We start from the raw sequence: 144,179 nt of genomic DNA, 5'->3' as shown, positions 1-144,179 counted from the left end.
TTTCCAAAGACTTCTTTTACTTCATCTTCGTATGCCCAACCTGAGGGTGGGTGTTGAGCTAAGGATTTCAGGAGCTATTTACAGCCTTGTTATTTGCAAGATCCTAAAACGGTCCGACTACTCATCCCGGAGTACAGAATGCTCACTTCCTGTTGTTCTGTCTCGGCCTTTTAGAACTCTCACGCCTTTGCTGCAAGCAGCAAGTTTTGAGACTTCACCTTTCTACGGTCATGGTCATTTCCTCCTTATTTCAGATTCACATCTTCTAAACCTTATCAAATCATTAAAACATATCTAGGTAATAGGGAAATTTCAGATGCTGAGAATGGATACACAGTTCAGCCTTGCTGGGGATTTTTCAGTCTGTCTCATGCCTAAATCCATTCTATTCTCAAACACTCTTTACCACTCTCTCTCTGAGCTATTAAATGCCTGTATTCTCTGATTCCACTCAATTTTGTTTTTTGACCTGATTAATTTTTTTTGCAAAAAAAAAAAACCTTTTTATTTAAATCCAAGTTAGGTAACATACAGTGTAATAATGATGTCAGGAGTGGAATTTCGTGATCCATCACTTACATATGACACCCAACAAGTGCCCTCCCTAATGCCCATCACCCATTTAGCCCATCCCCCCACCCAACATCCCTCCAGCAACCCTGAGTTTGTTTTCTGTATTTAAGAGTCTCCAATGGATTGCCTTAGAAGGAAGATGGCGGCGTAGGAGGACGCTGGGCTCACCGCGTCCTGCTGATCACTTAGATTCCACCCACACCTGCCTAAATAACCCAGAAAACTGCCAGAAGACTAGCAGAACGGACTCTTCAGAGCCAAGCGTAGACAAGAGTCCCACGGAAGAGGGTCTGATCCCTCCCAGTGCCGCAAGGCCCCTCCCGAAGGGGATCACCCAAAGAAAAGCGAGCTGAGCCTGGCCCTCCCACCCCTGTGCACCTTGCCAATCCACCCCAGCTAATAGGCCAGATCCCCAGCACCACAAGCCTGGCAGTGTGCAAGTACCCCAGATGGGCCACGCCACCCACAGTGAATCTTGCCCCTAGGAGAGGGGAAGAGAAGGTACGCACCAGTCTAACTGTGGCCCCAGTGGTGAGCTGGGGGCAGACATCAGGTCTGACTGTGGCCCCACCCACCAACACAAGTTATTCAAGACAGCACAAGGGAAGTGCCTTGCAGTTCCGTACAACTCCAGGGACTATCCAAAATGACGAAACGGAAGAATTCCCCTCAAAAGAATCTCCAGGAAATAACAACAGCTAATGAACTGATCAAAAAGGATTTAAACAATAAAACAGAAAGTGAATTTAGGATAATAGTCATAAAATTAATCACTGGGCGTGAAAACAGTATAAAGGACAGCAGAGAATCTCTTGCTACAGAGATCAAAGGACAAAGGAACAGCCTGGAGGAGCTAAAAAAAATGCTACAAATGAGCTGCAAAATAAAATGGAGATGACCACAGCTTGGATTGAAGAGGCAGAGGAGAGAATAGGTGAACTAGAAGATAAAATTATGGAAAAAGAGGAAGCTGAGAAAAAGAGAGATAAAAAAAAAATCCAGGAGTATAAGGGGAAAATAGGAGAACTAAGTGATGCACTAAAGAGAAATAATCTACACATAATTGGTATTCCAGAGGAGGAAGAGAGAGGGAAAGGTGCTGAAGGTGTACTTGAAGAAATAATAGCTGAGAACTTCCCTGATCTGGGGAAGGAAAAAGGCACTGAAATCCAAGAGGCACAGAGAACTCCCTTCAGACGTAATTGAATCGATCTTCTGCATGACATATCATAGTGAAACTGGCAAAATACAAGGATAAAGAGAAAATTCTGAAAGCAGCTAGGGATAAACGTGCTCTAACATATAAAGGGAGACCGATAAGACTCATGACGGATCTCTCTACTGAAACTTGGCAGGCCAGAAAAGAATGGCAGGAAATCTTCAATCTGATGAACAGAAAAAATATGCAGCCGAGAATCCTTCATCCAGCAAATCTGTCATTTAGAATAGAAGGAGAGATAAAGGTCTTCCAAACAAACAAAAACTGAAGGAATTCATCACCACTAAACCAGCCCTACAAGAGATCCTAAGGGGGAATCCTGTGAGACAAAGTACCAGAAACATCACTACAAGCATGAAACCTACAAACATCACAATGACTCTAAACTCATATCTTTCTATAATAACACTGAATGTAAATGGACTAAATGCGCCAACCAAAAGACATAGGGTATCAGAATGGATAAAAAAACAAGACCCATCTATTTGCTGTCTACAAGAGACTCATTTTAGACCTGAGTACACCTTCAGATTGAAAGTGAGGGGATGGAGAATTATTTAACATGCTACTTCAAGTCAAAAGAGAGCTGGAGTAGCCATACTTATATCAGACAAACTAGACTTTAAATTAAAGGCTGTAACAAGAGATGAAGAAGGGCATTATATAATAATTACAGGGTCTATCCATCAGGAAGAGCTAACAATTATAAATGTCTATGTGCCGAATACGGGAGCCCCCAAATATATAAAACAATTACTCACAAACTTAAGCAACCTTATTGATAATAATGTGGTAATTGCAGGGGACTTTAACACTCCACTTACAGAAATGGATAGATCATCTAGACACATGGTCAATAAAGAAACAAGGGCCCTGAATGAGACATTGGATCAGATGGACTTGACAGATATATTTAGAACTCTGCATACCAAAGCAACAGAATATACTTTCTTCTCGAGTGCACATGAAACATTCTGCAAGATAGATCACCTACTGGGTCATAAAACAGCCCTCCATAAGTATACAAGAATTGAAATCATACCATGCATACTTTCAGACCACAATGCTATGAAGCTTGAAATCAACCACAGGAAAAAGTCTGGAAAACCTCCAAAAGCATAGAGGTTAAAGAACACCCTACTAACGAATGAGTGGGTCAACCAGGCAATTAGAGAAGAAATTAAAAAATATATGGAAACAAACGAAAATGAAAATACAACAATCCAAACACTTGGGGATGCAGCAAAGGCAGTCCTGAGAGGAAAATGCATTGCAACCCAGGCCTATCTCAAGAAACAAGAAAAATCCTAAATACAAAATCTAACAGCACACCTAAAAGAAATAGAAGCAGAACAGCAAAGACAGCCTAAACCCAGCAGAAGAAGAGAAATAATAAAGATCAGAGCAGAAATAAACAATATAGAATCTAAAAAAAACTGTAGAGCAGATCAATGAAACCAAGAGTTGGTTCTTTGAAAAAATAAACAAAATTGATAAACCTCTAGCCAGGTTTCTCAAAAAGAAAAGGGAGATGACCCAAATAGATAAAATCATGAATGAAAATGGAATTATTACAAACAATCCCTCAGAGATACAAGCAATTATCAGGGAATACTATGAAAAACTATATGCCAACAAACTGGACAACCTGGAAGAAATGGAAAAATTCCTAAACACCCACACACTTCCAAAACTCAATCAGGAGGAAACAGAAATCTTGAACAGACCCATAACCAGCGAAGAAATTGAATCGGTTATCAAAAATGTCCCAAAAAATAAGAGTCCAGGACCAGATGGCTTCCCAGGGGAGTTCTACCAGACGTTTAAAGCAGAGATAATACCTATCCTTCTCAAGCTATTCCAAAAAACAGAAAGGGAAGGAAAACTTCCAGACTCATTCTATGAAGCCAGTATTACTTTGATTCCTAAACCAGACAGAGACCCAGTAAAAAAAGAGAACTACAGGCCAATATCCCTGATGAATATGGATGCAAAAATTCTCAATAAGATACTAGCAAATCGAATTCAACAGCATATAAAAAGAATTATTGACCATGATCAAGTGGGATTCATTCCTGGGATGCAGGGCTGGTTCAACATTCGCAAATCAATCAACATGATACATCACATTAATAAAAGAAATGATAAGAACCATACGATCCTGTCAATCGTTGCAGAAAAGGCATTTGACAAAATTCAGCAACTTTTCTTAATAAAAACCCTCGAGAAAGTGGGGGTAGAAGGAACATACTTAAAGATCATAAAAGCCATTTATGAAAAGCCCACAGCTAACATCATCCTCAATGAGGAAAAACTGAGAGCTTTTTCCCTGAGATCAGGAACACAACAGGGATGTCCACTCTTACCGCTGTTGTTTAACATAGTGTTGGAAGTTCTAGCATCAGCAATCAGACAACAAAAGGAAATCAAAGGCATCAAAATTGGCAAAGATGAAGTTAAGCTTTCACTTTTTGCAGGTACGTGATATTATACATGGAAAATCTGACAGACTCCACCAAAAGTCTGCTAGAACTGATACACGGATTCAGCAAAGTTGCAGGATACAAAATCAATGTACAGAAATCAGTTGCATTCTTAACCACTAACAATGAAGCAACAGAAAGACAAAGAAACTGATCCCATTCACAATTGCACCAAGAAGCATAAAATACCTAGGAATAAATCTAACCAAAGATGTAAAAGATCTGTATGCTGAAAACTATAGAAAGCTTATGAAGGAAATTGAAGAAGATATAAAGAAATGGAAACACATTCTGTGCTCATGGGTTGGAAGAATAAATATTGTCAAAATGTCAATACTACCCAAAGCTATCTACACATTCAATGCAATCCCAATCAAAATTGCACCAGCATTCTTCTCGAAGCTAGAACAAGCAATCCTAAAATTCATATGGTACCACAAAAGGCCCCGAATAGCCAAAGTAATTTTGAAGAAGAAGACCAAAGCAGGAGGCATCACAATCCCAGACTTTAGCCTCTACTATAAAGCTGCAATCAAGACAGCATGGTATTGGCACAAAAACAGACACATAGACCAATGGAATAGAATAGAAACCCCAGAACTAGACCCACAAAAGTATGGCCAACTCATCTTTGACAAAGCAGGAAAGAACATCCAATGGAAAAAAGACAGTCTCTTTAACAAATGGTGCTGGGAGAACTGGACAGCAACATACAGAAGGTTGAAACTAGACCACTTTCTCACACCATTCACAAAAATAAACTCAAAATGGATAAAGGACCTGAATGTGAGACAGGAAACCATCAAAACCCTAGAGGAGAAAACAGGAAAAGACCTCTCTGACCTCAGCCATAGCAATTTCTTACTTGACACATCCCCAAAGGCAAGGGAATTAAAAGCAAAAATGAACTATTGGGACCTCATGAAGATAAAAAGCTTCTGCACAGCCAAGGAAACAATCAACAAAACTATAAGGCAACCAACAGAATGGGAAAAGATATTTGCAAATGACATGTCAGACAAAGGGCTAGTATCCAAAATCTATAAAGAGCTCACCAAACTCCACACCCGAAAAACAAATAATCCAGTGAAGAAATGGGCAGAAAACATGAATAGACACTTCTCTAAAGAAGACGTCCAGATGGCCAACAGGCACATGAAAAGATGCTCAACATCACTCCTCATCAGGGAAATACAAATCAAAACCACACTCAGATATCACCTCACGCTAGTCAGAGTGGCCAAAATGAACAAATCAGGAGACTATAGATGCTGGAGAGGATGTGGAGAAACGGGAACCCTTTTGCACTGTTGGTGGGAATGCAAACTGGTGCAGCCACTCTGGAAAACAGTGTGGAGGTTCCTCAAAAAATTAAAAATAGACCTACCCTATGACCCAGCAGTAGCACTGCTAGGAATTTACTCAAGGGATACAGGAGTGCTGATGCATAGGGGCACTTGTACCCCAATGTTCATAGCAGCACTCTCAACAATAGCCAAATTATGGAAAGAGCCTAAATGTCCATCAACTGATGAATGGATAAAGAAATTGTGGTTTATATACACAATGGAGTACTACGTGGCAATGAGAAAGAAGGAAATATGGCCCTTTGTAGCAATGTGGATGGAACTGGAGAGTGTGATGCTAAGTGAAATAAGCCATACAGAGAAAGACAGATACCATATGGTTTCACTCTTATGTGGATCCTGAGAAACTTAACAGAAACCCATGGGGGAGGGGAAGGAAAAAAAAGAGGTTAGAGTGGAAGAGAGCCAAAGCATAAGAGACTCTTAAAAACTGAGAACAAACTGAGGGTTGATGGGGGATGGGAGAGAGGGGAGGGTGGGTGATGGGTATTGAGGAGGGCACCTTTTGGGATGAGCACTGGGTGTTGTATGGAAACCAATTTGACAATAAATTTCATATATTGAAAAAAAAAAAAAAAGAAACCCCAAGTTAGGCTTAAAGGGACTATATTTCCTTTCAAACATTCCAAAAGGCTCAATATAAATATTCCTGAAATGTCTGTCTTTATCAGTGTGTTAGTTCACTGCAATTTTGATCTTGGAAGAATAGCCATGTAAACAAAAGAAAAATGATAAGCTAATCCATTATTAAATTATCATGCAAAATGGAATCTTAATTCTCTCTGAGGCCCACAAATCTTAGCAAGGCAGACTGTTGAGTGATTATTGAATAGTTAAGTTAATCTTTCCATTTTGAGTTTAACTATCTACATGTATGAATAAACTATTAAGCTCAAATGTCCCATACGTTATACTAGGGACTATGGGGTACACGTTCCTTGCATGGAGATGATATTCACCTTCTCTCTGAAAACGTACAGTGAGTAAGGGAGAGAAAACTGCTTTTGCTCTTTTTTTTTTTTCCAATCTTGATACCCACGATGCCATGATGGCGACTGACTCATACTAATCCCCCAACAAACGCTGATTAAACAAATGAATTCATCAATTCCAAGTTCTCTCCCACATTTTCCCCCATTCACTGAGAAAATCTTTATTAGCACCTTTATTTCATCACCTACAAATGGACCATACCTTTAGTTTGAAAATTTATTTGTATATATGTATGGGGGGAATTAATAATTTAATCCATCTTAAAAAAAAATAGTGTTGGGAAGACAGTAACCTAAGGTTCTGTGAGAGACAAAGACAGCAGGGGATCATTTCTTACATATGATTATCATAAAGGACCTCTGAGGAGGAAATGAAGACCCGAATACTAGCATTTATGTGGTGTTTGTGACACACCATTCTGATTGCTTTACATCTAACTACCCCTGTATACCTTATGACAACCTTACAAGAGAAGTGCTGTTATTATCCCCATTTATAGTTGTGGAAACTGACACAGTGAAGTTATGAATCTTGTGCCCTAGGTCACAGATATGTTGATGGGTAAAACTGGGATTTGGAGAAATTGTGCCAATGTCTCCAGAGAGTTCATGTTCTTAATTATTATCCAATATCACCTCTAACAGTAGAAATATCAGCTGCATGAAGCTATTGGGAAGAATTTTCTTTGCAGTTAAGCACTTGAGACAAAACTCAACAAGCCCTTACTACGCTGATAGACATGGCTCCTTTTAAAGATTTTTACCTTTCCATTCCTAAATAACCTTCCAGTTGGTCTCACGGTGACAAGCAGGTGACAGGCAACCCATCACTTTCTCTACCGTTACCCTATTATTTCCTTTGCGTTGGAACCAACCTAAATTATCCTTTCATTTTCCAGATTTGGCCTAGGCAAAGTTTTTCTGTAATCAAACTCCAGGTCTCTGTTGGGTCTTAGCCTAGATAAACTGTTGACTCTTGTAATGGAATACAATTCTCTTCTTCTGGAAGGCCTTTCTAAGAACTCACCTTCCCCAGGAAACAGCAAACAGCAGCAAGGAGCTAGGAATGATATCCATTTAAAAGAAAAGCTTTTAGCTCCTAGGCCAGACTCCAAAGCCCCATGACAAAGAACCTTCTTATGTGTAGAGATGGCCCTATTTGTCTTTAACCCAAGCCATATATGCCAAGATGTTTGAGTGGCTAACATTCCCTAAAAGAGCCTAAATCATCTCTTTGTAATGCATGTTACAGAATCAATAGAGGTGGCTTGCTTTGACTGATAGGCAGTAGTTGCTGCACTCATTAAAAAGCAGTGAACAAAAGATAAGAGGTTAAGAGCAAGATAGGAAGGAAATGATGGATTTGGGATTGTTTCTTTAATGACTATGCCAAAGGGAAATGGAGGAGAATAGCCAGGTTACTCAGCACACAGAAGGCTGCTAGCTGGTGGTGAGTTTAATAGTTCAGGGTGTTCTATACAGAATTCTATGCCTTGGGAACTTCAAAAGAATATACATCATATTTTTAAGGTAGTTTCCCTAGAATATTTTATCATTTAAAATTCAGTATCAGGAAAAAAGGAAATATCTAAGAATAAAGTGATTTTATAAAGCATTAAGTGATCTTATGCTCCAAGGTTGACTCCCAGAAAACCCCAGAATTGGCCCAAAAGGGAAAAAGCGATTTCTGCTATTGCCGGGATGTGGCAGAGTTTTGAAGTAATTGTGCCAACTGCTGGTTCCAGCATCACACAACCTCGGTCACAATCTTGATGTCCAGAAGCTAGTGACAAAACCGCTGACTCTGATGCCATGCTACTCACGTTGGAGCCTATCAGCAAAGGATCCTGCACACCACTGCTTCTCTCCAGTTAATTCAGTTCCAAATTCACAATTCCGTGTGTGCATCTGCCTAGTAGAACCTAAATCATACACAGAATCTGAGCCACAATGACATCTGAGAAATGATGTTTTTAGCTCAACAACACATGTACTACAGAAAAGAATACTAGAAAGAATTGGAATAGAGATTGAATAATGCAGCCTATTGTATCTGCCACAGATATGTTCATCTGCTATTCAAGAAGGATAGCATTTTTTATTCACTTTTTTTTTTAAAGTAGGTTCCATGCCCAATGTGGGACTTGAATCCATGACTCTGGGATCAAGAGCTGCACACTCTACCAACTGAGCCATTCACACACCCCAAAGAACGACAGTGTTGTTTTGTTTTTAATATTTGTTTTGAGAGACAGAGAGAGAATGGGTGAGCAGGTGCATAGGGAGGGGAAGGGCAAAGAGAAAGGGAGAGAGGGAATCTGAAGCAGGCTCCACTCTGTCAGCACAAGAGTCCAACGCGGGGGTCGATCCCATGAATCACGAGATCATGAGCTGAGTCCAAATCAAGCATTTGACACTTAACCGACTGAGCCCCCTAGATGTCCCAAAGAAGGACAGTGTTTTTAAAAAAAAAACAGCTTGACCAGTAGATGTAATAACCCTTTGCTTATTAACAAATTTACCTAAGAAACAATGTCTGCCCAACTCAGATACAGGTATCTCCCATGTAGTGCACGTGTTCTTCAAAACAGCTGTGTCTAAGTACATTTTTGTAGATTGAATACTACATTCTCATTAATTTATAGCCTTTTTAAAGATGACATTTTTAATTGATATTCAAGTTTCAGTGCCCTTAAATATTTACATTTAAATTTCTCTGGTCATCATCTTTAAGCAATTAGTGATTCATTAGTAAATAATTTAATGGACTAATTTGGGGGTGAGAGGAAAATACCCGAAAATTATAAAGTAGCATACCATACACACTCTTAAATGTTTGCACTTTTTTTTTTAACTTAAGTTACCCTGGAATTCACTCCAGATCAATGCACAGGAATTTTCCACACTATTCTTAAAGCTGCCCAATATTTCATGCTGTAGACAGCATATCTGTCATGCACAAATTTAGATACTCTTTCTGAACTAATATAAAAATCCCTTCCTTTTAACTCCTTTTAATTGAATTTAGCCCAGTTATTTAATGATATAAGTGAAATGTTTAGTCTCTACCTCATAATGTGTTTTATATTATATTTTTATTTTTATATTATATTTAATGCTGTCTTATGCATTTCCCGTGCCCTCTTATGCATTTATTTTTGCATTTAGAAAATGTTATAATTCTAATGGTGACCTTTATGCCTAGATCTTTTATCATGTTCCTAGGCCTCCTTTCCCTTACTTAACATTCTACTATAGCTTTAATTCCTCTTTTACTTACGTGGTGATTAGTGAGCTTATTCTATTTGCCTCTTTCTCACTTATACTTCTTTTTGTTTGACTTGTATTATTTCAATTTTCTGAGAACATGTAACCTTCACACAGTGCCTCCCAACCCCCCACCATCTTTGTTTTGGTCTTAGATCTACAAGTAAGTATATTAAATACTCAATCTCATTCCTTTTACTGGGTTATTCCCCAGTCATCTCTTGGTTTAATGAAGCATATCTTCAGTAGGTTCCACAGAAAGGTTTTTAAGTTCCATGCTTAGAATTATTTTTCTATAGCATTAATTGTTGAAGAACTTCAATAAATATCAAATCCTTAGATTCTATTTCCTTTCCTTGAGTTTTGTGACAATGCTGTTCCACTGTTGCTTTCTACTGTATAGCTATCAAAAATTCTAAGGCCAGCCTGATTTTCTCTGTTTTGTAAATGACTTGAAATTTTTCAAGAATTTTCCTTAAGTCTAATAGTTTTACTAGGATAAGTCTCAGAGGTGACAATGTATGGTCAATTTTCCAGGTACCCAGTAGTCCCTTCCAACATGTACATGTAAGTATATTTTTAAATTTCCATAATTTTTTATTGATTTATAGTTTCAAATATTAGTTTTCTTCTATTATTTTCCTTTTATTCCCTTAGAGACTACAATCACAAGTATTGGATTCTCTTTGCCTTCTACATCTAATCCTTTCCCATCCATTTACCATTTTTATTTGGTCTTCCTGCTCTTGCCTATTTCCATGTCTTTCCTCCATGTTTCCAGTCCATCCATATATTCTCTCTTGAGTAAGCTGTAATTTCGTCTTCATCTTCACTTCTGAAATAATTTTTCAATTTTTTTCTTTCTTCCCCAAGTTTATTTGATTAACATTTGTTTCACATGTTCCTCTTTTTTCTTTTCTGTTTTTGTTGCTGTTCATTTCCATTCTAAGTTTGTTTTGAATTTCTGATTCAAAGTTCTCTTTCATGTGTGAAAATACTTGTTTAGTGATATTTAATGAATCCAAAGACACATTTCAATTGTCCTCTGCTGCATAGTTGTTTTCCTCATGGTGAGGGAGGTAACAAATGCTTTTACCATGTGAAAAACTTTGCTTTTCACTTCTAATTTCCCTCTTAAAGTAGCTTTGTGTGGATGTTTCCTGACACTTGCTGTTCAATTTTAAATGTTTTGGGTTTTTCTGAACCATAAACAACAAATGTTTCTCCATGGGAAGAGTTTGAGGTTAAGGTGTTGAGTAGATCAATGGTGTCTTAGTTCAAGGTCATGCTCTCCTATTGGTATAGAAAAGTTGAGTTTCTTCAATAGATGTACCTTCTGGGGATGGTTGATATTTCTTGTGACTCATTAATACTCTTTTATTTAATGCACTTAAATTTTAGATCTTCTTGCTCCTTTATTTCCCTTCACCAATCAGCCTTCAAAGAAAACTTCCCTCCTTTCTAAATTGCTTCCTGGTCCCCCAGAATTGGTGCCTTCTCAAGTTGGTGGCCTCTGGTTGCATAAATTTTCAAGCCTCTTTCTTTTGATTCCTCAGCAGTCAATACTCCCCTACATCTCAGTTCCCACGGATTCTAAGAACTTCCATTCTCAGCGTGGAAATCTTTGTTTAGGGGAGTGATGTAGTCTGTGTTTCATTCCTGCTAGTACCTGTTTCCCTCTCCTATTTCTGTAGAGTCTCTACCTGACTCTCACCTGGAATGGGGTCCAGAGATGACTCTAATGATTTTAGATATCTGTTTTCCCACTTACAAGTTCAAGTAAGTTTGAAGTACTCTCTATCTCCTAGTTAGGAGATCCGTAGGTGTGAATTATAAATACATTTTTTTCTCTCATTATTAATCTTAATATTTTTAGAGGATACATGGAGAAATTCAGATTTAGGTAGTCACCATAATTCTATAAGAATCTAGAATTCTTATCTGATATTCTTAACCATTTAAATGGTATCATTCTCTAATTTTATACTCCTAATATATACAAAGTCAGTCCATTTTTTAACATTAATTGGTATTCAGGAAACTTGCTAATCTCTTACTGTAGCAATTTATGTATCGATGGGGGGGATTGTCATCTGAGAATACTGACAATTTTATATCTTCCTTTTCAATACTTGTATCTTTTGTATCTTTTCTTCTTGCTGCCTAATGCCTTCAATAAACTGCTTGAAAAGAAGTTTTGATTAGCGACATCTTTTCTTATTCCTAGTAACAAAGAGAAAACTCAATGTGTCACTGTTAAGTAGAATGTTTGTCCTTCGTGGTTTTATCTAGTGTATTTTTACTGTAACAGGATGGTATGGATGGTGTGTAATTCTTAGTGAAACATATCCTATTTTCCCAGAGTTCATCATTAAAGCTCATAGTTAAGGATGAAAGATTCCAAGTATCACCAGTTGTTGGGGCTATCCACCTCCTGCAGGGCTCACTGAGCAGAAGTGTAATTCTTGAAACTGAGCAATATCGAGTCATGAGGTATAAATATAAAAATTTTATTTTCATCAATAACTGTAACCAACATGCTGTATTAAGTTCCCATTTCTTCTGGACAGTGAATTGCATTAGTACATATTACTCTCTTTTTTTTAAGAATTTTAGCATGTACTAAAGCAGTCCCATTTTCATTTTTAAGACTCCATTCTGCTCATTTAAAATATTTAACCTCACAATTAGAGAAAATTCTTTAAATATATAACAGGTAAGAACATTCTTATACACCAGCACTATCTCTAGTCTCTGGTCCCTGACACTTTCATTTGGGTTATCTTTGATACTATTGGAGGAAGAAGGTTGTGTTGCCTGTGGCAAACTTGGCCCTCTTTTCTTCTTTTAAGCACCCCCAAGTACTTGCATCAAGTAGCATTATTCTGCACATAAGCATTTGCTCCATGCTATAGCAATCCCCAGCAAACTTGCAATCCAATCTCACACATCCACCATAGCACTCAACTCTGAAGCCTAGTGGCACAGATTAAGTACATTCCCCCTAACTCCAAGGACTTGGAACTTAAGGAGCTGTACCACCATGCCAACTCTCCTCGGAGCTCTTTGCCTGATTCAGTATCATCAGAGCAGATCAGCAAGCTTAATTGCTTGGCAGAGATCTCACAGGATACTAGATGTCACTTCTGCTCTAGCAGATGTGCCCAAACTCTGTGATTCTCTTAGCCCTTTCCCTTGCCATAGGAGAAATCAACCAGTTGAGTGACCCTCTCATCTCCCACAAGACAGAGAAGAAAGGGGTAGCTTCCCTTCAGGAAGAACACACTCCCCGCAGAGGGCATAAGCAGCTCACTTCCAGTCTTTCTCCAACATGAACTGAGTTGGGGGGAGCCAGGTGGAGACAACCCACCTCTGATGAAAAGGCACCTTTTAGCCATCCCTGTAGGGCCATGGTCAGCCCAATGGATGTTGGGTCCTCTACATTAAAACGTAGAGTAGTCTTTTGTTCTCAGTTGTGGGTTTTAATTATCAATTTCTGAAAAACAGAGATGCTCCTACTTGGCATCGCATAACTTCACTATCATCAAGCAATCTTTTTTATCTTTAACTATGGGCTTTGTCTCTGTCCCAGGCTTACCTCAAATCATGAACACATGAAAATGATAGATGCCACTGAACTGTTTTTTTCATATCCACTTGACCATCTGACCAAAATTTGTAGTGCAGAGAAACTGCATCAGATGCCTGATAATGTTGAAAAGAATAAACACTAGCGCTGTCACCATGAGGGCCATTTATAAATAATGGTATCATGCCTGGTTCTTTACACAAAAGATGAAGAAGCTAGCTGAAGCAATCACTCAGCTATTTCAGGGCCAGCATACACAATTTGGAAAAAAAGTGAGACCTTCTGGACCATCCAGTTAGAACAATCAATAATATTCACTTGTATTGTGATTTCATTCTATCTTATGAATACTTTATTAATACAGTTCAAGACAGTAACAACAAATTTCATGAGAGACTACATCCCCTGAGGACAGGAGCTACTCTCTTTCTCTCTTCCTCCTTCTTTCTGTCTTACCTCTCTTCCTTCCTTGGTCCCTCACTGTTTATTTCTTTATATTATCATTTCTCCCTTTCTTCCTTTCTCTCACTACACTATCCTCAGCATATGACACAGGCCTAGCCCATTCTAAGTGCTCAGTAAATGTGAAATTAAACAAAAAGAGAATATACTGTTTTATTTATTAGAAATGAATATGATGCAATTGATCCCCTGGACATTGAACTGTCCTCAACCTCTTAATAACTGCATGGGCAGTTGCACCGAAACTTACGGCAGCCACTTTCTAAAGCTATGCTGTCTTTGTGCACTGTTAATCAGGCTTGCTGATTGATTGATTGATCGATTGACTGCTTGATTCTGTCACCATAATCTCTTATCAGATCTACAGGCAAACTAGAGAGGAAATCAATCCACCCCTCAATGTCATTAACCCCCCTCCCTCCTTCATTTTAATCTTCCCTCTCTCACAGCCAGAGAATTAGGCATCTAAAGTCCTTTCACCCCTTCAGTCCTCCAACCTTGCCACGTTCCCAGATGCAATTCCACTTTATACTCATGTAACCCATATTACACCTCTCTCCAGGGCTTATTGTAAGCCCCTCTCCGCTCTCTACACACACAGCAGGAAGTACTTACTAATGCTACTGCCGAACCTACAGCACTCAGTCTACTGAGTTACTTTGTGGTTTCAGGGCACTTTGGATTTTGAAGGAAGTAGTGTCAAAGGTACAATTCGGTCAAGAAGTAGAAAACCCTTTGTAAAAATAAGATGAATCGTATTTTTAAATTTCTATAGTGACTCTCAGGGCCCTTGAGAAATGACAAGAAAATGAGATCCAGTTCTGTAGGAATTAGGGAAGAAAGTGACAACTACACCGCAAATATATTTAATAACCTGGGCAAAGCTAAAGCCGAGAAGGGACTAGCTGGGATTGAAACTCAGAGACAAAAGGGAATTTTGAAAAGAAGATAAGAAGTGATTAAAAATAGAAAATTCTTGGCCAACTGGGGTGTGGAATAAGATTGAATGAGAACATGATGGAGAGAAACTGTAGGGGAATGAGGCTTGGGGATCCAGGCACAATATCTCAGTATTCCTGGTGAGTCATAATACAGTCACTTCTGCCTGCTGCTGACAAGCTCTGCCATCACAGGCTCTCTGACATTCCACGACCCCAGAATCAATTCCTCTCTTCCACCTGGAGACCTTCAGCTGCCATCTGTCCTTCTGACACTTCTTGCAGCCCTGGTCTGACATCTCTGTGAGGGCAGGTTGGGATAATAGTTGCATTCTGTGGTCATGGAACTGATTGATCCCACCAGTAATTATCAAATATGTGTATTTTACTAAGTGCACCCTGAACCATCCATAGGTTCTCATTAAGAAAATCAAAACAAAAAATAAAAGTAAAAATCAAGTTGTATACACACTAAAGTACAAATTAAAAAAAAAAAAATGAAACCGGGTGCCTAGAAAAGCTGAAAAGAATCTGTACTTTGCTGTTGACGTTTTGTGTGCCACGCCTTATTATTTTCTTCATGGCAACCATGACTTGTCATTATAACAAACAGCTTCCACTGATGGTTAGTTGCCATTGTTTCCTCAGTCCTAACATTGTGAAAACAGAAAAGAGAAGGAAAAAAAGGAAATGGCTAAAACTCCATGAAAGTAATCCTTGGTTTTAAAGCTATAAAATCATTGGGTCAAGTTATTTTTAGTAAAATTAGTTCCATCACACCAAAGGTGCAAACCCAAATCCTGGCACATAAACAGATGTGTGTGGCTATGTTCCAAATAACAGAGGAAAAAATTATTTCCATACCTAAACGGCCAAGCTCCTCCTAATTCTCTCTACTCTCTATTTCATCATCCTGACTGAAATTGAAGTTTGCATTTCATCTCTGGTTTATCCTCCCTTTTTTCTTATGGACTCCAAATAAGGAATGACTTATTGTAAAAATATCTAATTCTGAAACTTTATGAAATTGACTTGGGATGTTTGTTTCTTAATAATAGGTTCTTGTACTTATTTTTAAGATGTCATACAAAATAGAAATCATTTACTGAACACCTGTTCACAAATTAGAAGCAGTGGGTACAGTTCTTATCTTCAGAGAAATTTCATCTAGTTGGAAATATCAGACAGGTACCTGCAATAAACCAGTTACATTGCTAAACAATGAATTGCATGGTAGGGACTATGTGCATTTTATATGTTCACAAAGAAGGTAGTTAAGGATTGCAGTAATGTTGAAAACATTCACATACATATGAAACTTAAATTGGATCTCAAAAGTTGGACAGAATTTGTTTCGTGTACATGTGGCTAGGTAGGTCTGGTTACAACATGTTTTTTTACAAAGGAGAAAAGAAAAATTTAGGTTCCCTTGATGAGAGAAAAAAGTAATATAAAGATGATTTGTGTCATTACTGAACAAATCTAGGAGCCAGGGCAAACAGGATATGTTAAGATACTACTTTTTCTTCCCACAATTTAATCTCAGTGACTTTATCTCGAAGGCTCTGTGAAACCACATGCACAACCTACTCTCCACTAGTCAAGAGAGAACCGATCAGAAAGTAAGATTATCTACAAAGCCCTTAAAGAAAAGATTACAATGCCAAGATGGTCCAATGCAGAACTACTATGCCAATCAAAAAATTTTCAGAAATCTCAATGCTTATAGAGCTCCAATTCCCAAGGAGTTACCTTCATTTCCTCTGCAAATTTGTCCTTTAATTTTCTGTACACCATATAGTACAGTCATTGAAAGAAAGCCTAATTTGGACCAGTCCTGAAAGATAAAGCCCCTATAACTTCAGTTCAATGGAAAACTGAAGCAATTTTGAGGATAAGTCAGTTGAGACCGTGAGGTGGAAACTCATTCCAGGCAAGTCTGGGCAGTGATGGGAATGAAGTAGGCAGGAATGCTCACTCTCTCCAAAGGAGATAATCAAGTTGTTAGAACATAATAAATTGCTTTTAGTATGCATTAGGGCCTTATTATCTTTTAATTCCATGCAGAGGATATTTTTATTCTGTACTTAATTCTATTGTAAGTGTCTATAGCAGAGGTCCCAATCAAATCTTTATTCTCACATGCACAGAGAAAAAAGAAAAAACATAATCTGTCTTAGTTACTAATCAACATAAGAGTAGCCTAACCGAGAAGAAAACCTTAAGGAGACATTTTCAAAATGTTTATTTTTGAGAGAGACAGAGTGCAAGCAGGGGAGGGGCAGAGACAGAAAGAGACAGACACAGAACCTGAAGCAGCTCCAGGCTCTGAGCTGTCTGTACAGAGCCCAATGTGGGGCTCAAACCCATGAGCTGTGAGATCATGACCTGAGCTGAAGTTAGACACTTAACCAACTGAGCCACCCGGGCGCCCCAAGAAGACCCTTTCAAAACCAGCCTCAACACTTCTAAGAATTCCAAATCAAGGCAATTTTTTGCAATCCTCACACAAATTTGAACTACCCAAAATGGTGGGGGAGGGATGGAGAGACATAAATAAGGAAAGTTTAGGATTTGAAAGACTTTAAGAAAAGGTGAGACTTTCCTTCCTGATTGAAAACATCCTCCAGCCTTTTGTAAAAATGCGTATCACCTTCCCTTCCATCCTTGGGGAGGTAGGTTGTCCTTCTCACCTGTGCCCTGACCTCTTCCCACTCACTTCTTCAGGGCAGCATCCCATCAAACTCCTCCTCTTTTTCCCTTCTACCACTCCTTTCCACTTAATATACAAATGGGGGCAAACAACTCAAAAGTTTTCATTTGTTTAATAAACTTATTTAGGGCAGCACCTGGGTGGCTCAGTCAGTTAAGCATCTGCCTCTTGATTTCAGCTCAGGTCATGATCTCATTCATGAGATCAAGCCCTGTGTCAGGCTCCACACTGGGCTTGGAGCCTGTTTAGGATTCTCTCTCCCTCTCCCTCTTCTCTCTATAAAAAAAAAAAAAGAAAAGAAAAATGTTTAGTTAAAGAAGATATACATAGAGAAAAGTGCACAAACCATAAGAGAGAAGTTTTCCTGGGTAAATGCCACCTAAATCAACAAGTAGGATGTTACCTGCACCCTAGAAGTCTCCATAGTCCCCCCGCCAGGCATTCCCTCCGCCAAAGGTAACCACTATTCTGACTTCTAAAACCACTGGTTAATTTTTTCTGTTTGAAAATTTTCTCTGAATATAATTTTCCATATATTCTTTCTTATATCTGGCTTCTTGGATCAGTACTGTTTGTAAAATATACCCATGTTGTTGCATGCATGTGGTTTTGTCCATTCATTCTCATTACCATAGAGTATCCTATTGTATGAATAAACTACAATTTATTCCATGGTTGATAGAGATTTGATTTGTTTCCAATGTACATCTGTTATTAAATATGGATTGTAAAATAGGACTACCATGAACATTCTTAGATGAAAATATATATACATTTCTGTTGGGTATATATACCCAACAGAGTATGGCATTTCTATATCACAGAATATATTCAGCATTATCAGATATTTTCAAACAGTTCTCTAAAGTAGATGGATCTATTTACTCTCCCAGCAGCAATATATGAGAGTTTCAGGTGTTCTACATCCTATCCAAAACTTGGTATTTTCAATTTTGTGGGGGTGGTGATAATCATTCTGGCATAGGTGAAGAGATATCTAATGTGGTTTTAATTTACATTTATCTGAAGAGAAATGACACTGACCACCTTTTCCCATGTTTATTGACCATTTATATGTGAGGGATCTGTTCAAGTGTTTTGCCCATGTTTCTATATGGGGTGTTTCCAGTTTCTCTTTATAATGCTATGGTTATGTTATTCTCCCCCTCCCATCTCTACCTCCTGCTCTCTCCCTCTCTCTCTCCTTCTATCTCTTATAAATGTAATATACATGTATATAATATGTACACATATCTATAAATATAACATATAATTATACTTTACATATAAATTCTCATATATGTTTATATAATTTATGATAAAATATGTAAATATATACATATATAGCTAATATACTATATTATACATATATAGAATATCTATATTATATATTATATATATTATACATATATAGAATATCTTCCACCTTGTGGCTTGCCTTTAAGTACTTTAAATAGTGTCCTATTTAACAGAAGTGCTTCATTTTAACGGAGTCCAATTTCTCATGTTTTTCCTTCATGATTAGTGGGGGGTTTTTTGTGTGTGTTCTACTCAAGACATTTTTGTATACTGCAATGTCAAGAAGGTACTGTCTTCTGTTTTATTCTAGAAACTTTGTTTTAATATAAGTAACTTCCTATTATCCCCTCTAGCTATAACTCCCGCTACCTCGTATAATAGTTGTCCACATTCCCCACCTTTTCTTCAAAAGTAATCTAATTTCTGACCGCTCCTACCTACTACTCACCACCCCCAACTGCTAACCCCCTCTACTCTGATGCAGCCATTCTCTCCAAGCCAATCCATACCTCTTCAGTTGCCAAATGGGAATTTTTCCATTCTTGTTCAGTTGACTAGCATTTGGTGCTGTTAACTAAACACTCCTTCTCTAAACTTTCTCTTTAAAAATGTCAGGATTCCATTTCATCCTTATGTTACAACTACTTCTCAGCTCATTTGTTCTCAATCTTCTTTATGGGCTCCTTCTCTATTTATGTTGTAAACATATAACTACAACATTCATAAAACTCTGCTGTGTACCAGACACTATGCTAGACACTGGAAATATGGTGATGAGCAAAAACACATGGTCCTGATGTCACGGAGCTGAGTATCTGGTGGTAGACACAAACATTAATCAAATAATTACCATGAATATATGATTACAAACTCAGATTAGAGCTCTGAAGGAAATAAAGGTCTATAAACGGACTCCAGCAACTATTGCCTGTGAGCTAAATATGGCCCACTGACTGTATGTGTAAGTGAAGTTTTATTGAAACACAGCCATATCTCTTCATTTAGATATTGTCTATGGCTGCTTTCACAGCAACAGAGTTGAGCAGTTATGATAGAGACCACATGGCATGTAGAGCCTAAAATACTTACCATCTGGCCTTTTACAGAAAAACGTTTACCAACTCCTGATCTATAACAAAGCAACATAACCTCAACTGGGCATGTGGTGACCAGGAAAGGCTTTCTTTCCTAAGGCGGTGGTTCTCAGTTCCCAGAAATAGTCAATATTTACTAGACAATGAGCAAAAGGTAAACCTCTAAAGACAGAAACAGCATACACAAAGGTCCTATATGGAAAGGAACATGGTACATTCCGAGGGAATGAGGGAAAGATGAGGCTGAAGAGACAGCTAGGGGAAGCTCATGCACCATCTTGCAACTCACATTAACAATGCTGCAGTTTTTGTTTTTTTTGTTGTTGTTGTTGCTTTTGTTGTTTTTCTAATGGAGCAGTATTAAAAACTTTTTAAGCAGAGCTAGATGGGAATATTTTTGTCATGACTATTTCTCTCCATCTCTTGGCTCTGGCTTCTTTGGTGTTTGTTGGTTTTACACTCAGGCTATTCAGGTGGCCTCCAATAGTTCCTAGCTAACATCCTCCAAATTCAAGTCCAGAAGAAAAGAGAGATTTCCTCCCTACAATAGTTCCAACATAAGTCCTGTTTCTGGCTGCTAATAGCCTATTTCAGTCACATTCCCACTAGTGAACCAAACACTGAGGCCAAAAGAATGGATTAAGCCAGATGACTTATTCCTAGTTACATAGCTACCCCTAGAGCTGGACACGGGATCAGCCCCAACCACTTGCAGTAAAAGTTAGACAGAAGTAACAACCCAAAGGAAACATGGAGTACTCTTTAGGGAGTAAGATGAATGTATGCTAAACCAAAATATTTACAACACAATTTCTCTTCTCCCTGTGTATGCTTTCTAAGAACATCTCATCCACACCTGTTTGCAACTACCACCTATATAATAATCTACTTGTAAATACCTGTCTGTTTGTTGCCCCAAATACTCTTCTGGTATCCAAATCCTTTAATCCAACTACTTATTTCACAATGCCACTTGAATATGCTACAGATTTAATTTAATGAGAAAAGCCAACTAATTACCTACCTGTCAGACTCACTTCTCCTGTAGTATTCTCTATCTGGCCCAAATCAGAATCGAAAGAATTATTCTATATTCCTTCCTGAATCTTATCAAACTACCTAATCAGTCATGAAGTGTTATGACAGATCTTTCCTCCACCCTCTCCTTAAAATTCCTAAAAGGATTCTCACCACCTCCAGAATGAAATTCAAGCACCCTACCAAGATATTCAGGATGCTTTGTAAGGTCCCTGCTACCTCTAAAATGACATTTCCGCACTCCCCTCCACAGACGTGGATAAATCTTTCATTCTTCTGTCCCTTTGCCTATACTTTCCCTCTTTCTAAACTGGTCCTTCTGATATCCTTCTTCTTCATGTGGTAACCTCCTGCTGTTTATTCAAGAATAAACTTCCTTCAGGAAGTTCCTTCAGGATAAACTTCCTTCAGGAAGCCTAACTAGAATCACTGTGGGCCCAGGCCTCTTATCTGTGCCCTAATAATATCCACACACACCCATGTCTCAAACACTATGACACAGCCATGGTGCATTCTTCTGTCTCTTGTAGTCTGTAAGATCCCTGAAGGCAAGGGATGTGTCTTTTATCTGTCTATCACCATGACCTAGTACAGTGCCTGGCACAGAATAAAACACACAATAAACACTTGTTGAAAAATTCCACTCAGGTCAACTGGGAAATGAAATTAAATTTCTTGAAGAGAATTGCACTGATAGAAACCAAACATTAAACACAGAAACTACATAGTAGTGGTAAATACAGTTCATCAACACTTTTTAAAAATCCATTCTTGACCCTCTCTGCTCCCCTCTTTTCTAGCAGATGGTGTCCACTCCCAGAGAAACAGATGTTTAATAAAATATTTCAACCATAAAATACAGTCACAGAGAGCAACTTAATGATAAGAACAGTGTCTTCTCTAGTTTCCATAAAATGCCTCATTTAGTGCCCTGCAGCCCAGAGACACCCATTAATTTAGCAATTAGTGATCACAATCCTTAGGCAAGTACACAATCATAGAACTTATGATAAGCATACTCTAACATCTATTGTTATTGAGTAATATAAGTAAATAACAGAAAACAGTTTTTAGAACCACCTCTAGGTTTAAAAAATTTTGGTTTATGAAATTCCTCTTTAGTCTCAGGACTTCTAGGAGCTAATTCCACCCGTAACAAATACTCTTTGTGTTTTTCACTTCTTTATTTTTATTTTTTTCTCTTCTACAATTTAAATACAATTTCCTTTAGTACATCCCCTTACTTTATTCAATTATCATATTCCTTTAGGAATTTAATATATTTTATTACATACCAATCATCCTTTCCCCTGCAGATACAGTGATAAACAAAATCAACTCAAGCCCTGCCCTTATACTGCTCAGAGGAGAGTTGGGGGGGGGGGGGGGGGCGGGGAACAAAGTCATTAAGCAAATAATCACACACACAACCTAAAAGAAAAAGAGAACACTGGGACATGTTTTGAAAAAAAAAATACATATATATATATATAGCAACTGAATTAATACAGAATGTAAGTGAAGCCTTCCCTGAAGAAAAGATGCTGCAATTGGGATCTGAGAATGAAGGCAGTCAATTAGCTAAAGGAAAATGAGGTTGGGAGAAAACAAAACATTCCAAACATGAAAATGTCACATGCTTTGAGATATGAAGGAGCAAGGTACATTCAAAGAACTAATTTTTTTAATTAATCCTAAATTCCTACTAATTACAATTTTTCAAAGACAGGAAACAACAGGATTTAGTAAAAGAAATACTGAATTAGAAATCTATAAAAATGAACTGAATCCCAGTTCTTCCTCTCAAGGCATTATATGAATTTAGTAAAGCACAGTCTTTACAGATCTGCTTTTCCAAATCTGTAAAGTGGATTAAACTAATTTTTTCTCCATAATTCTCAGAGTGTATTGTACTTCAAAAATTAATGAGAAACTATCCTGGATCAATGTCAAGTATTACTATTGCATGTTTTGTCATCATTGATTTTCAATTGAAAATAGCTTCACAGAATTTTAACTTTCATATAACCTTCCTCATATCAGCAAATAAAGATTCATAGACCAATCATGAAGATTCAAGGGATCTTTTTACTGATAATCAATGTTTTCCTAGTTTTATTTTATTTAAAAAAATTTTTAATGTTTAATTTTCAGAGAGACAAAGCACGAGTGGGGGAGGGGCAGAGACAGAGGGAGACAGAATCTGAAGCAGACTCCAGGCTCTGAGCTGTCAGCACAGAGACTGGCACGGGGCTCAAACCCACAAACCGTGAGATCACGACCTGAGCCAAAGGTGGACATTTAAATGACTGAGCCAACCAGGCACCCTTTCCTAATTTTATTTTAAATGCCAAATTGTTAACCATGCAACATGAGTAATCAACAATAGAACATAAGCATGAGTTATGAAAAAATTAATCTATTTAAATTAATGACCAAAATTGTAATTTGCTGAGAAACAAGATTGAATAGTGGGCAAATACTGAATTATGATTTGGGGCTTTTTCATTGAAAGAAGCTAGGAAAATAAATTTGCTTAGGTGAAAAATAAATGCAGAAAATCAGGTTTGGGAGAGGAGAAAACAGCGAGTTTACTTTAAAGCAAATGTAGCCGGAGTCCAATGGAGTCCCAAACAGAGTTTTCCAGTAATAAGTTAGAGATGTAGAATCAGAGCTGCTGGAGAGGTTGGGCTGGATTTATGAAGTGGGAGACATCAACACACAGGCTGAAGCTCTAACTTTGGGAGTAAAAATATTGTCCATTCAACTCATTTTAGGTAAAGTATCTTCAAGTAAGTTCTAACTGTTCCTAGTTTACTTTGAATCACAATTTATGCAAGTGGAAAAATAAAATTAGTTAAACGCACTTCAAAAGTAAAGACATAAATAAATGTTTTGAAGAGTCAAAGGAATACATTTTAAAATGCATAAAATACCCTTGAAGAAACTGGAGAATTTCTAGTTTGGGTGAGACTTCGTTTTGGCAGCAGTCATCACTCTATGTACACAGGATGGGGAGTGTTATGGCAAAGGTAGTATAAGCCATGCAGTTCACTGTCATTGCGCTAATGTCTATAGCCTATAACCCATACAACATTTCCGGGTTAAGAAAGCAAGAGAAGGTGGTCTCAACAGCAATATGACCCACGTGCACTTAAATTGGGGGCTCGGAAAAGTCACTATTCTAGACTTGCTTATTCTAGGCTTTTTGAATATTTAGCAAAATTTGTAGACTCTTTAATGCTACTTCTTATTCGAAGTAGCCTCTTCTGAATGAATGTTTCACTTGCCTCAACACAGGCCCATTTATCGGAGAGCCCACAGTCCAGGAAAACTGGTCTGTGTGTCTGGATTTCACTAATATTTCCTGAATGTTGTACAATGGATTCTTCCAGGTGTTGGATCCAGAGCTAATTTCATGACAGCCCAGGTCCCTGTCTCCATGCAGCATATATTCTACTGAATTAGTTTCGTTTGTGAGTTGAGTTTTAATATTCTGTATCTAGTAGCATTTCTCTCAGACTTCACAGGGGTTGTTTAAAAGCACAATTTAAAAAAATTTAAAAGTACATACTGATATGGTTAAGTAGAACAATTTTAAAATACTTTGCTTTTTAAGAGCTCTGGGGGTTTAAAAAAATCCATTAATTTTATCTGGGGAAGGAGGAGAAATCTGTAATACTCTGAAGATGAATAAGATTTAATCAAATAACTTTTTCAGTCTTGACTATTCCTATTCCAAGAAACAGTGTTGTAACACATTTTCTCTCCATTATATCTCTTTAACAGAACCTTGAAAAGTTGTCTGACATTTTCTTCTCCTTAGATATCTACTCAAGCTGACCCAAAGAACCTTGGGAAAATTTACACTTGAAAATAAGTTTTAGGGGCACCTGGGTGGCTCAGTCGGTTAAGCATCCAACTTCGGCTCAGGTCATGATCTCGCGCTCTGTGAGTTCCAGCCCCGCTTCGGGCTCTGTGCTGACAGCTCAGAGCCTGGAGCCTGCTTGGGATTCTGTGTCTCCCTCTCTCTCTGGCCCTCCCCCGTTCATGCTCTGTCTCCCTCTGTCTCAAAAATAAACAAACGTTAAAAAAAATTTTTTTTAAAAAGAAAAAATAAGTTTTATCACTCAATGTCTAAAAAATCTTACTATGATTTTTTTTTCTTTTTGCATCTTTGTTCTACATTTTTCTCCCTAAAAAAGACACTAAATGAAAATTCATATACTATCAACAGTATCTTATTTGACTCCAAAATCAAAGCATTAACTTCTAGGACTCCTTAGTAATTCAAGTCATTTAACATATCTCAGTTGCACAATGTATCACAAAATGAAGAGACACTGTCCTAAATGAAGATTTCTCAGTTATGGTCCTGTTGACCCTTTGGACTGAACAATCTTTGTTGGGGGTGAGGATGGATGGTGCATCTGAAGGTTGTTTAGCAGGTGTCCCTGGCCTCTAGTCAGTAGGTACTGATAGCAGCACCAAGTTATGACAACCAAAAATGTCTCTAGAATTGTCACATATACTCGGGGAAAAGGGGTCAAAATTGCCTCTGAGAACTGTCCTTCTAGACTAAACGAGTCTAATTTGTTGATAACGGTATTGTTTACAAAGCCCTCCAGTGACTGAAGACCTAAGATTTTAGGGACATACAGAAAGTTTTGCCCCAATTTTAAACTAGTTTGGGTATTAAAACTTATTTACTATCCTACTCATCCAAAGTTATGTTGCATATTAATTATAGACGATAACACTGCAGAGGCAGCTTGAAAACTATTTAATTATAATTTACGGGAACTAATGTTCCATAAGGTATTAGGCTGTGAAAATGGCACACCAACACAATGTTGAACAGAGGCTTTTTTTTTTCACATCTCCAAGCAAAGAAAGAAACATTGGAGTGGAGAACCCAATATGAACAATATGATTGGAGAATTAACATTAGATGCATTCATTTGCTAACTAGTTGATTGCATTTTAATGTGTTTTATTGTGAGTGGGAAGTAATATTATATGAATATTAATAAAAACCATTTATATTCCTTCCTGCTTAAGAGCTCTCCTTTTGTTAAACATAGAAAACATAATGTGTAACTATAGAAACCTGCCATTTCCATTACCGGAATTTCTCTCCATTCATTGGACAAAACTGATTAAACTTTTATTCTCTGTAAAGTTTCTCAAAGCCTAGCAAAGCAACCAAATCTTGCTCTCATAAGATTTGTTTTGCCAGCAGAGGACAGACTTACATTTGTGGGAAACTGGGAAAAGAGGATGAGGTAGGCACATCAGGTCGGAAATCCGAAATGTTTGTGTAAATGTTTATAAATTTGCTGATCTCAGGAGTCTCAGCACGTTGCCCCAGCGCTGAGATAACCAGCTCACACTATTGCTAATGATGGGCTAAAATCGAATGTTAGGGACTATAGCAGAGCTGTCACCAAGAAAAGTAGGCAAAACCTAGGGTCAGAATCTAAACACAAGCTTAACAAGGCTCAGACGTTTGTTTTCATTAGGAACACAATCCAAGCCAATCTAAACTGGAACTGGAAAATGGGATCCATTCTCTACAAGGTGTCTGTCTGCAACATCCTTATTTACACCCTAAAGCTCCCTATATAATTCTAAATTCATTGTTAATACTTAATTTATTTATACATTTATCTACCACAATGTTTAGTCCATAACAATAATGACATAGTGTCCAGAAGTAGAAAGAATTCAAGTACTAAATTACACACACACACACACACACACACACACACACACACACATTGCTTTTAATCCATCGGAATAAAAAGGACACCCCAAACCAACTGCAAAACTGTTTCAAACTGGTTAAACTCGCTCATGCTCAAATGGAGCAAGTAAACATTTTGATAATGTAAACCCCAGGCCTGGAGGCTGTGTGTGAACTCTCTATGGAAAAATCATTTAATAACAGCCCCCCCCCCAAGTCAACTGAGACTGCATTTATTTGACACCAAGATTGTGAGACATTTGAGGAGACTTATAGTAGGACGTGAGAGAGGGACAGAAATTAAAAACTCAGTTTGCTTGTAAATTTTCTGATACACTGTACAAAAATAGACAGCATGACCCCTTGCCCCACAATATTACTGACATGACCCTTTCCTAAGGCCATTTCCCTCTCTTACTGCATTGCATTAAGTGTTTTGCCAAGTAATTAATTCTTCCATTATCTAGTTCCCCACATACATTAAACAATGTGGCATTTGTTTTAGAATTATTGAGTGATCCATGCTTCTTTACTTGTTCTCAAAAATGACAACATTTGGCTATTTTCCCTCTTGTCTACAAGAATATGAAAACCCTAAAGCACTTTTTAACTAATAAAAGGATATGATTAGCACATTTTTATCATTGAAATGCCAAAATGTTTTCATTAAAGCAGGCACACTGTTTGGGGAGTTTTCCCCCTTGGACTATTTTATTACTTTGCTAAAACTTGTTTAAGGAGTTGATTAGCTTAAAAGTTTTGGTGATAAGACAAGAGATCTGGAGCAAATTCAAAAAGGAAGCACTGTATGAAGGACACTGAAAGTGCCCTGTTGCACTACATACTTAGGTAGAAAAAAGTAAAGTAACTTCCCCAGAGCATCAAGCTTCCCCTTGCCCAGGTTAGTGTGTTCTCCCAACTTCACACTGCAAATCAAAGCCCCTCAAAGATGTTGCAATATCCCCCCCAAATTTTCTTTTTGCTGCCATTTAATAGGGAATGAGAGAGGGTTTGTCCTAAATCGTTGCATCAGTAGCTCCCGTAATACAAAGTTCAATCTATATTTACTCTCTTCAGAGAAAAGATCTCAAATTACTGAATTCTCTGCTTCTTAGTTCTGTTGCAAAGTCTGTCAAGGTAGCAAAGTGAAGTGAATGGTTATCTGTAGAAACCAACACTCTGTACTCTTTCTCTCACTAATATCTCAGGTGGAAGGATTATGTGTAAGTCCTCTGTCAGTTAAAGGAACACCAAAGAATGTTCTTATTAATATTCCAGTTAGGTGTTCTCCAATGTTTGCAGAATGACATTTTCTAAATCTACTCCAACAGAAATAGTTTTTAAAAGAAGGCATTTTATGCAAATTGGTGCAGCCACTCTGGAAAACAGTGTGGAGGTTCCTCAAAAAATTAAAAATAGACCTACCCTATGACCCAGCAGTAGCACTGCTAGGAATTTACCCAAGGAATACAGGAGTACTGATGCATAGGGGCACTTGTACCCCAATGTTTATAGCAGCACTCTCAACAATAGCCAAATTATGGAAAGAGCCTAAATGTCCATCAACTGATGAATGGATAAAGAAATTGTGGTTTATATACACAATGGAGTACTACGTGGCAATGAGAAAGAATGAAATATGGCCCTTTGTAGCAACATGGATGGAACTGGAGAGTGTGATGCTAAGTGAAATAAGCCATACAGAGAAAGACAGATATCATATGTTTTCACTCTTATGTGGATCCTGAGAAACTTAACAGAAACCCATGGGGGAGGGGAAGGAAAAAAAAAAAAAGAGGGTAGAGTGGGAGAGAGCCAAAGCATAAGAGACTCTTAACAACTGAGAACAAACTGAGGGGTGATGGGGGGTGGGTGATGGGTATTGAGGAGGGCACCTTTTGGGATGAGCACTGGGTGTTGTATGGAAACCAATTTGACAATAAATTTCATATATTGGAAAAAAAAATAATTAAAAGGTCATATGGCTAAAAAAAATAAATAAATAAAAGAAGGCATTTTGTATTTTTCAATATAATCTGGAAATACTTTTCTCCAATGTTCAGATCATGAGAAGTCTTTGGGGGGAGGGGTGCAAAATGGTCAATAATAACTTACATAGTCTGTGTAACACAGACTCTCAGATAAAACTGATTTGACCCCAGAACAAGAGATCCCAGCACAAACGTGAAATGGAAAGAGAACATTTTTTAAATGTTTTCTTTTTAATGTTTATTTATTATTGACAGACAGAGAGAGACAGAGCATGAGCATGGGAGGGGTAGAGAGAGGGGGAGATACAGAATCCAGAGCAGGATCCAGGCTCTGGGCTGTCAGCACAGTGCCTGATGTGGGGCTCAAACCCATGAACCGTGAGATCATGACCTGAGCCGAAGTCGGACGCTCAACTGACTGAGCCACCCAGGCACCCCGAGAACGTTTTTTAAAGATCATATTTAGAGTATGGCTTCAGGTAAAGAGATCTCCACCTCTTTTCCCTGACCCCCCATTTCCCCCAGGCATGCCATGTAGTCTGCACACAGGGTCAGTAATGTGACAGGTGAGCCTGTGTAATTGCCCTTCAGTATTGTTCAGAGGGATGGTTATTAAAGAAAGATTAGTTTACATTTCTAAAGCAATCCTAGTGAGGGGAATTTTCAAACCCTGGAAATACATACTTAAATATTCTGAATTTAATCATACTGGGGTTAATGTTGGCAGCAAATAAAATCAGTCCACACCACTTTCCTTGGAAGGAATTAAAACACTGGCATTGCTAGTCAAACTAATATATCTTTGGTCCTGAGTCACTGATTTGCTTGAAGTCTGGAATATTTACATTGGGTGTATGAACAACATAAGTGAAAAAGCAGCTGCACGTATGGGCCAACAAACATCAATAATTTAATTATTTTCCTCCACAGCAGATAGAGAGAAATAACTTATGGGGCCAGTGGGAACATTAAAATAAGCTTTTCTCTCTTGGCTAATAAATCTGATGAAAATACCTCACCTCTGCCAGGGCAATATTCCTAGAAAAGCTTTCCTAAACCCAAGTAAGTTTAACACTCCTTCAAATTTCATGGTCTAATCATGTGCAAAGACTCCTCTATAATTCCGTAATTTTCCAGTGAAGGACAGGGAAAAGTACTTTTCTTTGGTCTGTAAATGAAGGGAGGGTTAACCCAACTTAGAGGTTGGTCATAGAGGATAACCCCCGGTTCTTCCACTTAGCTATTTGTATACCACTATACAAAGTTTGTAATACCACCTCTGTCCTTGGGAACAGCTAAATGACTTTCCAAAGACCATAAATACCAGTTGGAGAAAGCTGTATTCAGAGGAGTTAAAAAAAAAATGGAAATGGATTTGAGAGGCATAATAACATCTGCTAGGTTTGGAAAATATGATTTTCCTCAAGTCATTTTGTGTAATACACATCCAAGCTTAAATAATGTTCCAATTTATTAGTCTATGTTGTGGTTCCAGTTATATTGTATTTTTAAATATAACCAGTTTTACATATAATTTTACTAATCTATACAAAATTTTCTATCTATTTTAATAAAAGTTAAATAATTTTACTTTGACACTTCCTTATGGAAAAATTCTTTATGGAAAATTTCTAATCGTAAAAGGAACAAATAGCTATGAACTAGCACGTATTTACAGTATGACCGAGGATCTCACGTGACTTTAGAGCTGAGCACTAGAGGTCAAGCCTTGACTTTCCCACCAAAAAATACCCAAGAATTTTACACCATCACCAAAAATATATACCATATACATGCTCTTGGTGTAAGTGGGTAATGAATGGTCTGCTCACAAGGTTTCTGTTCTCCCAAACTGTGACCTGATGGATTACATTTGGATCATGGAATAAATTTCATTTTCAAGCTGTTCCAGGACCATGACAAGAGGACAGGGAATGGGGACCATATTGCTGGTTTCCAGTTCTAGCTCATCTACCTAAGGGACCCTGAACAAGTCCCGGTTTCTCTGAGCCCTTAAGTTTCCTCATGTGTGACATGTGAGTGATAGTACCTGACTGAATTGGTGTGAGAATCAAGTATACAAGCTGAAGTCTATTGAAACCAGTAAGTCAGATCAATTATTCACTATTCAAGCGGATTTTCAGAGATAAGAAATAAGCATTATGCCTTAATCCAAAACATTAACAGATATACAGAGAACATTTCAAAGTTTAAGAAGCCATGTATAGTAGATAATCAATTACTGCTCCCTCCCTTTTTTGCCTCATCTATTGTCTACATTAACACCACTGTCAGGCCATTCAAAAATATAAAGAATTTGCAAAACTCAACAGAAAGAAAATAATCAAACCAATTTAAAATGAGTAAAAAAAAACCCCATGAACATACACTTCAACAAAAAAAATATACAGATATACAAATATACAAATAAATAATGAAAGACTATTCAACATTATTAGCCATTACTGAAATGCAAATTGAACATACACCTACAAGAACTGCTATATTTGTAGAAAAATTGAGATACCTTTGTAATACAGCTTGAAGTCTGGAATTGTCATGCCTCCGGCTTTGGTTTTCTTTTTCAACATTACTTTGGTCATTTGGGGTCTTCTCTGGTTCAAAGCTGTAATCATCAAGATAGTATGGTACTGGCACAAAAACAGACACATGTATCAGTGGAACAGAAGAAAGAACTCAGAAATGGACCCACAAATGCATGGCCAACTAATCTTCGACAAAGCAGGAAAGAATATCCAATGGAAAAAAAGACAAGTCTCTTCATCAAATGGTGCTGGGAAAATTGGACAGCAACATGCAAAAGGATGAACCTGGACCACTTTCTTACACGATACACAAAAATAAACTCAAAATGGATGAAAAACTGAAATGTGAGACAGGAAACCTTCAAAATCCTAGAGGAGAAAACAGGCAGCAACCTCTTTGACCACGGCCTCAGCAACTTCTTACTAGACATGCCTCCAGAGGCAAGGGAAATGAAAACAAATATGAACTATTGGGACTTCAAGATAAAAGGCTTCTGCACAGCAAAGGAAACAATCAACAAAACTAAAGGCAAAATGGGAGAAGATATGGATTAGTATCAAAATCTATAAAGAACTTGTCAAACTCAATACCCAAAACACAAACAATCCAGTGAAGATATGGGCAGAAGACATGAATAGACACATCTCCAAAGAAGACATCCAGATGGGTAACAGACACATAAAAAGATGCTCAACATCACTCATCATCAGAGAAATACAAATCAAAACCACAGTGAGATACTATCTCACACCTGTCAGAATAGCTAAAATTAACAACTCAGGAAACAACAGATGTTGGCGAGGATGCGGAAAAAGAGGATCTCTTTTGCACTGCTGGTGGGAATGCAAACTGGTGCAGCCACTCTGGAAAACAGTATGGAGATTCCTCAAAAAATTAAAAATAGAACTACCCTATGACCCAACAATTGCTCTACTAGGTATTTTACGAAAGGATAAATAAATGCTGATTTGAAGGGGCACATGCACCCCAATGTTTATAGCAATGCTATCAATAGTAGCCAAATTATGCAAAGAGCCTAAATGTCCATCAACTGGTGAATGAATAAAGATGTGGTGTGTATATATGTATACACACACACACACACACACACTGGAATATTGGTGATCAAAAAGAATGAAATCTTGCCATTTGCAACAATGTGGATGGAACTAGAGGGTATTATGCTAAGCGAAATAAGTCATTCAGAGAAAGACAAATATCACATGATTTCATTCATATGTGGAGTTTAAGAACCAAAATTGATGAACATAGGGGAACAGAAGGAAAAATAAGATAAAATCAGAAAGGGAGGCAAACCATAAGAGACTCTTAAATACAGAGGACAAACTGAGGGTGGATGGAGGGGAGAGGTAGTAGGCTAAACGGATGATGGGAATTAAGACGGGCACTTGTTGGCATAAGCACTGGGTGTTATATGCAAGTTATGAATCACTGGGTTCAACTCTTGAAACCAATACTACACTATATATAAACTACACTGAATTTAAATTAATTAATTAAATTAATTAATTTAAACATGATGAGATACAACTCACATCTTTCAGAATGGCTAAAATTAACAACACAAGGAACAAAAGCTGTTGGCAAGGATGCAGAGAAAGGGGAACCCTCTTACACTGTTAGTGGGAATGCAAACTGGTGCAGCCACTCTGGAAAAACGTATGGAGATTCCTCAAAAAATTAAAAATAGAATTACACCACCATCTGTCAATTGCACTACTAGGCATTTATCCAAAGGATACAAAAATACAGATTTGAAGGGGTGCATGCACCCCAATGTTTATACCAGCATTATCAACAATAGACAAACTATGGAGGGAGCCCAAATGTCCATCAACTGGTGAATTTGGTGAATGGATAAACATCTCTCTCTCTCTCTCTCTCTCTCTCTCTCTCTCTCTCTCTCTCTCTCACACACACACACACACACACACACACACACACGCACACATACATATGCACAATGGAATATTACTCAGCCATCAAAAAGAAGGAAATCTTGCCATTTGCAACAACATGGGTGCAACCAGAGCGTATTATGCTAAGCAAAATAAATCAGTCAGAGAAAGACAAATACCATATAATTTCACTCATATGTAGAATTTAAGAAACAAAACAGACGAATATATGGGAGGTGGAGAAAGAGAGAGGGGGAAACAAACCATAAGAGACTCTTAAAGGTAGAGAACAAACTGAGGGTTGATGGAAGGAGGTGGGTGGGCTAAATGGTTGATGGGCATTATGATGAGCATAGGGTGTTGTATGTGAGTGATGAATCACTGAATCCTACTCCTGAAACCAGTACTGTACTGTGTGTTAACTAACTAGAGTTTAAATAAAATTTTGAAAAAAAAAAAGTTGAGACACCAAATTTTGGGAGAATGCAGAACAACTGGAACTCACACCTTGCTGGTGAGAATGAAAAATTGGAAAGCTACTCTGGAAAACAGTTGGCCAGGTTCTTATCATTTTTTTAACTGATATATATCTATATAGAGATATATAGAGATATATATCTATATGTATATATCTCTAGATGTGTGTGTATATATATATATATATATATATATATATATATATGTATATATACATACACACATATGTAGACACACTTACCAATAATCCCACTCCTGGATTTTCCCTAAAGAAATGAAAACTTATGTTCACACAAAAATCTGTACACAAATGTTTATATTAGCTTTATTCATAGTCACCCAAACTGAAAATAACCAAATGTACTTCAGTAGGTAATGAACAATGGCACATCCATACAATGGAAGAGTACTCAACAATAATAAGAAACACACTACTGATGCACACAACAAAGGTATTATGCTGAGTTAAAGAAACTTGTCCATAAAGGTTACATGCTGCATGATTCCATTAAGATGACACTTTCAAAAAGAAAAAACTGAGGCGACTAGGTGGCTCAGTCGGTTAAGCATCCGACTTCAGCTCAGGTTATGATCTTGTGGTTCGTGAGTTTGAGCCCTGCGTCAGGCTCTGTGCTGACAGCTCGGACCCTGGAGCCTGCTTCGGATTCTGTGTCTCCTTCTCTCTCTGCCCCTCCCCTGCTCACGCGCACGCTCTCTCTTCTCTCAAAAACGAATAAACGTTTAAAAAAAATTTTTTAAATAAAAGGAAAAAACCTATTGCGAATACATTAGTGGTTGCCAAGAGTTAGGTGTGGGTAACATGAGTATAAGGGGTAGCACAAGGGAGTTTTTGGAGTGATGAAACTGCTCCATAGCCTGACTGTGGTGATAGTTCATTAATCTACACAGGTATTAAGATTAGCAGAATTGTACAAAAGAAAAATCCAATTATACTATAGGAAATCTTTAAAAATAAGATTTTAAAAGAATACTGGATGGTACTGTACTATTCAAGAAATTTTAAGATTCTTTATTTTATACAAAATTCAAGCTTCAAGGCAACCTTTTCTTCTTCATCTTCTATCACTTCTCTTATCTTCCAGAAGCACATAATCATCAGCAGGCAGTTAGTAATTATTCGTGTGACTTAAATGTCAGATTTTACATTTGCATAATAATGAACATATCGAACAGGAAAATTCAAACAGATGTCCATACAATTCTAAATATTCAAATATTTGCAAACACCTGGGTGGACAATTATTTTCATTTCCCTGAAATATCTGGCACTTTACCAACACCAAAGTCTTTGTATTTTTCCAATTCCTAAAGGAAAACAGTTCTCGTGTCAAATAAATTACTGCATTTATGCCTCTTAGTGTTGACAAAGCTGGTCAATATTTTCAGTTCAATTTTCATGAATCGTTTATCATTACATTTGAATGTTCAGCTCCAGGAAAGTCACACATTACTAACTTAAATTGAAGGATGACCTCTAACAATTTTCCTCTCTCTTTTTCCTTCCTTCTTTCTCTCCCTCCTCTAATCCCACTTTTCGTCTTTCTCTTACACACCCTAAACTTGAACTACTGAAATCTGTTTTAACATTTGAGGGGATACCTAGCCTGTGTCTCCTCTTCTGTGTAAACTGTCAAACTCACCCATAGGTTTAAGTTTTAGCAGATGGTCATTTTTATATCCTGTGAATGATTTTTTAAGGTTCTGTTGAAGAGATATAACTAAGATGTAATACGGCGATTGGACCCATGAGAGATTACCAACGAACCTGGACTAGAAAAACTGACAACTGAACAGAAATTGAGCCCTCTGTAAATTGAATATAACATACTTATAATAATCTTGCTAAGTGGAGAAGTATATTTTAAAATAATATGACTGGTTCAGGAATCAATTAAGAGTTAAGGGAAAATCTTTAAGCATAATAGCAAAATCCAGCAGGGACTTATGGGGTATGAGCAAGAAGGGAGTTTGCCCTACTGAAATCACACTCACCTGCACCTAACTTTGTTCTGGAGGAATTCTTCAAGAGAACTGGGCAGATAGCCTGAGTCAAAAATATCTATCCCATCAACTTTCCAAGGACTAAAATACCACCTCTAATTACTTGCCACTTTCAGTCTAGAGTCAAGTTTTGTAGTTACTTAACTAGGTAACAAAAAGCAGGGCCTTGACTGCAATGCATAAATTAGGAAATGAAAACTTGTATATTCGAAACAATTCATGAACAAATAAATACAAGAGTCTACGGGGGAAACAAAATCCATAAGCAGTAGGAAATCAGAGAGATGAGTGGAAGAGCATTCAAGCACTTTCTTGAGGAGCTGAGGCTTAGCTTGAGGCCTGATAACTAACACACAGAAAAAACGGACAGATTAGAAAGACAGATTGAACAAAGGATGCTGGCAGGCCTGATATTAGGGCTGTCGAATTAAGCACATAACCCCGAAGTGCCAGAACAGTGCTACAAACAAACAACTAAATTATCTGTGTCCTTTGGGGCGCCTGGGTGGCTCAGTCGGGTAAGCGTCTGACTTCATCTCAGGTCATGATCTCACACTCCGTGAGTTTGAGCCCTGCGTCGGGCTCTGTGCTGTCAGTTCAGAGGCTGGAGCCTGCTTCGGATTCTGTCTCCCCCTCTCTCTACCCCTCCCCCACTCATGCTCTCTCAAAATATGAATAAACGTTAAAAAAAATTTTTTTTTAATTATCTGTGTCCTTGATCTGAAGTACTGGAATATGATGTTAAATACAAAAATGTAACGAAGGTTAAACAGGCGTCTCACATAAGTTTTAAAAGACTAGAGGACATAGTTTCTCCTCAAGTCTTAGGATGCTGGAAGGATTGCTGTACTATCTAATGTACATATTCTTGTACACACACACATATGCCTGGACCATATGCCTGGAACCCTTATTAAAAAAAGAAAAGAAAAATGTGTTGCCTGCCTGCTCTGAGCAATAGTAATTTTAAATATATATATATATATATATATATATATATATATATATATATATATATATATATATTCATGATATCTGGAGCAAAGGAAATATTTATAGCAGAATTAAAACTGGGAAAATTCCCAGGAGACTCAATCTGGTACTTTTTTTCCCCCAAAAGGACAGTATATTTTAGAACTTTCAAACAGAAAGGTCAAATAAGTATATTAGATTAGGGAAATGGAAAATCTGCTTTCCCTTCACATCTTGTCCCTTTCTTGAATGGTATCAGGGAAAAGGGACTCAAAATATTTCTTAAAAATTTTTTAACTAAAACTGCATATTCTAATGATGGGCTATATCCAAAGCATATTTGGGGTTAAAACATGGTAACCCTAATGAAGTTACTGACCTTTAAGGAAAAACAGAATTTCTACTAGTCTAACTTTTGTCATCTAAGAACCTACTAAAATTGCCATCAAACACTTCAAGCAAAGTCACATGCCATCTTGCCTGGCCAAAGGTATTAATTAACATATCTGCTAGATAAGGAAACAGAAGAATAAACTTAAAGTTTCTGAAAGAAATTCAAGAATCCTTAAGAAATAAGCCTTACTAAGCTATTATGTTATTGAATAATTGACTATTACATGAGTACATGAAGCACTTAAATTTGTACCCCCTAATATAATATTGATATAGGTACTAACAGAGAGATGATTTATCTTACCAACACGTGACATAAATTTACAGAATTAATCAATACAGTACAATACTATAAATGTATTTTCTCTTATGGTTTTCTAACTAACCTTTTCTCTAGCTTACTTTATTGTAAGAATCCAGTATATAATACACATAACATTAAAAATATGCATTAATTCACTGTTTATGTGATTGGCAAGGCTTCTGGTTAACAATAGGCTATTAATTAAGTTTTCGGGAAACATAAGTTATAGGAGGATTTTCACCTGAACAGAGGGTTGCCACCCCTAACCCCCACATTATTCAAGGATCACCTTTATTCAGAATTTGAGATGGCATATCCCAGTTCTTAGAGACACATGGATGCCCTAGATCACCATATATCTGCCTATGAAGTACAAATTGCAAATGAAAATTAACATATATTATTCTTTTCATAACTAATGCTTTTGTTTTGGGCATCGTTAATTTTTAATATAAATCACAGGAAATGACAAATGGAATTCACCTCAGCAACCTAAACCTAACTTGTTTAAATAATGTTTCTTTGTTTGAAATGTTGTTTTGTCTCAAACTGAAACTGTCAGTTCTTTAAAATGTTGCAAATTATTAGATCAATATTAACTTTTTAAAATAAAAAGTGAAACCTACATGCTTCGTAATTATTTAAAAAATCATTTTTATCTTTCTTTAGATTATATGTTTTGTTCACAGTCCTTTGTTACCTCCTCACCTTTGCCATGCCTCAATGTGGGTGGAGTATTCTTCCCAACTCCACTGACTTTGGAAGTGTCATTGTTTCACCAATGAAATGACAGCATGCCAGCTCTAAGCACAAGCTTTAAGAGGCAGTTCGTGATCCTGGGGCACCTGGGTGGCTCAGTGGGTTGAACGTCTGGCTTCGGCTCAGGTCATGATCTCAAGGTTTGTGAGTTCCAGCCCCGCATAGGGTTCTGTGCTGACAGCTCAGAGCCTGGAGCCTGCTTCTCATTCTGTGTCTCCCTTTCTCTTTGCCCCTCCCCCATTCATGGGCGCGCGCGCGTGCACTCTCTCTCTCTGTATCTCTCTCTCTCTTTCTCTCTGCCTCTCAAATAAATCTTAAAAATTTTTTCAAAACAAAAAAAGAGGAAGTTCATGTTTCTGCTTACCTTTGAGTGTCTGCCCTTCACCCTAAAAGCAACATGTTCCATGCTCCTTGAGACTGGGTCACAGAATGAGAACATATTTGGAGTAGACTAGAAACTGCCTGATGCCTGGAATTAAACCCAGTGGAGGCCAGATAAACACAACCACAAGCAACACTTAGACCAATATGCAGGAAATAAATATTTCTCTCTCTCTCTCAATCAATTTAGACATTTTTCAAAAGAAGATATACAGATGGCCAAGAGACACATGAGAAGATGATCAATATCACTAATTATCAGGGAAATGCATAACAAAACCAAAATGAGAAGGGGATTAAGGAGTGTACTTGTTATGACAAGCGCCAGGTGTTATATGGAAATACTGAATCACTGTATTGTACACTGAAACTAATATCATAGTGTATGTTAACTAACTGTAATTTAAATAAACACTTAAAAAATGTACAATGAGATACCACCTTACACCTGTCAGAATGACTAGAATCAAAAAGACAAGAAACAAGTGTTGGAAAGGATATAGAGAAAGAGGGACCTTTGTGCACGTTGATAGGAATGTAAATTGGTGTAGCCACTGTGGAAAACAGTATGGAGGTTCCTCAAAAAATTTAAGTATCATATGATTCAATAATCCCACTATTAGGTATTTACCCAAAGAAAATGAAATGAATAATTTGAAAAGATATATGTACCATGATGTTTGTGAAGTATTATTTACAATAACCAAGATATGAAAGGAGCCCAAGCGTCCATCAATAAATGAATGGATTCCATATAATAGAATATTACTCAGCCATACAAAAGGAGAGATCCTGCCATCTGAAACAACATGGATGGATGGGACCTAAAGGGTATGATGCTAAGTGAAATAAGTCATATAGAGAAAAACAAATACGAAATAATTTCACTTACATGTAGAATCTAAAACAAAGCAAACAAACAAAGCAGAAAAAGACCTATAAATCCAGAGAACAAACTGGTGGTTGCCAGTGGCAAGGTCAAGGGCAGATGGGCAAAGTGGGTGATGGGGAGCAGGAGGCACAGGCTTCCACTTATGAGATGAATAAATCATGGGATGGAAGGTACAGCACAGGGAATAGAGCCAATCGTACAGTAATAGTGTTGTATGGAGACAGATGGTAGCTATACTTGTAGTGAGCATAAGTTATAGAGTTGTTGAATCACTATGTTGTACACTTCAAACTAATATAATACTCTATGGCAACTATACTTCAATAAAAAAATAAATAGGGGCACCTGGGTGGCTCAGTTGGTTAAGCATCCAACTCTTGATTTCAGCTCAGGTCATGATTTCACCGTTTCTGGGATGGAGCCCCACATCAGGCTCCACACTCCACATAGCCTGCTTGGGATTCTCTCTCTCCCTCTCTTTCTGCCCTTCCCTCCCCCCCCCCACCACTTGCATTCTCTCTCTCTCTCAAAAGAAATAACTAAACTTAATTTTAAAAATAAATTAAATAAAATAAATAAATTTTATAAACTTACAATTAAAATACACTAAAAGTGGGGCATCTGGGTGGCTCAGTCAGTTGAGCGTCCGACTTTGGCTCAGATCATGATCTCACAGCTCGTGAGTTCGAGCCCCACGTTGGGTTCTGTGCTGACAGAAACCTGAGCCTGGAGCCTGTTTAGGATTCTGTGTCTCCCTCTCTCTCTGCCCCTAACCCACTCACATTCTGTCTCTGTCTCTCTCAAAAATAAATAAACATTAAAAACATTTTTTTTAAATACACTAAAAGTAAAGGTAACAAATTCTCAAAACTCATCACCTCCTAATTATTTTATTATAAACTTACATTTTACGATTTCACTATAATCTGTACTCCTTACATTACTGCATCTACTGTAGCTATATATGAAAATACTATTATGAAAATTTTATATACAATATATAATTTATTATATAGTATTAATAATATAGTATTATGAAAATACATATAATTATGTATTATTGCACATCTCTTTCCAATCCCATGTACAATATCACATTGGTAGTTTAAAACTGACCACAGAAATCAGCAAATACTACAAATTGGGCTCAACCTACTGTCTTTTTTTTTTTAACATTTATTTATTTTTGAGACAGAGACAGAGCATGAGCAGGGGAGGGTCAGAGAGAGAGGGAGACACAGAATCCGAAACAGGCTCCAGGCTCTGAGCTGTCAGCCCAGAGCCCAACGCAGGGCTCAAACTCACGGACTGCGAGATCATGACCTGAGCTGAAGTCGGACGCTCAACCGACTGAGCCACCCAGGCGCCCCAACCTACTGTCTTATTGATTGTCAAGACCTAAAAAAGTAATGGAGAATATGCTAATAACTTTACCACCAATAATGCTAATAACACTTTAACTTAAATGTATGTCAGGTAAGTAGCTATCACATTGTGAATAGGCAAAAAAAAAAAAAATGAGGAAATATCCTTTCAGCATTCAAAAACTATCACCCAATTTAACAAAGTTGTTCATGTCATTGACAAATGAGTAAAGTTCCAACACACATCTGTTTCACTTTACCTTAGTCACTAACATAAATGAAAGTATTAACCAACATTTATCTTGGAACTATGCCCATTTCTGAAAACTGGCAGCCATTTTTTTTTGCTGAATCAGATATGAAGAAATTATTCATAGTCTGATTTTGTCAAATCATGGATTTAACCTTAGGGTGGCTATGGATTCAAGTTGGGCAAAAATTAATGAAAGCATTTTGTGAAAATCAATAGGCTGTCAGTAAAATTTATTATAAACTTACTTGTTTTTTTCTTTAGAGAGCTGGTCATTACACATTTACCAACTTACCACTGGAAAGGAATACAAAAACTCATCAGGGAAAAATGAAGGTTTTTTTTTTCAGTGCCATATCTGCTGTCCTTGGTTTGCTGGATGCATAACTAGACAACTCTCCAGAAAACTTGTGAGCACTTGAGACCCTTCCCTCTCTCAGCCAAGAATTCTATTCTGTTAGGTCAAACCTAGCAAGCAAAAGGATTTTATGGGCAGACAGAAATAGAGGCAAGAGAGCCTAATGAGACACCTCTTTGCCCCCCAAATCAGTGGTTTCACTCTTTCTCCCTAAAGAAGATTAGAGAGAGTGTATTGTGTCAGCTGTCACTTATTTTTCTCTCTCATTCTGCTTCCATACTTTAATTCTCTCATGCTCTTGTATACATACTATGTTCCCATTAGAGTTTTCTACAGCAAACTATCCCCATTTGTGTAAGTATTTTTTCATATTTTCATATAACTTTTTTTACAATCTTTCTATCTTAGTCACTCATATCACATTATAATGTAAAAGCATTTTACTAGATAAACTCTCAATATAGGCTGACCATCAAAAAACTGGCTTTCTGGATTTGGAAGCTACATTTCTATAAAAACAGACTAAGACTTTGTCAACTGTGTTAGCAGTCACCCAACACTGTAAGCTAATTGCTAACTTAAGGTTAACTGAACTATTCCACATGACCTATTCAGAAGTTGGCGCTTCTCTATCTTGTACTTTGAGAGCCTAAGATAGAAATGGCAAAGTTGAAATGTGGAAGTAAACTAAGAACATTAGGGACAAACAGCAAACATGAACACCAGATGACAAGACTCAAGAAATATAATGAAAAACAAAGATCCTTTCACACCTAAATAAGATTGAAAAATTATGGCATTACATCTCAGCATATAAACAATGATCATAGTAAAGACCCTGTATAGTCAGTATCTCAAAAGGCAAGAAAATGTGCCATACTTTTTAGAGATCTGTCTAGCAAGGTTATTTTAAAAATTATTTGTGCTAAGCTGATTATTCTTATGAAAGCATTAAATTCCTTTAAAAGTTTTTAGAAGCCACCAGAACCTTCAACCTAATAAATTCTTTTCAAATGTTTGTTAAACAAATTAAAGGAGTGTACATGTAAAATTTGGAAAACTCTGACACAGACAAAAGACATCAAAATTAGTTATAATCCTCCCTGCATTAGAACTTTTAATATGAGCAATCACTTAACTCTTTCTACAAGGTAGTAAGTTTGCATATGTCATTTCTAATCAATAACAACACTGAAAAAATTAATATTGTTATGCCTATTTTACAAATGAAGAAACTGAGACGTTGCAAATTTATGGAAATTGCCCAAGTTTGCACAACACGTAATTGGCAAAGCCAGGATTCTAACCTAGAGTTGTTTGATCACAAAACTTGGGCATATTCTCGCATTCTATATTCTTCAATTATGAGTGTGCATGTCAATAACTCTGCATTAATTTCAGAATCAGTTTTATCTGATTTTATTTCAATTATAAACATTCATATATTCTTAATCTTTGCAGCATGGTCTAATATTCATATCTTTATAAAAAAGAAACAAAATATGTCTTAAATTCCGTTTCATAGAAGATTACCAATAACTAGAATGGTTTTTATCAGTCAAGCATAAAGAGTAATAAAGCCTGGCATAACACGAGTAATGTTTATAAATTCCACGGAGAAAACTTGTACACATGCATGTACTGAACAGGTTCCTTTGTAGGGTACTGATTCCCCTAACTATCCATTTAGTATCATTGCTGATCTGGGTGCCCAATATCCAAGCAGGCAAAAGTGGGATGGGAGAGAAGGATGGCTTTCACAGGCCCCTACTCTCCTTGAGTGCCTTTTCCTATTTCTAGGATTCTTGGTTTTCCACTCACCTCAGGCTCTGGAGGCCTACTATGCTTTCAAGAAACTGTCTCTTTTCCAATGAATGATGAAAGTTTGAGGAGTTAATCCTGCCTCCAAGAGTATTTGCATGCTATGCAGTATCCAGACATTAATTGGTGGTCTTAGTTTCTTTCCTTTTTAATTCAAGGCATCAATGCTATAATGTTCCACCAAGTTATTAATGATCCAATCCAAAAAAATGATTCCACATATCATCCCAGTAAAAGTTGTCCCCAAGGTATCATAAATGTAGAATGTTTTGGTAACTATAATAAGAGCAGACCAGGAAAGCACTGAGAAAAATTCTAATTAAATTAAATTTAATCTTCTTGAGGTAACTTATATTAATAATTAAGAACAAAGTATAATTGGGGCACCTGGGTGGCTCAGTTGATTAAGCTTCCAGCTCTTAATTTTGGCTCAGGTCATAATCTCCTGGTTCAGTTCATGAGTACAAATCCCACATTGGGCTCTGCACTGAGTGCACGGATCCTGCTTCAGATTTGGGATTCTCTGTCTCCCTCTTTCCCTGTCCCTCCCCCCATCTCAAAAATAAATAAAATGAAATGAAATGAATGAAATGAAATAAAATAAAACATAAAATGTAGCTCTTTAAAAAAAGAACGAAGTATAATTATTCATGTAGATTTTACGTTACAAAAATACATGTGTATGTGTGTAAAAGACAGTTTAAGAGCAAATAAGCTCATATAAACTGGCTCAGCTTTAATCCAATATCAAATGAGGTTTTTCCCTAAAGTCCTTAAAATGGCAAATAGGGCCAAAACCTGAGGACTAGGAGGCACTAAATGAAGAGCCCACATACAAAAAAGAATCACCAAAGGTTGGAGTCAAACAGCTTCCCGAGGGATTACAAGGAGACCAAGGAAATGGTTTTACTACCATAAGCATCTGAGAAGCTAAGGGGGGATGGGAACAGGAGGAAAAAGCTACTCTCCCAACTGCTATTCCCATCCCAAACAATTCCCTAACCAAGTAAGAGGGAAGACTCCAAGTGAATCACTGTAGAGATTGGGAATGCCTGCATGAAAGGGTGAACACCATTCCATTCAGTAGTGGGACTGTGACTAAGGAGAGGGAACTACTGATCTACCCCCCTGCGCCTATAGAAAAGAAGAGGGAGCTGGAGAGAAATGGCAGGCAGAGGGTAATGAATGACCAGCAGGTTAGCAATCTTCACTTCTACTATTTAGGGTGCTCAAGATGGGTCAGTTTCCCACAGATCAAATGGACATCATGGAAGGTAGCTGGGCTATAGACATTTTGCTAGTACCCTCCTAAAAAATGCTAACACTGGGGGAAATACACACACACACACACACACACACACACACACACACACACATATTCGTGAGTGCATACATATATACATGCAGGCTCAAGAAGCTGTGAGGTGAATGTCAGTGGCAACCATTTAAATCCAAAGATTGAGTGGAAGTGATAGAGCTGGAGTCATAGCTGCCAAGGTAGTAATCTATGCAGTGAGAAAGCCTCACAGCTCCTCCAAGCCCTGGACCCACCTAAGAACTCACACATGTGCACACAGAGAACAAATATTTGGACATCTGCAGTGCAGGAGGGAGTAGATAACTAGTCCTTGTTAACAAACAAAAAAAGCAGTAGTAACTCAAAGAAAGGAGTCTACCATAGTGGTCTCTTGTATAAAGAAGCTTTCTCCTTCCTTGCCATTCTAACACTCTGGGTCTGGCATGGGGAGAAGGGGAGAAGTAGAACTTTGAATGAGATTTAAAGTAGATAAGACCTTTAAAAACTGAACATGACAGGAAGTTACACAATCTGCCCAAGTTCTATTGAGGAACAGAAAAGGGACAGTTGGAGGGTCCTCACAAAGGCCATGATACGAACAAAAAGTAGTAATAAGAGTAAGAATGGTTTCATGTTTGTATTGGCAAATAGTTGACAGTACTTATTAACAAATCATTTATTCTAGTTTTTCAGTTGAACATTTTTCACCACAAATGATAATCAAGAGCATAATAATTACAATACAGTACAAAAAAAGCCCTCTTTTTTTTTTCTTGATGCCTATTATTTTAAGTTTTCAGGATTACTCTACAATTTTTCCCTTAGTGCCTAACCAACTGGATTTATGAATCAGGTGGAGGGAACAGTCAATTCACTTTTAACCATATCTTTTGTGTTTCCTATTTACATAATCCTGTGCCTAAGACAAATCCATTTTATTTCAAACATATTTAAAACCATGCAAAATACAATTATTCATCAACATTTATGTTACTAGTGCTGTGCTAAGCACCATGGGTATACATAAATAAATACACAAATGCATACATACATTAATTCATTAATTAAAGCAAACACACAAAATAGAGAACAAACCACAACAAAAAAATAATGTAACTCCATGCTAGGAATGAAAGAAGAGAATTTACTGGGGGGTAATGAATTCGGGCATGCTTCAAAGAAAACATCAAGACTTGCTAAGATAGTTAATACTCTCTTTATTAACTACATATACCTTGATCAATTATTTTAAGAACTAACCTTGGTATATTATACATTTCCATTTTTCTATTTCTGCTAGCCTCAACATTCCTATAAATCATTTAAAATGTAATAGAATGGAGACTTAGCGTACACAACCGGGTGAGAACTTTATGAGGTCATTTCTACTGAAGTAAATCAGCTGGGACTCTAAGCCATGGCATTTAATTACTTTATTTACTAGCTAAGTCTAACCAAGGAAAGCATTTTATGATGCAGCATATTTCACATCGATAAGGCCCTAAGTTTATATAGCGAAGGAGATATGTAACCAACAAAACAGGGGAGTTGTTTACAGCTCTAGTACTAAAGGTATTCTTATTACTTAAATATATCAAGACAGATTACTATTGACTAATAATTTAGAATATTAAGATGTCCTTGAGGGGATATGTCAGATTTCAGTATATCCTGACTTTTGTTGCAAGTTGTTCATTTTTGCAAGTTGTTTGTGATATAGTAAATCCTCATGAGCAGGTTACTTCTTTTTTGTTTATTATAGAGAAAGGTCTTAAATGTCTTTAATCAAAGAATGCACAATGTTGCTTTATGTGTTTTTAAAATTTACACAGATGTTAATGAACTATAAGTATCCTTTTACAACTTTCTTTTGCACTCCATATCATGTTTCTGAGACACATGCCAACTTCTGGGGAAGGAGAAAGAGAAAGAAGGGACAGGGGTGGATGTAGTTGCATTTGTAATTTGTATTTCTTTGAGATGGGAAGTAGGGAGAGAGAAAGAAGGAGGATAGGATTCCCTGGAGGGGAATGGAGAAGACAGAAGAAGAAAGAAAGAGATTTGAAGCAAATATGGCCAAATAATATTTCTTCAAATTGAGAGATGGATATGTAGACGTCAATGATATATCTTAAACTGTTCTGTATGTTTGAAATATTATCAATTTTTAAAATAACATCCTTTAAATGAAGCAATGTCACATGTCCCAGAAAAACATTTTAAGCATGTTATCAGTTCCCAAATCCGTAGTAACAAGTTTTAATTAGTTTTAATTAATTTTAATTAATTTTCTAATTAAAAGCTCTAGGCTACTGGTTAAATAGGTCTCCTAAAGCTCTGTAGTAGTCAACCTTTACTTATCTAAGACTCATCAAGATATATAAATTTAAAGACAGTAAAACTCTACCCTTTAAAACTTAAGTGCTTCTGGAGATTGCTCATTGACAGACTTAGCTGGAGCACAGTGAATTAGAATGCTCCAATCTTTTCACATTTAACTTGATGGTCCCTATAGAACGAATATTTATGAAACAGCATACTAAGCCAAAAGCCAGGCTTTTCTAGTGAAATATGCCCTGTGCTGAAGCTTTGAGATGTCTGCCAAGACTTTTTACAAGGACAACAACCAATAATCATGAATAATCTTAATGAACTGAAAGGCAAGAACTGGATCATTGCCTTGGGGACCAAGGGAATGGTAGCTACCCATAGCTCCAATCATTGAGAATAGTAACATAAAAGGGCAGTGCTCACTCTTCCTTCAGACTATGACTTAAGAACTGCCAGAGCTTCTTCTTTTTTTTTTTTTTCAACATTTTATTTTATTTTTGGGACAGAGAGAGACAGAGCATGAACTGGGGAGGGGCAGAGAGAGAGGGAGACACAGAATCGGAAACAGGCTCCAGGCTCTGAGCCATCAGCCCAGAGCCTGACGCGGGGCTCGAACTCACGGACCGCGAGATCGTGACCTGGCTGAAGTCGGCCGCTTAACCGACTGCACCACCCAGGCACCCCAAGAACTGCCAGAGCTTCTAAAGTCCACAAACCAACACCACTAGAAACCATGGCTACTCAACAGCCTTACTTTAGATGCCATATATTGCATTCTTTGTTCTTAGATATTAAAAACCTGTAAACTTCCAATTTGTTGACAGACTCTTGTTTTGAGTTCATTGTTGTTCTACAAATATCACCTCTTTGTCTGTGGAAACTATGGGCTCCTCTGAATATCTTATGCCAATTTCCAGTCTGACCTCAAGGTAGTAGTCATTGGAAACATTTATAGTATTTTGTCATCTGTAAAATGTAGTATTCCACAGGCAGCAGAAGAAAGTGTTAAGTGGAGGCTGATTCTACCTTCCTAACTTTCTTCTCTCTATATTATCTTCACCACCATCACATACAGGTGTATCAGAATTCCTACAGAGTATGGAATAGTTCAAGAGAATAACCTAAGACCTAAGGTTATATATTAAACATGACTTTATTCAGTTTGTCATGTGTGGGAGGTGAAGGAAGGATCCAAGGAGTTAAAACCTTCTCATGAAGGAGCGCCTGGGTGGCTCAGTCAGTTAAGCATCTGACTCTTGATTTTGGCCCAGGTCATGATCTCACAGTTTGTGGGATCAAACCCCACATCGGTCTCTGTGCTGACAGTGCAGAGCCTGCTTGGGATTCTCTCTCTCCCTCTCTCTCTCTCTGCCCCTCCCCTGCTCACTCTCCCTCTCTTTCTCACTCTCTCCCTCAAAATACATAAATAAACTTTAAAAAAAAAAAAACCTATCAGGGAATCCCTGTATGAAAGGCACCACTTGTTTTTAGGTGAGCTCCTTTCTTTCAATCTTTTCCTTAAAGCTCCTCAATCTTTCAACTTTCCCCAGGAGAATTTCCTAATCTCACTTCAAGATCCATCCCTCCTTCTCCAGCAGTACATTTCCACAGTGGAATGGGATCTTTCAGTTCAGTGATTTCTTTCAGGTATCACCGGTCATCAGTGTTATCTACTAATAAACCCCCAGTACCTGAGGATAGTACACATTTAAAATTATACATGCACACACACACAAAGTTGACAAGCATTAAATTTGAAAGTCAATACTGTCTAAACTCATAAAGAGGATGAAAGATATTTCTATAACTATCTCAAGACTTGTGATATTCCTCTCCATCAAAATAGCCAATATTCAGTTTCTTCTTCCTCATTCAAATTGTGCCTATGTAGAAAGGCACTCTTACCGAGCCATGTACCTACTAACAACTGCTCCCGTAACTACACAAAGAGAAATCTGAGAAGTTTTTAGAACTGCTTAGTGAAGTGTACTATTACTAATAAGTTGTACTAACATGCTGTGGTCATTATGTATGCACAGCCAGGACAGTACAGGCCTAGATACAGGGTGACTTCTATACAGAGTTGAGGTTGAAGAAATCACTACTTATTTTCTGGATTGTCATTCTCCTGCCGACCGCCCTCCACATCCAGATACATACATACACGTACCTAAGGCTCTTTTACTCTTCAGATACGTATACCCTCCATGCACTAGATTCCAACCGCTCCCCCCATCTCCATTCCAGGCCTTCTCCTCTACCAATTTCTATAACTTACCTCTAGGGAACTGCTCTCAACTTACCACTTCCTGGAAAAGACATAATAAACTCATTTTCATGTAAAAATTAATAATTAATTGAAGTTTAATTTTGTTATCCTCCCCCGTATCACTAGCTCAAAGCCATGCAACATTAATGGCAGAATGTCATGTATCAGTGATATGCTGATAGGAAAGAAATGTTAATACCCTGAAATCTCACTAAATAGAGGATTCCTGCTCATTCCCAACAGAGAAACAACCCTGTCTGGCTCTCTGGGTTGGCAAATCATTTTCATTAGACATGGCTTAATAGCTTGACTAAAGATTAACATCTAAAAATTTATAAAACTAGTCTTGGAAGATTTATGTGCATTCACTGTCTACACATTCTCAACTACCATTTACTTTTCAATCCAGTACAGTGTGGGGCTTTTACATCGCTACTCTACTGAAACTATTCTCACCAAAGTTATCAACTTCTTTATTGCTAAATCACTGGAGAATTTTCTGACTTCAGATTAATGAGCTACAGAGGTAGCTCTTGACACTTTTGATCATTTCTTCCTTCTTAAAACTCCTTCTTTGATTTCTTCGGCTGTCTTCATGTTCCTCCTATTTCTCTGTCCTACATCATACATCATACAACATCTTCATAATGTTAAAAGTATGAATCCTGAAGCCAGACTGACTGGATTCAAATCCCATCTCTGTTTCATTCTTTTTTATGGCTGAGTAATATTGTTCATATGCATGTATGTATACATATACTGTATCTTCCTTATCTATTCATGTATGGATAGGTCTTGGATTGCTTCCATATCTTGCCTATTGAAAATAATTCTGCAATAAATACAGGGGTGAATATACCTTTTCAAATTAGTGTTTTTGTTTTCTTTGGGTAAATAACTAGTACTAGCATTGCTGACTCAGATGGTAATTCCATTTTAAATTTTTTGAGGAAACTCCATACCATTTTTCATAGTGGTTGATAAATTTGCAGTCCTACCAGTAGAGTATGAGGGTTCCTTTTTCTCCACATCCTCATCAACATTTGTTATTTGTGTTTTTTTTTCTTTTAGCCATTCTGACAGGTGTAAAGTGATAACTCATTGTGGTTTTGATTTGCATTTCCCTGATGATAAGTGATGCTGAGTATCTTTTCATGTGTCTGTTGGCCACCTATATGTCTTCTTTAAAAAATGTCTATTCAGGTCTTCTGCCATTTTTATTTGAATTATTTGGTTTTTTGTTGTCGTTTTTTTGTTTTCTGGGTTTTTTTTGTGTGTTGAGTTGTATAAATTCTTTATGTATTTTGGATATTAACCCCTTATCAGATGTATCATTTGCAAATATCTTCTCCCATTCAGGAGGTTGCCTTGATGACATTTTGCTGATGGTGCAGAAGCTATGCAGAAGATTTTTATTTTGGTGCAGTCCCAATAGCTTAATTTTACTTCTGTTTCCCTTGTCTAAGGAAATCTACATAGAAAAATGTTTCTACAGCCAATGTCAAAGAAATGTATGCCTTATTTTCTTCTAGGAATTTCATGGTTTCAGGTATCACATTTAGGTCCTTAATCCATTTTAAGTTTACTTTTGTGTATGGTGTAAGAAAGTGGTCCAATTTCATTCTTTTGCATGTAGCTGCCCAGTTTTCCCAGTGTCATTTGTTGAACAGACTGTCTTTTCCCCAATGTATATTCTTTTCTCCTTTTTCAAAGATTAGTTGACCATAAAAACATGTGTTTATTTGTGTTCTCCCTATTCTGTTCCATTGACATGTGTCTATTTTGTGCCAGTACCACACTGGTACTGGCTTTGTAGTATATTTTGAAATCTAGGATTGTGATACTTCCAACTCTGTTTTTCTTTTTCAAGATAGCTTTAGCTACTCTTTTGTGGTTTCATACACATTTTAGGATTGTTTCTTCTAGTTCTGTGAAAAATGTTGTTGGTATTCTGATAGGGATTGCATTAAATCTGTAGATTGCTTCAAGTCCTATGGATATTTTAGCAATCTTGGTTATTCCAATCCATGAGCATGGAGTATCTTTCCATTTGTTTATGTCACCTTCAATTTCCTTCATCAATGTTTAATAGTCTTCAGAGTACAAGTTTTACACCTCCTTGGTTAAGTTTATTCCCAGATATTTTATTATTTTTGGTACAATACAATTGTAAATGAGGATTGTTTTCTTGATTTCTCTTTCTGCTGCTTCATGATTAGTGTACAGAAATGCAACAGATTTCTGCACACTGATTTCGTATCCTCAGACTTTACTGAATTCACTTATCAGTTTTAGCATTTTTTGGTCTTTCAGTTTTTCTGTATACACTATCATGTCAACTGCAAATAGTGAACGTTTTATTTCTCTCTTACCAACCTGAACATCTTATTTCTTTTTTTTGTAGGACTGCTGGGGCTAAAATTTCCAGTACTGTGTTGGCTAAAAGTGTTAAGAGTGGATATCATTGTCCTGTTCCTGTTCTTAAAGGAAAAGCTCTCAGTTTTCCACCATTGAGGATAATGTTAGCTGTGGGTTTTCATACATGGTCTTTATTATTTTAAGGTGTCTTCCCTCTAAACCTTTGTTAAGGGTTTGTATCATGAATGAATGTTGTGTTCTGTCCAATGCTTTTTCTGCATCTATTGAAAGATCATATGGTTTTTGTCCTTTCTCTTATTAATGGGATGTATATCACATGAATTGATTTGTGAATACTGAACCACTCTTGCATCCCAGGAATAAATCCCATTTGATCACGGTAAATGATTTTCTTAATGTATTGTTGGATTCTGTTTGCTAGTATATTGTTGAGGATTTTTGTATCTACGTTCATCAGAGATACTAGCTAATAGTTCTTTTTTGTAAGTGTCTATCTGGTTTTCATTTGAGAGTAATGCTGGCCTCATAGAATGAATTAGGAAGCTTTCCTGCCTCTTCTAATATTGGGAATAATTTGAGAAGAATAGGTATTAACTCTTCTTTAAATGTTCGGTAAAATTCACCTGTGAAGCCATCTGATCCTGGACTTTCGTTTGTTGGGAGTTATTTGATAACAGATTAAATTTCACTGCTGGTAATCAGTTTCTTCAAATCTTCTATTTCTTCCTGATTCAGTTTTGGAAGGTCATGAGTTTCTAGGAATGTAACCATTTCTTCTAGGTTGTCCAATTTGTTGGCATATAATTTTTCATAACATCCTCTTCTAATCCTTTATATTTCTGTGGTGTCAGTTTTTGTTTCTCTTTCATTCCTGACTTTATTTATTTGAGTCCTCTCTCTCTCTCTCCCTCTCTCTCTCTCGTACTGATAAGTCTGGCTAATAGTTTTCAATTTTGTTGAGTTTTTCAAAGAACCAGTTCCTGGTTTTATTTGTCTTTTTTTTTCAGTATCTATTCATTTATTTCTGCTCTAATCTTTATTATTTCCTTTCTTCTACAGACTTTGGGCTTTGTTCTTCTTCCTAGCTTCTTTAGTTGTAAGGTTAGGTTGTTTATTTGAGATTTTTCTTGCTTCTTGAGGTAGGCTTATGCCATTATAATCTTCCCTAGTAGAACATCTTTGGCTGAATACCAAAGATTTTGGATGTGTTTTCATTTTCACTCGTCTAAAGAGGGAGAAATCTTGACATAGACTTGGAGTTTAACTATCTCTTCATTTCCCCTGAACAAAACAAATACCCAAATAGGTGAAGAAAAGAATATGACTTACAAAAACCATGTCATTCCCCTCTCTAAATTTCTACATAGAAAATGTATCCCCCCCTCAGGCAGCCCAAATTATTTTGAACTGAGAGTATGTACGATTTTAACTTTCTAGACAAATTAATCAAATTTAAGGTAAAAGATACAAAAATTGACTCCACAATAAATCATCCAAAAGCACTGTCCTAACACTGGCATATCCACTCATTCAATCCTAACAACTCATGAGATAGGTTTATAGCCACTACCCCAGTAGAGATGGAGAACTCAACATAATTACCCAGTTTGTAAAGTGGCTGAGCTGACATTTGAACTCAAGATCTCTGTGTATAACACCATGCTATAGAGTGGCAGGCTCTCACTAAGCAATTTTAAGTCTCTTGACTAACATTCTTTTTCAACAAACTGCACTGATCCATTACATGGAGACACAGCAATGAACAAGATAATGGAGGTGCCATCATGGGGAAGGTGACATAATAAGTAACAATAAGAAAGTGTCAGGAGTGTTTTGACAAGGAAGGTTCAGGGACCTGCAGGGGCAAAGCAGAACCCCTCATCTTTCCAGTAATAAGGAAAGACTTCTCACAAAAATGAAGATGAAGGTGAACCCAGAAAGAGGAGTAGGAATCTGCCTGATAAAGAAGGAGAAGGTGGATTCACCCACGTCAAGAAACTAGTAGAAATCTTATAAAACTAGATCACAGAAAGCTAGGTAAATTAACAGTCCTAACAGGACTTAGGCTGGAGACAAGGTCAGCCACATTGCAGAGTTTGGACATTATGGAAAAGGCAATGAAAAGCCACTGGAGGGCTTTCCGTAAAGGAAACCTTCTAGAGCTATACTGTAGACACAGATTAGAGACAAACAGAACAGAAGCACAAGCTGCAAATGGAAGGAAACTATTTCAGTACTCCAAATATGATGTGCTAGGATGGAGATAACAGGGACAGAGAGAAGTGGGTATATCTGGGAGACATTTATGAGACAGGATCTACAGGACTTAGTGATGTATAGGATGTGGTGGGCGAGAGAAAGGGAGAAGTCAAGCGTGACATTCAGGAGGCAGCATGAAGAAAGCAATGAAGGGCCCAAGACACTGAACCTTTGTCATAACCATGTGATGAAAAATATAAAATGTGTTAAGGTATACCCACCACTACCGCCAATCAACAGAACGTAGAAGAGAACAGACTAATACGCATATCGGGAAAATATTAACATTTGAGATGCAGAATATTAAAAGACAGTAACAGAGGGAAAACGGCTCAAATTATAAGTATACGCATACAGGAAGTATTTCAATATGCAAAGAAAGCGGCACAGAAAACTAAAGCAGAGATCCAGAAATGTAAATGCAGAATGGGAATAAAAGCCAGTAATAATGAGTCTTACAGAAGTATCTCTCTTAGCTTAACAGTGTTTTTAAACTCTGAGAGATGTAGGTGTTAGAATAAATGGGCAAGAAACAGCAACTAACCAGAAGAGAATCAAGGATCCCATCGCCTAAAATTCTATAAACAAAGATTCAGATCTACTAGTATTGGCATCATCAAAATGAGTATGCTAAAGAAGCCACTTTTTAAAGAAAACAAATCTAGGATAGAAGGGATTTTTGTTCCTGCGATCAGCTGTTACCCTTAAGAATATGATTTTCTGGGATTTGAAACAGAGGCTATCAATGCCTTCCTGTAACTTTTACTTACTACAACATCGATTACTTGAAATCATTTCAAATATACTATAAATACAACAGTAAATATTAAGAGTATATTCACCTTCAATATAAAAATAATGTAAAGATTCTCTAGAGGTAAGATACAAGTATGAAGGCAGAGATGTATTATTTTGTGTATGAGATAAAATATAATTTTATCTATCTTATAAATAGACAAAGTTATGATTCCCATGATTCTCATCTACAATATCTTTATTACCTACATTTTGGAGATCACTGTCTAGTAAAAATACTGTATTCATTAAAAATGTATTTATTCTTTTTCCTAGCTTTATTCATCAAAAGCATCTGTCACTGCCAATCAGAACTTCTCATGAACACAAATAACCACAAGGAATTAATGTGACTCCATACAAAAGCTAAAAACCGACTTGGCATTTAAATCAGCTTGTACAAGGTTACAGATGCTGAATTTCCATTAGGCTTTCTAAAATACTGAAAGTACCTTACAAATCCTTACTACAGTAGTTTCCTCCTTATCCACAGAGGATACATTCCAAGACACCCAGTGGATGCCTGAAATTACATTTAGTACCAAACATGTGTATATACCAGGTTTTTTTCCATACATACATAAATATGATAAAGTCCAATTTATAAATTAGGCACAGTAAGAGATTAACAATAATAAAAATAAAATAGAACAATTATAATATATGTAACAAAGTTATGTGAATGTAGTTTCTCTCTCTCTCTCTCTCTCTCTCTCTCTCTCTCTCGTGATACATTACTGTACTGTAGTCATCCTTCTTCTTGTGATGATATGATGTGCCTACATGATAAGATGAAGTGAGGTGAATGATGTAGGCATCATGATGTTGCATCAGATTACTACTGACCTTCTGATAATATATCAGAAAGAGGATCACCAATGTCCACACCACAGTTGACCAAGTGTAACTGAAACTGTGGAAAGGGAAACCATGAATAAGAGGGGATCACTGCACTAACTTTAGAGACCCCAACTGGAACATACTGCCATAAGGTTGGTACAGACATTAACTGAGTGTGTAATCGTGCAGTGATTGTAAGTGGTGATGAACTTCCCTAGGGACAATGGGGAAGAGTTTGTCTGTAGTTGCCCAAAATGATAATGACATTCTGCAAGAACTAGAGAGAAAATCTGCATCACAATGCACCCAAATGTCACCAGGTAACATGTGAGTTAATATTTTTAATCAGTAATATCTGAATAATCACCGGGCAGAAGAAAGGAGCATTTTCATGAGTAATGAATGCTATATTGCCACTGTTCCACTATTTCAGCAATCTAAAAGAAGAAAGACTGGCACTTAAAAAGACTACCACAGGGGCGCCTGGGTGGCGCAGTCGGTTAAGCGTCCGACTTCAGCCAGGTCACCATCTCGTGGTCCGTGAGTTCGAGCCCCGCGTCAGGCTCTGGGCTGATGGCTCAGAGCCTGGAGCCTGTTTCCGATTCTGTGTCTCCCTCTCTCTCTGCCCCTCCCCCGTTCATGCTCTGTCTCTCTCTGTCCCAAAAATAAATAAACGTTGAAAAAAAAATTTTTTTTAATAAAATAAAATAAAATAAAAATTAAAAGACTACCACATTCATTTGTAAATTATTATTTCCTACAATGTCTACATTGCAGAGTGGTAGGATTGAAAATCTTGTTTGAAGTTTGTCTGATACTTCAAAGCAACAGAAATCAATTTACCTGAAATATTCTGAAGATTGCATGGATTTGCCATTACAACAGCCTCATTTTTCTCATTCTCTCTGTAATTAAGTGGTTCTTCACCCAGGATAACTGTATGGCACCATGATAAGGAAGAAGGACCCAGAACACTTGTTTCAAATCCAAGTTCTACTGTCAAAGAGTTGTGTCACCTTAAACAAGGCACTTAAAGCCCTGTTGTCTTCATTTTCCTCATCTATTAAATGTAACATTAACTGATCTCTAAATTCCTTTTAATTCTGAAGTACTATCTATGCTTATTCTAATAGCAAAAAAAAAGTATTCAATGTTTAACAATCAAGCATATTTAAAAGCAAATCACATCCTGAATGTCAACTGAGGAACTGAGGTATTATGTTTTCCTGTCATTCACTGCTTTCTGATCCAGCCCATATTTTGAATACAAGAATTACATTCCATGAAGACAGGCTCATTAGGTGTTTTTGTTGATAAAAATATTAATAACAAATTAGGTCTGAAATTCAGTTAAATAATTGCCTTGCCACTTAGAATACACATACTTCACAGTTTCAGAACCCGTTATATCTTGTACCTAATGTATCTTTACTCTGTCAATTACGACCTTCTGGAAATTTAAAATTTTACTGTTGATGAAACTATAATTGAACTTAGATAATGAAACATTAAAGAAAATGTCTTGAAGAAAGGTCTTGATAGCCTGAAAGAAAGATGACAGTAGTTGTAAAGCCACTGTCCTCTCCAGGCCTGCTCATATTATAATCATAGTCTTTCTTGGTCTGAGTCTGTCTCTGTCTATTTCTCTCTCGCACTCTCTAAACTGATGTAAAGCAAGTACCTCAGGTACCAAAGGACACTGGGCATTGCCTCTTATTCTGATGTCCTAATGTTAACTCTCTGTTCTAATCTTCTCCAGAAGACTCCAATATCATTTAGATAGCCAAGCTGGAAGATCCGCAGCTGCCTTCACAGGAATCAGTTCCTGAGATGAGAAAAAGTTTGGATCCTACTTTCTGGATGCTACATCTTGGTAAAGTCCTTATCTTTTATTTAGAATTTTCCTTCATTCTGACCTCAGGTACTTAGACTTTGCCTGAGTTGTAACTGCCTGGATCCAAGACCTATGTTACACACTCCTACTTTCCAAGTGAGTATAGTAACCACTCCTAGGGTATAAAGGTTAAACCAACAAAAAATTATGTGTAACTGTAGGATAAATATGATGCAAGTTCTTAGAGAATGAATCTGTGTCTTGATAACAACATAACACTATTTTATTTAAACAAATGTGGACATATTATGAAGTACAGTACACTGCAAAATATAAGTGAATTTTAAAAATTAAATTTGAGGCTTAATGGTTTTTCACTTTTGTATAAGGCAAATTTCTCTGGTTGTATTTATTGATCTACCTCTCTATACTTTAGTAGAAATTTTTTGAGGGGTGGGGAGAAGATGACTGACTATTAGCAATTCTTTCTCCTATGTTTCCACAATTCTTTGGGGACATTACTTACATTGCACTGTAATTATCTAATTGGATGCTGGGCCCCTTCACTTTGCTGGCTGAACAAAGATAAAGTCAAAGTCCCTGACAGAAAATCCCCCTAGTGACAAAATGAATTGCTGAGATTCACAAAATGAGATTCAATCTATGCTAATATAAGTGTCATTTTGACTAAATCAGCTCACATTGACATGATGAAGGATTATGCAGTATAATTTACCTTTCAAAAGACTGTAGTGTCATCTTTTTCATGATCTGGTCCTATCAAAAATATATTAAAATATTTCTAAATACTGTGATCTTAAATAGTGTTGACATTATGAAAATTAAAGATTTTTAAAAGTAGAAAATTATTTCAGAAAAACGACCATAAATGTAAAAGCAAAATTTTTTAGTCAAGTACAAGCAGATAACAATGATCAAGTTCACAAAAATCTCTGACATGTTTTCTAGTTCAACTAACCACTCTGGGAAGAAATCTTGAAATTCCTTAGTGAGAGTCGATAAAAAATAAAATATTGGTTTGCATTGTACCACTAGGAAGAAGAAATTTCCATTTTCAAAGTGAAACTTCTTAAAAGAGTGTGCATCACAGTATACAAATCAGGGCTGAGCTCTTCTCTTGATAGTAGAAAAGGAGTAGAAAGCAGGTATTTTACCTTTTCAATTGACTCATTCTTTGCAGATAGACTTAACCAATCCCTCAATTAGAGGAAGGTTTGTTCCATTAGATGTTCTGACCTGCTGCTACTTCTTTCTACTTAGCACAACTCTAGGAAATGGAAGGTAGGTATCAGAAAAAAAACATCTTGAGAATAGCCACTGTTGAGGACTAAAACATATAACTAAGTGGCCTCTCCAAACCATGGGGTTTCAAGTATGACCTGAATACATAAGGGTGGGCTGGACTATGTGGGGTCTCAAGTCCAACCAGGAGCTAGGATTTAGTCATGTTTCACTTTTCCTTATTAGCATTTTCTTAAACTTACATATATTCTCAGCCCATAGAGTGGGTAGGTAGTAGCTGTTTCCATAATATCTTTCTTATAACAATGACACTTTGGCAATAGGGACCAATGAGTATTTATTGTCCAAATACTATGGGTCATGTTCCTGATTACTATTGAACATTTTTAGTTTCCTGCATTCTGAATTCTTCAAGGCCCAAACTATATTTAGTTCATGGTGAGAGAACTAATACATATTTACTTTCATGGCTACTTCTGGGAATTCAGAAAACCCATCTGGTAATTGTTATTTCAAAAGTGACCTTTAACGACGCTGAATTTATTCCACGCATGTGTCAAGGTAAAAGCTAACAATTAAATAACCCAGGTCATTCTTACTTGCAAAGCTGCAACAGGTATTAATACCAACTCTAAATATCACATTCAACTGAAAGGAATTCAGGTTATCCAAACTCAGGATTCCCCAAAGGTGAAACTTTACATCAAAAGAAATTCTTTCCACACCTATACTGAAAAGGTACAACTGGTGTATCAAGTTCATCAATTTGTCATTACACATCAGGAATATTCTAGAAAGAACACAGTGATAACATTATCCACTTGTTCACCAGCCTAACTGGGAAACAAGGAGGTGAAAGTGAAGTGAGAAGGACAAGGTAATAACATTCTTATGGAATAAAACTACTAGACAGAGAGCATGTAATTCTTTTCACATGGAAGTTCCCAACAGCTAAAATTTCCAGTTCCTTTGTTCTAGTTGGACTTATTTAAAACAGAAACCCAGTGTTATTAAAGCAGGAAAATGGAAGTCTTAAAAGTAAAATACCAGGAGGCAGTTTTAAAAAAAATGGCAACATAAAATGCCAATAGCATTCAGCATAAAGTATACCATGATGGGAATACCTTTGTATAAAGTTTAAACTAAAAATATACTCTTTATAAGTACACACACACACACACACACACACACACACCCCCCACACACGCTGGGTCACTCAATAAGTAGTTTATCAATCTATAGGAATATTAACAATCTATAAGGAATATTCCATAAATAAAAAAGAGCATGGATTTATCTCTTTTTTCAAGTGCCTTCAGTATTGAAAGTAAATTTATAATGTTAGAAGTATCCCATCGTATCTCTTCAGAAAACAGTGATGCTGGGAACAGTTTATGTCACTAATGCTATAAAATGGAGGACAAGCAGGCTACTTCAAATTCACAATGTATGTTGTGAGAAAAATCATACCAGTTAAGGCAAAGTTAACGAGAATAATTATCAGGATTCCCACAACCTACAAACTTGGCCATTTTGAATAATCATGTTGTCTAATCCAGATAGTTTATTTTTTATTTTTATATATTTTTTAAGGTTTATTTATTTTTGAGAGACAGAAAGAGAGAGAGACACAGAGTGTGAATGGGGGAGGGGCAGAGAGAGGGAGACATGGAATCTAAAGCAGGTTCGAGGCTCTGAGCTGTCAGCACAGAGCCTGATGTGGGGCTCAAACTCACGAACCGAACTGTGAGATCATGACCTGAGCCGAAGTTGGACTCTTAATCGACTGAGCCATCCAGGCTTCCCCAATTAATTTATTTTTTAATGAATTTTCCCCCTTACTAGGTCTTTCATATTTTGGCAAGTGTCAGTTTTTTCTTCTCATTATGTAGGTGGTGGTCACAGTTTTATAAGCACTATGTAGCTGTCTCATTTTTCTGTTCACTAATATAAAAAGATCTGTTGACCAGATGTCTCTGCCTGGGTGACAAAGGTGTATGCTAGTCTTCAGAATGAGCCTAGTAAAATTAAGTTTTACTTAATTTGCTTGCTTGCTTGCATTGCTTGCTTTACTTAAGTTGGTTGCTTACCAAATCCTCCAACAAGACACTCCCCAAGTTATGGTGGCAGAACCCAGTGTAAAATACATTAAACGTTTCACTGTGTTTATAGCAGGGTGGACAAAGGGTGATAGATTAGGGTAGGAAAGAAAAACAATAGTTATAAATAAAAAAGGTAAATAAATATATAGGGGCACCTGGGTGGCTCAGTTGCTTAAGTATCCAACTTCAGCTCAGGCCATGATCTCACAGTTCTTGAGATCAAGCCCTGCATCAGGATCTCTGCTGTCAGCACAGAGCCTGCTTCAGACCCTCTGTCCTCTTCTCTCTGCCCCTCCCCTACTGGTGTGTGTGTTCTCTCTCTGTCTCTCAAAAATAAACATTTAAAAAATAAAATAAAATAAAGGTAAATATATGTACGTGTGTGGATCTCAAAATGATAAATTATAGAAATGTGTGCAGACATAGGAAACACATAATATTATCTTTGTTCTAAACATAGAGTTTCTGCCTGTGAATAAAGTGATACATTGATCCATTCTATATGGTCAGTCTTTGCACCTTAGCAAGACCCCTGCTGCCCTTGAGTATGTGTTCAGGTTTTGAGAGGTACCTGAGCTCACAAGGATGATCTCTTAAAACGAAAGTCAAAACAGAAATTTGCCTCATAAACAAGTGGACTTCATTGCCTTTGGATGTTTGCTAACCGAGGTCGTTAGAATTAAAATGAATATGATTTCCATGGGACAGCTGCAACTCTATCAACCGGACAAGGAGCAAAGAATGGAGGAGTGGTAAAAAGAGAAGGAAGCAATCAAGTATGATTTTTAATTTTGAAAAACCATCACCTGATCAGAGAAGGCAGCTACTACATATATGGAATCCAGTACAAAGTAAAAATGCAGAACTCCTTATTCAAAAGTTAAGAACTCAGGACAGCAGAGCAAAGAACTAAAGCAAGTGTGGGACCCTTCTAAGTGCAAGACCCAGTGCAACCATACATGCATGAAGCCTTAGCAGAAAGCATCCTAGGTGAAGAGGAATGGTGTTTGTAAAGGCTCAGAATCCTAAAGGAGTAAATGCCAAAAAAGAAGAAACCCAGTATTGGGGGAGAACCCCAACCTCATAGAGAATGGCAAAAGAACAACAGATTCCAAAGGAAATGACTAAGCACAAAAGCAGGTTGGCTTGCCATAACTCTGTAGTTGCCAAAAGTACACAACGAAACAGTGGATCAGAGAAAGACAGTTTATAACTCACAGCACAGCAGACAAGCAGGAGCATCAGTATGTTAGCACTATGCCCTTGCCCCCATGTCCCACAGAATGATATGAAGTCCTATACTTCAGTTACACTTGCATTGGGCTAACTCAGGACTAAAGGCTCTGCAACTTTTATAGCAAGTAGTAAACAAGCCAGTCCCCATTCACCAAGGAGAGAGTTGTCATATTATAGCCATGGCATTGAGGACGCCTTAAATGTCTACCCAACTAGCTACAAAATGGCTCAAGATTAGAGCACATTAGGCCTTAGGTATTTTAACATAACACTCTAGCTCCCATCAACATCATTACAAATGGCGAGATTTCATTCTTTTTGATCGACAAGTACTATTCCACTATATATATGCCACATCTTCTTTATCCATTTGCCAGTCAATGGACATTTGGGCTCTTTCCATAATTTAACTATTGTTGATAATGCTGCTATAAACATCAGAGTACATGTGCCCTTTTGAACTTACATTTTTCTATCCTTTGGGCAAATACCTACTAGTGCAATTGCTGGATCATGTAGTAGTCATATTTTTAACTTTTTGAGGAACCTCCAGACCATTTACCACAGTGGCTGCACCAGTTTGCATTCCCACAGTGTAAAAGGATTCCCCCTTCTCCACATCCTCACCAACATCTATTGTTTCCTGTGTTGTTAATTTTAGCCATTCTGACCAGTGTGAGGTGGTATCTCATCATGGTTTTGATTTGTATTTCCCTGATGATGAGTGATGTTGAGCATCTTTTCGTATGTCTGTTGGCCATCTGTATATCTTCTTTGGGAAAATGTCTATTTTATGTCTTTTTCCCACTTCTTCACTGAATTATTTGTTTTTGGAGTGTCGAGTCTGATAAGTTCTTTATAGATTTTGGACACTAACCCTTCATCTGATATGTCAGTTGCAAGTATCTTCTCCCATTCCATAGGCTGCCTTTTAGTTTTGTTGATTATTTCCTTCACTGTGGAGAAGCTTTTTATCCTGATGAAGCCCCAATAGTTCATGTTTGCTTTTGTTTCCCTTACCTCCAGAGGTGTGTCCAGTAAGAAGTTGCTCAAGCCAAGATCAGAGAAGTTGATGCCAGTTTTCTCCTCTCAGACTTTCATAGTTTCCTAACATTTAGGTATTTCATACATTTTGAATTTATTTTTGTGTCTCGTGTAAGAAAGTGGTCCAGGTTCATTCTTCTGCACGTTGCTGTCCAGTTTTACCAGCACCATTTGCTGAAGAGACTATCTTTTTTTTCCACTGGATATCCTTTAATATTCTGTTGAAGATTAGTTGACCATATAGTTGTGGGTCCACTTCTGGGTCCTCTATTCTGTTCCATTGATCTATGTGTCTGTTCTTGTGCCAGTACCATACTGTCTTGACCACTACATCTTTGTAATATAGCTTGAAGTCTAGAATTATGATGCCTCCAGCTTTGTTTTTCTTTTTCAATACTGCTTTGGCTATTCAGGGTCTTTTATGGTTCCATACAAGTTTTAGGATTGTTTGTTCTAGCTCTGTGAAAAATGCAGGTGGTATTTTGATAGGGATTGCATTAAATGTATAGATTGCTTTGGGTAGTGTAGACATTTTAACAATATTTGTACTTCCAATTCATGAGCATGGAATGTTTTTCCATTTCTTTGTGTCATCCTCAAGTTCTTTCATAAGTGTTCTACAGTTTTCAGAATACAGATCTTTTATCTCTGGTTAGGTTTATTCCTAGGTATCTTATGGTTTTTGGTGCAATTGTAAATAGGATCGATTCCTTGATTTCTCTTTCTGCTGCTTCATTATTGGTGTATGGAAATGCAACAGATTTCTGTACATTGATTTTATATCCTGCAACTTTGCTGAATTTGTGTATCGGTTCGGCAATTTTCTGGTGGAGTCTTTCAGGTTTTCTACATAGAGTATCATGTTGTTGTAAATAGTGAAAGTTTTACTTCTTTCTTGCTGATCTGGATGCCTTTTATTTTGTTTTATTGTCTAGTTGCTGACTCTAGGACTTCCAGTGCTATGTTCAATAACAATAGTGAGAGTGGACATCCCTGTCTTATTCCTGATCATAGAGGAAAAGCTCTCAGTTTCTCCCCATTGAGGATGATATTAGCTATGGGTCTTTTGCTATGGCCTTTATGATACTGAGGAATGTTCCCTCTATTCCTACTCTGTTGAGGATTTTTATCAAGAATGGATGCCGTATTTTGTCAAATCCTTTTTCTGCATCTATTGAGAGGATCATGTGGTTCTTATCCTTTCTTTTATTAATCTGTTGTATCATATTGATTGACTTGCAAATATTAAACACTTTTGCAGCCCAGGAATAAATCCCACTTGATTGTGGTGAATAATTCTTTTAATGTACCATCTGATTTGCTTTTCTAGTATCTTGTTGAGAATTTTTACATCCATTTTCATCAGGAATACTGGCCTGTAATTCTCCTTTTTAGTGGGGTCTTTGTCTGGTTTTGGAATTAAGGTAACGCTGGCCTCAGAATGAGTTTGGAAGTTTCCCTTCCATTTCTATTGTTTGGAACAGTTTGAGAAGAATAGGTATTAATTCTTTAAATGTTTGGTACAACTCCCCTGGGAAGCCATATGGCCCTGGACTTTTGTTTGTTGGGAGATTTTTGATTACTGATTCAATTTCTTTGCCGGTTATAGGTCTATTCAAATTTTCTATTTCTTTCTGTTTCAATTTTGGTAGTTTACATGTTTCTAAGAATTTATCCATTTCTTCCAGATCACCCAATTTGTTGGCATATAATTTTTCATAATATTCTAATTGGGTTTTTTTTTTCCCCTGTGGTGTTGGTTGTAATTTCTCCTCTCTCATTCACCATTTTTTTGAGTCATTTCTCTTTTCTTTTTTGATGTTTGGCTGGGGTGGAGTAGAACTTGTAAATGATGGTTCAGAAGATAAGATTTGGGACTTTTTTAAGTTGATTATATCTGAATGAGATTTTGGAGCTAGAGTTAATAATGGAATGAGTTAAGACTTTGGGGATATAGGAATGAGATGAATATATTTTGCATGTTAGAAGAACATAAAGTTGGGGGTAGGGGGTGCCAGAGGATGGACTGTTGTGGGTTGAATGTGTCTCCCCAAAACATATGTTCAGTATGAATGTGACCTTATTTGGAAATAAAGTCTTTGCAGATGTAATCAAGTTAAGATGATGTCATACTCATTAGTATCCCTATGAGAGGGATATTCAGACACAGACATGAAGAGAATGCTATGTGGTGGCAGCAGACAACACTGGTGTGGTGAATCTACAAGCCAAGGAACACCAAGGGTCGCTCACAACTGCCAAAGCTGGGAGAATGGCATGGAACAGGTTCTCCCTCAGTGCCTCCAGAGGGAACCAATCCTATTGACACTTTTATTTCAGACTTCTAACCTTAAGAACAGATACAATAAATTTCTGTTGTATTAAGCCATGCTGTATGTATCACTTTGTTACTGTAGCCATAGGAAATACCATTTCCTTTGGTATAATGAGAAAAGACAGTAACAATGCCTCTACTATATTGAGATAGAGAATCTGAAATCAAGCTTCCTAGTTGTGAAACTCTTACAGACCGAACCTGGGTGTTCATTACAATTCAGTTTGCATATTTACTTTGGGATACCCTGGCCTTAATTGGAAGTATCTTTACACCCTATTACTTGAATGTCTGAAGAGAAATTTGAAGCTGTTGCCAACATCTCTTCATAGCAAAATGACAGGAGGGTGAAAACAACTGAGCATCCTTGACTTGTTAGGCATACTCTCTAAAGCAAAGGAAACTCATCAGATTAGTGACCTTCTCTGAAATAAATAAGTTAAAATGCACCAAGAATCAGAACACTAAATTGTATTTAAAGTACACACTTCAAGCAGCAAGCCTGTTTATCCTACATTTTCTTTTCAGTAAACCACTACTGACAGCCTCAGATAATATGGTGGCACCCTGATGCCATGTTGCTATCACATTTTGCCAACCCTGATGACACTGGATGAAGCTAAGGTTCAGACCTCTGGCCTATGGGCTGAGACATATTCTCTCTTTCTCAGGATTTTAAACTAAGACATAAACTGGGAAACAGTTAGAAATGGCCTCTAGATCCAGATGTTCTCGTAAACACAGAAGCTGGGGCAACCATTCTCAAACAATGTATACTGATGACCAACAAGGCTGCATCTGTAGCAAAGGGCAGAGACAAGAGATGTATCAAAGTAGAGGGTTAATGGAAGGGAAGTTTCTTGGGTTTTGCTGAAACTTCTGCTCTCAGGTCTGATTTTTCTTGATGCTCAGTTGTACATCCTTTGTTTCTGTTACACTATTTTGAATGGAATTTCTATTTCTTCTAATCAGATATCTAATCTCCTTGACATGCTCCCTTAATACAACTCAAAAGTGTTAGAAATGATTTTGTTTTTAAGGAATGATTCCTCAAAAGAAGTGCCATTACAAATAACCTTGTAGTGAGTAGAGAGAACCACTCAGAGCTGGCCAAGAGTAAAGAGACTACAGTATCAGTTAGGAGGCTACCAGGAGACCTACTGCTAAAGGAAAAAGGCTCCATTTAGCTGCTAAGCCCTATGAGAACTACAGTCAACGAGAGATGCCATGAACAACACTGATTCCTTACAGCCTAGAGCTTCTCATTAGGTACATCACAGTATTTGTAACTTTTCCACCTCAGGGTGAGGAAGTCTAGAGGGAGAGTGGGGACATACCATTATCAATTTCTCCAAATCAAAGCCATCATCCAAATAACCATCCAAGTAATGGACTAACCAGTCCATTTTAAGAATAAAAAGAGGCTTTAGGAGTAACTTACAAACTTCATATTAAGTATTCAATTTATAAAATTAAAGATAAAAATAAAATTACCTACCAAAAATACTTTGATTTTTTAGGACAAAAAAGATGAATTACAGGTAGTAAAGATAGAATATCTGGTCTTTTACATTTTTTTCCTAATGCATCAAATTAATGCATCTTTCAAATTAAGTCTGTGAGTTCCATTCTTTAACTCTTGTTCTGAAAACATAAATCCTGCTGAAATGGAATAAAAGTAGGTTAGAAAATCTCCGTTGTTCACTGATGAAAAAAAATAGCAAGGGAATACAAATGAAACTCAACAATCCATTATTCTTAATGCCGCATAACATTTAAAGTTTAATCCCCAAATAGCTTTGAGAGTCACCAGACCTAATTATATTGGAATGATCGCACCTGATCTTAAGTTAAAATGCATTACTAAAACCCTGATAGTTCAAGAAGAAAAAAAAAAAAAGAAGAATTGATGTTTACCCCTTACAGTGCAGACAAAACTCATAATAATCACGTAGGTTTGTGAAATTAAAACATCCCTGAAGAATTGTCTTTAGTAGTTTAGTTTGGATTTCAGTGATCTTGATATGCATATATATCAGCCACAAGCAAATGTTATGTTCCATCAAATGCTCATTCCAGATTCTTAATCTATTTTAAGAAGTCAATTTTTAAAAATGCAGTCTCATTTTTGTTAAATTAAGCCTTCTAAATGGGAATGGCAACTCTCTATACATATGTCATCTTCTTTATTCTCTGTGAAATCTACAGAATAAAGTTAATTCCATTTCCACAGTGGGTAAACATCAAATGAGACTTTCTGTTGTTCCCTTTTAATAAAGAATTTTAATCTTTCCTGTAGGCCTTTATCATGAAAGAATAGGCCTCTGTTAGGTCTTTTCTGCAGTCAGACAGAGTAAAGAGACAAGCTAGGAAGACGGAGAACTCAGGAAGTCTGTTGCAATGGTATTTCCATTAGGGATACAGCAGCCATCTGCCTACTTCTTTCATTGCTACCCCTGAAGGCTTAGTGACAGCAATCTTGGGAACGAGTTCTTAATTCCCCTCACCCATTTGCAGAATAAATCATGCCAGTAACTTATGCCCAGGATAGTTACTTTTTAAAATTTTTTAAAAATATTTATTTATTTTTTGAAGAGAGAGAGACAGAGTGTGAGCAGGGGAGGGGCAGAGAGAGAGGGAGACACAGAAGCTGAGGCAGGCTCCAGGCTCTGAGCTGTCCACACAGAGCCCCACGCAGGGCTCAAATCCATGAACCATGAGATCATGGCATGAGCTGAAGTCAGCTGCTTAACTGACTGAGCCACCCAGGCGCCCCAGGATAGTCACTTTCACTGAAGAAGCCTATGCCTTACTGAAGGCATACTTAATGTTTAAAATTAGACAACTCCAATTCATACAACAGACTTAAAGCTCACCTTCAAAAAGAGTTCTTACTGACATAACCTAAAGATTTAGAAAATTACTATTGCCATCAGGTCCCGAATATCTTAACAAAGAACTGTGAGTCTTAACAGTAATAAGATCTTTATTTGGGGTCCCTAATTCAAGTGCACTTGCCTGGGATTTTCTGGGAGCGAGTCTAGACCAACATGATATGGATACCAAAAGTGGGATCTAAACCACTTAGAAACTGGGTGTATACATGTACAATCTTACTTTGCGGGAACACTGACCAGTGTTCCTATTCAGGGAGAGGGAAAACAAACTTGAAATCTTCTATTTACATAATTTGTAGGTTGCTCCCATTCACAAATCGTTAATAACTAAGGAAAGAATATGAATTGCTTATCTATGAATATAATGTTAGTTCAAACCTCACTTCTGACTGTTTTCCATTTCTGTGTTTTTATATCCACAACTCATTTATTTAAATATGTATTAAGCACCTCACTATGGGCCAGGCAGCATTATAAGCAGTAGTGATGCAGCAGCAAACAACACAAGACAAGTCCCATACTATTATGGAGCTTACTTTCTGCAAAGGGACATTTATAATAAACAAGTTAAAACATAGGTAATATTATTTCAGAAAGTACTCAGTGCTGTGAAGTAAATAAAACACAGGGATGTGCTGGAGAGTAGATTAGCCTGGGAGTCAGAAACAGCTCTCAAAGGAAATGACATTGAACTAAGATTGAACAACAGGAAGGAGGAGCTCATGGATTCAATATTGTAGGCAGAGAAAACAGGAAGTATCATCCTAAGGTGGAATGAATCTGATACATTCATGGAACAGAAAGACGCTCTGAGTGAGTTGATTTAGTGAGAGAGGAGGAGAACAGTTAGGGATGATAACAGAAAAATAACCAGGAACAGACTAAGTAGGGTCTTGTAAGCCTTCGTAAAGAGTTGGATTTTACTCTCCTTGTAGGGAGTCAGGAATACAATGAAAAGCCACTGAAAGAATTTAACCAAGGGAATCACATGACCTGATTTACATTTAAAATTTCCTTCCAGCATCTGAGACCAGACTGCTGGTTCACACCAGGCTATCTGTTCCAATGGACTGAAAGCTCAGGGGAACTGGAACTTTTCTGGACTGCAGTGACCTAAGACTTCCTGATTCCGAATGGACCAGATGAGGATACTTTATTCAGTACCTATACACTAGCTACAGCTTGCTCTGCAGACATGAGGAGAGGCCTCAGGTCACTCTTCCTGCCACTTAAAGCCATTTTATTTCATGAAATGAAGTACCAACAATACAAGAAAATCCACCACCTGGACAGGCTGTAGCTGGACTACAATTGAAGTTAGACTGCAACAGTCATCTATAAAATGCTAAAGAAACCCAGTGTGCAGAGAGCAGGAAGATAATAAATCCTGGTTTGTAGCATTCAGTGATTGCACTAAGAAGTAGCAAGTCTATTTGTACTGAATGTAAATGTAAAACATAACGGATTGTTGCCTAGCAAAGGGGAAAAATGCTTTGTCACATACAATATTTCTGATGGTTGTTTGGTTAGAACATGAAGTGATTGATATTTCCTAATGCATATTGTTTAAAAGGCACATTTTATGGGCTGTGGTCCTGTAAATGATCTTTTTTAATGGTCATGAATTCTCAACAAGCTGAAGCAGTAAAGGAAAAACAAATCTCCAAGGTGAAATAAGCTTACAGAAGCCAACCTCAGAAGGGGAAAAGGAAAACAGTAATCATTACGTGTAAGGCACTTCTGATATATTATTTCACTCATACAAAACCCTACCAGTGAAGGGTACTATCCCGTTACTAGATATGGGAAAACTGAAGCTCACATATGTTATAGAGCTTGCCCATCATCATAAAATGAGTAAGCATCAGAGCTGTCTCTGTAGTCACAGCTATACCTGAGTACAGACGCCGAGTTTCTTCCAAGAAACCAAGAAGGTCAAAGCCAACAATAAAGAAATTAGATGTTACATTCCAAAGGAGTGAAGCAGATGAATCTCTGGAGAACCTATATACAAAATGAGCCCATGTGCCCTTCCAATCAACCTTCCATTTCCACCACTGTTGACCTTTCCTGCTACCAACGTCTCAGGACAGGACTACAATGTAAAGAGGCAATTTATGCATGATCCCTCGCCCTCTTTTTTGGATCCTTTTCCTACCCAGCAATGACTTCATGTTTTCTTTGCTTTCATGTTTCCTTGGCCCATACAATTACCAGCCTCTGCTCTCATATTCTTCATTCATGTTACAATTGAAACAACTTATACCAAGAAGACAAATCTAAAAGACATTCATTTTATGATAATGAGATTTAAACTATTAAAATTAATCTCCACATTTTTCAGAAATCAGTCCACAGACAGGGGTAACTTATAGAGAACCAGGACATGTCTCAGGTCTTGAAATTAATCTGCACAGATGGTACCTATGGCATGAATTAAAGTAGACTCTGGTGCAGTAATTGCCCCATCAAAGCTTAGCTGCCATGTCTCCCACTTCTCTCCCCTCTGGTCACCCCTTCCGAACATACATTGTCCTTTTCCATTTCTGTATTTTGTCTACTACCATGCATCCCACCCGAAATTCTCTCCTTTCTCTTCTTTACCCAAATCCTATTCATCTTCACAGCTCTTGTTCAGGACCAATATTTTTTTTAAATAATAAATTTTATTAGCATTAAATACATGTTCAGTATTAAAACTTTTAGGGATGCCTGGGTGGCTTAGGCAGTTGAGCATCTGACTTTGGCTCAGGTCATGATCTCACAGTCTGTGAGTTCAAGCCCTGTGTTGGGCTCTGTGCTGACAGCTCAGAGCCTGGAGCCTGCTTCAGATTCTGTGTCTATCTCTCTGTCTCTCTGTCTCTCTGTCTCTCTCTCTGTCTCTCTCTCTCCCTACCTCACTCATGCTCTCTCTCTCAAATATAAATAAACATTAAAAAATTATTTTAAAAACTTTTAAAATACAAACATATATAAAGAAGGAAATTTTTAAATCAATGTTACTCTATTGCCAAAGTAACCATTTTTAATAAGCTTTACCTGTCCTTAAGCCTTTTCTGATCATTCCACTGCTCTCTCAACCTCAATCTCTTTCTCAGCCTGTCTCCCTCTCTCTTCTTTGAACTCCTTCAGTTTACTGATACAGTTGCTTATACATTTATTCAATTACTTCTTTAAAAACTGTTATGAGGTCCACCTATTCTATATCAGACATTATTTAGATTCAGGGTGGTAAACAGGACAGATACGGTTTCTGCCTGGATGAAATTTACAATCTAGTGCCTATAATTATGACTTATCACTTAACATATCCAACTTACTAATTTAACAATCTGCATTTTATAAGTGAATATTATCTCCTAAGTCAACTGAAACTCCTTGGGGTCAGAAAGTACATAATTTCATTATGTTCCATGCTTTTTATTATAATGCTCACACAATACAAAAAGGCAGAAAGCTGGCCTTTTCTTCATATCAAAATCAGCTTCAATTACATGTGACAAAAGCCCTAACAATGAACACGCTGTTGATTTATAAACATTCTGTTATATTCTATTCCATTCCACACTAGATCATATTAATTAAAAATATTTAACAGTAAAATCTTAATTGAGGATTACAGTTTATAGCCTGCCCAGGCAGAAATGAAGTCTGCTCTATATTAACATGGTTTCTGAGCAGGATAAATTAAACAACTATTATCTGATCAGACACAATAAAAATATGGGAAATTCTAGTGAAACAGGTAACATGTGTTTATCGTGCATGACATAATAACTGTCACTTGGACGGTATCTGGCACAGAATGGATGCTCCAAACTATTTGCTAGATGAAATGGTGTTGAGAGTTTTTGGGTAAGAAGAGCAGGGGCATGATATAAGGAGAATTAGACTCTGGGTTAGGTGACCTGGGTTCTAATCCTGATCTTGCCTCTTCCTGATCTTGCCTGTTCCTGATCTTGCCTCCTTTACCTTCATGGGCCTTAATTTCACATACAAAGAGGGGTCAGGTTACCCACGCTCAGTTCTTTTTTTTTTCCATATTCTTTCTTTTCTATTCATTGCCTTATTGCCTGAAACATAAAGAGCAGTAGGAAAAGAAAGGCTATACAGTAGACGTTATTTTCTTGCAGTCAATAGCATTTATTTACTTACTTATTTCTTTTAATTGGAGTATAGCTGACACACAATGTTACATTAGTTTCAGGTGTACATTAGTGACATGACAGCTCTATACATTATGCTATGTTCACAAGTATAGCTACCATCTGTCACAATACAAAGCTATTACAATACTACTGACTATTGATGTATTCATTCCATAACTAGAAGACTTTTCACCTACTTTGCCCTCACTCCTCTTCACCCATTTTGCCCAGCACCCCCCCTCCCCTCCTCTGGCAACCATTAGTTTCTTGTCTGTATATATGGGGCTGCTCCTGCTGTTTTTGTTTGTTCATTTGTTTTGGTTGTTAGATTCCACATATAAATGAGTCTACACTCAGTTCTTGAATAGTAAATGCAAAGCAAGTACCACAAGTAATATATTTGGTGTGACATATTTTGCTAAACTTCTCCTAACAACTCAACACAGATGAATTCTTTATGTGCCTTTCAAATACAACTCTTAATTGCAATAGTATACATGAATCAACTCATATTGTATAGAATACACCACATTCTATAGCACTATTATGCACAAATTAGAGCAACTTCTGGGGAAATGTTTTATTATATTACAATCTTCTTTGTTAATCTAAAGTTATCAATTTATTTCATAGACTAAAAAATAAATTGTATTCTTCTATCATAGAGAATATTCCTTCCTTATGGTTTTCAGGAGGACCTCCTTTTTCCTATTATGATCCTTTAGTTTTTATTTTCTCTTTATTTCATCTCCCCCATGATCATCCACTCCCAACCTCCTACAACTCTTTATTATAGACTACCAGGGAGATAGAAATTAAAACTAGGCATACCCTTGCCATTTGGCTTGTCTACATGTACTAGTGAACAAATATTAAGGAGACTTTCCTACAGAAAAGCAGATATCAGGCCACAGAAGAAATCATTCACCTTTTATTCTTTTGTTTTAAAAAAAAAATCAATTCCTCTCAATTAGCAGGCTTACTCCCACCCCAGAGCACACCCAGTCTTGTCTTTTACCACCTCATGTACAGTAAGCTCAAGCCATACTGAACTGCAGTTCTCTGCACTGCCCATGCACATTCTTGTTTCAGTCCCTAGCCCCATGCATAGTAACCCTTCTATAAAAATTCCCTTTCAGGCTGGCCCCTCACATTTATATTGCTCCTGCTCATTCTTCAAACTCAACTGAAGCATCATGTCCTCTGAGGAATAGTTCTTAACCCCATCTCTCCTCCCACTCCACCTGCCCAAACAGACATTAAGATCTCCTTCTCCTCCCACAGCCCAGATAACAAACTTCTGTTACCTCCTGCCTTCCTTCATACTTTTCACATTAAACTATTAGCTCTTGGGAGAAAGAATCACCTCTTATTCAACTCCCTTATCCCAACAAAAAGGCACCCTATAGGTGCACAAGAAATGCTCACTGCTGAGTGAATAATGAGTAAAAAAAAAAAAAATGTATCAGATATATGAAAAAGGAACTCAAATGAATAAACCAAACACCGGGTTTTAGGACTTTTCTTTCCTCAGAGCATGGTCTCCAAAGAGTCGTGGATTTTCTTCAACACGTCCATTACACCACATGCTTCCTGAGATCAGAAAACAAATCTTTTGCTTTGTAATTTCCTCTGATGGCACAGAAGAAAGAGCTTTAAAAATGTTTTTTTTGATGAAAATTATATGTTCCTTTCTATCTATGGATATTTAAAATTCCTCACAGTTTGAACCAAGAACATAAAGCTACCTAAATGTTAACTTGCCTTAGAGTCCAAGATACTAATTTACCAAATACTTCACGCATTTTTGATGCAAGTGATCCTAGACCACACTTGTAAAAATGCAAACATAGATCTTTAGAATGGATGGACTCTCAAAGAGCTCTGAGTCCAACCTCTTCATTTCACTAACAAGGCCAGTGAGTTATAGGGTTGGAATGTGTTGTTTGAGGCTATGTAGCTAATTACTCAAGGGCTCAAGTGATGGTAGCCCTACAGGATTAGAAGCTTTCTCCACTTTACTTACGAACAGGCCCTTCAAGATATCTCAAGTTAAGAACCTTGATTACCTCTAATTCCCCTATTTGGTATTTATTCAATGATTTCTTAACAAATGCTTGTTTTCCTCCCAATATTTTTCAAGTTAAACATTCAGGAAGGAAGAGGAATTAATAATGATAATTTAGATGAAGATTGGGTCTTAAGTATCAAGACCTTTAGATGGTACTTGAATTGATGAGTTGTTTGGCAATATTACGTGGTATATATGAGAAGTGTTTGCAGAGAGTCTCTAGGAGTACTTGAGGAGGTTTAATAGCACCTGCCATTCTTAGAATGACCACAGAAAACAAAACAAGAGTCAAATGCCTGAAGCTTCTTTAATATGAGAATTAAAGTGATACCAAGGTACTACTGTATTAGTTGCTCCCTCAATAATGCTAATTAACAACCCACCCCCAAACTCAGCAGAATATAACAATAAGCATTTGTTCTCATGCTCAGGAGTCTTCAGGTTGGCCACCAATGGACTGATCTTGGCTAGGCACAATTGAGAGGATGCAGTTGGGCTTGAATCTCTAGTGCAGATTGGGTTCAGATCTATAACTAATGTATATACACATTCTAGGGCGTTCACACACACACACACACACACACACACACACACACACACATTCTGGGACCTAAGTTGAAAAGGAAGCAGTTACCTGGAGAAAGCTCTTCTCATGACAATGGCAAAAGAACAAGCTCCACCACTAAGCCTTTCTTTTATGTCTACTTTATGTCTACTAACACTGCACTGACCAAAGCTAGTCACATGGCTGAGCCCAAAATCAAAAAAAGGAGTATACCACAGAAAGATGTGGACGGAAGTGAATATTTGCTGAAAAGAAAAGAAGCTATACCATCACAACTACAAAGCTGGCTTAAAATTTGAATCCTTCTGACCAAAATTGGGAAAGAAGTGTATTGTTTAACATAAGCCCCATGTGAACATATTTAAATATCACTTGCCTTCTCATTCTGTTCAAAGCTATAAGGGGAGAAAGGAAGGTGACAGCAAAAAGAGCTCATTAGGAACACAAATGATCCATTCAATTAATAATGATAAGATGCCTATTGACACAAAAGGACAGGACTTAGCCCAATTCACTCCATACAGGTCATCCTTAAATTTAATCTGGGTAGAGCTTTGGAAAAAATGCTATTTATTACATGTAACAAGGGGATTTGGAGATAGAGATAAGTTTCATCCTAATATGTTCTGGTTCTAGCAAGCCACTAGTAGAAAAGTCTTTCCCTCTTCCTATTTTAGTCCACTCTTATCTCAACATACCTCTCAGCACTCCACCAGGTCTCCTGCTTCTCACTTTAGACAATGCATATCTCTGACTATGGGAATATATATAGGACTATTGTATGCTATCATTAAAACTGATTCTTCACAAATAAATTTAATACTGAACTATCAACAGTATCACTGATTTTCAGTTGTAATATTTAAGTTATATAATCAAATTAAATGTTTGGGGCAATCCCAATGTATACTTGATGTCCCAACATTAAGTGTTAATAGTGCCACCTTCCATGCTCAAAATTATCCTGATTTGTTTAAAACACTATATGTAAACCCTAATTATAAAAAACCACATGATGATCTATAGACCATCACATTGGCCAATTACCCCCATCTAAGCTTTGGTGAAAATAAACTACCAGTTGATTTCAGAACTATTTGGTAATGTCACCAAAACTTCATTTTGGTAATCATGCTAATTACCATTAATATCTTTCCAATTCTAGTAACTTCTTTCCCAGTATCCTATATACATATTTAATGCTCTTTTGACAGAAGCTTCTATAATATACCATGTTTACTGCAATTGGTTTCTTGGGCAATTGCAAGTTTGTTGAGCTTGTTGAAATGCCGAGTAGGTTAAAATGAAAAACAATAATTTCTCAAGTGGTTTAGACTTCTAATTGGCAAATTAGAGGATAAAATCTTGAAATCAGGATTATTTCTCAAGAGACAGTGCCTTTCTTTGTTAACCATCCTAGTCTTAGAATTTTTTAATTCATAGATTTACTGGTCAGGAATACTTTGACATTGTTTCCTATACTGCAAATTCTATATGCAAAATCTTCTTCAATGTTTCTGGACAAATATAGTGACAGATATTCAGGTCAATTCTATATAAAATTCTCCACCCATCCCCACCACCCAAAGCTGATCTGGTTACTTTGGATAACATGGTCAGTTCATGAGCAATCAATTAATACATCTGGGCTATCAATCAGATCCAATCAATAATCAGGCAAATCCTCTAAACATAATAGATTATATGACAAAGCGTAGACTCAACACAGATACTATAGAAACAAGTCAAACTATCTAAGATAAATATTATTTTTAAAATACCTTCTTTTGAAAAATATAACTGTTCAATGAAAACAGTTTTCATCTCTCTGTTGGCCTTTCAACAATAAAGATTGCTTCTATCCATTCTCTGTTGGAATTTCCAGATTTTCTCTTTCATTTCCAAACCATTTTTTATCAGAGGCCACACTTTAGCTTTAAATTTGACCACAGCAAATTGCATTTGGTACTCTTTTTTTTTTTATTTTTTTTAAAGAGAGACAGAGCATGAGCAGGGGAAGAGCAGAGAGAGAGGGAGACACAGAATCTGAAGCAGGCTCCAGGCTCTGAGCTGTCAGCACAGAGCCTGATGCGGACTCAAACGCATGAACTGTGAGATCATGACCTGCGCCGAAGTTGGATGCTCAACCGGCTGAGCCACCTAGGCACCCTGCATCTCTGAAACCATGTTTTGTCTGGTCACTTGAATTGCTTACGGAACACCAGTTCAACCACTGAAAAAGTAGCTGCTATGGTATCACAGGGGAAACCATGCTAAGTTGTTAATGGCTAAATGACAAAAGATAGCTAAATGGCAAAACAAATTATCTTGTCACTGAATACGTAAACAATCTACCTGTTTGACCAAAGGAAACATCAGTCATACTAATTTGTGGTTGCATGACAGAAAAAAATTAATTTAACCTTGTCCTTTGCAGCTGGTTCTGATGATTAGGAAACTGCTGTAAAAAAAACTCAATTAGACTCCAGGAGAACTCATTTTCAAATACCGCCTGTAAGGTTAGAAGCTGATGCTTACAATTAACAGACTAGCCCTCCTCATTTTCAGTTAAATTCTCAGTTTGCCATAGCACACATGACAGGGTCATGCATAGAGTCAATGCTCAACTGGGTATTAATTGAGGACCAAAATTAGGCTACATAGAAACTAGTAGTGCTTACAATGGCCATTTTCCTCCATTCCACAAAATAGTAAGTACCCAGTGTGCTTTGCAGAAGTTTATTAGATTACTCCTTTTCTGAGCAATCATGGTCATAATAAAATATCCCAGAAAAAAAATTCTTTTGTAGCTGTTAAGCTTTTTTATAATATCACATTTAAACAAGACTGTTAGGTCCTACACACTTGTTTGAGTCACAAAGTACTGTAGAGTCCCAGATTGCAGCAGAAAAGGAGACAAACAGTATTCTGTGATGTCATAAAATGAGGAACTTTACATAACCAGCTATTCTGATTAATCAAATGTCATTTATGTATATATACACAAACGTATATGCATATGTATGTATTTTATACTTGAATGTAACACTAAACATATATTGAACATGGTCAATTTTTCTTCCACTATAAAACACATCAAAATCTTCTAAACTCTTAGGATTATCATTGTGAAGACAACCTTTCTTGTTTTAATTGTGGAAGATTAACAGATTCACAGAAATGCTAGGTAACGTACAATGGGAGAGCTAGATATGACAGCTTTTACCGTAAGTGGTGCTAAGCGACCTTTGTTTTTATCCTAGCCGTTATCCTCTTACATGAAAAACTCTCTGCTACTTCCTGGATTAAGTGAAATTTTAGACGGGAAAGAGTCTAAGGGGTACAGGATTTCTTGTGAAGGGGATGAAAATGTTCCAGAATTAGATCATGGTGACACTTGCACAATCTTGTGGATATACTAAAAACCACTAATTGTATACTTCAAAAGGATGAATTTTATGATGTGTGACTTACAGCTCAATAAATTAAAAAACTAGACATTCTTATCCCTTAAGAAACAATCTGACTTCTTTAATATATTACATAAACGCAACACAACTAATACAATGCTTACAACTTATATATAATTTTATATTATATAATCATACATATAATCACATATAATTTTAAAATCTTACTTCACGGTTAACAGCAAGGAAGCCAGGAATAGGGCAAGGGTTGGGCAAAGGAAATAGGGTTCCCACCAAGTTTAGGGACTAATTTCTTGCAAGTGGGTACGTGTAGGATTCCTCAGCTGAAGAATATATCTAAATCATCATCACTCTAAATATACTAAGAAATCAGGAAAAAAAATTCACCATGAAACTTCAGCAAAAGTACACTGAGACTACAGGAAATTACTCAAAAGCAGGCTTCAGGAACAGAAAGCAGATAAAATCACACTTTTGTGATGGAAGCTGCCAAACCAATTCAATACTTTCCATTTTAATTTTAAAACCCTGACAGTCTCTGTAAGGGAAACCATTCGGAATGGTAGCTGCACTGGACTTCCTTGAAGATGGTTGACCCCACATCATGTAAAATAAATATTTCAGGAATAGAGAAATAATAAGCAAATGCTACCAATCACTTTGTCTATTTATCTGCCAATATAACTGAATATCGTCTCCTCTTCCTCATAACAGTAGGACCTGGACAAACCTCACTGATGTTGTCTGGAGCTTGTTCACTTAGTTCATTTATGATTCATTTAATTTTGCCTTGATTTACTTAGAGTGGAGATGTCATTTAAAAATTACAGGATATCTATGTTCTCTAAAATAAAAAGCATTTCAATGTTCTACGTAGCTTTCCATTTACTCTGTCAGCATAATATGATCCTCCCTATGGACATTTGAATGGCACATATAACAATAACCGCGATGATTCAGAATGCCCTAGGAAAATGGTTTCTTTATTAATTATGTTTTCCTGGTCAATTTAGAATATTTTAATTCCCAAGCCTTATAGTAAAAATCTTTCTCAAAATGTATGTGTGTACTTACCAGCCTTATCAGATAGAGTCACCATAACTGAATAGTTCTCTCATAATCAGAGGTAATAATAAGCATATACTACATTAGAAATTAAGGTAGAGGCGCCTGGGTGGCTCAGTCGGTTGAGCGTCCAACTTCAGCTCTGGTCATGATCTCACAGTCTGTGAGTTCGAGCCCCATGTCAGGCTCTGACAGCTCAGAGCCTGGGAGCCTGCTTTGGATTCTATGTCTCCCTCTCTCTCTGCCTCTCTCCCGTTCATGCTCTGTCTCTCTCTCTGTCAAAAATAAATAAACGTTAAAAAAAAAAGAAAGAAAGAAAGGTAAATTATAATAAATTCAGAATAATTTTTGAAGTTTTTTTTTAATTTTTATTCTTTATTTTTTTTGGAGATTTTTTTTTAACGTTTTATTTTTTTTAATTTTTTTCTTATGAAATTTATTGACAAATTGGTTTCCATACAACACCCAGTGCTCATCCCAAAAGGTGCCCTCCTCAATACCCATCACCCACCCTCTCCTCCCTCCCACCCCCCGTCAACCCTCAGTTTGTTCTCAGTTTTTAACAGTCTCTTATGCTTTGGCTCTCTCCCATTCTAACCTCTTTTTTTTTTTTTTCCTTCCCCTCCCCCATGGGTTCCTGTTAAGTTTCTCAGGATCCACATAAGAGTGAAACCATATGGTATCTGTCTTTCTCTGTATGGCTTATTTCACTTAGCATCACACTCTCCAGTTCCATCCACGTTGCTACAAAAGGCCATATTTCATTTTTTCTCATTGCCACGTAATATTCCATTGTGTATATAAACCACAATTTCTTTATCCATTCATCAGTTGATGGACATTTAGGCTCTTTCCATAATTTGGCTATTGTTGAGAGTGCTGCTATGAACATTGGGGTACAAGTGGCCCTATGCATCAGTACTCCTGTATCCCTTGGATAAATTCCTAGCAGTGCTATTGCTGGGTCATAGGGTAGGTCTATTTTTAATTTTCTGAGGAACCTCCACACTGCTTTCCAGTGGAGAAGATTTTTTTTTAACAAATGAAACCCAATGGCTTTCTTGATTTCTTGTTATTTTAATCTATTTTCAATGTTATATGCAAAAAAAAGAAAAAGAAAAATGAAAAGAACTCAATTATAAGGAGTTAAAAGTCATAGAATAAGAAATCAGTTATAAAAAATAAGTATTTTATTTTACTTGTGTTCTAGTTAATAAAAATAAAATAAAACGACTGGAAACTCCCATCTTTCCTATAATTTAATTCAGTGGTGTTCAACCTTAAATACACAAGAAGATCACCTGAGGAACTTTTTAAAACTTTCTGGAACCCCTCCCGTAGATTGTGTTTTAGGTGGTCTAAAGACAAACCTAGTCATTGATAATTTTTTTAAAGTCCCCCAGATGATTCTGTTGATGAGAATTGAGAACCACCATTCCTAAATCTTACTCCCCACACGGCTCAAACTTTACCCTCTCTTTTAAGCTTCTCTGTATAGTTCTGCTTAAAGTAAGGTTTTTCTCCCCAAAACTATCTATATGGAACCTGTGTCTATAACCACCTGGATCTTACCTGTTACAGCTTCTTGATCTACCTGGTACTTATTCCACTTCCATGGATATATCTTTTACTCAACTACATCTGTGACCCTGGAGCTGACATTTGTTTGCACATATTAAGTCCTCAATACCTATTTACTATAAGAATGAATGAATGAATGAATGAATGAACGAACGAAAATAAGTGCAACTGCTTGGCCATATTCCTAATACTTGGTCTCATGCCCTATTCTACTCCCTTACTAATCTGCCACCTTGTTTCCCCTTCGCCACAAACCAATAGTCAGTTTAGGGCCCCAATCTTTTTATGCAGCTGTTCAACTTAAAATACACAAAGAGGACCAGACTTTGGGGAAATATAGAGGGCTATATTCCTAACATACTCAGCAAAATTAGAAACGCAAAAAACTAACTTACCTTCAGGTGACTAAGACTGCCACTTCCTGGAGTTTACTCCAAACCTATATTTTGTCTTTTAATAAATAGGGAGCCACTCGTCACTGGATTGTCTTCCACTTTGCACAGTGTGCACTATTCTGATCCAAGATTTATTTAATGTCTATGTCTTATTTTATATAATGCTGTGACACCACACGGAAGCTAAATTCTAAGTGTCATGTTTCAGTTTTGAAAACGCCACTTTCAATCTAGACAAGTTAATGTTTCAAACTGTAACTATTTAGAATAATGGTAAGCTTCCTTTCATGACAGGTCATTTCTCACTTGTCTAAATTCAGATATTCTTGATTTGTCATTGGATGAAATCAATGCATAACTTTGGTCTAATGGATAATTAAGTTGGGTGACGTCTTTAAAATCCTGTAGGAGAATAAACTAAGGGTTGATGGGGGTGGGAAGGAGGGGAGGATGGGTGATGGGCACTGAGGAGGGCACCTGTTGGGATGAGCACTGGGTGTTGTATGGAAACCAATTTGACAATCAATTTCACATTAAAAATAATAATAAAAGAAAATCCTGCAGGAATACAGAGAGCCATTTCTTGAAGGATGCAAATGAATCAGTTTAAAGAAAGAGCCATCCAATTATTAAGAGCCTGTAGGATGAGTAGACAGTCAGTCATTGGTGATCTTGTACCTCTCTAAGGACCCTTTGTCAATCACCTTCCTCTTTTCACCCTCAATGTCTATTCCCCAAAACTTCTAGTCCCACTGTTCATCTCTTCCCCTTCTACAGACTCTCCCCCAAAGAGATCGACTCTTTTTTTTCCCACTGACAAACATTCCAAAATATGAATCTAATCATTCTTGATCCTGAGCTTCTGATATGTAATCCAACCAGACGTCAAACATGACATGACCAGATAAACTTGTTATCTCATTCCTAATCAAAATCCTTTCCCTCCATCCCCTCTCTCAGTGAACAGCAAGCTGTCTGCCCACACATAGCTCCAGAGAGGAATTTGGGGGAATCTTCACACGTCTCCACCTCTTCACTCACCGCCTTCCATCAGGCAATATATGTAGGCAATAAATTCTCTCCTTAGTGTCCCTACAACCTGACTGATTCTTCCTCCATCCTTCTTACTGCTACTCTCATCACTTTTCCCCTAGTCACTACTGAATTATATATTGAAAAAAAGATCTAATCACATCATTCCCTGCTTAAAAGCCCTCCCAGGCCAACTATTTTTTTTTTTATGACAAGTAAACATAATACGGCATACAAATATCTCTGCCTCCTTGTCACAATCATCTCAAGCATTAACTACCTTCTCAGGAAGTTTCCCCTGACTCATCAATCTGGATTAAGAACCCTGCCTGGGATCCTAAAAAATGCTGTGCTTTGGGGATCAGACCATGTATTGCCATGTATTATGTAATTAATGGTTTACTTGACTATCCTGCTGTCTAAAGAGTGAACTCCTTAAGGGCAGGGACTATATCCTCGTTAAATTTTAAATTCCCAGCACTTAGTAACATAACTGGTGGAGAGTAAGCAACTAAGAAATGTTTGGTGAACAGAGGAAGTGAAGAAATGAAAATGACATGGCATTTTTCTTACGTAAAGCAAACAAGTATTGGGGATGCGGGTACAAGGAAAATATAATAGGAAAAGCAAAAGAGAAACTTCTAAAATGAAGAGGACTAAAGGACTGGAAAAAGACCAACTTTCTCTTCCAGTCTACAGATGGCTTCCATTGCCACAGTGCTTAGTAGGAAACCTTTACGTTCATAATCCCTTTTGTCCTTTCTCCTGAATCTCAGATGGTTGAGCACAGCATAGCATTCTCTTTAAATCCTGAGCCTGGTAGCAGAATGAATTAGAAGTATGAAATCTTTTTTCTCTCCTTCAACACTGAGAATTGTTTGCATTATGCTGAAGAAAGAGCTATCTTGCAGCTCTATTCTTCATCAATTATGTTCCTTACAGACTTGCTGAACACAGCAAAATTAAAACATCTCTTTTTCACTGGATTTCTCCAAAGAAGAAAGAAAGCAAAATTTAAAAAGCATTTTTAATAATCACAGAAATCCTTGGCATGAAAAAAAAAGCAATGTATCAGAAAGTATGCATGAAACTAAATTCAGTCCAAGGCCTGAGATTATTTTTTTTTATGAAATTTATTGACAAATTGGTTTCCATATAACACCCAGTGCTCATCCCAAAAGGTGCCCTCCTCAATACCCATCACCCACCCTCTCCTCCCTCCCACCCCCCGTCAACCCTCAGTTTGTTCTCAGTTTTTAACAGTCTCTTATGCTTTGGCTCTCTCCCATTCTAACCTCTTTTTTTTTTTTTTCCTTCCCCTCCCCCATGGGTTCCTGTGAAGTTTCTCAGGATCCACATAAGAGTGAAACCATATGGTATCTGTCTTTCTCTGTATGGCTTATTTCACTTAGCATCACACTCTCCAGTTCCATCCACGTTGCTACAAAAGGCCATATTTCATTTTTTCTCATTGCCACGTAATATTCCATTGTGTATATAAACCACAATTTCTTTATCCATTCATCAGTTGATGGACATTTAGGCTCTTTCCATAATTTGGCTATTGTTGAGAGTGCTGCTATGAACATTGGGGTACAAGTGGCCCTATGCATCAGTACTCCTGTATCCCTTGGATAAATTCCTAGCAGTGCTATTGCTGGGTCATAGGGTAGGTCTATTTTTAATTTTCTGAGGAACCTCCACACTGCTTTCCAGAGCGGCTGCACCAATTTGCATTCCCACCAACAGTGCAAGAGGGTTCCCGTTTCTCCACATCCTCTCCAGCATCTATAGTCTCCTGATTTGTTCATTTTGGCCACTCTGACCGGCGTGAGGTGATACCTGAGTGTGGTTTTGATTTGTATTTCCCTGATAAGGAGCGACGCTGAACATCTTTTCATGTGCAAGGCCTGAGATTAAAAAGTTGTCAGGGCTACCTTTCTCATAGGCATGTAAGTGATAAATTAGGACATCTTATGAACTTTGAGCCAAGAGATCTTGATTTCAAGTCTTTGTTTTGGATAAGTCAAATTCGCTTGGCTCCAGATCCACATTGTAAAACAGGACTACCTCTCCAGCCTGCCTTATAAGATTATTTTAAGAATCAAATTCATGCATTCTAAAATGTATTTTAACAAACACTTTTTGAATGTCAGTGTTCTAGACATCATTTGTACAGCCCTCCTAGAACTCACATTCTAGTAAGAAAGACAGATAGGGACACCTGGGTGGCTCAGTCAGTTGAGCATCTAACGGTTGATTTCGGTTCATGTCATGATCTCAAGGTTCATGAGATCGAGCCCCAAACAGGCTCCATGTGCTAACAGTGCAGAGCCTGCCTGGGATTCTCCCTCTCCCTCTCTCTCTCTGCTCCTCCCCTACTCACTCATCCTCTCTCTCAAAATAAATAAACAAACATTTAAAAAAGAAAGAGCGAAAGACAGAAATCAAATAAGTAGATGGATGTATATCTTCCAGGAATAATGAGTGCTTTATAAGGAAAGCATACCAGAGTAAGGGGACAGAGAATGACAGGGCAGGGACACATTGGTTGGGGGAAGGGAGGCTAGTTCTCTCTGAGGAACTGGTTTCTGAGAGGAGATCTGAGTGAAGTGAGAGAGTAAACTGTGTTAACATCTACAAGAACAACATTCCAGGCAGAGGTGTTGCAAGAGAAAGGCCTTGAGGTAGGCACATGCCTAGGATTCACCCCAAATGGCATAAAAGGCTGGCATCATTCTTCATAAATTTTAAATGGTTTGTATTTATCACTTTGGACCTTGAAAGAGCGTCACTCTTTGATGGATTACTTTATCAACTGAGCTAACTTTGCCACACACGTGCACACACGCACAGTGCACAGCTTGTCTCCACCCTCTATGTCCTGCGGTTGAACAGTCCGGGATTTCTCATTTTCATTAGACATTAACAGTGAAGCGGTAAGAGCAAACAGTACCACAGAGACCTCCAAAGTCATGACTTCTGTTGATTTTAAAGCACTAGCCAGGCCCTTGTTAAAACTGTAGCCTAACCTTGGTTCTACCATTAGAAAAGAAGACAGAAAACTTAGAGATGAGTAAACACAAAAATGACAAACGTCAATCAAAGGATTTATACAGGAAAAGTAAAGAAACAAATAAATGAGTTAGGACACACATGGAGATTATAAAGACAAACCATAAAGAGAAAGAGGACAGACCAAGTTTTATTTGTTAAATGACAGCTGAGGTTGGACCACTAGAGTAGATAATGATATAACCAGATCCCTAGAGAACATTTGGTTCTATAGGGATCTCAAAAATATTCAGCCCACAGAGAGCTTAAAAATAACAGGAACTTCAACATAGTGAAATCCGCAGCTACAGTTTTAGAATTCCTTTTCCCTGACCCTCTCCTTTGCTACTTACATCTGCCCCTCAAGCAGACTCATCTGCCACCTCAAACCCGGTCCTTCCATAGTCTGCTTCTTATCTCTCAAACATTGCTCCCAATGCTTGCTCTCTATGTTTAATGCCCACCTGATTTTTTGTTAGACATCTCTCGTGGTATGTCTTTCCGTGCTAGTTTCTCAATGTATCCGTGAACAAACTAATCTTCCCTCTCCCCCAAATTAGTTTTCCTTCATGACTCCACAATTTCAGTTCTGCGCACCAAAATTCTTGGTAACTCAGGCTCGAATCCTCAGAGACATCTTTGAGGCCTCTCCTCTCACCTTCTCCAAAGTTCAATTATTAAGCTCCAATAATTCCCCCCTGAATGTCACTTGTCCCCTTCCCTCTGTTGGCCCTACCCCTCTCTTGTCTACAGAATATTGAGTGTCTCTGCAGCATACCTCTTCCTCTGGCATCTCTCCCTTTAACATATTTAATACAATGCCACCAGGGGATCTTCCAAAGTATACCCCAATCAGGCCACTGCCCTCCTCAAAAAATCCATAGCTCAAAAACTAAAACACATGCCCCTATGCCTCGAGTTCAAGGTTCTCCATAGTGAAATCTAAGCCCATCTTTCCAGCCCTTTTTATCGTCCCCTTCTTACCCTCTCCCACATACTCACTCCAGCCTGTGAAGTGGCCCATTGTCCTCTAAACAGCTCCCAGTATTTTTCCTACTACTCTTGATTTGCACAATATTCTAACCCAGACTTCCCTCCCTATCCGCCTTCTAATATCCTATTTCTATTTTCAAAGCTGACCCAAAACACCACCCTAAGAATTGGTTCCCCAAAATAGATGTGATCTCTCTGGCTTCTGATTCCTGGTGGTACACTAATCATGCATGCATCAGTTCACTCCTCCAGCGAGTATTTGGTAAGTACCTACTATGCATTTTACCTCACATTATGGTTAATTATGTCTCTTTCTGTTCCTTCACTTCCCACTTTCCTCTCACCCTACTAAACTGACAGCTCACAATCGTAAGCGCACACAGTTGGAAGCTCACCAAAGATACCTGAATACAAGTATCTTTCAGTTTTATATCCCCTTTAGGACCTACCACAATGGCAGACATCTAGGAAACTAAATGCATTTGATCTGAATGGAGAAGTGTTGGACTGTTGTGCCCTAAAGGGGAGGCAGTATCTCAGCTCTCGTGAAAAAGAGAGAAATGGAGCGCACTCATCCCACACCTCACCCCCATCTTAGAATTCTCTTCCCTTGAAATCCCATAGCCTATAGAAAGTTTGCGGGCTCCATCACATTGGTTCTTGCTCCCTTCCACTGGGGTCTATTACAGTGTGGTTAGACAAGAACATGGGCCTATAATGCTCTTATATCCAGTCTGCAGGTCTTGTCTTAGAACGAAGCCAAGCTAAGGGGACACAGAACACATTCCAGGCACCTAGTAGACTTAGACGTCACAAGGCAAGCTGAATGAAAATCTCTGGCTTTGAGCTCATCAGCAGTAGAGGCTCATCCACTTTAAGGTCAATGAGGTCCTGGGGAAGCCATGCCTGAAAACCCAAGTCCTGGCTCTATTTGACTTCGGACTCCTGACAAGATATATGAGATCTGTCAGAACAAAAGAAAACACACTGAGAGAGAGAGACAATATAAAAATAAAATAAGGAGATGTTAAACAAAACAAAACAAACAAAGTTCACTTGGGGGTTGAAGAAGTTATATGACCATTTTGAGAAAATGTCAATTTGTTCTATCAGTGCCTCTAAAACTACCCCAATCACATATCCAAGGGGATTAGTTATAAAAATACCAAAAGATAAGTTTGTAAAGGAATGTGGACAAAATTAGAAATCAGTACCTGTATAAGTTTGCAGAGTAGATCATACATCACTCTAATACTCTACCACCTAAATTCTATGAAAAACCCAAATTTGAATAATTCTTGGTCTCCAGATTTAGGAAAATTTGATCTTGAAGAATACACAAATATTTTCCTTCTACAATTCAACATGTTCCAAATACTCTGCATTGACAGTTCCTGCTATAACAGAAGGTTATTTCTGTTTTTGTTGATGTTCTCTGACTTTAGGTAAGAAGTATAATGGCATTTCATTTAGAATTTCATGTGCATTCCACTGATGTCAGTAGACTGGCATTAATTATCCTGGAAAGGAATATTTGATGTATCTAAAAAAAAATCAGTCATGTGGAACAGTACACAGCCTCAGGTTTTAGGTATGAATTCTGAATCTTAATTCAGAAAGCCTGATACTCATATAACCCCCACTGTGTAAACTCTCTGACCTTCAGATAAAGCCTCGGTAATGTTTTACATTTATTCCATAAAGCACTAGAATGAGAGACAGTGTATGCTTTCTTCCCTGAAGCTTTCATCATTCTCCAGTGTTTTATGGCAAAATTTGTTTCAATTTCTGAGCTGCAGAGTCACAATGCTATGACCAAAATCTATGGGTCATATTTTCTTTATATTACAGAAGATCTGGATTGATCATCTTTTTGTGTGCAGTATATATCCGAGTAGCAAGGCATGTTTCTCCATTGTATAAAACTTCTCTCAACAAACACCCCCAGCAATATATTTTTTAACACCTAACCCAAATGCAACTCCCACAGATAATTTCTTTCAGCGTCTAACAATCCATAAAGCTCAAAGTGTTCTAGAACTTTTCAGAACTATAGTCTGATACTATAATTCATGCTGCATGCCTACACATGCATGCAGGCACACACACATTTTAAGCAGTCTTTCAGCCACTTCACCAAGGTATCTCACAGGTACATTCTAAGAACCAAGATGGACAAGTAGAGGCAGGATAAATTTGTGGTTGTGAAATGAGGAGCAAAGGAGACCCACAGAGACCATTCTAGAATAGCAGTAATCTGTCAACCAAAGAAGCTATTCAAAGAAACATCCAAGACAAGGGAGACCAGGTAAAAAACCATGTCCCCAGAAAAGACCTTCAAGTCTGGGAGGGTGAACAGAAGGCTCAGGCTTGAATTCCCTGAAGCACCAATATGTAAAGCAGGACCACACTGCACAGAAGATTGGGCTTTGCTTGTAGGTAAAGAGGGTACTCTTATAGCCAGGATGGCTATTCACATACAAGGTGTTTGTTTTTTTTTTCAGGCTAAATGTCCACTCTGAAAAATATGGTTATGAAATTGTCATATACTCAAAAGACTGGTATGCAATTATTAAACATGATGTTAGTAAAAAGGTTCTGATTACATGGGGGAAAGCATATATTTTAATAATAAATAAAAAGAAGATAGCAAACTAAGTAGATGCAATAGAACTGCTAAAAACCAAATTATGTATAAAAAAGAAGGCTGATAGAACTGGTGCAGCCACTCTGGAGAACAGTATGGAGAGTCCTCAAGAAGCTAAAAGTAGAACTACCCTACCAACCAGCAAATGCACTACTAGGTACTTACCCAAAGGATACAAAAATATAGGTTTGAAGGGGTACATGCACCACAATGTTTATAGCAGCTTTATCAACAACAGCCAAACCACAGAGAGAACCCAAATGTCCATTGACTGATGAATGAAGATGTAATGTGTGTGTATGCAAGTATGTGTGTGTGTGTGTGTGTGTGTGTGTGTGTGTGTATATATACACATACACATATGTACATATATACATACGTATACATATGTATATATGTACATATATATCATGGAATATTACTCAGCCATCAAAAAGAATGAATTCTTGCCATTTGCAATGATGTGGGTGGAGCTAGAATGTATTATGCTAAGCTAAATAAGTCAATCAGAGAAAGACAAATACCATATGATTTCACTCATGTGGAATTTAAGAAACAAAACAGATGAACATAGGGGATGGGAGTGGAGAGAAGAGAGGGAAACAAACCACAAGAGACCCTTAATGATAGAGAACAAACTGTGGGTTGACAAGGGGAAGTGGGTGGGAGATGGGCTAGATGGGTGATGGGTATTAGGGAGGGTACTTTTGATGAGCACTGGATGTTGTATGTAAGTGATGAATTCCTGAACTCTACTCCTGAAGCAAATATCGCACTGTATGTTAACTAAAATTTAAATTTAAAAGAGAAAAAAAAGAGGGCTGACAGATTGCACCAAAATTTTAATTAAGATGTTATAAATGATTGTAATGTTTTTCTTTTTCATCATTATTTTGTTTTATTGTTGCTCCATTTTCTGCATCTGTGCATTTTTTAATTTTTTTTTTACTGCACATGAATTATTTTAATAATAAGAAAAGTATAAGTCTTGTTTATTTTTTAGGTCAAAACACCCAGAATTGTGCTGTCACAAAAAGAGCTCAGAGGTGGGAATCAGAGGTCCTGAGTTTGAGAACAAACCTGATGCTGTCTGATGGTGTGGATTTGAACAAGCCACCTAATCTCTATAATAATAACCATCATCTTCTGACCTAGTGAACATGTACTCTTTGCCCATGGCATCTCACGAAATATTCACATCAGTGAAGTAGAGAGGTCTTGTTCCACCATTACATACATGATGAAACTGAGACATGAGGATTCAAATAACTGCCCAAGATCAAAGACCTAGCAAATGGCAGAACTAGGAACAGAACTCAGACCTGCCTGTCTCCTGACCTTTTCAACTGTAAAATAAGGATATGCTGTGAGTCTCGAACTTGTCTACTTCTGCGTTCCCATGAAGGCAGGACTCCCTTAGTTTTGCTCACTGATATATCTCGAGCACTTAGACCACTGTTTAGCACATAGTAGGTACTCAGTAAACATTTGTTAAAGTATCTGCAAAGGATATTGAAAGCATGGTTTTAAGAGCTCTGGAACAGCTCTCAAAAGTCACCTTCTACAAGCTGAAACTTCTTCCAAGGTTCATAGTTTAACTTAAAACTTTATGTGGACTTTGTGTTCTACTTCATAATATCGCATACGTGGTTTAATAACAACATCACAGTATGTAGTTTAACCTAAATATCATTTTTTTCAAACTATTCAACTCATAAGTAACTTTAATCCCCTTTCCCTCACCAAATAAGTAATCCTGGTACTCCTGGTAGATTCAATATATTTATCATACGGTTTCTAGTACGCCTGGCACAACTCACGTACCACCATAGTTGGGCTCAGGGGCTTGGACCTAAGTGGCCTCAAATGTTCTCACCAGCTCAAAAATGCTATGCCTTTGGAACAGAGTACAATCCACCAGAGAAAAGTGACCTGGTGACACATACAGTGGGACATCGTTGTTCTGGACGTAAAGATGTTATGTATCCCATCTAAGACTACATTAGGTTCTCTTGGAGAGCTGAAATTAAAATTAGTGCATGTTAAGCTTATAATGAACCAAACCCCTAGATCTTTCTTACAGGGACTGTTGGAAGTCAGCTACTCCTCTTCTACTGGCACATTTTTATTTTGGGGGCATGCGTGCAAGATTGTACATTTCCTCCCTAATGAGATTGGTCATTAGGTTCAGGTCATCACTCCAGTTATGAGCTTTATTGAACCCAGTGGTGTCATCTATCACAGTATTCACCGGACAGAAAATTGTCAGATATGCCTTTCACATCTTCATCCAAAGCATTCACAAAATAAATACATAAATAAAAATTAGGGCTTGCCACTAGACACCTTCACCTAGGTCAAAGATAGTCATGACCAAGAGGAAACACACGCCTTACAAGGACATATCAAAATCCTAGTGTGGGCATGAGATATTTTTATATTTTTCAAAAGAACAAGAATTTTCTTTAAAGGAGTAGGCAAACTGAACTAGGATGACAAAGAATAATTCATCAACGTTCTAGGTACTGTTGATCAATTACCTGTGAATCTGCCCATCTGCACTTTCATCTGTTTATGTCTACAGGATATAAAAAAAAAAAAAAAAAAAAAAAGTTGACCGCATGCGCTTCCAAATCAGGATCTCTGATGATCCATTCTAGTAGTAGTATGTTTTTTAATGAGGCTAATTTGGCATTATTTAGTTTCATTGCTTTTTCTCTGAGAGTTCAAAAACAGTAGGCATTTTCTTCTGGAAGTTAAGATACATTTTGCTGGTATAAAGATTCTGGAATTTTCCTTTTATCCATCACTTTTAACATCACTTTTATCTATCTGGAGCAGATGTTTACAGAACGCCACTTACACCCCCTCAGTCTTCCCTGAAGGTCACTGCGCACTTTCTTCCTCCATTCTCTGCCAATGGAGCCTGCTGAATCCATGAGCAGGGCGGCTGTGTCCCCCTGGGAGAGACAGTTCTGAGGCATGTCTCACAGTCAGTCTCTCAGAAGGACCTAAGACAGCACAAGTAAAATTCCCAACCGGAATAATTCGCTACAATGTACCTCTGCTTGCTTTCCTCCCTTCTCTCACTTTCCCAATCCCATTCTGTTTCCTGGGATCACTTCCCAAAAACCTACTTGTACCCAAATCCTTACCTCTGAGTATGCTCTGGGGAAAATCAAAACTAAGGCACAATCTCCAACCTCACACTGTTCCATCTGTGTGATTTTTCTAAAGTTACTGAAGGTGTTTTCCCAATCACATCAAATGTTGTTTCACTACCCACAGCTACAGTGTGCATTTGTGCATACAGACTAGAAATCATTGAAAACCTATGTATGGGTGCTTTCCTTCCACTGTTCCATCCTTTTGTGCCTCAGTGGCCCTTAGTCATGTTTATTTTACATTTTACAACATAAAAGTCATTCTTCTTGCTAGAGAAGAGGAAAACAAAATAGCAGTTAAGCAGTATTCTCTCTCTCTCTCTCTCTCTCTCTCTCGCACGCGTGCGCGCACAAGATACCTCAAGGTCATATTGAAAGTCTTCAAAAAAAAAGAGCCCAAGGTTAAATATATAAATATATTTCTAAAACTAAGCAATACCCAAATATACATTTGAAAAGTTAAACTAACCATTTATAAAATAGTTAGCACCTACCTGTAAGTTACTACGAGACTAAGCAGTTTGGCAAGTGGGAATATTGTTTTTGTTATCTAAGGGTCTAAATCCCAAACTAGGGTTCTATTATTCTTTGAACAAACACTTCTTTAGTTCCCAAGATGTCAGGCACTGTGCTAGAAAATGGGGAGCTACATCTAGGAACAAGATATGCCCCCTGACAATAAGGACTTAACACTTGAGTGGACAGTGTTGACGGTGGGTATGGAGAGAAGCAATTCATTTGACCATTCCACATCAATTCCTACAGCCATTCAAGTAGAACCCTGAATTTCTATGCTAAATTGATACTTAATTCATACCCTAAAGCTTCTGAGTCCTTTTTAAAAAACTGGCATATTCTTCCTCCTTCACCTTTTTACCCAGATGATAACACAGAATATTCCTCACAGCTCCCAAAATTCTTTGTGATGTTCTATTCCCTCTTAATTCTCTTCCACTGGGACGTTTCATTCGGCTGAAAGTAAACGGCACCTTATTAAAGGTCCAAGAAGATGATGCCATAGGCAGAGGCACTGAGGGGAATATGCTGAGTCTATGTAAGATGATTGGCATGGGAAGCCTGCCAAATTAGCACATTATGTCCAAAATGACCACCTTGTGGTCAAGAACATCAGCCTTAAAAAACAGAATACCAAGGGTGCCTTCTCTGAAACTGCCACAAAGCAGATCTATTCCAAATGTGCCTTGCACTGAACTCCATTAAATCCTGGTAAGAAACTGAGGTCCCACAACACTGGTTTCATGCAGTAACTCAGCAGATTTAGGAATATGTCACTTCAGATACTGCCTGTCTTTGCAAGAAGCCTTTTCAGGCTGAACACAAAAAGTTCACTACAGACATACTGCATGTGATTTTGTACACCGTTTATAATGACCTTTTTCAGAAAATGCACTGTTGACATGATTCATTCTTTTTTTAGACTAGCATAGCAGTCGCTTTTAGAAAACTCAGCTATTGAAATACCTGAGTTTAAAAGAAGAAAATCCGCTTCCTATTATGTTTCTTTCATTAAAGTGAGTCAGATGTATCATTGCTATTTAAGTAGAATTATTCAACAGATTTGTTCTGGAAGAAAAACACTTCAGGAAACACAGTAAGAGGTTTTCAAGCCCTTGCTATGGAAAAAGTATCTTAACTAATGTCCTATTTCCCTTCCTCCAACTGAATAAGCCTGATATCCACTGGCTAATGAGATGATACATTACAGAGACAGAGACATTTTGGTTTTCTGCTCCTTTAACTAGTTTTGTGGCCTTAAGAGAGTCACTTAATCTTCCTGAAACTCAGTTTCCTCTTTTTCAAAATAGACTCTTTAAGGATTAAAAGAGATGATATACTTACAATACCTGGCATAGAACTGGTACTCAGTAGACTGACTGATGGCAATGGAGTTAATAATTGCAGTAGAAGCAGCTATTCCCTAAGACAACTTGCAACTCAGGCCGCTGCTCTGGTGCTCGTACAAGCTGCATGCTCCCTGGTTCTGGGAGTCCACAGCTTTGGGAGATTTCCTATTAATTTTCACTCCTAGTATCTTAGACAACTGAAATTTTCATGCACACCCAGTGAATCAGGATCAAGGACGATACCAACTTAATCCAGTTCGTGAGGCTGTCATCCCAATGACTCCAGCATGCCTACATGCAATTTATCATTCATAGAGATTTTTCTCTCCTTATGATAGAGGGTAAGGACAAGTCCTCATCCATCCCAGAATGGTCTCTTTTAGGACTTGTCCAGCACCTGTCCAGCAAATACTGTTTACATAAATCAACTCTTACTTATTAAATCTTATTATTTAATCATATTCTTATTTAAATGTGAGTTACTCTGAATGTTAACTCATCTGATATGGATATTTTCTAACAACATTAAATGCTAAAGAATAAAAAACCTATCCTGTCCAACATACAAAATGTTTGATATACATACAGGTCAATGCCAAGACATGTGACACTTCTAGACTAAACACTCAGTGTTTGTCAGATTGTTTTACTCGTCAGCCATATTACTGTATAGTAAAATATAGTGTCAAAAAGCATTTATTTGAAAGGGCATTTCTTTTGTTGGTTTGCCTGCCTCTGCTGTAAGACTAATTAGCCATGACAATTAGCATAGTTGCAGATCTGAAAAGAAATACGATTAGCTGAAACGAAACCATGCTACAGGCAAGTCATTGTAAGAAAAATGAAGCATGAGACCTAACACAGGCAAAAATGCTGTACTTCCTCAGGCTCACAGGCACCAAATACATCCTTTTTGACACTTGGTGGAATGATAAACATTTTACAGTCTGGTAGGTACTTTTTAAAGAGAGCTTGCACAAATGGCATTTTAATACCGAAGATAATCCAAATGTATAAATGTTATACATTTCAAGGAAAACATTCAGACAATATGAAAGAATTCAGAGACAAAAAAAAACTCTACGTAAAATTCAAAATTTACAAGAAAATCAATATGAAACCTTATTTTTGGACATGTGGGTATTGCTGTCCCACATTTAAAACAGGTCAGAATTCTTCATTGATAGTTCCAAAATATGAACTCTAAACAGAGTTTAGAAGCAGAAGCTTTTTTGTAGCAGAAGCATTTCCACACACCGGTTTCTATGGTTTATTCTATGCATAGGTATTCCAATAGACGAGTAAAGCACATGAAATAAGTTAACAATTTGTCATCTGGTGGCACCTTGGACCTCTGCAATTCTTTAAAGGGCTTTCATTGTTTCATTTTGGGGGCTCATTGGGGCCTATAGTTTCCTCAGATTATGGATTTCTTTTCAGAACAGTAAATAAGCACACTATATTTTTTAAAGGGAATAAACAGCAAAGATGAAATTTCACTTGCTGTGAAGGTCATGACCACCACCATGAGAATAAGTTTCTTCTTTTTAGGTGAGAATTGGAATGAGTTTATGATGACCTCAGTGTAGAATGTCATATCTCACAGATGAGGTTAAGCCAGAGAAAGATATTAATGCTCAAGGTAGGGCCATTTTACCAATTCTCCACAACCCACCTTGGTATTTTATACTCAGGTAAATTATTTTCCTCTTGGTTAAAAAAAAAAATCTATTGCTCTGTGCTCTATGGGTTTTTTTAAAGCTACATAAAAAAAAGAAATTTAGTCTTGCTGTTTGCCTCTGAAGCAGGACAGATGTTTAAAAAATTACAGTTAGCTTCAATATATGCAAATCTTATTTTTCCTAAAGGGAAAAAATTGCTAATAATGTTCTTGCAACTACAAAGTTCTCTTCACCTGAGGAGGTCATTTTAAGAGTTATTTGTTATGCAAAGTGAATACAGAATTAATGCAGAACCGTCTAAATTGTTTCCTGGGCATGTTATCCTAATGATGGCTAAATCTGAGGAAAATTATCTATAAATGTTCATTCCAGGGATTCCAATCATCAGTTTTACTGAGTCATCAATTCCTTAATTACTCAATAATATACTTGCTACTTTACCCCATTTCTATTGGGAATAATCTCTGTCACCAACTGGGTGAGTGCTTTCATCATTTTTAAACAGAGAAAAATAGGAACATTTATAGAAACTATTACAGTTCAGAGAGACTTATATCAGTTTCAAAGAGAGAAGACACAGTTTAGGGAGAAAAAAAAAAACAATCTACGGAATAGGCATAAATTTAAGACCACCAGTCCATTCCTTTCATTGTCTGCATGTTTGAAAAATTTGAATGATACTTGAAAGACTTGAAAGTGCTTTGTTTTGTTTTTTCATTCAATAGTCAGTTGAGAAAAACCTGGTCCATTAAGTGAAGAAAATCTCTTCACTTCAATCTCTCTCTCCCTAGGCCCCAAAGGAGCCTAGATGAGACGGAGACCTCATCTTACTCTTTATTTCCTCCCAAATTCTTTTTTTTTTTAATATATGAAATTTATTGTCAAATTGGTTTCCATACAACACCCAGTGCTCATCCCAAAAGATGCCCTCTACAATACCCATCACCCACCCTCCCCTCCCTCCCACCCCCCATCAACCCTCAGTTTGTTCTCAGTTTTTAAGGGTCTCTTATGCTTTGGCTCTCTCCCACTCTAACTTCTTCCTCCCAAATTCTTAGCACAATGCCTGGCATTGGGAAGTGACTCTGTGTATTTTATCCCTGGAACACACCGTGATGAAATCTGACACCTGACAAACTCTACTCGAGACTTTTTTTTTTTTATGCCATTGAAAATATAAGGAGAAAGAAAAAGTAAAATCCTACTGCATACTATAAACGTAAGCACCTTATGGAAAGTAACAATTTGGGCTAATGTCAGTGGAAGTATGTTAACAAATAAGGAGCTAGTTCTTTAGGGCTGGTTTGCCTGGGCTTCCCAGATAGACTCAGATTCATTGACAATCATCTAAAGGTGCTCTATCATCTAAATTTTTAAAGAGAATTTTCTAATCTAAAATTCTGCAGTAACGGGAATTAAACTTAAGGAAAAATGGTGAAGTGTTGGGCTGGGTGAAAATACTATGAATCAGAATTGTGAACTGTGTCTCTCTGTACATGACTGCCAAGGTTATCATCAACAAGCAGGCCACTTCTGAGACCCAAGAGTGAATCAAAGAGGCAGCTGATTTGTCACTTTAGTTATCTCAGCTTAATTTCCTTATTTATAAAATAATATATCACATGCCTGACTATAGGATTATTGAAAAGATTAAATGCCCTAGTGTGTATAAAACCAATGCATAAGCTATTTATTGTATATGGCTATGGAATACAATTGTTCGTTATAGGGATTGCTTCAATAATTCTTCTAATCTGGCCTCCATGGTTTGGGTGGAAGTTCATGGTGGAGAGGGAATATACCAACGCATGGAAACCAGACGCCTTCTAGCAGTCCTTGTTCCTACCCTTTCTAACTGGGTAGCTTCAGTCAGTATCTTAACCTCCCTGTTTTGGTTTCTCACTGGGGAAGAAAAAAAAAGAACTATACTGTGTTTACATAGCTGAGGTATTTAAAATAATCAAATGGAAAAATGGTTGTGAAATGCTATGCAAAACCAAGAGCTTTCAGCTAAGAGGAGCACATTTGTGTCTTGAAAAGTGAGTGACAGAAAGGTAAAATGACTCATGCCAGGATGTTCAGCTGACTGTTGTATATGGGAAGAAACTAGGCTAGAGACTAGTTTCAAGCTCCTTCTACTCTACTACTTATTTGAATCAGTAACCAGGTACATAAAATACTGGTCAAGAAATATATAACACTAGGGGCGCCTGGGTGGCACAGTCGGTTAAGCGTCCGACTTCAGCCAGGTCACGATCTCGCCGTCCGTGAGTTCGAGCCCCGCGTCAGGCTCTGGGCTGATGGCTCGGAGCCTGGAGCCTGTTTCCGATTCTGTGTCTCCCTCTCTCTCTGCCCCTCCCCCGTTCATGCTCTGTCTCTCTCTGTCCCAAAAATAAATAAAAAACGTTGAAAAAAAAATTTTAAAAAAAGAAATATATAACACTATATGAATTTTCTAATATAAAAGAAGAAAGCAAAAACTATATGCATAAATAGGTTAAAGTAATATTCAGACACCAAGGCATTACTGTTCAGTTACATTTTTTATAAAGCAAAACACATTTACTGTATATATTTGACCATGACTTCACGGACTAGTTCTCTAGTTACTACTGGTTTCCAGCCTCTCATCTACTTTCCATCAAAATTAAAAGCTCTTTATTTCCAAGTCTGTTTGGGTATAGCTGCTGTTTGTCCTGCTTGTACAACAAAGGATTGATTTAAAAATTGATCTCAGTCTTGCCCAAAATGTTCTTGAGCATTAACTAACTGGAAAAATAACCTGACTTTCTTGCAATCAAAGTTTCTAATGAACTTGATCTATTAAGGAATAATGAGTAGCAATTGCTTGTTTATTTTTTGTTTTGATGTGTTTTATTTTTTAAATTATACCAACTTACTACATACAGAACACCTTTCCTGGCATTGTTGCAAGTTTCTACTGAGTTCAGATTAAAAAAAGAAAGATTTTTAAAAATTCTGTTAATACTTTGAGAGAACAATGCGAAAATGACTTTTTCACATGCTGGTTAACTGCAAAATGTTATATTGTGCCTCTTTTGTATTCACTTCTCTCTCGAGGGATAATCTTTATGCCTTATTCAAATTTACTATTACGACACCAAAAAATGGCTCCAAAATTGCTGATGCTTGTTTGCACACACAAAGGGATTTGAAATATATGAATCTTCACATCAGCATAGTTTGCGAAATGTCATTCCATTATGTGATACCTTCCCGTTCCATAACTTGGGTCAACATCTGAAAGAAATCACTCTATTATTATAAAATACTACAAAAGTACCCTCTTTCCAACAAAAATTTACCTTTTACCAGATTTGAGACAAAAATCTCAGAAACTCTGCCTTGCTCCTTCCTTTAAAGCTCTTAACTACTGCCCTACTAAGCTGTAGCTATTTGTTCACATTTTCCTCCGACACTGGGTCATAAACTCCCTTGGCAGGGCCCATGCATAAACCATCTTTATAATCCAAAGAGCTTAGCACCCAGGAGGTGTACCAAAAGTGTTTGCAGAGTTGAGTTTACATAACAAGTGATGTAAGCTACACTTTTATAACTTCATCCTCTGTTTTTTAACCTCCTGTGGAGACAGAGAAGATAGCCCAAAGAGCATGCCCTTCACCAGCCATAAACACCTGCTTAGCCTGACTCCTTCTGGAGACCAGGATATACCTGCTATTCCTTATCCTCACACCAGCACAACTATCTAAAGACATGGCAGAAAGAACCAACACATTCAAGGGATCAGTAGCTACCATGACCATATATCCCAATTTTCCAGGGATAGACCCTATTAACGTGCATTGTCCTGGCATCCAGTTTGGCCTAGTGAATCCCTTTTGCCCTCAAAAATGTTGTCTTTGGGCTGATTACTTATATGGTCCTCTTATTAATAATCATGCTTCAACTGTGTCCTTTTTTTCTCTACTTGTACACCTTGAAGGGAGGTTCTGGAAACATCAATGATAGGCTAAATTGTGCAGGGATCAAAGGGTAACTGGAGGTTGAGTGGGACATTTTCTGTTGCCCCTTAATTACCTAAAACCCAAAACTGATAGTAAACAGACATAGAGGAAGTCGTGTTTGAAACAGAATGGCCATTATCAAGAGTTAGAAGCCTACGTCAAAGCTCATTAGGAAGAGACAAACCTGCCCCAATATTGTCAAATCATCAATCCAGCCCCATCCAAATCCCTGGCCCTAGCACTCCGTTTAGCATATAAACTGAAGTGGACAGAAGAAAGAAACACGGGAGTCCTGAGTTACTGGCCTAAAGGGGGGACCAGAAACCTAAGTGGAATTTAAACACATCCCCAGTGATGGGGGAGGCTCCCAGGGGATCATTCAGAGAGAAGAGGGCAATCTGAGAAGAGACCATGATCTCATTTCCTGAAGGATGTCTGCTTATTCAGAAAACTTTGAGATCCTCCCCACTGCACCTTCAGAACCAGGAGAAGAAAAGTGACAAGAGAAAGAAGGACAGAGAGAAGAGGAAACTGTGGAGGGCCTAAACATGCTCTACTTGGAATGGCAAAAAGTGTGTCTTCCTCCAGGGTCATATGGACACAACAGAGAGAAGCTAGGCTTAAGCTGTCTTGCCAGTACAAGACCCAGAGAGGCTGGCTGCCAGGAAAGGCGCACTCAAAGCTAAGTCTAAACCAGAGCCAGATTTTCTCCAACTGTGTGGTAAGGAGATACCATGCCCTTCACACACACTCTCCAGAAAGGATCATCCCAAATACACATGAACTTCCAGAGCCTTTGGACATCTGTCACACAGAGGCCATCAGTAGCTATTCAGTGTTGTCCAGACTGGCAGTAACAATGAAGAAGCCACGTGGGGCAAGTTAAGGAAAAGACACTAGTACCTTTCTCCTCCCCACTTACCAGTATTAGTATGTAAGAGGAACTAGAAAAAGGAGAAAGACACTGATGACGAACCTCAGGGACAACACAACCCTTCTCACTCCAGGTCATCTAGAGCTATAAGATGTAAGTTAGGCAGGAGTGGAATTCTAAACAGGATGGAATTTTTTTTGTTTGTTTGTTAACCTAGAAGTGACTGGGAGACTTCACATGTTTCCCAATATGTCACTTAGGAAGCCATTCAGAGATAAAAGTTGCAATCAAGAGTTGCAGGAAATAATGAGAGTGAAGTAAAATTTCAAATTTGTACTTTACCAAGATGAGGCTAGCTACAAGAACTCAAAATCAAGATTTTTTTTTTTTTTTTTTTTTACGTTTGAGCTCTGCAAATTAATCAAGTGCTCAGAGACAAGTGTTCAGGGTTTTTATGAGCCTGGAAAGGTCTTACCCTGGCTTAGTGTCCAAGCAAGGACTGACTTCTAGTCTGCAGCCTATGTTTATGTCCTTGCATTAAATGGCTGCTCAGCTATTCACAAATTCGTATCAATGATTTAATTTAACAGCATCTGACCCATCGATCAGAACCTGGCTGTGGCCTCAAAGCCTTCCCTGTTTGTTTTCTCAACCACTTTCCAAGGTCATGTTTTTTCTGCTCCAAACCCCTGCCTAAGGCTTCAGAGGATTCCCAGCAAGAAGGACACAGTAGAGGGTGTCTTCTGCCTGGTAGTCTGACTCCCAGCTAGCAATACTTTCTGTCTTGATCTTCTGCATCTGTTTCCCCTATACTTCGGTGACTCAAGATTTGAGAAAAGGAGAACCTTCCTCAGAAAAATGCTGAGAACCCCTCGGGAAAGGTAGTCTACGGGCCATATTTGCTGCACTTTCAAAGGGTATTCTTCCGAAAACACTCTGAAATACTGTATTAGGTCTACAGGTTTCAGAAACTGCTCTGATAAAAATGGTTTAATCTTAGCATGAGTAATTTCAGTTAACAGTTTAATCTTAGCATTAATAAGTCTCCAACCCAGGCTCACTCAGGATCAGCTCCCACTAAGCCAGAGGAGTATAAAGACAGCTAAGCTCAGTCAAAAACTGGTTAAGTATTAACACTGTACCTATCTTACATGTGAGTGTCATGAACCTTTTTTTTTTTTTTTCTGTCTTCCCCATAGCCTTGTCGCTGATGAGTTTCGTAGGAAGGTCTTCATATGATGGAAGTCAAATTAACGGTTGGCTAGGGTCACAGATCTCTTGGCTCCTGACTTTAAATTTTTTTTTTTCAACGCTTATTTATTTTTGGGACAGAGAGAGACAGAGCATGAACGGGGGAGGGGCAGAGAGAGAGGGAGACACAGAATCGGAAACAGGCTCCAGGCTCTGAGCCATCAGCCCAGAGCCTGACGCGGGGCTCGAACTCACGGACGGCGAGATCGTGACCTGGCTGAAGTCGGACGCTTAACCGACTGCGCCACCCAGGCGCCCCTCTTGGCTCCTGACTTTAAAAGGAACTTGGAACTAACCCCAATGTTTCCATGCCTTTCTTGGCTTTTGACTCAGCAACATTCAATTTAATGTACATCACTGTGCCAATCTTTTCGGTCCATGGCTACCCACAACTCCCATTCTGGGAGAAAGATTAACAATAACAAATCCCCACAAGTACTATAGTCTAAGTTTCAAGGAACACAAATTCTCTTCCCTACACTTTCAATACCTCTCAAATTACACGGGTGGCCCTAAACTCTACTTAGATGTACTGCCAACCCTTTAAGTTTCAGAAGATACGCTGTAACCTCAACCAGGTGTGTGCATGCACCGCCCCCCCCCCGACACACACACACACATTTCACCATCACTATGACCACCACTACCACTGAGCCAAGTGTAAAATTTGGAAAACAAAGTACCAAACTCTGTTACTCACCAGACAGCTGAGAAATAGACTGGAAAGAAACTCATTGAGCAGAATAAACCACAATGAGCAAAACACATTCTAAAATGTTTGAATAGGGCTTTAATGATACAATCTGAACTAATACACTTAATTTTGGTTTTTGCAGTTGTATTTGTTCTATCTAAACCTCTGTGTTTTCTCATGCGTTGTTGGTGAGAAGGCAAACTGGCACAGCCACTGTGGAAAACAGTACGGACGTTGCTCAAAAAATTAAAAATAGAATTGCCATACGATCCACTAATTCTACTACTAAAATACTAACTCACAGTACTCTGGTTTCTCTTCAAATCGTATAAATCTTTCGCCTTTTAAAATACTAATTCACAGAGATTCATGCACCCCTATGTTTACTGCAACATTATTTACAACAGCCAAACTATGGAAGCAGCCCAAGTGTCCATCCATAGATGAACGGATAAAGAGGTGGTGGTGGGTATACATTGGAATACTACTGGGCCATAAAAAAAAGAATGAAACCTAGCCATTTGCAACAACACAGATGGACCTAGAGGGTATAATGCTATGTGAGATCAGTCAGAGACAGACAAATACCATACGATTTCACTCATATGTGGAATTTAAGAAACAAAACAAAGAACAAAAGAGACAACCCAAGAAACAGACTCTGAACCATAGAGAACAAACTAACGGCTACCAGAGGGAGGTGGGTGGGGAGATGGGGGAAACAGGTGACAGGGATTAAGAGTGCACTTAAGAATTGCTGAATCACTATATTGTCCACCTAAAACTAATATAACACTATATGCTAACTATACTAGAATTGAAATTAAAAAAAGAACACTGAAAAAAATCTATGGTGTTTTACGAGGCAGGAAAGAAAGCTACAAGTATTAGACTGCCCCACACGTACCCCCAATCTGGAATATTTAGAACAGAACCAACCTTCTTGCTAGCCCTCTTCCCCCGTCTTTAGCATCGTTTCACCACCCCACAGTCATATTCTCAAGAGGTTTTTCAGGAAGCCTCTAATATTCTTACAAAAATCACAGCATCCATCTGATGTGAAGGGAAACATGCTTACTGAAAGACAGGTTGCTTCATGTCCTGAAAAGAGCATGAGCTTTGTAGTAAAGGCAGACGTGGGGTTAGCTCCTGCCCTGAGCTATGACCATTTGGTCCTATTACTTCGCTAAGCCTCAGTTACTTTATCTGTAAGATACGGTAATGTGATCCCACCTCGGAGTGTTATACTGACTCTAAGTAATATAAGTGAAAGAGCTAGCACACAACACTTTTTTGATAAATGCTTTGCATATGAATTTGTAACTCTTAAACTGAAACTGAGAAGCAGTTTCTGGACATTTTAATTATATAATACTTAATATCATTCAAATCTGCTATAAAAGTGCTTTGGTTCAGGAGATCTCATAAAATAGCTCCGTGAAACATCATCAGCTTTCTTTCAATTCACAGATTGTTATTTGCCCTCTAAAATCACCTGAGGAAGCCACAAGAAGATTTGTTTGTACACAGTTCAAAACATAATCAAGAATCTGATAATCTGCTGTGCTGCAACCCAAAGAGAACATAAGGGGGAAAGATGATGAATAAGGCATCGCTTCTTTGATCACATTTTCAATAAAAGAGCAAATTCAGTACCGTTTAGCAGCTTACAATGTTTAACATCTATACTCGTAATAGAAACAGAAAACTATTTCCAAGACCTCTTTTTTACTTTCTTTACACAAATTCTGCATTTCTAACCCCACCTCCATGGAAACAACATTTAGGCAAGGAGCAGTCAAAAAGGTTTAAAATCCCAAGTGGCTGCGATCACTGTGGCAGGGAGGAGGGCAGGAGAAAAATCTTTTTCAATTCCCCTCCTTGCATTCCTGCCCCCATTCTAGAGACAAACCTCTTACAGGCCAATTATAAATATAGACAGACACAAGCCTGGTTAAGACAAAGGCCCGTAAAGGAATGGATGAGCGTTATCTGCGTTTCACCACCCAAATAACGACTGCAAAGATCTGCTGACTTAGAAACTGAACTCTGATGACCCTCTAGTCTAGCCTCTCACACCATGCAGAAATTTCTACTGTAACATACCTAAATCCTCCCAGTGAGAGAACTGCATTAACTTCCTGCCAGGAAACCCATCCTATCCTGCTATAGCTTTGAAACTCAGGTCAAGCTCGGGAAAACTAGGAACTACAGACCTACTTCACTTCATAGACAGGGTCTTGAGACGAACTGCCAGAGCACAAAAAAGGAGGAAGCCAACTTCTGGAGCTCCACTGATTCCCAATTAGGTGTCTATTTGACAGGCCTAACATTGCAGCAATTGTAACATAAGCAAAAAGTGGTTCTCCAAAGATGATGTTCTCAGCAGACAAGCATGCCAAGGGTGAAGAAAAGTAAAGACTTCCATCAGCTCCAAGGGCTCTAAAGGGTGACTCAGCCTGGTGTTTGAGCCTGAACTTCAATGGAAAAGAAAGATCCCGACCCCCTTTGTTTTATCTTCCTTGGTCTAGTCAATACCCAATTACCAGTTTGGCACCTAAAGTGTGTGGAGCCCAATCCTAGACCAACAGGGTGTGATCCCCCTCGATTACCCCTCTTTCCTCTGTCGAAGGAAGACCTACTCAGGTGACTTCTTCCTCTCTGACAGAGGACTAATTGGGGAAGCCTGTAGAGTGAAACTGGCTTTATTGCCTGCTGGCTTGGTAATTAAGATGACTGGATGTTAAACAGAATTACTGGGATCACTTTGCAAAATATACAAATATAAAATGATTACACTGTCCACCTGCAACTAACATAATGTTATATATGTCAATTATATATCAATAAAAAGAAAATGGCCTTACATTTTGACTTCTCACGTGAATTCATGAATTTTCTAATGCAAAATTTACCTCCAACATCCAAAACACCAAGAAAACTGGGCTTTACCAACAAGTTACAGTGCCCGTGTCTAATTTATCTTTGTACCCACAATGTCCAGAGCAGTGCCAAGCACACAGCATGCGCTTGGCAAACATTAGCTGCCCTAAGCAAAGGACTGAAATGTGTTCAAATACTAACCTTCAAAAGCATTTCTTCTTGCTGGAGATGATTAGAATCGTAGGGTTCTCCATGCAGTTTCTCCATATCTGCAAATAAGGTTTTCGTACTCAACAATTTGCAGAAGGAAAACCTGAAGAGAGTCCTGACCTAAGAGATTCAAAAATAGGGGTGCCTTGGTCGGTTAAGTGTTCTACTTCAGCTCAGGTCATGATCTCACGGTTCGTGGGTTCGAGCCCTGCATCAGGCTCTGTGCTGACAGCTCAGAGCCTGAAGCCTGCTTCTGATTCTGTGTCTCCCTCTCCTTCTCTCTCTCTCTCTCTCTCTGCCACCCCCACTCGTGCTCTCTGTCTCTGAAAAATAAATGTTAAAAACAAAACAAAAAATTCTTTGGCATTTGTTCACTTGATCTATGTGCAATAGAACTTTTTCTTATTTATATATTCAGGATATTGCTCAAATAGGATCTTACTAAAGCTCCACGTGGACAGTTGTCGAAGTTGGCTAAAACTTACCTCTCATTTTGGACTTTTCTTAAGCCAAGTTGCAACAGCATGGCTTAAAAAAACAAGGGAGCTCTTTATGCAGGTGACTTTGACAGTAAGATGTAGAAAGCAGAATGACAGCTTCTTAGAGATCATTCTGCCACCCGCCAAAGGGGGTATATCAGAAATATCTCAAAACATGTGAGAGAGAGAGAGAGAGAGAGAGAGAGACAGAGAAAGAAATAGCCTTCAGGGATTCTTTTAAGATAAAACATAAAACTCTATGCCTATAGGTGGTGTTAGACCACATCTCCAAGGCCTTCCTTGTGCTAACAACTGAAGAGATTTGGCACCTGTAATAACGATGACATCTATTTTAATGTGATCTTTCTAAACTTAGATATGAGGTCACTCCCCTGCTCAGGGTCCAGGGAGAGGGATGCGAAAGATTCAACCCTTCAGGACGCTGAGCTGAGATGCCCTGTTGGCTGCATTGCCTGCTGCACACACTCTGTCAGACGGCACAAATGTCAGCAACTTCCCCCAGTTTACAGGGAAGGCCCCCATCCTAAGCCCACCCTGGGACGTGTGGCCTGTCATCGACACAGAGGAGCAGGTGGCGTTCGGGGACTTTGACGTTGGCAGGGGGAACTGCTAGCCCTCTCCCCCACCCCTGCCCTGACTGTTTCGTGGGTTTTTAAAAGGCCTTTAGGGTTTGCCCCATCCAGGCAAAAATAAATGAATAAAATTTTGTAGGGTTTCTCACCAGCATGAGCTCAGCAGGTGGCTCCTAAGGGACGTAGGATTACTAAACACTTTCCCACATGCTTTACATTCATTGCGTTTCTCTCTTGTGGAATTTCTCTTGGGCATAATATGGTTAGATTTGCTTCAGATGGCTTGTCCACATCGGTAACATGCATAGGGTTTCTCTCCAGGTTGAGTAGATGCCTGCCGATTAAGGGATACGTGGTAATTGAAGGCTACGTGGTAATTGAAGGCTTTCTCGCTTTCATTGCGCTCAAAGGGATTCTCCCCCATAGAAAACCTGCGCCTTTTCCTGCCAGTAGATGGTTTTTCCCAAATTTCATTCTGCTTTGCGGTGGTCTCTGGGGTTCTTGGTTGAGCCTTCTGGTCTGCACACGTGTCCTTGAGAAGTTTCTCCCGGGTCCGCAGCTTTTCCTGCTCCTCCAGCGCCAGCAGGCTTGGGCTTTCCGAGATGAGACCGCACTGAGGCCAGCCGGGTTCCTAAAATTCTATGGTGTCGCGTCTCTGTACAGGATTTTCCAAGCAGACTCCAGCAATGCCCGCTCTTCCTGGGATAAGTGCACCGCCACTTCCTCGAGGGTCCCCGCGTCCTGTGACCAGGCGGTCGTCAACCTTGGAGCCATGGCTTCCTGCTCCACGTTCCCCTCCTGCAGGCAGGTGGGGTCTTGCACAGACACCGTGACAAAAAAGCGGGCAGTCTCTCCTTTTTAAAAGACAAGGACAGCAGCTATCACACCTCAAGTGGCGGTGGCGCTGGAGGTCCCCACCAGGCCAGGAAAGCCAGACTTGCTCGCCGTCACGCGTGGGTGGGGGGCGGCCCTGGCGGCGGCCGTGCTTCCACTCCCTTCCGGTCTGGGGGCGGGGAGCTGAGGAAGGCCCTGTGCGCGGGCCCAGAAGCGCCTGAGGCGGTGGAGGGTGGAGGATGGAGGCTGGAGACTGAAGGGTGGAGGCTGGAGGGTGGAGGCTGGAGGGTGGAGGGAGGGTGGAGGGAGGCGGGCGGGAGGGGAGGGGGGACCCCATCGCTTAAAAGATAAACCGGTCATTCCCGTACCAGAGCCTAAAGTCCTTCTGCCTAGCCACTGCTTTCCCTTCTGGCCCTCGTTCCATTCACCCCCCACCACCCTGCGCTCAGCATGCCATTCGCCAGCTTCACCCAGGCCACACTGAGCCTCAGTTTCCACAATTTTGCAGTACTGAGCCTCTCACGTACAGGCGAACTGACAGCACATTCCTCTGGAGGACCACCTCCAACAAGGGATAACGATGCATTAAGTTTGTCAACCAGCTCATTTCTAAAACAATCAAAAGGCATTACTCTTCACATCTCTTGAGGACAGATGGATAGAGCATGTTTCAAAATAGGAGACCAGACTAGGTGAACCTAGATCTCATTTTTTCCTTCCATGTGCAAATAGAGGTTCATTATTAAGGGGCTATATAACACAAGGACCTATCCAGTATCGGTGACAATGACCTCTTTGAGGAGACAGATGAAATATAACCCTGTTATATTTATGAGATTTATTATATATATGGTCACTGTCTTTTAAAATTCTAATTTACTCATAATCCATTTCAGCATCCAGTTAGACTAAATTAACGTGAGTCCTGGATAAGCCTCATGTATTTTGCCATTACACAGCAGTTTCAAAATTTGGTGTGCTTGTTTGTTGTGTTATTGTTTGCTTGCTTGCTTGCTTGCTTATATGGGGCTTCATTAAGGAAAATGTGCATATTAAACAATTTTTAAAGTTCTCTAGAGGTCAAACTTTATCATAATCAATGTTTACATCTCTTGAGAGCTAACCGAGCGTCCAGGAACTCTTCCAACGGGAGCTGACTCCTGATATTGACAAGTGTGCAAATTGCCATAAAGATGAGGATCTTGTGATGGGTGGTTTTCCATTTTCTTGCTGTAAGACGCTTTTCTGCATTTTTGTGCATAGTACTCAATGTCTCCCAATGTAAGATCTGGGCAAGAAGAGTTGTGGGACAAAGAGGAAGCGATAGATTCTCCCCAACAGCATTTTTAGACAGCAGCAATTAATTTCCTTCATAGTTTTCATGCCATACTCTGATTCAGTCACAATATTGCTATTGGACTTATTGATCCAAGGGGCATTCAATTTTAGCTGTGGAATGAAGAAAACAGCTGTAACGTATTTTTTTTGTTAACCTAAATGATACTTAGTGATTGTCTGAATGAGACACTTATTTTTAAGAGTCTTTAAACTCTGTGATGTTAATCATTTGACCAAAGTTCTTAGGCACTAACTAGCAGGTAATCTCTGACTTTTTTTGTAAAGAAAAGAATGTGGCCAAAGTAGTTCTCCACATCTCTGAGTTGTGCAGGTATGCATACTCTATTTTATGTACTCATTTTAAATGGTGACCTGTTTTTTAATCCTTTTCTTGACTTGAGAGCTGGGAATCGATAAGTGTGTAATTAGAAAACATTAAAGATACAGGTACTAGAGCTGAAATGGCTGCTATCAGGAAATCCAAAAATAATCAAACTAGTGTCTTGGTTCTTTAATTCATACGCAACCTTTACTCACTGCTCTTTGATTAAAATGCTCCTTTGAAACTTAATTTATTTTTGCCCTCTTTGCAAGATGATTGATGATTAGGATTTTATCTGCCGTCTGCCAAAATTATCCATTTACATACCACTGACCACCCTCTGCGACAGTGACACTTTTATTGATGAAGTTCAATTTTCTATTAAGAACTAAGAGTGAAATATTATGTGTATGTAAGTCCGTAAACAAAAGAAATAAGTGACTTTGATGGAATATTCTAAAGCAAAAACAATATTTTAAGAGATGAAGCAGGAAGATAGAGCATCCGCTTCTCAGTCCTGTATGATGAAGCCAGCTCCCAGCCACCAAACAGGACAAGGAGTTCATAAAAACCTATCACATTTGCCTTTTGTTCCCCAAATTTATGCAGGTTAGTTGCCACTTCCCTGTGTAACTACCTCTTACTCTGAGCTTTTCTAGCACCTCAGTTCCCCCAAGGTCTCCCATCCCTACACACACTCTTATATATCTCCCACTTTTTTGACTCCACACCTCGGGCTTAATTTCCCACCCAAACCTTTTCAGCAACTATCCAGTTGAGGCTCATTGCTTGGACTCTTAGAGGATACAACTTTCATCTCTTCTGGGGCCTGGAGTCTTGCCACAAGTAAAAGAGTGTTTGTTTTGCTGGCCCCAGAAAATGCACAGGCTGCATCATCCCACCCTACTCACTCAAGTTAGTGAGGAGTTGAGTTAGGGGGAGTTGAGTTAGGAGGAGTTGAGTTAGGGGGAGTTGATAGTTGCCTATTTACACATGTAAGGGGCCAAAATCACAAAAACCAGGATGAACGACCCAAGAAAGAAGAAATATGAGCTTAGGAAAAGGAAAAATAATTTATCAACACGTACTATTTGGTACTGATAAACCCATAATGATAGGTCTAATTTTTACTGCAAACAAAAAAGACATTAAGAACTTAGAGAAGATGCAAAGCCCCAGATGTTTAAAAATTTTTAACACTTTCTGAGTCTGTATTATATTTGGAAAAAGAGACATTATCTGATTAATATATCTGATTTTTTTATTCCATAACTTCCCAGACCCTCTCCAGGAAAAATCATATAAGGATTCTGAAAGTCCTGTTTCTCTTTGTTCAATCTTATTTATATCATTTTATGTCATATTATATGGTTTATAGTGATTATTGGATATAGTGATTATTGAATAAGTATAGTGATTATTGAATAAGTATAGTGATTATTGAAATATTGAATAAGAATACTTACATGCAGAATTTATAATGAATACTCATGCTGCCAGCTGATCCTAGCTTAAAAGATAAAACACTTTTATCTTTTATCATCAAAAACGATCTTGATGCTCCCGTGTGCTCCCACATGATGTACTCCTCTGCTGTGGTCTACGCAACCTTGCTCCCAATAATTCTGTGTGTGTTAATCCCATACTTCTCTTTGTGGTTTTATCACCTATGGTTGTATCTCAACAATGCAGTATTCAGTTTTGCATTATTTGAACTTTATACAAATGGCATAATTCTTCTGAAAATCATCTACTTGTTTCAAACCTGGTTCATGCAGGTTGACTCATAGAGCTGAAATTCATTAATTCTCAGTCTTGCATTTTGTTCTACTGTATGAATATACCCACTTTCAGTTCAGTTGGACTTTTTGGTTGCTTAAAATTTTTGCAACTACAATCATTGCAGATACAAACATTCTTGGTTCATATATACAAGTTTTCTCCTAAACATGTGCCTAGGAGAGGAAGTTCTGGGGTATATGATTAACACAAATATTTAAATTTACAAAATAATGTTAAATAGTTTTCCAAAGTGATTTTATCAACATATTCTATCTCTGAATTACTGTGACAGGTATCTGTTAAAATATTCTGCTATGTTGGTAAATTTGATAAATTCTACTTATAGTTTTGGGGGGGCGTTTATGGCCTTGTGATTAAGTTCATAGAAGTTCTAAACTATTACAACTTCCTAGTGGATTGAAACTCATTGCTAAGTAGTAATTTTTTATGTCTCTAGCAGTGCATTATTTGAATTTTATGTCTGAAAGTTGATTTGGTGTGATATTAATATAGCTTCTTTATCATTCTTGTAGTATTAGCCTCCTCTATCATTTTTTTCAAACTTTTACTTCTAACGTTTCATGGCCTTATGTTTCAGGTGTGTATCTTGTAAACATCCTGCATCTATATGCTTTTATATAATCTGAAATATTTTCTTTTCAACTTTAGTCAATGTATAATTACCATTATTTCCTCCTTTCCAATCTTTATTCCTTTAGTTTATTTTAAAAATATTTTCATATGCTATTTATTTATGCCTTCCCTTTTTTTTACCTCCCTCAACTTTGCCAAATGTTTTTCTTATTTTCAATTTTATTTCTTGATTATTTCTATTGTGTCTTTGTTTTCTGTTCCATCGATTTTTTTGCTCTTATGTTATTTCCTTCCTCCTATTTTCTTTAGGTTAATATTGTTATCCTTTTGTTCGTTGTATACTTAGCTCATTAATTTTCAACTTTTATTTTTCTCTAATGTAAGAATTTAAGGTTAAAAATATTTCTCAAACATTACTTTTATTGCCTCCTACAAGTTTTGTCTGAACTCTTTTCTTTCAGTTCTTAGCACTTTTTAATATTCATTGTGAATTTTTCCATGAGTTTTCAGTAATTTAGAAAATTATTTTAATTTCCAAATATTAAGAAAATTATTTCTCTTTGCTCTTAAGCTCTGATTTAATTGTATTGTGGTTAGGGGTTTTCCCAGAGCAGTAACTTCGAAATTTAATGGAAACTTGCTTCATTGCCCAATACATAATCAATTTCATAAATACCTCATTTATAAAAGCTTGACAAGAATGTATATTGTCTAATGTTGAACACAAAATTCCATATATGTCCATTAAATCAAGTTTGCATCTATATGTTCTAATTCTGTAAAAAATTGGCTTAATTTTTTTTGCAGTTTTTCCTACCAGTAATAGGGAGAAGTACAGAATCTCCCATTATGATGGTGGTGGGTTTGTCAGTTCACATATATTTTGAGGTTATTTTAATTAGTTGCACACATTTTTAGATTTGTTATATTTTCCTCAGGGAACCAATTTTTTCTCATTGCGTTACAACTTTCTGCATGCATTAGACTTTTGCCTTACAATCTTTTTTGTGTGTGATATTAATATAGTACACCAGGTTTCCTTCATTAGGAATTTCCCGACAAACCTTTCTCTACCCTTTCACTTTCAACTGTTATGTGTCCTTACACTTCAGATGCATCTTTTGTAAATGACATTTATCTGTCATATTTATCAATTTGCAATCTCTGTCATTCAACTGGTGAGTTAAGTTTATTTACATTTATTATAATTATCAACATGTGAAATTATTTCTACTATATATTTCTTTTGTTTCTCTCACTTCTTTCCTGTTTTCTTGCTTTTTCTTATTGAGTTTTTGTTTCTTTTCTTCATTAACACACTGTTTTTCCCATATACTGACTTGGAATTTATACTCTTTCTATTTATATAATGATTACCTGTAACATTTTACCATGCTTGTTTAACTTAACAAAGTCTAACATTAACCCATCCCTGAACTTTAAAACGGAGTAGCCTTGATCATCTCCTCCTTTCCCAATTTACATACTATTTGACACTAACATCATTATTTTATTCAGACAATGCTTATCTGGACTGTTCAACAGGTTTTTTTCTTTTGTGATTGTTTCGGCTTTGTCCTTAAAATAGTCTTTAGATTTTGGAGGTTTCATGAGAATAGATTTCTTGGTAGTAGGCTCCTGTTTCTTGTTTGTTTGTTTTTTAACCTTCAAATGTCTTTTTAGAATATATTTTACACTCAAAAATAAATAAAATGTTTAAAAAAATGTTTTAAAAAGAATATATTTTACATCATTTGCATCATTTTTAACTATAAAAATCATTTACATCATTTTTCATTGCTTTCAGCAGAAGTATTATTTAGGGAAACTAGTCTTTAATTTCTGCAGATAGAAGAGCAACTCACAAAAATCTTTAAATATTTATAAAATAGGACCCAAAGAAGTAAATTGGGGAAAAATGACTTTTTTATAGTAAGAATTGCCATCTTTCGTGTAAAGAGATAATCCACCATTAGTTGAGCTTGTGTTTTGAATTAGAATGATCTGCACAGCTCTAGCCTTATTGCATGCTCTGTTTCCCAGGTGGCCACTGGCACACATTCCTAAGTTGGCAGAGGAAAATTCTACCCTGGCCTTGAAACAGAGCCTGGATAATTGGTCCATATGAACACTGTAGCCATGGCCTTGGCTCCTTAGCAGCATGTGCTGACCAACTAAGCCATCCCACTAAACTGACCACCCTCTTTGATTACTCCCAACAAAGGAAAAGGGCTCATTTTTATCCTTAACTTCAACTATAATAATGATGCATACACAGAAATATACCTGATAAATGTAGATAAAAGGACTAAACCAGAAAAACATCATTTCCATCACCAATGGAATAGCTGACCCAGACAAGGATCGATCATTACTGGGTGCCAAAGCCACCAAAATTCACACAGTCTCTCAATCATCCTACAGATTACATATCAAATGCAAAGAGGAAACTACATTTTACAACGGGGAGATCTCACATTCAAAAACCCACTGCTGTGGGACAACTGGATGTCAGGTGATACAATAAGGAATACCAACATTATCTGTGTGGTATCTTGCCCCAAACATTTAGCCTGATTCTAATCACGAGGAAAAAAAGTTTTAAGTTCAGAATATAGGCCAGTCTACAAAACAATAAGTCAATGCTCTTCAAGAAAAAGTCAATGTCATTAAAAATAAACAAGTAAAAGGCAAGCAGAATGCTCTGGATTAAGAGACTAAAGTCACATAACAACCAAATGTAATGCAAGAACTTTGACTGGATCTTGGATTCTTAAAAGACATTTCCTCAGTTGAATATGGACAGCACATCAGGCAATGTTACTGAATTAACATTTTAGGTGGGAGACTGGCATTGTAGTTATGCAAGAGAATGTCCTTGTTCTTAGGTTTTACAAGCTGAAGTGGTTAAGTGTGAAGTGTCAGGATGATTGAAACTTAGAAGAAGATAAAGAGGGAGAGGGGTGCCTGGATGGCTCAGTCAGTTGCATGTCTGACTCTTGCTTTCAGCTCAGGTCATGATCTCACAGGTGAGACGGCACCCTGTGTGGAGCCCCCCCATCAGGCTCTGTGCTGATAGTGTGGAGCCTGCTTAGGATTCTTTATCTCCCTCTCTCTCTGCCCCTCCTTCATGCTGGTGCTCTCTCTCTCTTTCTCTCACTCACTCTCTCAAAATAAATAAACATTTTTTTTTAGAAAAGATAGAGAGAGAGATTAGGGGAGTCAGAGAGAAAGAAAGAAGAAGGGGCAAATGTTTACAATTGAATGAGGGATATATAAGTGCCCATTTTCTTAAGTAGACAGATATCTTAAGATAGATATCTTCTTCAAGTTCTTCAAAATAAAAAGTTGGGGAAATAATGTGTGATGACCCATTCGCTTCCCTTACCTCACTAAACAAGAAATCTAATCTTGAAATGGAGCCTAAGAGATTCAGGTAGATAGAATACATTTCAGAGTGAAGGTTGATAAACGGGGAAACAAATGTCTAAACAAGTTATGGCACCTCCTTATGGATCTTAAGACGTTGGGTGCATGATTGTGGGTGACTTGATACTACAATCACTCAAGCTAAATGTCTGGTTTAAAGCTGATACCTCAATGTTCCCTCCTGCTGAGGAATTTCTGATTAATTCCTAATTAATTTACATTAAAGACATTATCTTATAATTAGTTAAGAATTCAAAACAACAATACAACAGAATAATGCATTATGGAGGTCTTTGAAACTATATTGAGGCTTCAAAATGTGGGTCAGCACACTGATGCAATAGACTCCCAGTAGTTAGCTTGTGTTAATATTCAGTATCTCCCAGCATAGTTTAAAATGGAATCCAATTCTAACACCAATGGATTAGGGAAATAAAATTTTCCCCTCAAGCCTAAATTCTGGCCAGTCTGCATTGTTGAAACATTTTATCCTAAAGCCATTATTAACTAAGAATGTATATTTTAGGGGCACCTAGCTGGCTCCTTTGGTAGAGTATGCATGCTACTCTTGATGGCAGGGTCACGAGTTTGAGTCCCACTTTGGGAATAGAGATTATTACTTACAAGAAAAGAAAAACTAAATAAAAAATAAAAAGAATGGGTGTTTTAGTTTGTACATTGTGCCCTCTTGGAAGAACTTGAGAATGTTAAGATTGATGTTGGCAATATGTTAGGGACAATAAAAGCCACTGGAGCAAATATATATTTTACAAGAATACCATACTGTGAAAAAGTAAAGCAATTACAAGGTAAATTATGAAACATAATGCAAATTTAAATAAATGCCAATTTCTAATTCTATAAATTCTTTCTTATTTGCACTAAATACCAATGTTAATAAATCATTCCTATAACTACCAAAAATGGCTGTACTGGTTAAAACAGTTAAAGCTTTGGGCACCTGGCTGGCTCAGTCAGTTAAGCGGCTGACTTCAGCTCAGGTCAAGATCTCATGGTTTGTGAGTCCTAGCCCCGTGTCAGGCTCTGGGTTGACAGCTCAGAGCCTGGAGCCTGCTTCGGATTCTTTTTCTCCCTCTCTCTGCCCCTCCCCTGCTTGTGTTCTGTTTCTCTCTCGAAAAAATAAGTAAACATTAGAAAAAAATTTTTAAACAGTTAATGCTTTAAACAAAATATCTACAAAAAGCATACCACTAGGGTATACAGCTTGAAAATATGAAATCTTAAACATCTTGCCTAGATATTGAATCATTTACATGATAAAGAAAATAATTATTTTACCAAGTGACAATTTATCTGTGACACTTCTTAAATAGTCTACGGAGACTCAAGACTCAAAAAGAGCTTTTTACCCAGAAAATGCCTAAATCACCTAAGGAACTTCTGATTTTGTTTTTAGAGATTTCCAGGGTTGAAGATTTGTCTTGTTCATGAACATTTTTATCATCAAGAGCTTCTTCTTTCTCTTACCACAAGTTATCCCTTGTAATGTTTAAGTTAAGCTGGTCAAAGTTATGCGCTGATACGGTATAGTCATAGCAATCAACTGAAAGTTATTTCAACTTGCTCTAAAAGGACTCTCTTGGATTCTGTTTTCCTGCTTCTCTGTATCTCTCTTGCAATGGAATGACTGGCTGGTAGAGCTGGAAGGAACTTTTAGACTATATTGTTCAGTGGTTTTCAATATGGGCGCTGAGAAGTCTTCATGGTTTTCACAGATAGATCTTCTCTGTCTCCCAACCAGCAACCAGAGTTTCCCAGAAAGCTGACATTTATAGTGAAAACTTGAGGTCTACATTTGAGACTCCTGTTCTTGGTTATTCACTTTTACTTAGTTCTTAATCTTTTCAATTTTTTTTTCTTCTGTGGACCATGCCAAATTTCTGAAAAACCCATCAATTTTAAAGACTATAAAATCGGACATACGGAGAGTCCAAAAAAAACATAGTTTTCAAGTGAAGTGCCGACCAAAAAGTAATTACAGTAAAATTTATTTGTAATTTACATCCCAGATGTTATACTTTGGTCATTTAGAATGCCTTGAGTAAAAAGAACAAGAACAAAGAGAAAGAATATTAAAAACAAGAAAATTACAGCTATATTGTTTATGAAAAAGATTTCACAAGAGTAATAATTCATTTTTAAATATAAAAAAAGTCTAATTGTCTTTACTTTTAAATTAGTTTTGAAGAAATAACATAGTCACAAATTTCAAAAATTAAAAAAAAAAAATTCTGAACATGTCCACAGTGACAGCATCCTTCCTAGCCTGGTCCTCTGTCCATCAAGTCCTCCTCCCCTTCCTCAACTTCAAACAGGGTAACTGTCATTATTGTGTCTGTGTATTCTTCCAAAAACATGTATACACAAAAATATCAAATACAATATGTATTTATCTATCCCCCTCAATTTTGCATGAATGTAAATATTCTATACATGCTACTCAGAAACTTTCTTTTTTCAATTAATGTACCTTGAAATATTTATTGAACCTGGCATCTGTTATGTGCCTGGCACCCTTACAGGAAGCTATAAGAGAATTACACAAATATGCTACTTCTAATTCTCATCACAGTATTCTCCTAGAAGTCGTCATAAACTAAGTTGTCATTAATTGTACCATATTTCTTCATGTGAACATTATAATTGGGGGATTGCATCCATAACCCAACAACCAAATCAAATAAATTATAGTTAGGACCCAAAATATATTAAATCAAAAATAGAAAAGAAATCTTTAAATTATTGTTAGACAGTTAATATAATTATTTCTCAAATACCACAATTATATACATATAAATACAAATTTCCAAATGATTATATATCAATGCCCCAATGCCTGCAAACAAACTTCTAACATAAATTTTACCTATCTAAAAATATATTCACCACACACACATTTGATGATATTTTTCTTGACTTCTTAGAATTTTTAAGGTTTTGTTTTTTGGTTTTGGGGGTTTTTTTTGCATGATTCTAAGGCCTCAAATCTCCTTTTTTGCAGTCATATGCTTTCTTCTCTTGGTAAATAAATGTTTTATGCAGAAGATTGAAAATCATTTCACTGATACCATTCTTTTGAAAAATAATCATTTTGAACATATACATATTTGAAGTCTTTTCAATGAGGGCTTGTTTTAAGAGTTTATTTTAAAACTCTCTTAAGTTGATCCTTTTGTTATTGTCCTTTGTCTTAACCTTATAAATAGTATCAATGAGAGCTTTAAAGGGAAAACAGAATTACATGAGAGTCTTTTGGGCAGAAGATGTGAAAGCTGTAGGGCGAGGCTCATGATCACTCACTTTGGCCAAGAGTAGAGAGAGGGGAGCAAGTGGAAGGGGAGCTTTGATCTCCATGGTGGAAGATGGTGTTCAACTTTTTTTAACTGCCTACATCACTGTGTAGCATATTGACCTAGGAGGAAACCCTCAAATAAATGGACAAATATGGATGAGCGATAAAGAAAAGTCTGACGGCAAAATGGAATCAGTGAGTTGTAATCAGCAGGAATTGCCTGTTTTAAATCTGATTCTCAGCAACAAATTACTTATGGTTCTTAATTTTTTATGTCATTTCTGCTTTTAAAAACCCAAAATACAATCTCTAATCTAAAGACGTGGCAACATGAATTTTCACTCAAGGATAACTATTTTGATTTAATGATTTTAAATGTGCCATGAGGTGACTGTTAGTGCGGTGTAGATGTTCATCACAACAGGTGTCTTAAGAAAATGTTTTCTTTTGATGTTCTCCTATCTCCCTTTCTGCTCCTCTTACTCATCAGCCCTCAGACTCTGTTCCCCAAAAGGCTGATTATCTTCACACTGCTTCGGGCCCTCTCTAGCTTTTTACTCAGGACCACTCTCTTCCTGAAAGTTAAGAGCCTCCAAAATGGCCAGCCCATTCCCCAATATCCAATCATATACCCCCTTCTCCTGGGAAAGCTCATGATTTGGGAGCAATGAGTATTGATTGGAGAACTCAGAGCTGTTGGAAATGCGGAACATGAAGAACAAGTGGACGAGCCAAAAGAAAGAATGCCAATAGGATTACATCTGTATTATTTCTACAATTATATGCTACCACTGATTGTAAAACATACCGGTGAACTTGGTGGTAAGGTTGAATTCCTGACACAGAAGTTGAATGAGTGTCGATGGCCACAATCATGGCAGTAAACTTGAGTTCCTGGCACTTCATATTTATTGGGACAGAACAAAAGCATTCTCTTCAATATGAAGGTTCTACAGGTAAGTGTTGAATATTGTTTCTAGATGCATAGCCTTGAATGTGATCCTCAGCCCCCTCAAAGATTTGAATACCTTTTTATATGTCTGTGGTTTTAGTCAACTATCCAAGGTGAATTCTGTTGTTTGCAACTAAAAGCTCTAATAAACTCTACTTCACAGAGTTGTGAGGCTCCAATGATATACTGTAAATTAATTAATGTAGGTTGGTAGTATGAAAAGTTTTTAAATTTGTGTTCAAAAGAAAGGATAACATTCAGTTGTGCTAAACACAGTTGACTCTATAGTTTATTTTCCTTGTATTGTATGTCCTTTCTCAACAGCCCCTTATATAATTTGGACCATTTGGGAATAGTGAACAGCAGTTAAATATATATTAACAATATTGGTTTTACTATAATGATCCTTACTTAAAATTTATTTAAAACTCTTCACTAAAGTAATTTTTTAATGTTTATTTATTTTGAGAGAGAGGGAGAGAGAGACAGAGAGACAGAGAGAGAGACAGAGAGATAGCAAGTGAAGGAGGGGCACAGAGAGAGGGAGAGAGAGAGAATCCCAAGCAGGCTCTATGCTGTCAGCACAGAGCCTGATGCAAGGCTTGGTCCCACGAACCGTGAGATCCTGACCTGAACCAATATTAAGAGTCGGACACTTAACCCACTGAGCCACCCAGGCACCTCACTAAAGCAAATTTTTAATCAAAGTAATTTTCATTATAGATTTATTTGTACTCAGCAATTCTTGCATTGTTACCCATCTGAGTCTCTGAGACACAAGACTATGAGGACTTTATGGGCAAGCACAATGCATCATTCATGATTATACCAGCACTGGGCCTGACATATAATAGATACTCAATAAATGTTCATTCAAATAAACTAAATTATAACCAGAAGGGCAATAACCTGAACACTCTATCAATTTCATTTGCTTTTAGTAGAGGCATTCCATGCATGGGTGGAAAAGTTTGCACTAGTCAGTTGGTGCTTCACTCTACTTCCTTGTAGATATTTTTATTAAAATTTTTTTAAATATTTATTTATTTTTAAGAGAGAGACAGAATGTGAGTGGGGGAGGGACAGAGAGAGGGAGACACAGAACTGAAGTAGGCTCCAGGCTCGGAGCTGTCAGCACAGAGCCCGACACAAGGCTCAGACTCACAAACCGCGAGATTATAACCTGAGCCAAAGTCGGACGCTTAACAGACTGAGCCACCCAGGTGCCCCTATTGTAGACATTTTTTAAGTTCCAAATTGATGAGTAACCTCTTGAATTTCTATATAAGTGATAGATAAAATAGCTGTATTATTTTACTGAAAAACAATTATTTTAAGCCAAACAAAGCCTAAACTCTCATCTCTCTCCCTTTGGGCTAATTAAGAGGTAATTATACACATGTAAAATGTGCAGCAACTAAAAAACAAGGTCTTCATGTGTGGACCTTATTGTTTGCATCTACCTGGACAGACCAACAAGAAGCAGAAATGCCCTTGAGATCGTTGCTGAGAAATCAAGTTTATTTCTCCTGGTTGTTTCATGGTGAATCAAGGGACAGATCTGACAAAGGAGGAGGAGAGAGAGGAATGCTGATTCATCTGTGAAATGACCGTCCCTTACATAATCATCCTTGTTCCAAGGGCCCTTCTGTACAAATTTTACAGAAGTGCATTTGGATGAAATTCTAACGAGATGTTCCCTGATGATCTCAACCATGAAACCACCAAGTCATTCCGTTGGAATGTATTATGATTCTCTCTTCCTTGATGCTCTCATTTCATTATAGAAACTGATGCAAAAGTAATGAGCCATCCTATATAGATTTTGGTTAAATGCCTTACTTTAAAGATTATTTGGTCTGATCATAAAAAAAAGAAAGCTTAACTTTATTCCAAACTATTACCTTTGCAATTTTTTTCCAAGCAGAATTATAGTTACTAGCTTGCATCTAGTACTGTATACGTAAACACTCAACTATCTTTAACATCTCAAATAACAGGAGACTTCTGGTGTTTACTTCCATAAGGTAGCCATCAGGATGCAGAATACTTCTGACTAAACTCATCAAAGAATGGAATACTTTATACAGAAGTACAGATTAAAGATTAGGAACTTTCCCTTTGAAAAGATAAAGGCTAAAAGGAGGCTTGTTTGAAATTAATAAAATCATGTATGTGAACATAGATCAGGTTTCCAAACAATACTAACTGCTGTAAATTCAGTGTGTCCCCCCTAAAGTTCACTTGTTGAAACTTAACCCCCAATGTAATAGTATCTGGAGGTGGGGCCTCTGGGAGGTCAGTAGATAACAAAGACAGAGCTATCAAGAATGACCCCAGAGAGCTCCTTGTTCCTTCCTGTAGCCATGCGAGGAAACAGGGGAAAGAAGGTCATCTGTGAAGCAGGAAACAGGCCCTTATCAGACACAGAGTCTGCCAGCACCTTGATCTTGGACTTCCCAGCCTCCAGAACTTCTATCTTGATAAATCACCCAATCTATGGTATTTTGTCATAGCAGCCCCAAATGACTAATTCAAATTTGGGGGGACAAATAGAGGGATACATAACTTTAACATAGTTAAGAGATGAACAAAATCTCTGGTGAGAACGCCTTCCTTAATTATCACTCCTTTACCTATTCTATTAAAAACTGATTGGAGTTGGCAGGCTTCTTTTTAAAACCAGAGCCAGTCCCAGGAAAGGATCAAAACCACTAAACATTCACACTATAGTGCAAGCTACCATATTTTCTTTATCCTAAACATTTATAACTTATACATTCTTTTAGTAAGTAGTATCTCCTCCAATAACCAGATGCTTCAACTGCCAGCCCCACCAGCTAAATAAAATCAAGCACCAAACTCTTCCTTACCATTGCTCATAACTAAAATATAGGCTCCCATGATACCTTTGACTTGTGAAGCCCAGGTATATCCTAGGTGCAAGGGAGGTTGGTAGGAATTTCAGTTCTGACTTCTATAACAATAAAACTATCCTCATAAGTTGGTGATTTCCTTCAATATAGAAAGACTTAAAAAATATGATGGGTAAGCACAAATATAAGTGTCCAATAAAAGGCAATAAGATAGGACCCACTGTCCTCATTGTTCAGAGAGACTATGCATAGTAACTAAAATCACAACCCGGATATGGCAGACTTCCACTGATATTCTTTTCCTGACTGAATGTCAAAGTATCCCAAATCAATACTTCTGTTAGCAACAAATGCACCTCGGATAAACCTCATCGGCTACGATACTGCCCTTGTGCAAAGCTCCAAATTAATACTTATAAAAAAAATAACCACACACTAGATTACCAATGGACAGATTTTAACACCTATAGGCAAATTGTTTTCAGATCCAGTAACTGCGTTAACCCAAAGACAGAAAAATATGTCTGAAGATGCTGTCACAATTACATGTCGACATCAATCGAATCGACATCTGCCTCTATTGAAACCTCCAAAACAGGGAGTCTAAGGAGTTGGATAAAGAAGTTGAACTGCAGTCCTTTGGATGTTTCAGAAGGCTTGCAGCATAATTGTAGACAACCAGAACCTTGTTATTCATGTGTGTGGGAATTTTATGTGCTGTATTTAAGACGTGAGTTGCAAATGAAGAGAAATCCCATGTTCACACCACTCCAGTGGGTGCTGGCTACAATTTTGCCTTGGCAGAGAAGAAAAAAGAAAGCCTCGCTCAGCTGCCATTGATTCTACTCTCTGTCCTTTTTTCTCTATGTCCCAGTTTGCAGGTGTGTTTTTGCAAAAATATTTTTAAAACTGACAACAACAACAAAGCATGCCAATGACTGATATGCCAAAACAGGATTTCCATACGGCTGGAGGCTTTGTTTATGCCCTGACACATGCAGGACAGACACCTCTTGTGTATGAGCGCTGAATCATAGGATCTCAGAGGTAAAACAGTCCTCAAAGCAATGGAAATCAGTTATATTCGGTCATGAGTAAGGCTGAGAAAATATTAAAGTAGATTTTGAGTCTCTACTTTTCATTAAATGTGGCTACCATTATTTTCTAAATGACTTGAATAGCAAATGCATCTTTTATCCACACCAGGGACCTAGAATACAAAATACAAATTAAATCTTTAAAATTTATGTCCAATAAATATTGGTAAAACTAGGAAAGCGTACTTTGGCTCTGTCGGTTAAGCATTCAACTTTGGCTCAGGTCATGATTGCACCATTCGTGAGTTCGAGCCCAGCGTCAGGCTCTGTGCTGACAGCTCAGAGCCTGGAGTCTGTCTTGGATTCTGTGTCTCCCTCTCTCTCTGCCCCTCCCCTGCTCATGTTCCGTCTGTCTCTGTCTCTCAAAAATAAATGAACATTAAAAATAATTGTAAAAAAGGTAAAGTGTACTTTGGGGGCATATATTAGGGGGCACAGTGACTTCAAAGGACTTTAACACTGTAGTTCTAAATACAGACATATGGATATCTAAGTCAAAATCCTTCTTCATACTAAAATGGAGAGAATGGTCCATATTATGTAGAATAGCTGTTTTGTTCTATATGTGCTATGCTTTATTGCAGTACAATTATAAAGAAACTAAACTGGGGTCTAAGAAACAATCATTCAGATAACTATGTGTGACTATCAATGTCAAATCCCCTGCAAAAGCTACTCCTCTTTGTATTAGCAGGTGCATCTAAAAGTATAAAACTTGTGGAGTGAGCAAACACTAAAAATCCTAAGAAAGAAAAGCATCCAATTATCTGTGATTTAAGTGACTAGTAGTTACCTTAAACACTATTAGTTTTTTTTTAATCTAACAGACTTTTTTTTTAAAAAAAACACAAAACTAATAGAATTCAACATGTTTCGTATCAATTTAAAAACTAAATTGAATTTGCATCAAGGCAAATTAAATTTGACCTCTTTATTCTGACTCCATGAAAAACAGTTCTGGGTTAAACTAGAATATTAAATTTGCCACTAAGAAGTTAGTGTTCTTAGACATCACTCTGTATCTTGAAAAGTCTGTTTCCTTTTTGCCCTCCAATTCAGTCATTTTTTACTCTACCTTAGATTTCTGTTTCATTATAGGCACCCTACCCAGAAGTGGCAAGGATTTACTGAAAATTATATGAAGTTCCAACTTGAAGTAAAAAAGTAGATGAGAAGGGAAAGTGCTATCCCTTCTACCAATTGGTCATTTAACTTCTGTTTTATTTTTCTGTTTATTCATTTGTTTGTTTGTTTGTTTGTTTTCCAACAGAAAGGGTGCTAGATGCCTGGGCAAAGTCCATAAAATGTCTTTAAAATCTGTGAGTGGAATTCACCAGTAATCCATTGCAGCCTTTCCATGACTCCTAAAATCTGAGGTGGCACAAACTGATCTTTTGCTATTACTGCCTTTAAATTCACTGGCAAATGAGTGAATTGTAAATGCCTTGAGGTTAAGGAACCCTTTTTATTATCATTTTTTTCTTCTGGTTAAAAAAAAATAATCCCACACAAAGAATTCAAGGATAGGGACTTGGCTGGAGAAAGAGCATAGATTATGTCCATTATTACCGACTTATTAAAGTGGAATAACATTGAGGGCAAAGCCAACAATGCAAAGAATTCCCAACCACCCCTGATTTTTCTTTTTCCAAGAGAGTTTCTAATATTCTTACTTTTCATTTTTGTGTCCTTATTTTACTTTTTGGTCATTAAAAATATTGGGCTAAACCCCACTGGTAAACCACAGTCTAGGCTTTGTGCCACTTAATGATTAAATGGAAAGAAAATGTCTTGGGGCGCCTGGTTGGCTCAGTCAGCTAAGTGTCTGACTCTTGATATCGGCTCAGGTCCTAATCTTGCAATCCTGAGATCCAACCCCAAGTCGGGCTCTATGCTCAGCCAGTCTCTCTCTCCCTCTCTCTCTGCCTCTCCCCGCCTCATGCACGCACTCACACTCTCTCTCAAAATAAATAAATAAATGTTTTTTTAAAAGGAAAAAAAAAGAAAATACCTTACTCATAGTAGAAAAGAAAACCCTTATTTATTTATTTCTATGGAAATATTGCTATGAGTTGTAAACATTTTATAACCAAAGAAAAACAAATAATTGCACTAGATGGAATTGAGAACACAAATAGCAGAAGAACATACAACCAAAGAGTTAAATGTGATTATCTCTGGATGGAAAGAATATGTAATTTTACTCCTTTTTTTTAGTAGTAATTTCTAATATTTCAACAAAAGGCATATATTGCTTTTGTAAAAAGAATAAACGATAAAAGTCATGTTTGATTTTAAAAATACACAGCCAGAACTTAGTCCACAACACAATTGCAGAGGTCTCTATTCTATTCAATCCTATGGCCTTGCCGGATGATAAGGATGAAGGAGAGATTCTTCACAAATCTGGAAGCAAATACAGTGCAGTGGTTAAAGGCACGGGTTTTGAAGTCAGACAGACTTACTTTGGAACTGTAGCCCTGCCTCTTGCTCTGTGTGTTTAGCCAAGCTTCCTAAGCTCTCTCAACCTTGGTCTCCGCCATTGTAAAACGGGACTAACGATACCCAAGTACAAAGTTCAAACTCACTGTGAGGATTAAGAAAGGATTAAGTCTTTTAAGGCTACCATTTTTGCTAGTAGCCTTTTGCTAGTAGAATGATAATAATTTGTTTTACTGATGTGTTCATAAGAATTATTTTGGATAACATGTATTGTATTTTAGAAGCTCAGAAGGTTAAAAATCTTCTGGCTCTAAATTTTATGTTAATTGAAACATACTTCAAAGGCTATCAATGAGGGGTAATAAAAGGGAAGTTAATTGAAAAGCCTGAAGCTGTGATTGATCCCCTAGAGCGTTTGTTGTTTCGAAAGCATTTGGGACTGGGGTTTGTCCTCATTAAGGAAACGAGCATTCTAGGAGCTATTCCGTGGCCCCTCCATATGGCATGGTGGGAGACCAACATTATTTTAGCCTTGGTCCCCTAAACAATGTTTTCTTCTGTCTGGAGTCCCAGAATGCTTCGACAGCCTTCATGGTGTTTCCTCTTATAAGAGACATAACAAAAAAGATGGATAACAAGCCCTCCAGAAAAATCTGTTTTTCTTGAGGATAAATGACAATGTTCTACTGTCCTTAGAATTTTCACTTTCCCTTTTCTAAGAACAAATAACCGTAAGTGTAATATTCTAAATCACCATCACTCAAATTCTTGTGAAACATTAAGGAAAACTATCCTATCACATTAAGAAAAACCTAAGTGAAGGGCGCCTGATCGGCTCTGTCAGTAAGCGTCTGACTTCAGCTCAGGTCATGGTCTCGTGGTTTGTGGGTTCGAGCCCCACGCTGGGCTCTGTGCTGGCAGCTTAAAGACTGGAGCCTGCTTCAGATTCTGTGTCTCCCTCTCTCTCTCCCCTTCCCTCGCTCATGCTCTCTCTCTCTCTCTCAAAAATGAATAAACATTAAAAAAAAGTGTTTAAGTAAAAATAAAAAAAAAGAAAAACCTAAGTGAGATACTTTATACTTTGATACAGAAAGTTGGCTTATTTTCCTTGTTCCATAAGGACAATAGTCATCCTTTATATCAAGTGGGTACATTTATCTACTACTGCTTCTCCCTATAACACAGAGCCTAATTTCATTTATAATGAAATTAGGGAGTATATATAATTTATTTACAAGAGCCTCAAGACTGCTTGTATCCACATCAGAGAGCAGCATAATGATGATAACCACTTATGTAAAGAGGTTCTTTTTTAAATTGCAAAACATTAATGATTTAATTTACTCTCTCAGAATCTAGATGGGGACTGAAACCATAAGCTTATTCTATCCTCTGGGTAAACTTCATGCTGATTTATAAGGTGTGGAACTTTTCGTCAGTTCTGTTCTTTAGGATGTTATTAATCAAACTCTAGAAGGAGATGGCTTTTAGACTGAGGCCAGAATGCCTGGATTCTAGCTGTAAGTCTGCCACTTCCAAGGTCATTAGCCTTGGATAAGTTTACATTTCTGAGCCTCAGTCTTCTCAACTGCAAAATAAAAAGTTGAAACAGATGATTTTCCATGGGCCATTTCCAGTTCTAAAATTCTAGGGTTTCTAAGAGATGCTTAGTTTTATGTACTGTAGTTCATAAAATGAGAACATTGGAAAGACACCCTGACTCATCAAAGGCATGTAAACTTTAAATTTTAACTGTTTAAAACACATTATCGCACATTATCGGTAATGATTATTTATTTTCTTCGTGCCTATTTCCCGATGAACATTGCCTAGAAAATATTTTCTGTACATTTAAAATGTATTATTCAGATGGACACACATCAAAAATTGTAGTTACGGTGTATAAGTTGTAAAAGGAAACCATTCTTAGCCTCTGCTTTCACCAATCTTTCCTTTTTAATTAATCAGGTACTCGTTCATTCAATAAACATCCAATAAGCATGTTTGGAGCATGTATGTATCAAGTGATATAAACAGACATTCCACTGTTTACATTATTCATTTAGTTTTTCCAGAAATCCTGAGGGTTAGAGAACAGGGTATTAGAGAAGTTACATACGACAAAGAATTGATAAGTAATGGGGCAAGAATTTGACCCCGGATTTGTTGGATCTGTCCCAAATATTTTTGTTTGCTTTTCAGACCCATTCATCCTCCATTCATTTCCACTCTGCCTCCAACCAGGATGGCTGACCTGTATGATTACATCAGTGTGCCAATAGGGACACCCAGAAAGAGATACTAGGGAAAATAGGGAGTGAGGACAGATGGGAAGTTTATGTCTTTGCCTCCTTCCCTGCTGGCTGAGTCCCTTCACTAGAGCTCAGGGTTCCACTGAAGTTGGCCTGCGCTACAACAGTTCTCCCTTCCAAGTTATGCTCACATTTTTTAGGCTAGCGGGTCTAGTCACGGTAACAGGTCTGCAGTACTACACTTGACATGATTTCCTAAATTCTGCCCTTGCCTTGAGAAATAGTCCCTTTTGAAGCCCTTCTCAGATTATCTTAATTAGAATATACTTCTCTTTCTTGTAAGGATCCTGACTAACATAGTCACCAAATTTCTTTCTACCATGCCATGCCATTTCACAAGGTAGCGAATATATATATTCACTATATATATATATATATATATATATATATATAGCAACCTTATATTATATAGTGACCAACTGATTTGATCAAGTATTTGAGAACAGGTATCTTCCAATAGTGACAACAAATGCTAATAGTTGAAAGACATTATCATTGTTCTGCTCCTATATTTCTCTCAATTAAAACTAAATTTCTCCCAATTAAATCAGCAAAGTATAGGATTGAAGCATGATCAAAATTCTGTTATTGCCTCAGTATGTTTTGTATCATAACAATTCAAACAAATCTAACCCACAGTGGTACTGAGTAAATGACCTATTATCAGCTCCTTCCATTACAGGGAAACACCCATGACATGCTATCCCTTCAACTACCCATACTTCAAGACAGGGCCTAGGGTTAAGTTTGAAAGAGATTTCCAATATAGGAAGGTTTATGTGACATCAAAAAAGAAGTACACCAACTCTTCATGTTGTTATTTCTATTGCCTGGAGTCTGACATGAACTCTAATTTTTTTGTCTCCTCTATTTGAACAAAAAGTAGTGGTAGGAATTTCTGCTGATTCTACCAAATCGGCAGAATTCTAGGACTACTGGTATTCTTATATCCTAGCTGAGGAAGATATCTAAATACCAACCTCTTTGTTTGAGTCAATTAGATAATGAGGCATGAAGGACGAGAATTTCTTGGCCTAAAGCAAGCAAGGACTGATTAATCTAAATGTTGTTGCAGTAATGGAAAAGACATGTTTGCTTGTTTGTTTGTTTGTTTGTTTGTTTGTTTGTTTGTTTTTGAGAGACAGTGAGTGAGAGTGGGTGAGGGGCAGCAAGAAAGGGAGAGAGAATCTTAAGCAGGCTCCATACCAGTGGGAAGCCCATACAGGGCTTGATCTAACAACCATGAGATCATGACCTGAGCCCAAATCAAGAGTTGGATGCTTAACGGACTGTGCACCCAGGCACCCCAGGAGAAAACATGTTTTAAGCATTGAAAAAGAAGTCTCTAAACCGTGCATCCTTAGCCTGGAGACTTTTAACCTGGGATTTTAAGTCTTGGGTTTGGGGGAGTCTTTGAAACTACTGAAATATATGAGGGGCACCTGGGTGGCTCAGTCAGTTAAGCGTCCGACTTTGGCTCAGGTCATGATCTTGTGGTTCGTGAGTTCAAGCCCCACATCGGGCTCTGTGCTGACAGTTCAGAGCCTGGAGCCTGCTTCCGATTCTGTGACTCCCTCTCTCTGCCCCTCCCATGCTCGCATTCTGTCTCTCTCTCTCTCTCTCAAAAATAAAATAAATTAAACATTAAAAAAAATTTTTTAAAGAAATATATGAAAAGGCTTGTGTGCATGTGCTTTTGACTGGTAAGAGATTCCATAGCATTAATTAGAGTCTCAAAGAGGCCTAAAAACCAAAGTTAATAGGGGGAAATGGGCAATATGTCTCTTTATTGGCAAGACCAGAGAACACAGATTAGTAGAAAAGATTACTTAGATATTATTCTGGTTCCATATACTCATCAGGCAACATTTTTGTTTTAATGTCCCATGTAGAGTTAAGTAAGATATATATCTTAACTTCAATTATTGCTTTAGCTAAAAATCAGTTTCATGAATTTGAAATAAGCCCTTTATGTCCTTTTTCTCAGGGCTTGAATTTCTCTGAATAAGTTAATTGCTGAATTTCCAGACATATTGAACTGGAGAACTGGAACCAGGAACAACAACAACCAAATAAGTCCCTGATGTCTTTGAGATCTTTTCTGACAACCAGCCATAAGCCCAAACCACACGGCCCCTCACTACCACAGGTTAAACCTGGAGTTTTAATATGCCAATATTGAATATCAAAAAAGCTCACATGTTCTAGTACTTTCCTTCCCTTATACGTTTATTACTTTTTTCTCACCAGGGAAGCAGCAGTAAGCAATTTAGTGACTGAAAATAATTTTTTTTCATTTGAAAAATAGACATCCTGAGGATATAATAAAGAATAACATTTGTTTAGAGGGAACAAGGTAATAATTGTTCCTTTCTATCCAGATCAGTAGACTTCAGTTTTTGTGCTACGTGGTAAGAGGTAATAATGTGTTTGGTCAGCTTTGTCCTCAAAGAGTTATTGACGTGATTTTTAAGAAGTTACATTTTTCTGTCATTATGTTCACATAAAGGAGTGCTCTCTTCAAAGGAAATATGCTAGAAAGAAATCCATTATGAGGCTGTAATGAGTGTCCTTCACCAAATTCAGGATAGAGAGTTAAAGCCATAACTTCCATGTTCTTATTCATGCTGGAAAAGATTTTGAATCTCCAGTTCAGATCACAGAATGCTCAGAAGAACTATCTTTTAACACCATTATATCCAAAAGAGGCACTGCTTCTGTAATTCCCTCTGTAGCCCCCAAAGTTTCTTTCAAACTCTCTCAAAATCATCACCCATGTCTCCCAAGGCATTGATCATTTATCTCTATCATGCTCAACTCAATGCCTTCTTGAGGCTATTCAGGAATGAACATCCTTTACCATTTGACACTAATCACTCCCTTCTTCAAAAACTCTATTTCCTTAGTCACTGTGTTTAACTGCTTGAGAACAGTTTTTCTTGGTCTCCTCATAGGTCTCCACTCATTCTCCCTCATCTCCATTACTGACCATTCAGTGCCTCAGCCCTCCTCTTAAATGCTGTGTTCTCCAGGATTCTACCCTTGGTAATTTTCTCATTGAGAAATCTTATCCACCATTTCTATGTGGCAACACCTACATATGTATCTTCATGCCAGGTCACTCTGCTGAATATCTAGATCCGTTGCACCTAAATACCAACCAGGCATCCCTATCCAGGTACTTCAGACTTGCCTGCCCCAAATGGAACCCATTATCTTCCCCAGCCACTCCCTAGGCAAACTAGTTCTCCCTTCTATAATCCTTTTTTAGCTTAATTTTGTCCCTTTTCACCCAGGCATTCAAGTCAGAGGTTATTAATACTCTGAGACCTTCATACAAGTGATAACATCTGAGCTTCGTCCTCATAAATAAATAGAAATGTGCCAGTTTGGCAAGAACACAGAAGAGCATTCCAAGAAAGAAACAAGAATTTCAAGAAGGCATTGAGTTGAGCATTTTTCCTTATGTGTTCTTTCAAGCTCATAATAAAAGGAAAGGACAAAGATGGGGGGAAAGTTTGAGTCATAAACAGCATGATGTATTTAGAGAATGATAAGAAACTATATTGGGCTGGATTATAGAGGGTACAGTAGAAATTGGCAGGAGATGAAATAGAAGTAGATTGGGGTCAGATTGTAAAAGATCTTACGCCTCAAGCTAAGGCTTTGTACTTTATTCTATCAGCAATAGGAGGTCTCCTACAATCCTTTTTTTAGCAACACTTTGTGCCCTTCACACTGACTCTAGTCTCTTCCAAATTCTCATCAGATCTGTCCTGAGTCATTTTGAGGAAATGTATAACTCTCAGAGAGGCATTCGCTATTTGTTGCTCAAGGTTCATGGGGACTACAATAGCATAGTCTTCTTAGTAAAGACATTGTAGTGAACATTTATTATGTTAGATAACCATCATCCACTTCCCCATCTTTTGGAAACAGAAACTCAGTTTTCTCTTCCACTTAAGTTTGTGTGCTTCAAGTGGGGGTGACTCTTTGTCTCGCTCCTGCACCCTTTCCTCCACCAACTGGACCATTTCATCACTCTGACCACAGAAACTAATTGAGAATACCCAAGACTCCATTAAAGCAAATGATAGTCGGGTACAGATATTTAGTTTGGACTGTTTAGGGAGATGCTTTCTGGAATATGAATGTGGGGAGATGTTAAGAGTGCAGCAACTAGAAACCAGCTTATCCCCACCAAGAGTCTGAGGATAAAGACAGCATGGAATAAAATATAGGCAAGAGATATCCATAGCTGTATTTTGAGTGCCCTGGGGGATACAGTGTAGTAATTGCAAAGCCTCCACCTTCAAAGCTTAAAACATATCTGCGAAAACATAATAACTATAAGAGTAATACTTAAGGAAAAGAAGGAAATTGGGAAACAACCCTCTTCTAGTTATACCACAAGGAGTCAAGAAAATAAGAGTGTTCATCTCTTCTCTATTGAGATACACTGGAGAGTCTGCCAATCCACTCAAACTTGAGAAAAGCAAATTTGAAGGAGTATTAAATTAGGCATGTAGGTTTTCATTTGTCTCTCAATCTTTTCTTCATTTCTTTCTCCCCGTCAGCTCACATTCTTAAATATTAATGGGTAAAAATATTCTTACCCCTTACCCTGTGCTGGCTTTATTGTGAACCGTCTTATAACCATGTTTTTCTGTAGAAAAGGAGGGGTGTTGGCACACTAATTTTAAGCCAGATTGACAGGCCACAGAAAGTTAGACTGAGAAATGCTCACATGATTCGAGTGCAATCTAGGGATGGTGATGGAAGAAAGATGCTTCAGAAAACTGCAAAATCAGGAGACAGGATGACCGAGTGAGACTGAAGAATGGAGAAAGAACCTATGGGAATTTGGGCAGATCAGAGCAAAAAACACCAGTACGTAAAACTATCCAGGCATAAAGAAAGCTCCTAGAGGAGAGATTTATTAATATATTTTTTTATCATGCTGAGCAGAATCTAAATGAGGGGAAGAAATATAAAATGGAAAAGTTCCAAAGAGAGTTGTTTTGAACTGAAACTAAGGAGTAGACCTGAGAGCAAAGTACAGAGCTTAAGATCGGAGGACCATAACCACCTCATCCTGTAAAAGCCCAGCACTGTTTCTGTCTGGCTCATGCTGGATCTAGTAATGAGGCCATCTGCTTGTAATGTTTGCTCTGTGTGTGGCTTATGCCCAGAAATCTCCACGCCTTCCAGCAAAGTCATTTTTACACTGTACTTGACAGACAGAGCATGTGTTTGTGCTAAAAACACTGCAGGAAAGGGGTACTGGGAGGAATCAGAAAAGCCTTGACCTTGGAAGAAGACAGTCATGAGTTCCAAGGAGGTAGTACCAAAAAGCTAGGCGCAGGGGAATGCTGAAGAACCGACCAGAAGTAATTCCTGAGACTCGTATCACACCATGGTAGGCAAGAACATCTGTTTGCAGTTGCTTTGGGGGAAGACAAAGCATTCTTTGATTTTAAATAACTTTACTTTCTTCAGTTTTTAGCTAAAAGAAGTAAAGCCAAAAATGACTTTGAAAATCTTAGTGGAGACCCCACTGCCAACTGGAAAAAGCCCAAATTACTTATCATGATCTTTTACAACCTGACCCCAACTTACTTTGCCACCAACCCCATCTCATGCATTTACTACAAACCCACTCAAAAGTCTGACAATCCACAAATGTGGCCAACCCTTTAATGCCTTCATACCATTGAAAGTGTCATCTGCACTGCCTGAAATATAATTTTCACCCTTTTCCAAATGGATTATAATCCTGATGAGAAAACATATTTCTGTCTAGCATGCTTCTTCCAAATAATAGGCACTGTGATTAAACGACATTTTTATATGCCTCTTCTATTCAGCATCTTTCAGCAACTATTTTCTATCACACCAAACCAGATGTCTTTTCTTGTCCATCTCAGACCTAACTATTCTCCCACTTCTACCTCACAACCCTGGTTGATTTTAGTAATGCTTTCTTAATTAAGCAAATTGCTTTTGGTTACACACACACACACACACACACACACACACACACACACACCACATTTGCCCCCTGGTTGTCGTGCGTGGAGGGTACTGGGCAGTGAGCATGGGAAGGGATCTGGCAAGTCTGAGGTGTGTATGAGGTCTAAGAAGCAACAACCCCAATGTAGCTGACAGAAACGAGAACCAGACCCCTGAGCAGTAGCCATCAACAGGAATGAGTATGCTTGGAAGGGATAAAACCTTCTAAGGTGTCTACTTATGTAAGAGAGGATGCCATGGAGTCTACCCTGTTTTCAAATAGGGAATACTGCCTCTGCATCCCTCTAGACTCCTAGTTCTTTTTTTTTTTAATTCCAGTGTACTTAACATACAGTGTTATATTTGTTTCAGGTGCGCAAGACAGTGATTCGACAATTCTATACATTACACAGTACTCATCACGATAAGTGTAACTTTTATTTTTAATGTTTGTTTATTTTTGAGAAAGAGGGAGAGAGAGAGTGACAGAGAGAGACAGCAGGGAAGCAGCAGAGAGAGAGGGAGACACAGAATCTGAAGCAGGCTCCAGGCTCCAAGCCGTCAGCACACAGCCTGGCGTGGGGCTCGAACTCACAAACCATGAGATCATGACCTGAGCTGAAGTCAGCTGCTTAACTGACTGAGCCACCCAGGCGCCCCACAATAAGTGTACCTTAATCCTCTTCACCTATTTTCCCCATTTCCCACCCATCTCCCCTCTGATAACTGTCAGTTTGTTCTCTGTAGTTGAGTGGTTTTTTGGGGGGTTTGTCTTTTATTTTTTTCTTTGTGCGTTTGTTTTGTTTCTTAAATTCCACATGTGAGTGAAATCATGTGGTATTTGTCTTTCTCTGGCTTATTTCACTTAGCATAATACCCTCGACATCCATACATGTTGTTGCAAACGGCAAGATTTAATTCTTTTTTATGGTTGAATAATATTCCATTATATATATACGTATATATATGTATACATATACATATATACATGTATATATATCCTATATATCCCACCTCTTCTTTATCCATTCATCTATCGATGGACACTTGGGCTGCTTCCATAATTTGGCTATTATAAATAATGCTGCTATAAACATAGGGGTGCATGTATCTTTCTGAGTTAGTGTCTTTTGTTTTCCTTGGGTAAATACCCAGGAGTGCGATCATTGGATCATATGTAATTCTATTTTTAATTTTTTGATGAACATCCACACTGTTTTCCACAGTGGCTTCACCAGTTTGCATTCCCACCAACCGTGAAAAAGGGTTCCTTTTTCTAGACTCCTTGTTCTCATTCTCCCTGTCATTCCATGTGATGCCCAGAACTCACCTCCAGGATACCCCAACTCCACTCTGATATTCTGCTATGTCCCTGGCACCTGTATCTTTGTCAGCTACTTTAAGATGTACATGTCTGTCTCCACAATGAGACTGTAGGCAACCAGAGAGCAATGGCATTGTCCTACATAGGTTTTTGACATGTACTCCAACATATAGGACAGTTTGTGCTGAAACAGTGCCTTGTTGAATGTATGAATTAGAGGCATTTTAGCCTTACCACCCATGTCATAATTGTTCTGTATATGAATTGAATAGATAACACTTTCTTTACCTCTTTTGCTGTTGAGATATGTGATTTTTTTTTACATGCTAACATCATTCGTGTTCTGTAAAGTTGAATGAAGTTCGCCTTTGTTCACTAGCACCTTGATGTATTTCACGTGAAGAACGTTAGCCATGGATTAAACAACTTCTATTTTGTGAGTAGCTGCTTCTTGGCTATTTGTCCAGTTTCATCACGGTGATGACATGAGGAAGCACTTGGAAAGAGAAAAACTGTTCCTGACTGTACATATTTCACATGTTCTGATTTTATATGCTTTGTAATACAGTAATCGCATACTCAATTATAGCTTTCAAGGAACTTTTTCTTAATGAAATCTGCATTTTATTAATTCCAAATCCACAATAAGTGGGACAAAGAGAGGGTTGAATTGTGACTTTATTCGGGAATATCATTCTTCATGGTCAGATTATGTGTTCAGAGCTCCTCAAATCATCTACTCTACAAATGGATATGTAAAATGCTATACAGACACTCTCTGTCATTGCCAAAGACAGTCACCGCTCTGCCCTCCAAGAGAAAATATTGCGTTAACTTAGGTTAAGATACTTTATGCCAGGAATGTTCATTTCAAAATACCTTACAATGCAGATTTTTTATTAGAGCAGGTTCGTATTTTTAACCTGTAAATCTTCCTAAAGTGAACAGCTTTTACTGCACAGTTAAATGTCATTTCAGTTGAAGATTTCTAGGTTTTGTTTTTTTTTTTTTTTACTTTAAGAGGTGCATTATTTTTAGCAGCTTTTTCAAAATCTAATTTTTTTGAAACCAGAGTTGGAGTCTCTAATTCCTTTAGACATCTCATAATTGTGTGCTCTTCAATGCATTACGTAGAAACAGTCAGACTTTAGTTTTGCTCCCATCTGCACCTCATGTAACTAGAATCTTATTCTATAAAAGAAAATATATTAAGTAATTATGATGATGACCATTTTGTTTTTGTTTTCTTCTTTTTCCCATTTGAAATCCCACAATGAATGTGTTTTAATTTTATGTTTTTTTTCCTAATCTGAACAAGTTAAAAAAAAAGAAAAGAAAAAGCTATCATTTTTCTTTTTGTTGATTTTATTATATGGTACTGCCATCTATGGGTCCTACTCAAAGTAATTTTGGTGTGGGGGAAGGAAATTTATAATTTGGAACCTAACTAAACAACCATTGAGTCCTTACCTCTTAGTTACAAATAAGAAATTCAAAACTCTAAAAGGCTAAATAACTTCAATATAGGCACATGACTAGTCAATACTAGAGGCTGAATTATCACGTATACTTAACGTTTTATACCTGTACAAGTGATTTTTAATTTATATTTATTTGCCTCTTTTATAACTGAAACAAGCAGAAGTATCTGGTTCCTAACATTTGAAGATGTATTGCTTTTTAAAGTGAGGTAAAGATGAGCTATATTAAATATATAACCATCTACCATCTAAGGATCCCTATGTTAAGTAATTAACTTGCATATTTGTTTTGACGAATCTTTAAAGAATAAGGCAAGATCTCTGTGTTTAAGGAAGTTTTAAATCGCATCATATTAAGAATATATTTGCTTAAAAAGAAAGAAGATACTTGCATACAAATCTTAGGTAAGTTATTTAAAGGTAGGAGGAAGAAGAATTCAATGTAATTTTTAATTCTTTGAAATAATCTCCAGACACCAGGGCGTCAAAGGAAGAAAACGAAAGTGTGATTATTACCTCTGAGAGTAGCCACAAAAATATTTTGAAAGCTTAATGGCAAGAAATTCCAATGAGAAATTCACACATTTTATATTTCTTTCTCCAAAAGTTCAAATTTAATTTTAAAAAACACATTGGACATAATACTTTTCAATCTTCTTTTTTTGGTGTATTCAATTTAATACTGCCAACATTTTAATAATTTTTGCAACAATCATACGAATGAAATTGATCTTTGATTTCCTTTTTATTCAGCCTTGGAAGGTTCTGGAGTTAAGTTATACTGGTTTCTTAAAATGAATTGGGAAGCTTATCTACTTTTATGCTGCACAACAGGTATTATGGTATTGGAAGTACACTTAATGTTATTCCAAAACCTACCCTCATTTTAGGTTATCATGGTCCTTTTCCTTCATCAGCTTCTCGGGGACTTCTGGAAACTGTTACTATACCCTGAATATGTGTTGGGTTCTATGCAAAATATTTTTGTTTTGTTTTGTTTTACAGCAAGGTAAACTTGAGGTATAACTGATATACAGAAAGCTGAGCATATTTATGTATCCAGTTTCATGAGTATGGGACATATGCATACACCTATGACAGCATTTCCACTATCAAGGTAATAAATACATTCATCACCTCCATAAGTTTGTGTCCTTTTGGAGTTATTTCTTTTTGTTTGTTTTCATTTTTTGCTTCTTTCTGTGGGTAAGTAAGCATGCTTTGCATGAGATCCACTCTCTTAAATGTTTAAGTGAACATTCACTTCTTTCTTGACCTGAGTACTATTTTACTATTTCCCAGTTGTGTTAACTTAGTGTGAGGACTCTGAGATATTAGCATTTCCTAAAACCATGTCATATAATTGTTAGGATGTCCTTGGAACCACAGTAGAGGGGACGGCCATCTTGCCAGCGCAACCCAATGAAAAGCCCCTAGCGGTGCACCAGAACGACTTGAAGGTCAACCAATCACCAAGCGCCAGTGCAACCCAAGGGAAAGCCCCAAGTAGCGTGCCAGAACGAATTGGAGGTCAACCAATCACCCAGAGACAGCACGACCTGCAGCTTACCCCATCCCACCACACCCGGGTGCGACTCCTCTCTCTCTCTCTCTCTCTCTCTCTCTCTCTCTCTCTCTCTCTCTCAGTCACGGAACCTCGCCCGACACCTTAGTTCCCAATAAAGCCTTTGACTGCTAAAATTTTTTAGCTTCTGACTCTTATCTTTACCCTGCCTTACGCCTGACCCTAACAACAATCACTACAGAGTAACAAACAAGAGACATTCATTAAAGTCTATCTGCTAAAAACTGAAGTTGTTAGTGGATCAGCCCACACTCTCCCACCCATGTACTGATTCTCCCTGGCCTATTCTTGAATAACACCCGAAGTTCACGGTGAAACAAGGCAATTATGTGGAAGGTAACTATTTATTCAGGGAGAATAATAACAGTCACAGTAAAAAGTACATGATTTCTTTTTGTATTTATTTTCTAAGGAACTTCACAGTTATTTTAATGATCTTTTGCAGGATGCAGAGAGAATTTATTTCAAGAAATTTCTTTGCTGTATAGGTTAGCCTAACCACCTAAATTAACTTCGTGCAAAGAACAGGCCTTACTAACTTCCCAAAAAAGGCTTATAATGAATGTCCATTGTAAACAGGAAAATAAATGATTTCTCAATTCTCCCTGCATAGACCATGCTTGTTTTCTCATTTACCAATCACTTTATAAAAAAATTTTTTTAACGTTTATTTATTTTTGAGACAGAGACAGAGCATGAACGGGGGAGGGGCAGAGAGAGAGGGAGACACAGAATCTGAAACAGGCTCCAGGCTCTGAGCGGTCAGCACAGAGCCCGACACGGGGCTCGAACTCACGGACCGCGAGATCATGACCTGAGCCGAAGTTGGACGCCCAACTGACTGAGCCACCCAGGCACCCCTCTCATTTACTAATCATTTTATAAACAAGGTAGGAAATAATGTGAAAACTGTTTTGAATAAATGTAACCACATTCTGCCAGCGCTTACTGAAGATTTAATAACAAAAATAATTATAATCAACATTTAGAATGTGCTTACTATGTGCCAGAGAGTTTAATTCCTGAGTTCATGCTCTCAAAACAATATTATAAATTTGCTGTATAGCGAGTTCTGGGTTAGATGCTATGGGAATTATAAGTATGAGCAACATCCAGTCATGGTTCCTCCAAATATTATAGTCTCATGAAGAAATAATTTTACAAATCACTGGAACACACACACACACACACACACACACACACACACACACACAAATCTATGTACAAGAAAGGTGCAAATCAAGTGCTATTTGACAAAATTCTTGGAAGAGATATCCTTTGAGACTAAACTTTAAAAGCACAGGTAGAATTTGAACAAAAGTTGAGGCCAAAGTATACCCCAGAAAGAAAAAAAATAGCAGCTAAAAGACAAGTAAGTGGGAAATTTTAGATGTGTTCAAGTAATATCAAGTTACCTATTTTGGCAGGAGCTTCAGTTAATATTAACTTTTAGGGGTGCCTGGGTGGCTCAGTCATCAAGCATCCAACTCTTGATTTCAGCTCAGGTCATGATCTCACAGTTCATGAGTTCAAGCGCCACATCGGGCTCCATGCTGTCAGTGCAGAGCCTGCTTGGGATTCTCTCTCTCTCCCCCTCTCTCTCTGTCCTTCTGGAGCCTACTCACTCACTCTCTGTCTCTCTAAATACATACATACATACATACATACATACATACATAAAATAGTAAAGTAAAAAAGTCAACTTTTAGAAATGATCGCAAAAAGTTGAATCAGAAATAGACTGTGGAAAGTCTTCTCAACCACAGTAAGTATGTGATGGATTTAGGCACAGAAGGTAACTAGAAAGTACTACGAGCTCTGATCCATTCCATTCATTGGAATGGTGACAAACAAGAAGCGAGAGGATGTAGAACAATGAAGAAAACTATTTACAACTTTAAAAGTGGTTGGGATGGAATGAGGATATAAACCAGAATGGTGGTGGTAGGAAAAACATAAGGGGACAGTTATGAGAAACATGATAATGGAATGTATCCTGTGGCTTAGCATTCACTAACTAGATGTGAGAATGACAGAGGAGTCTAAGACACCTTACAGGTCTGAGTCAAAATGATCTGGAAAATGATGCTGCTATCAGGCATAGGGGAATCAGAAGGGATACATCTAGATGGAGGAAATGACAAGTTTCTGGTGAGAATATGAAATTCAAATTGCCAGAAAGCATTCAAACAGAATTCCCGGGAGGGCAGGTGGAAGTGCAAGTCTGGAAATCGGTGCTGGAGTGGGTCATCTGAATTCTTTCCACATTGAAGAGATCATTGAATTCATAGGAGTAGTTGAAATTTGAATTGCTTAGCAATAAGAGGGCCAATGAAAGCGATCAGGAAATCCTTATTCCCAGTATGACAGGAGATAGATAACTAAAGAAGGACATACAGAGGACTTCAGATAGGTAAGAAGAGAACCAGGAAAAAATGCTACAGAACCCAAAAGAGGAACCAGTTTCAAGGAGGAAACTGTCAAATGTTTCAGGCCAGGGGAAGACGATAAGGACTTAGAATACATTTCAGATTATACTAGGGGAGACTATCAGTGATCTTTGACATAAGATTTTTATTAATGACCTTCCCCAAAATATTATCACCAACAGGGCCTTTTACCAACAGTGTCAGCCTGCATTATTTGCTCTCAGTAACTGATTTACTCCCCATTTTCACTGTTCTTTTCAGTAAGAGGAATACACTTCCAACCCCATGATTTTGGGCTTGGCCTTGTGACTTGTTTTGGCCGAAAGAATGTGAGCAAACTTATGCCATCTTCTCACAGAGGCAGAGACTGTGCTCGTGCGGTTAAGTTCTGCCCCTCTTGGGTTCTGCCTTCTGCCACAAGAATAGCACGAGGGTAGGGGCTGCTCCTTCAGCCTAGGTCCTGGAATGGGAAGATCGATGGAGCAAATCCCAGCTGAGCCCAGCCAAAACGGCTCAGCCAACTTTCAGCCCTCTTGCAATATAGGTTAAAAATAAATGCTTGTGCTCGTAAGCCATCGAGTTATCACAGTTTTTTGTTACCACGGCAAAAGCTAATACACCACGGTTAGAAAACAGATAGGACTGTTTAAAACATTAGAAGCTTTGGAAATGTTGCTGTTTGAAGTTGCCTGAGGCATACAAATTAAAAATAATTTACATTAATCATTGTCATAAACCTGAATCAATGTCTGAAAAACATTGCCTATTAGCCCTTGGCCATTCACTTAAGTAATTTGTAGGCACATGTGAGCCTTTGTAAAGCCCCTCTAATAATGTGATATACAAGATATAAAGCATGTTTTCTTTTCATTTGTCTCCATGGGCTCTTTAATAGCCCTATAGCCACACTCTCCAAGTACTTGGATTTACCAGGGAAAGTCCTTTTCTTCCCTGTTATTGTTGGCAAAAGCTGCATCATTCTGGTCTGTTCAGAACTCAACAATCTGTATTGCCAATTGTGCTATTACAGTGTCTCTTAAGAGTTCTACCACTGTTCCTTTATTCTTGGTACTTCTTTGTGATTTATGAGTTGTTTTACCGCAGTGTAATGTGGCTCTTGACATATAGTTGCAACACACTAAATTGCCCTGATTTAAATAAACAGCTTAACATGTGAATGTATTGAAGCATTTTTAAATGTGGGATTTTTCCCCTTGATTTGGCCTGAGAAACCAATGGCATAAAAATTAAAACACAGTGCCTCAGCTTATCACGTGTACAATGTTTCCTTTGCTGCTTCTATTTGTGAGGTTGCTGGCAACTAAAACTGTGTGTCTTTGAAGAAAGATAGTATATTGCTTTACAACATGAAGATTTCTTTCATTTATCATCACCATATTTCCAAAATCACATGGATAGTTACTTGCATAAAAACAGAGATAGTTCTGTTTTTAATTATGTCTCGTATCAAATCAGGAAGATGCAAATGTGTGTAAATAATGAACAACTATACACTATTTTCCTTGTAAATATTACCAGCACCACCCTGTGTGGTCAGAAGCATGTTGCTGATACTAACCTGTTACACCTGGGAAAAAATGAGGTTGAAGACATGCCCCCAAATGTGCAACTATCCTGAATGCAAAAGCTGCATCTGTAACCACTGCTGACTCGAGGAGGAGGCAGCAAATGGCACAATGGGGGCAGATGTAAAGTCCAGGAAGGTACAAAGAGACTGGTATGGAACCGTTAGTGAAAAGATGAAAGGGATTTTTTAAAAAATGAAAACCCAACAGCTTTCAAGAGAAGGCAAACTGGGGAGTGAAAGTTCTCAGTGGGAAATACATCAGCATTGCTTCAAGAAATATTTTTAAATTAAAGGAAATCTGGATTCTTAGAAAACGGTACCTGTCCAAATGTTCTTTTCCCTGCTTTTATTACTTTAAGTGTTTAGTTCTCATTCCTCATTAAATAATAGTACTCCCTACCTAATTATGTTCTCAAGAGTATATTTAATTACAGTTTCTACGTTCTGTGATTTGGTCGTTAAATCAATACACTATGACATCATGTTTCTCCTGGAGCGCACTCAAAAAGCATAACCTACTCAGCCCTTGGATTTTCCTTTTTTTCTCCTGAGAATTTTCCCTTTCTTTCCTTTTTGTTATTTTTATTTTTTGAAGAGAGAGAATGTGTGCATGCACATAAGCAGGGGAGGGGCAGGGGGAGAGGGAGAGAGAGAATCTTAAGTGGGCTCCATGCTGTCAGCTCAGAGCCTGATGCCTGGCTCATCTCACGAACCCCTGAGAGCATGACCTGACTGAAATCAAGAGTCAGACACTCAACCGACCGAGCCACCCAGGTACCCCAAGAGTATTGCCTTTCTATACATATGGGAAAATATGGCATTTCAGTTCCACTGTAATTTCTTCCTCCAGCAACAAAGCATTTGTAAGATTGCCTTGAACTATGAGCCTACTCACTCTTTGAGCCTTCCTGGAGAGTTAGTCCTGAGCTCTGCATCCCATATGATTGAGTGGGAGCCATACCTGAACATCTGTCTCAATTCAACCTCCAAATTCAGTTCTTAGTTCCACTATGGAAGCTGAGGAAAATAAAAAATTTTGATCTTAGAAGTTCATTTTCTCGGGGCGCCTGGGTGGCGCAGTCAGTTAAGTGTCCAACTTCAGCCAGGTCACGATCTCACGGTCCGTGAGTTCGAGCCCCACGTCGGGCTCTGGGCTGATGGCTCAGAGCCTGGAGCCTGTTTCCGATTCTGTGTCTCCCTCTCTCTCTGCCCCTCCCCCGTTCATGCTCTGTCTCTCTCTGTCCCAAAAATAAATAAACGTTGAAAAAAAAAAAAAAAAAAGAAGTTCATTTTCTCAAATATCTCCACACATCAGTAAAGCTAATGATTTATTTCTCCCTAGTTTTTGCTTTTTTCTTTTTCCCTTCAGGAAGCCGTATAGTGCAGAAATCATAAGAGACCAAAAATTAAATTTCTTAATAGGAACTATCAAATGTTACAATGCAATTTATCTTCTCGCATAGTTCGTCAACAAAATTTTGGAAACCACTAACAATAACAACACTACAGTATTTATCTTGTAAGATTCTTTAAAGGACCTACTTCAGGAATTAGTGAGGTAAAGAGAACAGGTTAAAGATGCCAACCCATATCCTGAGGTTAGGTAACATTGTATTCATTAATTTCAGCACACCATCCTTAGTGATAATGTGTACTAATAGACAAAATGTTCATTTTCCCCTCTACTTAAAGAGT

This window comes from Prionailurus viverrinus, chromosome A3 (genome assembly GCF_022837055.1).
Source record: "Prionailurus viverrinus isolate Anna chromosome A3, UM_Priviv_1.0, whole genome shotgun sequence".
NCBI lineage: Eukaryota > Metazoa > Chordata > Mammalia > Carnivora > Felidae > Prionailurus > Prionailurus viverrinus.
This window is presented reverse-complemented; position numbering follows the sequence as displayed.